The sequence below is a fragment of the Astatotilapia calliptera genome, chromosome 12, assembly GCF_964374335.1.
Source record: "Astatotilapia calliptera chromosome 12, fAstCal68.1, whole genome shotgun sequence".
NCBI lineage: Eukaryota > Metazoa > Chordata > Actinopteri > Cichliformes > Cichlidae > Astatotilapia > Astatotilapia calliptera.
Window position 1 is genome coordinate 29,829,343 of NC_137433.1, and position 144,179 is coordinate 29,973,521.

The 144,179-nt window shown below is 38.2% G+C and overlaps 3 protein-coding genes across 5 annotated transcripts; all 3 read left to right on the forward strand.

The window, feature by feature from the left end:
* Positions 1-5,507: 5,507 nt before the first annotated feature.
* On the forward strand, positions 5,508-49,661 carry LOC113033510 (transducin-like enhancer protein 4). 3 transcript variants are annotated; one of them, XM_026187367.2, is made up of 22 exons: positions 5,508-5,734; positions 5,932-6,125; positions 6,456-6,553; positions 8,687-8,750; positions 8,915-8,959; positions 22,753-22,815; positions 27,578-27,652; positions 28,157-28,358; positions 32,930-32,946; positions 37,648-37,770; positions 39,605-39,658; positions 39,748-39,900; positions 40,242-40,374; positions 40,615-40,802; positions 42,142-42,218; positions 42,364-42,613; positions 42,725-42,972; positions 43,179-43,326; positions 44,202-44,352; positions 44,570-44,646; positions 45,448-45,543; positions 45,641-49,661. In XM_026187367.2, the coding sequence occupies exons 2-22, from the start codon at positions 6,081-6,083 to the stop codon at positions 45,776-45,778; spliced, it is 2,445 nt and encodes an 814-aa protein (XP_026043152.1). In that variant the 5' UTR covers positions 5,508-5,734; positions 5,932-6,080; the 3' UTR covers positions 45,779-49,661. The 3 variants fall into 3 exon arrangements, with proteins under 3 accessions (XP_026043152.1, XP_026043154.1, XP_026043157.1); XM_026187369.2 differs by having other exon boundaries at positions 5,508-6,125; positions 28,160-28,358; XM_026187372.2 differs by having other exon boundaries at positions 5,508-6,125; positions 28,160-28,358; positions 45,448-45,785.
* Positions 49,662-56,920: 7,259 nt separating this feature from the next.
* On the forward strand, positions 56,921-74,946 carry mccc2 (methylcrotonyl-CoA carboxylase subunit 2). Its single transcript, XM_026187898.2, has 17 exons — positions 56,921-57,149; positions 59,050-59,116; positions 60,176-60,260; positions 60,546-60,647; positions 60,905-61,032; positions 61,834-61,946; positions 63,317-63,430; positions 63,610-63,674; positions 64,913-65,012; positions 65,106-65,201; positions 67,182-67,254; positions 67,371-67,447; positions 70,397-70,463; positions 70,760-70,916; positions 71,833-71,947; positions 73,293-73,378; positions 74,535-74,946. The coding sequence occupies exons 1-17, from the start codon at positions 57,018-57,020 to the stop codon at positions 74,650-74,652; spliced, it is 1,695 nt and encodes a 564-aa protein (XP_026043683.1). The 5' UTR covers positions 56,921-57,017; the 3' UTR covers positions 74,653-74,946.
* A 4,726-nt stretch (positions 74,947-79,672) lies between these two features.
* On the forward strand, positions 79,673-115,776 carry tmem8b (transmembrane protein 8B). Its single transcript, XM_026187552.2, has 13 exons — positions 79,673-79,861; positions 84,328-84,517; positions 85,253-85,460; positions 87,794-87,927; positions 88,524-88,792; positions 93,543-93,925; positions 99,828-99,924; positions 100,116-100,239; positions 102,664-102,806; positions 105,193-105,371; positions 108,358-108,504; positions 111,703-111,819; positions 114,665-115,776. Exons 1-13 carry the CDS (start codon positions 79,777-79,779, stop codon positions 114,998-115,000), a joined length of 2,412 nt encoding a protein of 803 aa, XP_026043337.1. The 5' UTR covers positions 79,673-79,776; the 3' UTR covers positions 115,001-115,776.
* Positions 115,777-144,179: the final 28,403 nt, after the last annotated feature.

Below are 144,179 nucleotides of genomic sequence, written 5' to 3' on the forward strand. Positions count from 1 at the left end.
GTATGATTAGTTAGACTCTGGAACCCCAACATACACATACACCAATGAGAAGCGAGATACCATATTAACCTTCTATGGACCTAGAGGATGCCATTGTGGTGGCGAGACAATGTGCTTGTCTAATAGTAAATATACCTAGATAGCCCCTATGACCTGTGGGATAAGAGCAGGTTATTGTTAGAGGCATGGCCACAATTAAAAGTCAGCCGTGAATGTATAAGATTAATTTTTTAGTTTTATGATTAGATAAAAATTATTACCATGCTATTTATTACCAGGTGAAGAGCTTTTGATTCCCTTGTCATGAGCTTTATAAACATCTTCCCTTGTTGTCTGTTTGTGAAATCAATTCCTTGGATATTTGAAGTGTTTCAAACTTTAACTGGCACGTCATGATGTAAGCGACATTACCGCCTGCCTGGACTCACTTCTTCACCTCTCTTCTGCACTGTCTGTTGCTTTGGATGGTTGTAATGTTGACCCCTGGTATTTATTTAAATTCATCCACCTCTATCTCTGCTCTTTGGATCTTCACGAGTAAACTTGCCGTCCTCTCATTCACATACATTCACACGCTGTCTTTCTTCTGCTGATTTTCATTCCTCTTCTCTCCATCAGATTCCTCCACCTGCCATTGCTCCCATCTTCCATCTGCTCCCTACTCTCACTACAGATCACAATGTCAGCTGCCAACATCATACTCCACAGACCCCTGCCTGACCTTTATCAGCCAATTTGTCCATCATCACAGCCAACAAGAAGTGGCTCAGAGCAGATCCCTGATGTAATCCCACCCCCATCTTGAATACATCTGTCACTTCTATCACACACATCACCACTGTCTGGCTGTCCTGATACATGTACTGCACCAGCCTCACATACTTTTCTGCTCTCTTGACATCCTCATGCAGTACCACAGTTCTTCTCTTGGCACTCTATCATGTGCGCGCTCTCGATCCACAGAGAGACAGAGCAACTCCTTCTGACCTTCTCTGTACTTCTCCATCAACACTCTCCAAGCAGACATCGTTTCTGTAGTGCTTTTTATCACCTCTCTTCTCAGCCTAACTTCAACAACTCTTTACCATATATTCATGTCATGGCTCATCAGCTTTATCCCTCTGTAGTTACTGATGAGTGATAAAGCTTGTTTTTGAAAATTGGTACCAGTACTCTTCCTCCTCAGACATCCTGTCACTCTCCAAGATTGCATTAAACAATCTGGTCAAAAACTCCTCTCTCCTAGACATCTCCATATCTCCACAGGTATGTCATCTTGACCAACTTCCTTTCTACTCTTTAGCCTCTTCACAACTGCCTTCACTTACTCCTTACAAATATTCTGCTCTTCCTGATTCATTTTCTATTTGCATATCCACAATGTTAACCAAACAAGTTAGGAATAAAAGTATAACTAAAAGCGAACAAATTCAGCTGACCATTGAACACACCCGGAGGCTTTGTGACAGCTATTTCAGTTTAAAAAACAAATAAAATTGCAAAAAAAAAAGTAACAAACAGGACATCAGAATCAGAATCAGAATCAGAATACTTTATTGATCCCTGGGGGAAATTATTTTTTGTTACAGTGCTCCATTTTAAACCAACATTAAGACAAGACAGACAATACGCTAACTAAGAATAGTACAATATATACATATATATACATACATACATACATAAGTCACTTATAAATAAATAAATAGTTGGAATGAGAATAAAAAACAAAATACAAATATAATAGAAAGACATGAAGATAAATCAAAACTGGAACAGCTCCATACATCTTTGTTCTTCTTGGGGGAACATTTAGAGACCAAAATTACAAGTTCTTGCAAATCTAGAACTAATGAACAAACCAGATAAATAGTTAGGAGATAGTCCATTAGGCTTTTGTATATGAGCACTAAAATAAGCCCACATTTCCTTAGCACCAATGACGAGTATACATCGTTTTCTTCTCTGCTGAGCTACAAAATATTTTGTGACTTTTACTTGTTAATTTCATTGATGCAACAAAACACTATTAGTCGTATATAACATTAAATCATTAGCTCGGGTATGAAAATCTGTGTTGTTTGTGTTTTAATTTGCAGTTGCACAAAACTTTGGTGTCCAGAGAAACACACTGAAGCAGCTATCATAATGAGCCCATGCTGGTGCTGCCATGTTATGTGGAGTTTACAGCAATCGATGTAGCCTGACTGATAATTAGTTTTTAATGCGCTTGCTGAGGAGTCTCGCCTAAACGACACCTTCTGCACCATTTAAAGTTGATGTGGCACACATTATTAAACGTAAATAGCAGTAAAGTGAAAACCAATTTCTGTCCCTATGGGAAGATTTTCCTGTTTCTTTAAGTTAAATTAAAAGCATTCAATAAATTCTTACATTTGCCATTCTGTATCTTTCTTGTATCTTGTATTGAGCTTTGTTCTATTTGTGCCTGTTTAGTTTTCTCTGGCTTCCTCACACAGGCAACCACCTTAATTAGCGATTATTTGTCTACAATAACTTCATGGACAACCGTGTCAGGGTTATTGATGGATCAGCCCGAGGACGTATAAAATTAAAGATGCACCCTTTTTAAACGTTCCGTTTTTGTACCCTGATATAAAAGATTGGTTTCCTTAAGGTACAAACTACAAGCTTACAATGGCAGTACTTTAAAGGGTAAAGCTATGGTGATCAGCTGGTATATTCCCAAATGTAGTGGAAGATACTTTATTTTCTGAGTGTACACAAAGATCTCATCTAGTCTTTATATGCTGCATGGAAAGCTAAACAAGGATATGCTATCCTCGACCAGTGTTCTGTGTTTGTAAGAGCACGATGTTGAAAAGTAATAGTGAGGGAGTATAATATTAAAGATAAGCAGAAGCAGTAGGCAGTGATGTGTGTGCATCTGCGTGTGTGCAACAGTGAGAAGGAGGGAGGGACATATGTACAGGTACTGATAGTTGGGATCAGTGCACTGAGCAAGATGTTAAGGTCGGGTTTCCTCGCCACCCACTCCCCACCACAGACCATGTCAAGCCTCCCCCTTAATCCCCCCTCCCTGTATAAGCCACTCTCCATACACACACAGACATCCAGCATCCAGCTTGCTACCCATCTACGCTCAAAATCCGTTCCTGTGCAATCTCCTGTGAATCAGCTGCCAAATGAAGTTCCTCTTTAGAAAAAAAAAAGAGAGAGCCTTGGCTGTCGAATCGTCTGAGGCATCGTGCCTGGCGGCATAGGCAGCCCTTGTGTTGAAGCCAATAATCCGGCGTCAGAGCTTCAGGTGCGCAGAGGGTCGTGATTGACAGGACTCGATATGAGGCCCTCGCCTCACTTGACATTTGGGTTTCATAAGGTCTGGAACAAAAGGCAGGGGCAAAATAATCAGAGAGGGGCACAGGCAAATAAATCTGTTTATTCCTCCTCACCCGCTCCCCTCCCTCACCTCTGCACCTCCTCTGCTCGTCCACATCATGGCTCAACCCTTGGAGGAGAAAAGAGGGAGGGCATGATATTACCTTTTCACAGCCTTGGTGGATTCACGCACCGCGACAGCAGGTCACTTTAGGCTCTGTGCTTACCTGAGATATTAGTTTGTATGTGTGGTAGATAGAGATGTGTATTTGAATGGCTGAGGCGATGTGTGTGTGTCTCGATTGCGCACAATCCCATGTATGTTTGAGGGAGGGGCAGAGACAACAGACAAGACAGAAGCAGACAGACTGACAAGGAAAGTGGATTGATGTGGTGTCACATTGTGGATAGTAATTCATACACCTGTTAGTATGTTTGAGCAAATATTATTATTATTAATCATAGAAGTAACATTACAACATATACTACTGAAGCACTGAAATGTATTTTATTGTGTCGTGTGAAGCAGACACACAGATTATAACAAACGTGATCCTAAATAGCTTTAATGGGTAATGATAAATTCAGAGAAAGGGACATGAAATATAAAGTGTAATGCAGCACAAAATGATTAAGATTTCTGGACACAGTCAGTTAGTTCTGCTAAATGACCGAAGGCAGCAGTGAAGAGAGCTGCTGACCCAGCAACAGTGTGTTTCATCTACCCACACTGAACATCTTCTCACAGCCACAAATGCAGGCTGACAGACTATATGCACTTGTTCGCTCAAAATGAATGGTGTCAACTCTGTGTGTGTGTGTGTGTGTGTGTGTGTGTGTGTGTGTGTGTGTGTGTGTGTGTGTGTGTGTGTGTGTGTGTGTGTGTGTGTGTGTGAGAAAGAGAGTCTTAGTCATAATATTTCAATTTACTTAGCAAGAGGTGTTCCATTTGGGTTGTACTACGTAAAGGGCAGAGAAATTAGGCAAATGATTCAAGCTCTTTTAGGCGGCATTTATCTGAGCAGTGCACACGTATGGAATACATAAAATGCATTCACCCTGCTTGTACTTATAAAAAAAGGATAATGTCACATGTGTGCTGTATGTTAGAGTGTATGCTGAAATATGAACAGCAGGATTAGCATTTAGGATTAGGAATTTGTCTGAGACATGAGATCACAAAAAAGAGACTGAGAAAACGAAAGAATGGTGGGAGCCTAAATGTGTATTAGCAGCATTTTCCAGCCATAATCAGAAGCCAAAGACAACTTAAGTACATAAAGTACTGACATCATAATTTCACTTCACCAGATTTCGTTTGCCTGCGGTATATTTTAGCTGGCAGTCACAGATGCTACTCACTTTTCAAGTTGAGATCTGAGGGATTTCTAAAATTTGTTAAATGTTTAAATGCAGAAGAAGTTAAAAACAGCCCGACCATAACCAACCAGATTGTTATTATGTCGTTAAAAACTTAATTTAAAAGAAAAAAACATAAAATTAGAAATTTGTGTAAATGTTTTTCCAACTAGACATGAATAAATAGAACTGGCTGAATCGCTAATTGACATCCAGCCTGATATTGATGCCACCTTTGTGGCTCTAACATAATCAGTTTTTTATTTGTCCACCCTCTGTATGATTTACATAATGTGAAGTGAGAGATGAGGGGGCTGCATGAGAATTTAATTGCAGGGTTATAGGTGCAATCTGCGGACATGATAGCAGACTGTTTAATAGGTGATTTCAATTAGGAAACAGGAGAAAAACATGAGACCAAGGGGCCATATGTTCACTTCTGCCCCAAAGTCTCTGGAAAAAAAGAAAGAAAAAAAAGAACACATAAGTCAACAGATAGTTTTCAGATTAATCCCTGTGACATCCTTTTGTACCAGAGCAGCCCCCACGTGGGGGTCTGCATAAATCGCGTCTTGCTGGATGTGATTGGATAGTTTATAGATGATTGGCAGGGGGGTGCAACGGAGCGTGTATACTTTTCTGTCGCTATTGGCTGGCTTTAATGGCCGCTCCTCCCTCGGACCACACACCATTGGCTTTGGGGGTTTCGCGAAGGAGCTGGGAAGTTGTAGTTCTTTACAGCAGACGCACATCTGTAGGGCTTATTATCGACTAATATGAATTAAACTACACGTCCCGACGTCGTGCTACGGGTCCTTGTAATTGTAGTGAATATGTAATTAAGCTCGTACGACTGGTTGCTTCTAAATTTGGCGTCGCGGAGGCAGGCTGCTGTAGTCGGAGAGGTGGTCGGTCGGCGGGTGCTGAATGAGGATGCAAACCTTTAACGGAGACTGTAGGAAATAAACCAATGAACGCGTGACAACGGGACGCTGTGGAGAAGCGTACTCGCAGACAAGTAGGGTCATGGTGTGCGAGATTTTAATGTTTTCTGTGAGAAATCTGAGAAGATAGAGGATTTGTTGTTAGTTCAGAAGGAGAGCGTTAAGCGCTTAGAATAAGGTGCTGAAGATTTTGGAAAAGACTGAGAAAATTTTTGCTTTTATTATTACGCTGAATGGACTTTTGAATTACTGTCTTGCTGTCTCTGGTCAGCCAAAGGTCCGAGGATGTCTCCACTCTTCGCGGAACCTGCATTTAGCCCGCAAACCAGCCACTGACTGACTTTTTACGCACGGAGAAAGCTCGGTTCTCACACACTTTGTTTTCGTGTTTTTCTGGATGAACATTGCAATACATTTTCAATGATTCGAGATCTGAGCAAGATGTACCCCCCGGCGCGGCATCCGGTAAGTACAGAACAGTAGCGGTAAGAGCAGTGTGTCAAAACAGCGCAGATTAACAGTCGCGCCTGATGCGTAATCAGTTTAGATCAAGTTTCCGTGCCACTGCGCGCTCTCACGGACAATTGCGCTCATTGTCAAACTGCCACAGCTGCATGTGTGTCTCTGAGTGTGCGTGAGTTAACGTGTAAGGAGACTGAGTGAAACCAAAAAGGCCATCCTTATCACAGAGGCCTATTGTCAGCTACAGTCCTGCCTGTGTGTGTGTCGTGACGCTGAACTTTGGTGGCTCAGTTCTTCCTTTCTTCCTTCGCACGCTGTTTGCTTTGGATTGAGGTCCCTCATCAGCCGGGACAGCCGTTCAAGTTCACTGTCACCGAGTCCTGCGACCGGATCAAGGAGGAGTTCCAGTTCCTGCAGGCGCAGTATCACAGGTAGGATTTCGGATACGAGCATGACATTTGGGCTGCACTGAAACATCAGCTCGTCAGCCAGAACGGCAGTAAACTTACGAACCGTTCTGCATTCCCCACAATAGAAGCGATTGCGAATTTGATCCCTGTTGTTCTGAGTGCGCATTAGAAGTAATTAGTGGGTTAATTAATCACTTTAATAGCTGGAATTAAAAAAATTAAATGTTAAAAAATGTTTACATGTAAAATGCACAATTAATAATTAATACATACGTTTGGTTTTAGATTATTAAATGTTACCTATAATATTTTTTTTCCTCGTAATTACCTTTTGGTTCTTGCACTTTTGGTCAGTTGAAACCAGTTTTCCTAAGTCACCTTGGATATCAGGAGCTTATACTAGTGACCCCCCCCCATCCACACACAGAAAATGCTAACTAAAGAAATAATAAATCTAAAAGAATTAATTGATTGATTGACTGTGGATTGACTCACTGTAAAACGAAAAACCCGAGATAGTGTTAAAGAAATGGTCGAGTTCTGTGCTGCTGTGTACTAGTCATGTATGAGTCACGAAGTATGACCAAATTATTAGGGAAATGTGTGATGCAAGAACATGAAATACAAGACAGAAATGTATTTTTTAAATTTAAGTTTCTATTAAGAAATACAGTATGTTGAGTTTGACATTTATATTCAGGGATGTTATATTGCTATTCCTCTCAAATGCACCATATGCAGCTAAAACAGTGGTAGCCTCTATTTGTCCAAGGTCCATCTATTACTAGTGACTAACCACGGGTAAACCCCCATCAACCTTTGCATGCATGCACATCTCTCTCTCTCTCTCTCTCTCTCTCTCTCTCTCTCTCTCTCTCTGCAAGTGCAAGTGGTGTGAAATACTTTTTTACCTGACATGATGAAGTGTGAAATACATTGCTCAGGGCTGAACCACAGGCACAATACCAATGCATAATAATAACCCACTTCTGGCCACCTCATAATTATTACCCAATCACCTGGTGAGATGAACCAGTGGTCCAGTTTGTTGGCCAGTCCTGAGGCTGAACTGGCTGAATGGTGCGCTGCATGCTTAATGCTACAGCCGCACAGATCAAACTCTTTCGTTCCACTGAAATCTAAAACGAGGGTGGCGCTGATCAGATTTTATTTATTCATTTTTTAAAATAGCAGTGAGTCAGACATACTCTGGGAATACGCTACAATAAGAATTACTGTGGTCCCACATGTTTCATGTTTTTTAAGGATGAATTTATTAGTATTTATTATTACGGTAGTTCTTATTTAGAAGAAATGTAAACATGTTATGGACCTTACTAAAACAATGAATCTCTTTGAGAATATTCCCCAACCTTAGAGTACAAATAAAGAAGAGGACACCGTCATCATCAAACTTAAATAAAGTTGAGGTATTAAACATTTAAAGTCTGGCAATGCCCCAGATTTTCAGCTGATTTCAGCATTTATATTTAAGCAAATGTTGAAATTTCTCATTTCTTTTCATGTTTTACATTGCTGTGATTGACGTGTACACGCAAAGGTTTTGATGATGATATAAACCCGATGAGTTCCTTCTTAAAAGATGCACAAAAACTTCATGAGGAGCGACACACTGGCAGACACAAAAGAGTTAAGCTTTTCCGCAAAATGGATCCTAATGTTATGGTTGCTTTTTCTGTTGATGTTGCAGTTTAGGCTTTTACTCGCACTATAAGAATATATGATGAGGTTTGTGTGGTTGTCCATCGATCCATTAATTACTGCACTACACCTGCTGAGTAAGTGCCTGTGTCTGCAGAGGAAATTGCTGAATTCCAAACAACTTATTTGTCTTTCTTTTGTAGCTCTCATATTTAGAAATGCAAATTTAAAGTGGCAGGATGCAGTGACTTGCCTGCGCAGTATAGTGCAAGTATCATCTCTGCTTTCAGTTTGCTAAAGTCTTGTTTCATTCTCGCTCATCCTCTTTTATCCACTCCCTACAAAATAAGTCAGTTAGAAGTCAGAAGTCAGAAAAGATTTTTGGTCTTTTGGTTTTACTTTTGATCATGTGTTTGCGTGTGGCATGGATGCAGCTTGCTGTGTGTTTGATGGTGACACGTGCTAACAAAACATTTTCTATCTGTCTCGCAGTCTGAAATTGGAATGTGAGAAACTGGCCAGTGAGAAAACTGAGATGCAGAGGCACTATGTCATGGTGAGACAGCTTACTTCATGTGTTGCCATTAGTATTTTATTAGTGTGTGTGTGTGTGTGTGTCTGTGTGTGTGTGTCTGTGTGTGTGTGTCTGTGTGTGTGTGTGAGAGAGAAAAAAGAGGAACAGAGAAGACATGTTTGATCGACCTTGCTTTTATCTTTCAGTACTACGAAATGTCATACGGGCTGAACATCGAGATGCACAAGCAGGTAAGAGATGTTTTTACTCAAATGATGAAAAGGAAAAAAAACCCCAACAAAACAAAACATCTGACGTAAACCACGCTGTACTGTGTGACAAAAGGAATGCAAATGGAAATGGGACTTTTATTCCAATTTGTAAGTGCTTTTAAATTCTAAATATCTCACTGGGCAAAGTCCAGCAAACTTGGAGGCACTTTAATTTATTCATGCCATTACATAGGACGGCTTTTAAGCAGAGGACTGACATATCTCAGTTTTTAAAATGTCCCAGCATGCTGGTAATATTCTGGAAGAATATTTTTGAGGTCTTTACCTTTTCTCTTTCACCATTTTCTTTGACAGCGAAGGGTCATGTGCTTCCATAATACAGATAACGCAGCTGATTTTCCGAAGTATAGTTATTGCTTTTTCTGGATGTCAAAGACTGCTATCAGTTTACAAAGTGCTCTGAAAAAGTGGCATTTCCAACATAAAACAAGTTACATTATCAATATGTTGATATTTACACACAAAATGATGTTATTCTTATTGCTTGGGATTTTCTAAAATAGGATTAGAATTCCCAACTTGAGAAATGAGTTACACATAAAAAAAAACTCCCTTCACGGCACACATTTAGCAACTTTCTGAATCATTGTAAAGAGTCATAGTGAAACGGGAGCAGCCCAGGATGAGGCCAGAACATCAGCCACCAACATTTAAGAATTTGATCCATTTGTCCCCTGTTCTATTTTCGAGCGGTCGGTTGCCTCGTGAGGTTGAATAGTCATTTCACATGCGAATAATAATTTCATCAGTTTAATTGAACAAGAAAATGGGCTGAAAAATGACTCAAGCGAACGAGGATTTGGCCTTTAACGAGCCTTTACATTATTGCTGCCTTTTTTAAACACAGAAGGTCATTAGCATAAATGTCTCTGTTAACCACACATCAGCTGCCAGGATAAATGAACCACAGCTAACCAGCTACACATTCATTTCCAGACAAATGGTGTGTGTAGTGTGTGTGGCTGTGTGTGCGTGCGTATGTGTGTGTGTGAGAGAGAATGGAAGTGATAAATTGTTGGCCTTTGTCTTTCTGTGTGTGTGTGTGTGTGTGTGTGTGTGTTTTCTGTATCTATACCATGTGTTTGCTTTGCTGTGTGTGTGCATGCGCGCGTGTGTGTGTATGTTTAACAGCCTGTACATACTGTACATGTTTACTCTGTGTGTGTGTGTGTGTGTGCACACGTGTGTGATTGTGTGTGTTGGTCTGTGTTTGTCTGTAGGCACACTTTCGTTGTTTATTTAGTTTTGTGTGCACTATTTGTGTATTTGTTCACATTGTGCGTGTGCTCCTACAATGTAGACATTTACTTGTGTGTGCTCTAGTGTTTGTTTCTGTCAGTACGCGTGTGTATTTCTGCGTGCAAATGTTGGACACACGTGCAGCTTTTTACTGCCACACTAATCAGACTCGTCTGATAAAATATGGGATCCCTACTATAAATTCCTGCTGGCTGCTGCTGTTTGTGTGTGCGTGTGCTGTGTTTATATGGGCAAGGCAGGCAAAATAAAAAGCGGTTAAATGTGGCCTGTAGCTCCGTGTGGTGCCCAATGATTTCTCTCAGAAGAGTGAATCCCTCATCTCTGCCAGCAGTGTGCGGTGCACGTTTTGTCCTTGTGTGAGGGAGAGACTTTTGGAAGCAAATGATTTTGAGTATTACACCAACATGCCCAGGCTTAAATATGTGTTTTCTATCCATGGCATTCAATATGATGATACAAAGTATGTGGCTTGTTGAGTGGATGCTGAGATTGAAGAGAGGGGGGCTGGTGGTGGTGATGCTGAGGGTCGGAAGGGGAGGGCGGAGGACATTAAGGCCTCCACCACCAAGCGAGTCGCTAATTTTGCTTGTTTAGCATTTTCGGAGGGTAATAGGCCCATTGATTTTTGACTCTGCTCTGTGTTTTATTTACACAGAAGGGCCCCGGTGCCCGGGGAGTGAAATGTACCAATGCTCGTTAAAGAGAAATTGACTCGCGGATGGAAGAGAGGATAGGCTGTGAGGCAAGGGGAAGGGGGGCGAGGGATAAGGAGGGAGGAGGGTACGAGGGATGTCGAGCATGGGACTGAGCTGACTGAGAGGACAGCTAATCAATTGCAAATTAACAAAGCTGAAAGAGAAATAAAGAAAGTGAAGGACGAGGAGAAAATGGGTAGGAGAAGGGATGAGAAAGTGGTAAAAGAAGGAAGTAATAAGACGTTTTGATACTGAAGACTGGCAGCGATTTCAATGAGGTCTGACAGCTCATTTTACTGGTGCAGACAGGGAGCCATTTATTTCGATTTGAGGATTTTGGTCACATAGTGTTCCAGTGGTACTTTGAATTTGGGATTTTAGAAATGCATTGAGAACAACATTAAGTTAGTAATATAAAACTACAGTAAAGCTACTCCCTTATTTACAAGGTGTTGCCACAGCAGGTTGTTCCACGTGTTTGATTTTGCAGATTTTCATGCCAGGTTGTGTCAGAAAGGACATCGAGCCCGGCTCAAACCAGGGATCTTTTGCCTTATTAGACAAATGTGTAAACCACTACAGGATGGCAGCACTGTAATACAAAGTGACAGTATTTGCAATTTAAATCAGTAAGTATTTATAAAGTGTAAAACTTTCATATACATAGTTAAAAAGATCATCTGTTCAATCCTAAATTTCACTATGTAACAGTATTTTTACAGTAAAATTCATATTTGATGGTGAAAAAGTGTAGTACCACAGTAACCACAGGAGCTGCACAAGATGCAAAGTTGGGTTTCAACCAGAAAAGCAGGAAGACCTGGTGTTGGTGAGGTTAACAGTTCACTTCAGGTTCATGTCATGACATTATCTGCTGCTAGTGTGAGGAGAGAGGAGAGGCAAATGATTTAGTCTGCCATGCTTAAGGAACATAAACACAAGTTAAATTAAACTCTTTTCTTTACCTTTTTAATCTTTACTAATGCTGTGGGGATGTTTTTTCAATTGTGAAAAATAATTAATGATAATAGTTGATTTATTACATGCATTAGCTAAAAACTTATTAAAAATACAACACTACCTAATGCATGGGTCCTAGGGTGGGAGGGTGTCGAATTTAAGGCCTAGAAACAATAACTGTGTGGTAATAACAGCAGAGAGTTCACAATCCAAGTCAGCTCCAGAAAAAGCCATTTTCACTTCCATTCCCTCTTTTATGTTGAGGAATGAACGATTGTTGTTCCACGTTTTTCAGTATATAGCTTGTTCAGGGCTTCCATTCTGTAAAAGTTGACCTGAATTTTTTTGTGTGAGTATTTTTATTATGTGTAGGTATGTCAATCTTATAACACCTACACAATTCATCTGAAACTAGGCTGCATGTAGACATTATTTTACGGCAACAGAGAAAGCCACGTAATTGGGGGGAACAAAAAGATTTATACATGTGGCAATGAGCCTTGTCAGTATTGGTCTGGTGAAAATTAATCAGGCTTTTGAATGTTTGGTTCTCTTCTCTATTGTAAGGCAGGGTCTTAGTTTGTGTGTATGAAAGAAACCTGTATCCCACCACCACTGCCATAATCTCTGAGAGAGAGAGAGGTTGCTCTACAAAATCATAAATGTCTCAAACGAATTGCACTTAAGAAATTAAGTTTTTTAGTTATGTTATCACACACGTGCTGCTGCTATTCGGGACATTCTGCAAAACAGGCATGCATTTAGTGAGCTGGACAAAATACAGTCAGGCAGAGACATGCACTGCTGTGAGTTTGTGCATATCCTGATTTCACGCAGTTCAGACTTGAAAGTAATATGTAAATGTTAATTGGCCAAACCCAGTAAGTAAAGCAAATATGACCGGGGTGCTCATTCAAACATGAAGCTGAGACATTTTTATGCTGTCAGTTAAAGGGAGGAGTGCACGAAAGGGGCGCACATGTCAGACTGAAAGATGGAAGGAAAACTTTACATTAAGTGCTCCTTTCCTTTGAACTGTTTGTAACCTGTCTGTATAGCACCCTTTGTTTTTCTTCTCTGTTTTTCTCCACTGATCTAGCTGTTTCTTACACACACCCACCCACATACACACACATACAGAGTCACAAGAGAGAGTAGCCTTTATATGGTGGGGTCCATTAGGTGTATTAGCTGGTGGTGAAAAGTGGTGCTGATGTGGTGCTTACAAAGCTCCACAGGGGAGATGGACATTTGATCTTCTTTCTGACCCAATCTGACTCCAGGGCTCTTGCCTGATCTAATTTCTTTTTTGTTAGGAGTTAAAGTGGGGCTTATGGGGCTGTTTTTCCTCTCATATTCTTCTTCTTCTTATTACTCTTTTGGATAACAATTCAACTAAAAAAACAAAACAGAACACGTTTTCTCTGTCACGAGCTTAGTTACCACCCCATTATCACAAAGAGATTTTTTTTAAAGAAAACCGATAACAAGTGGATTATTTCTGGCAAATAATGAAATAATAAGTAAGAATTTCTGCAGAAGTCAATTTTTGTGGTCATGAAATTCAATAGCTCAGGAAGATCACACCATTAGTTGCATTTTCTCTGTATTGTTGAAGTTTGATGTTGCAAAGCTACTGATGAAAGATATTTTCTCTTTTTTTTTTAACTGGTAGAACATTTCTGCAGCGACTCACATACAGGTTCAAAGAAAAATCCAGTACCCATGATCTCAGGGGTTGCTGCTGTTTTATGTGACTGCAGACTCTTAACTAGCAAAAGGCTCCATAGATTGACTTAGTTTGAGTCCCAACCTCAGTGCAATCTCTGGCCAGTTGTTTCTTATTTTTGTCAACAAGGTGAATACTGCGTGTTAGAGCTGGGCCCTGATCATTGCAGAAACAAATTCTCCAGGTTTGCACGAACTGCAGGACATTTTTTTGGGGAAAAAAGGGAGCCTTGCTTTTTTTGCTTTGGTCTCTTCAGGGTGAAAAGACGTGTTGGCCGAACGGCCTGACATCCCTGCACTCTGGCCGGCAGACACAATATTTTGCCATTGATGTAAAATGTCACCTGAAATTGGTTGTGTTGCCTCATGGAAAAACACCTCCATTTACTTTTCCGCTCTGGTGCTTTTGTTTCTGTTCGGATGCCAATATCTTTGGGTCAGTTCTTCCAGATGTTGCTTGGAGTTGTTAGGGAAGATCTGCATCTTTACAAGTGATGTTGTAACTTTGAAATCTTTCAAAATAAATGCTTATACACAGTTACATCTATAAGCTTTTGGACAGTGGCATTTTTTTGTGTCATTTTTGCATCTCTACATCACCACATTGGATTCTAAATCAGACAATGTATTTACAGTGCAGCGCTTCAGCTTTAAGTCGTGGAATTGACTAAATTCCACTTTTTGTAGCTTTGCACGAATTGAGGTCCAAACGGTTGTGATGGAGGTAAAGGTGACCATAATTAGGGTGAAAAAACTAAATAAACCTATTAGAGAGATAATAATGTTATGAGTGTCAAAAGAACAATCTGGTACTTTCTTAAAAAGCAGAAATCCACTGGCCAGCTTAGCAACATCAAAAAGCCCCAGAGTCCTCGTAAGCCAGTTAAAATGGATGATCACAGATTCTTTGCTTGGTTGAGAAAAACCCCTAATAACATCTCTCCAAGTCAAAAACACTTTTGAGGAGGTGTTGTTTTGGTGTTTTACTGTCACACTCCAAAAGCAAGGGACACCTTAAGTAGTATAACTGTCTACAGTGCAAATCACTTGTTGTGTTTAAGAAGAAGAAGGTCAGATTAGACTTTTCCAGAAAACATTGAAATGACCCTGCACAGCTGTGGACAGTAATCTCTGGACAGATGAAGTCAAGATTAATTCAAGCAAGGCTCCCCTAAACTAAAGACCGAAAGACCCACAAACAAGCAGCAGCTGAAGGCAGTTATATAAAAGGCCTTGCAGAGCATCTCAAAGGTGGAAAAACAGCATTTGATGATTACTTTGGCTTCTAGAATTCAAGGGGTTGTGAGTGACTGTTAAAAACAATTCTCAAGTTTGAAATTATGTTAGTTTGTCCAATTTCCTTTGAGCCTCTCAAAACTGGGGACTGTGGATTAAAATTACTCTAATTTTTAAACCAGTAATAAAGTACTTTTGTTAAACTCCTTGAATTAAAGCTGAAACAGTCACATCTTGATTATTTGATTTGAAATCCGTGTCGGTGATGGACAGAGAAAAAACAAACTTGAGAGAAAACATTTTGCTTTCTTACCTACAACAGTTTTTCTCTGCAGTTCTCAAACACTTTACATTTTACACTGCTGTAAAAAGAAGAGATGATGAAACAAAGTGGTAAACATGTCCCTGATCCAACTTTGAAGAAATGTGTCTGAAGCATCAACAAGTATATATTTAAACAAATGTGAGTTTTACACTATGTGATGTCTTTGTTCTTCAACAAAGAACAAAGACATCACATCAAATGTTGTCTTTGTTCTTTGATACACAAATCATTGTATACACAACTTTTTGGGGGTTTGTAGCATGTCGTAGCCTTAGGCATTTTCTCTGTTTACTAAGAAACAAAAATGCCCAACAGTTTCAATAATCAAATTCAATTGTAGCCTTATAGAGAATTGCCAAATAACTTCCTGGCTGTAAAAAAAAAAAAGAATGTCTTCCTTTCCTGCTTTCATTTTCAGCACTAAAATTTAAGGCGCCCTTTAGTAAGGCAGTTGAACATCAACTAGCTTGGGTCTGATACACACTGAGCAGCTCCCCAGTGCGTGAATGTGAAGAAGAGTCTAGCTGAGAAAGGGCATGTGTGCTCAGCAAGTTTTTCCTGTATAAACATTAAATATAAAATTAAAATGTCAGTGTTTTAGGTCCTCTATGCCGTCTTGTTATGCATTAGAAGGTAATTTGAGGTGTACATGACACTAAATGGTTTCCTTTGTGTACTTCCTTTGCCATCCTAAAGATTACTGCAGGCTCTTAATTTACATCGTCTAAAGCAGGGATGTCAAACCCATTTTACATTGTGGGCCTCGTATAACCCACTTTGATGTTAAGTGGGTTGGAGCAGTGAAACTCTGCTTTCTGTCAGTGTAAGGAAGTTTAACTATACATTTAATCCCTGAGATATTTTAATATAAGAAAACAAATGTCAGTTTCAAAACGACATCTTAGTGTTTCTATATGATAAAGAAATGCTCAAATTATAACAAACAAAGGTGTAAAATTACAGAAAAAGGTTTGTTAGCTTCTTGCACAGATTGCCTCTTAATTATAAGAATGGACTGCTTGTCTAGAGCTTGTTTGCTTTGATGTAGTTTGCCATTGATAGGTGGGGGGGGGGGCATACAGTAAATACGGTTACAGTATGTCCTCTTCACAAAGCCGTTGGATTAGTCTTTGGAAAGCAAGTTGTGGCCCCTGAGCCTTTTGTTTGACACTTCAGCTCTAAAGTTTAGCACTACTGATGAAAAAATGATAAAAAGTTGAGTGTCAAATATGTTTAAAGGTATTTTCTAACACAGTGTCATCCACTTAACACACTGTTTGCGTACAACGCATCCACTTAACACACTGTTTGCGTACAACGCATCCACTTAACACACTGTTTGCTGCTACAACTACACATGTTTCTTTTCCAAATATTTATTTATAAGTGACTTATGTATGTATGTATGTATATATATGTATATATTGTACTATTCTTAGTTAGCGTATTGTCTGTCTTGTCTTAATGTTGGTTTAAAATGGAGCACTGTAACAAAAAATAATTTCCCCCAGGGATCAATAAAGTATTCTGATTCTGATTCTGATTTGTAAGTGAATCATCAAGAGTAAACACTGAAGAAGTTATTCTGAATCCCCTTGAGTTAATAACCCCTCAGGTCTCCTAGTCTCAAGAGTGAATAGGCTCGCTTTGAAGCAGTCCTTCTGTTTTTTTCATATGGTTTTATATATCCACGCTGCCTGGTTGAGTACTTTAAAAATATATATATTTTCTAGATAAATGCCTTTTCTGTGGCTTCTACTCTAAACTTGTAAAATCTTCACTTGAGCTAGTGCTGCTTCTTTGCCATTATATTTCTTCATACTTCAGCCTTGGTTGAAATAATGTGAAAGTCAGCTTCCAGCCAGTGGCAGATTTAGATATGTGATGGGCAAGTCCACCTCCTTTAGACCTTGCACTGGCAATTTTGCGATTTTTACTGAGTCCTAGCTTATTTTTTTAGTCATCACCTGGCATGTAGGGCTTTTATAGACTTTTGTTTGACTAGACGATTGAGACGAGACACAGCTGCTGCCTGCTAAATGGTGACTTTGGGAGAAATGGGGGAAACTATTTCCTGCATTAAGTATTCTTTAAAAAATCCAAATAACATAGCCTCTGCACATGGATACGTTAAAAGGCTTTTACACACTGCCTCCAGATAGTCAAGATCTCTGCTTACTTAGTGCTTACATTTATTCACCTTGATCCACAGGTCTTGTGGCACTTTCGCCTTTGCTTGCACCTTTCCTCTTTACACTTTGCTAGAGCTTGTTGTAATAATTTGTTCAGATTGCAGAATTGCATATATGCACTGAAAAAAGAGCATATAGGATTTACTTAATTCAATAGTGGACATTGGTTGCACACAGATGTTTTGCTTTGGCAGCAACTTAAACAACTGAGTTAAATCAACACAACTTATTCATAAAATGCACAATAAACCTGTGCTGTGCTGTGTTGATAAAATGTGCTTGAAACATGTTTAGATGAAGTAAGTTGAGCTCTTGGAATATTTTAATCCTTCACAATTTTCTCACTTTATTCCAACACTATTTAATAACTTTTACCCCAATACTACTTGGTCACTTAAATACTACATGTTGTCTTCATATTACATAATGTTCAACAAAGTCTAGAGTCTGGCTAACATTATGTTAGGGCATAACCCAGAAGTTATGCCCCAGCCTGTATCGTAAAGTAAGAGGCAAAGTACACTTGGACAGGTCGCCAGTCTATCACAGGGCTACAACACAGAGACAAACAACCATTTGCACTCACATTCATACTTATGGGTAATTTAGAATCAACAATTTACCTATCCCCAATAACTGTATGACATTAAACTATGTGAGCAAACCAGAGTACCTAGAGAGAACCCACTGCATATATTCTTGCTGTGACATAACAGCACTAACCACTGCGCCACCGAGCTGTCAATCCAGGCTTAACAAAAGTAGGAAAGCTATTACAAGGCTTGATGCAGAATTTTCTTTACATTTGTCCTTGACACGTTAAACCACAATAAATAGCAATAGCATACACGTGGTGTGTGTATAGTTGTCTGCCTCTTATAACCCCAGTGAGTTTCCTGTGGTTTGAAATCTCATGTGATTTTGTGAGCCCAGGCAACTAACCACTCTTACTAGATTATATCATGTCTTCTCAACAAGAACAAATTAAGTTGTTGAATTTCATACAGATCCTACATGGTTTACCATAGAAACATGAAATTATTTTGTCCAAATTACAAATTAGACTTTTATAAATGTAACAACCACCCAATTTTCCTTTTTTGAGTGTGGTTTCATCCACTTTATGTATGGTTTAATGGGCCAAAACGCCCTCCCGTCTGTTTCTTTGCCAATTTCCTGTCATTCCATCCTGTTTGCTAGAGTGACCTAACAAACTAAATGCACAGTGTTTCTGAATGATATATACCCCATGCATCAGTTTTCTAAACTTCTGTCTTCTGAATAACTGTGATTCCCTACACTTCATAAACATCTCTACCGTCTGCTCAGGTCCATCTGACCTGTTCTGGTCAGATGGCACAGAGGTGGTTTTTCTAAAAATGACTATTTCTGCTTGTCCTTTAATGCTGAGATGAGATTGTCTCTCTCAGAACATTAAAGTGTTCTCACTAAAGTTCTGGGTCACATCATTAGTCAAATTTGAATTTGAATAGACTTGTTAGTCACTCCGTTTTGACAATCAGTTACTTGTTTTTATTCAAGTTTATGTGTCTCGTCACAAAAATAGGGCACACTTTGAGAAATAGTAATTAGGAGGAGGTTTTATTGTTCTCAGTGTTTTGTCATGGGTTAAAGATTAAAGATAAACTGATTAATCAAGTGTTCATATACTGTAAACGTTAGAGTTATTTGAATGTTTAACAATCAGTCGACTATTAATAATTGGTAGTGATTAATATTGCAACCCTAACAACCTAATGACCCAAACTGTCTCCTTATACAGGCTCTAAAACGTCTTTTATCAAAGTTAGTTGAAAGTTTATGATAAAAGTTGAAATAATGCTCAAACCAGCTATTAAATAATTAGCTAACATTATGAATTGCCATTTCTTTGTTCATTACCAGTTAAAAAATAATAAAATAACCCAAGTTTAATCGCATATAAATTCACACTGTTACTCGCCATTACCTTTGATTCAGTGCTTGATTGATTTATGTGCTTTCAAGTTTACTAAACAGAAACAGAGATATTGTTTAGAACTTAGAACTTAAATTGTCACCAGCAGGCACATGTGAATTTGGCTTTGATGTTCATGGCATCACGAGAGGAAATAGTCAGTTATGTAGTTTTATGCACTTAGTGTTGCAAACAAAGAAGGTGATGTTCATCTTTGTGTACCCATTAGTATGCGGTTCTGTGTGAGTCTGAGTCTTTTGTCTGTGTTGGCGTTTGTATTTGAGGTGCACTACTAGCACTCCCTTTGGGACAGTGGATCAGGCAATTTCCTGTTAAAAAAATTCTACCTGATCTAGAAAGAGAGAGTGCTGTGTAATCTTTAAAAGCTAGCCCTTGGGCTCAGTATAAAACATCTGATGAATACAGAGAAGCTGGAGTGTGTATGTGCATGTGCATGTATTTGCGCACACGGTTGTGTTTATGTGTCTCGTACTGCCGCAGCGTTGCTTGTGCTGCTGTCTGAAGCCTATATTTGCCTCTGGGGGCTCTGTTACCACTGATGCCAGAGCAAAGTTCACCTCTGCCAAGGTTATGTACATAAAACAAGTGCTTGGCAAGGTTACGGCTGTAACTTATATATTTGTGTTGGCCTTGGAGAAATTATCTCAAACTCTGATTGCTTTTTTTCAGTAGCCAGGGTCTTAATTTAATGTGTTAAGTCAACAAAAATGTTACACTTTCCTTTATCTGTCTGCAAAGGATTACACTTTCTATACTCCACTTTCTCTCTGGGTTTATGTTTACAAATCATCCATTTAGCTTAAACTGAATAAAGCTCAAAGAGTACAGCAGAGAATTACCTTTCAGGGATGTAGAAGGATAAGGAGTAAATCTGATAATGTAAAGTTGGACTTTTGAGGCCAATAATGAGACATTTAGCTTTAGCATAGCAGAATTTAAATGAATCAAATATAATTGCTGTAATTTATAGAAATAAATACACATCCAGTCTTTACAGATGAAAAATGGATATGTCATAGCTTTCTGATTGGCATATGATGAAATTATGATGCCTTTTAAAGTGGCCTACATCTTGTTGAAAACTGTCTCTCAGATATCTTTAAAAATCTGCAGAGGTTGTCATTACAAGTGACTCTAACACCCATTAAATGTTAAGGCACAGTTTATCAGTTTATTTCAAATTAAGTGCTGTGATCATTCCTCTGGTACTTAAAGGTTTACTCCAATTAGTTACAGACGAGAGTCACTTTAAAGGTCTTGGTGAGTATTATGGAATTGTGAGCGATAGTGCATTGTGTATGTGCTTTTCCCCATTATGTTGCAGAGCTAAGTTGGCTTGCCACTTGACCAGTGTTCTGCAGGGGTACTTTAAACTTCATCTAAGTTACTGTGTCCATCTCTGAAGCAGCACCCACGTTGGAAGCAGTGCAGCGACTAGAAATCATAGAATGTGAATAATATTTGGCTATTTCACGCGACTCCAGGTGAAACCATTGGCAAAGTAACCTGGGCAGAACCCAAGATAAACTTTTGACAACTTCCAGGCAACTGATTGAAGGGACTACCAATGAGAATGCAGTCTAATATATGACCTAGTAGTAAATTCATTAGAGGGTTATAGTTAACAGATGTCAGCTTCAAAGAGACACGCAATGAGCAACTTCCTTGAAGTGTGGCTGAAACTTTATTCATTACCCTTTGGTTTGTTTTTAACTTTCAACATGCACTTCATGAGTAGCTTTACATATTGTTTTACACCACTAATACAGATTATTCTGATTTATACTTAGTTAAACAAATCTATATTAAGTCTTTACTAGTCCATTGTTCTGGTCTGGTCATATCAAATTGGGGCTTGTTCAGGAATTAAACGCGATCTCTGTACAAAGACATGACCTAAGCACAAATCTGTATCGTGATTTGCTTTAGGCTAGCAGCAGAAGACTTCTTTCAGTGCTACTAGGACAATAATCTTAGATTAAAGCAGTGAACTGTCCATTGTTGGCGGTCGTGGCATATTTGACAAAGAAGAATTTGTAAAAAGAGAGACACTCTGCTGCACTGATTCTGATATTTTTTAAATAATGCACATTGTGAGTGTTACAGGAGTTCAGTGCTGAATTGGTGCACTTCCCCTTTTATAGATATATAGAAAAAGTACCAGATACCATTACACCACCAGCAGCCTGAACCACTGATACAAGGCAGGGTTGGATCCATCATATGTAACCCTGTCATCTAAATGTTACGCTGAAAATTGAGACTCATGAAAACCATGAGTGAGAAACACTCTTTCAGGCTTCTATTGTCCGCTTTTGGTGAGCCTGTTCAATCTGTAGCCTCAGTTTCCTGTTCTTAGCCGACGAGTAGTATGCAGTGTGGTCTTTTGCTGCTGTAGCTGATCTGCTTCAAGGTTTGACATGTTGCATATTCAGAGATGCTCTTCTGTATTACTGCAACAAGTGGTTATGGCAACCATGCCACATTCAAAGTAGCTTAAATCACCTTTCTTCCAAATTCTGATGCTCAGTTTGATCTTTAGCAGGACATGTTGACTGTGCTTACATGCTTATATACACTGAGCTGCTTCTGTGGTATTGGCTGATTAGAAATCTGTTTTAATGAGCAGTTGAACTGGTGTACCTAATAAGGTTACTCCTGGTAATTAGGTTTAGCAAAAAGTAGGCTTAGTAAAAAAGTTGTTGCTGTTTAGAAAATGCTGGTTATGGGTTAGATGCTTAGTGAATTGAATATGTGATAATAGTGATGCTCTATATTTTTGCATGGAAATGTCTTCCTGTAGTTTAATGTGAATGTGAATAATGTTGTAGCTATGAAACAGAAATAAGGCACAAGCAGTGTGTGAGTTTCTTAAAGCTAAGCGGTGTGCATACACACAATGTATGAAACTTTCAGATATTATTTCTTGAATTTTCTGCTTTGGTTAGCAACACTTTTTTTAAGACTTACGGTGCTTTTCCTCATTCACACAACACTTTACAGGGATATCTTTGTCTGTCCAGTATCCTGTCATAGCATAACTTAGAGTTTGTAAGCAATCTGCTCTACCTCCTGAGTTAGAGTTAACTAAATATTCTTGACATTTAAAATACACAAGTTCCCGTGCACCCAGAGATTTGTTTTGGAGGAAACACAATAGATATTAAACACAAGTTTATGAGAGATGTTCATCAAATTATTAGTTTCATGTGACAAAGTAAACAGGTCTTGAAATGAAAGTTATGTGAGCTATTACTTTGATATAAACTGAATCAGGAATTGAAGGCTGTGTGAACAGGATGACGCCTTCTTGTCTGCTAGAGAATTTAAACAAATTAAAAAAATAATTGTGTGCTTCCCACTTCTCTGTCTTGCAGGCGGAGATCGTTAAACGGCTGAACGCAATCTGCGCCCAAGTCATCCCCTTCCTCTCTCAAGAGGTAAGACTCAAAAATGCCTGTCACTGTGAGTTAAGAAGGAGGTGGGTGAGAGAGAGTCAGAGAGCGGGAGGAAGGGAGACAGGAAAGGGGAGAACTGTGTGGTGGATTTTAAAGCAAGAGAAAGAAAATATGGGGACACGCACACACACGCAGACACACACTCGTACAGATTATCCTGGGCTAATCCCCCCTGCTCAGGATAGACAGATATGCTCTGAACTTATCAAATGTCTCCCACTAACATATGCAGGAGCCAGCGGCTGAGTGTGTGTGAGAAAATACTTTTTGTGTTAAAATACATTATAATTGTGTGCACATACAGCAGTGGGTGTGAGAAGTGTTTTTATGCAGTGTTTATTGTGAAATTTTTAGGCGTGCGTGTGTTGAGCTGATAAATCCTTCCTCTGAGGAGCTGACAGTGTGTGTGTGTGTGTGTGTGTGTGTGTGTGTGTGTGTGTGTGTGTGTGTGTGTGTGTGTGCTGAGGGGTGGGAACAGCAGGAAGGAGTGAGTGTGGACTCCAAAAGCTCTCCTCCAGATTAGCCATGGATTAGGAGGGTTTAGGGTGGATTAGGAATAATGGCATTAGACTGTGGTGCTGCTACACAGCCCTGAGGCCTGCAGAGAGGGGAGGCAGGGAGAGGAAGCTGCTTTGTTTTGGTGCACAGCCTTGTTTACTGCATGTGCAAGTAAATGTAACACATTCATCTTATTGTTGTGCAGCAAATCACATCGACTGTGTCTGTGTATTTCTGGTGAAAGCGCTTTGTTTTCTATTTTTATTTTTGTCATTTTCTGATAATGTTTCATTGGCCTTTGGGGCCATGTAAGTATGATTGGTCCATTTACAGCAAAGGCAATAAGTTTGTGTTAAGTCAGTTGACAAAAATGTTATTTCTGACAAATTTATAAAGAAAAAATATACTTGAGTAAATAAAATCCCCCAATTAACATAACATATAAATAGAATCATTATCATGAGGCAGATTTTATGTCTCTGCCATAAAAAGGCCCCTTTTTTAAGATCACATATGCATTCCTTGATTGACATTTACATTTGCAAGTAAGGTAAGGCAACAAAAGTGCCATCTGTTTCTGAAAGTTTTGGAATAACTACGTCCTTAAAGTCTACCAGTTATACTTTTTCTTATTATAACTCTTTATCAAACAAGTATCATACATACCAGCTGGACTTATTTTGGAGTTTTGGCTGTAAAATTACAAAATAATTCTCATCTTTCACCAAGCATTTAAATTTTCTCTCTTACCTATAATGGTTGAGGAGTCACAGTAATGTGAAGCGCACATGATAGCATCTAGTTGGAGCTAATTTTTCTGTCGGTGTTCAGACAGAAGTACTTCAGGAAACCACGACACACAGAATATCTCCATAAATGTTGTCTTCTCTTCTTTATGAAACCATTTCAATTTTATCTCTAGCACATCGCTAACAGAGTTATGATCATTTAAAGCAGCGGTCCACAACCTTTTCTGCGCCACGGACCGGTTTATGTCCGACAATATTTTCATGGACCGGCCTTTAAGGTGTCGTGGATAAATACAACAAAATAAAACTAGTACCGGTACCAAAAAAAAGAAGATTTATTCATAAAACATGGGAAAAGACCCAAGAAAACGGAGTTAACGATAAAAACGATAAACAAATAACGATAAAAACCCTGAAAACCATAAATTTCACACACGAGCCTCAACTCTTGTGGCCCGGTACCAAACGACTCACGGACTGGTACCGGTGCGTGGCCTGGGGTGTTGGCTGATTTAAAGAGCACTTGTAAGCACTTGGGCACACCACCTGGCCGCTAGTTAAAACTATGGATCTTTGTGATGTCAAAGAGAGGAAATATTCTTAATATGCTCTTCTCAGAAGTGGTGGTTATGTACTTGGTCATGTCTGGTACACAGCTCTGGCAATGTGCATAGCAGGGACCCAGTCCACCTGCTTCTCCTACGATCTGTTTTCAAGGTGCAGTTGGGTGGGGTGAGGAATTACGCTAAGCTATTGTAGCAGTTTTCAAAAATGAAAATCTGAAACTGGAAATAAGCATAATTTGTCAAATCTGGCATTTAGTTACTCGTTATTTACATGTTCCTCGGTTGTTGCCATATCCCCAGTGAGGAATCATTCCTCTGATTTCAAGGTGTTCATGTGCTTTTGAGTTGGAAGGGACACCAAGATGTGTTTAAGTCAGTTGCTCAGAGTAAAAGAAAAAGACACGTTGTTCTCTGCGAATAACTGCTTTGCCTGACTTCTTACTTGACTTACCTCAAACAAATACCTCCATGCTTATCTAGTTCCCTCCTTGTGGTTAACAGCAACCAGATATTTACTTAAACTCACCATATTTTTATGTATGACATTAACAACTCAGCAGATCATGTATCAAAATTTTCTGAGCTGATTTCTGAGCTCTTCATTTGAACTTTCTCAGTTAGAAAGTCAGTTTTTGCTCTTGTCAAGCTACCAAATGAATGCACAATTAATTTGATATAATAATTTTAGTAAATTTTGTCTGCTTTACTGTGTTGGTTATTAACCCGAATAATTAATCACTGAATAGGTAAAATCTAAAAGTATTTTGTATGATTGTATTTGCTTTTGGCTACTCCTTTATTTCCCAAGGGGGCCACCACAGTGGATGGATCCCCATATTTTCATTTTGGCACAGATTTTATGCCAGATGCCCCTCCCAAAAGAACCATCTCATTTATCCAGTTTTACAACCAGCACTAGGAATACATTACCGTGTAACCTCCACCCCGAGGCTAGATTTTTGTCCCCTCCAAGTCCCAAAACAGGTGTAAAGTGAATATGTTAATCACTAAACAATCGAGCCACAGTTTTGCTGTGATTGCAGGTATTGTTTCATATTTGGAGTCAGATTTTCCCTTACAGTTTTACAAGAAATCATAAGTAACCAATCCTCTTTAGGCAAATACAAAAACAATGGTGAAACATTTATTCTGTAAGAAAATCTACTTCAGTGCACTGAATCCTTCGTGCCATCTGAAGGCAACAGAATATGTACATTGGTAAATATAGAGCCTCTAAATTCAGACGTCCTCTGTCAGAGTGCAGAGGCATTATGCAAACTATCACTGATTATCTACGTTCAGTCCTGTGCAAATTTTAACAGGCTGCTAGGATACGACCCTCTACAACTCCATCTCATTAGTATCGCGCATCATGTTGTCCTTCTCAACTTTTTTCAGTTTTCTCAGCTTTTCGTATTTACTCTTGAAATGCATCACAGTGTCTGAGGTAGACTTATTATTTTGATTTCTTTCTCTTAAATGCCCCCCTCCCTTCAATACCTCTTTGAAAATGGTTTACCTCACCAAGCCTTTAACTTATACTAGCAACATCTGCACATCTAAAACTGCTTCCCCAAGTGTGACATTCCAGTGGAGCCTATGGTGTAACAATATACAAAGAAATGAAAAGCATCTGCACAGATTGAACTCTATTGTTGATTATACGACTGATTTTGGATTGTTCTATTTTTTTTTAGAACTGTTGCATAAAAAGTGTTTGGCACAATTTATATAGTGGGTCATTCCATGTGTGTGTGTGTGCGTGCGTGTGTGTGTGTCACATTCAGGCAGGTTAGTCTGAGCCTGCAGAGGTGTAGCTGAACTCGATGGTCAGGTTCATTTCCACACCTGATAAGCTCTTTCATCTCGGGCGTACTTTGATGTTTTGCGCTCCTGGATGAATCTCGCTGCTCTCTCACTGTCTGGATCTGTCTTCCTCGCTCTGTACCCTTTGTATGACTTTGCCCTGTTAGCTGTCTGCCTCTCTTGGTACCCATCTTTTTTCCCTATGTGTTGAACTTTTTGGAGCTGTTCAGTGTCGAGACGTGTGAGCAGACTGAGCAAAAATCAGAAAACAGTGCTGCATAAAATTTTAATAACAATCTCAAATCAGAAACATTAAACCAATCACAGAATCCACAAAATATTGTACGAGTCTGTAACTGAATTTTTGGCCACTTGTAATACACGTCTTTAACTGCTTCCTTTGGACATCCACTTGTTTGTTTGTTTTTTAATTCTCCTCCACGTAGAGGAAATCAACCAGCCTGTGCAGGTTACACTTGACTAACTAGTATACCCTAATTAGCTGCTAGCTGCTTCTTCTGCCTGATGACTTTTAATGAATGCACTGATGGGTGTCAGATTCTGAAGCGAAGCACTGAAGTGCAGTCATGATTCAATGGCCTCGGGGAATCTTGGCTGTCTGGCGTTTGACCTGATTCTGGTCAGAACCTTGAGTTTTAATAAAAAGGAAAAAATATATATCAAGTTTCAGGTGATTTTATAGCACGCTCGTGTTACTGAACATTGATATCTGTTTTAATGAGATTGACATATTTCACAGTCAGTACATTGTTAATTCTGAAGAAATTGCAGGCTGTGTGAAGTTACAGTGTGCAACTAACTGACAGCTGTGAATAAGGTTTGATAGGCAAAGCATAATGACGGATTCAGATGGAAAGCAGTTTAAAAGATATCACAGAATGCATTAGAATGATTGCTGTACGCATATGCAAGTTCAATGTGATGAAACGAGATAAGTTCCTGCTCATTTTACGTGTCCATTCCAGTCCATTTTAAATGTTGTTTGAATTTTGTAAAGATGTTGTTTGTAATAACTACAAAATTCTTTTCATATCATTCTTTTCTCCGTCTCAGCTGCTGTTTCAGTTTCAGTTTGTTTGTTTTTTGTTTCTGTGTGTCTCTCAGCATCAGCAGCAGGTGGTGCAGGCAGTAGAGAGGGCCAAGCAGGTCACCATGGCTGAACTCAACGCCATCATAGGAGTGGGTGTATTACACACACACACACGCAGACACACACAATTAAATACAAAATGCATAGATTATTTTTTTTACAGCAATGTTGGAAAATAGCTTAAGAGATTAATTGAAAAAGAATAATGTGAGGAGAAGAGTAAGTACAAAGTCAGATGTATTCATAATAATATACAATAAAACCAAAGTATTTTGTATAGTAGTAATAGCTAACTTCTTTCTGCAAGAAATTTGAATGTTTTAGCATCTTTCACAGAAATTGTCAGTTATATAAATATCACCGTTTATGTTGGCTGATAAATCAAAGGTTTTGGTGTTTTTGATCAAATTTTAAAAAAGTGTATCTGATATTTAACTATTGTAGCTGTAGTCTACATGTTTCAGTTGCTATCTTTTCCCCGCTCTATTTGAATGTGTTTGTCTTTCCTTCTCTTTCCTTTTATCACCTACTCATTTGTATTTTATCATGCATGATCTTTCAAGTCTTAATTGGTGTTTCTGTGTCTGGTTCAGCAGCAGCAACTCCAGGCTCAGCACCTCTCTCATGGCCATGCCATCCCTGTCCCACTAACACCCCACCCAGCGGGCCTTCAGCCCCCTCTGCCTCCTGGGGCCAGTACTGCCAGCCTGCTGGCTCTGTCCTCTGCCCTGAGTCACCAGCTGCCACTCAAAGATGAGAGGAAGCATCACGATAACAACAGCGAACACACACGAGGTGAGGTCTGCTCTGTGTGTGCTGTTTTTATATAGCAGGTGTTGATTTTGGTTTGTGCGTGCTTGTTTCTGTGTGAGTCTTGGTCTCTTCATGACTGAAATTACCCTTGCATTTGTTACATCTGCTTGTATGTTCAAAGTCACAATTTGAGTTTTCAAACTACTGCTTTAAGGTTTACTCTAATTATGGTTTAGTCAAAAAGCGAGTTACCTGATTATCAGGGGCAAATTCTTACACAAGGTAGATACAAAGATACGCTCTCAGTTTGTTTACTGTAAAGGCAAAAAGAAAGCACACCCTCTGTCAGTTCTAAGGTTTCCCCAATTGGGATAAACCTATCTAGTCTTTTCAGCCAAGGTGTATCAGGTCTTAAAATCAGGTAAACACAATCTCAGTTAAATAACAACAGATGATATATTGCATCATGTCATTATTTAACAAAAACTAAGCCAAAACGCAGAAGCAGCCTGTGAAAATGCTTCAATAGCTTGTACAACCACCTTTGACAGCAATAACTTAAAGTAATGCCTTCCTTTTGACAGTCTCTCACATTATTGTGGAGGCATTTTTGCCCACTCATCTTTGCAACATTGTTTCAGTCACCTGAGATTTGAGAGCAGACCTATATCTCCTGCTCTCTAAAGGTCCTGCCATAGCATTTCAGTTGGTCTGAGATCTAACTGTGCCATTGCTGCATCTTTTTTGCTTTTGTTGCTGTTGTGGATTTGCTGTTGTATTTAGAATCATTGTCCTGTTGGATTACCCAGTTTTAACCAAGCTTAAGCGTTCAGACAGATTGCCTCACTATTATTATAAAGAGGAGTTTGTGGTTAACTCGTTGACTGCAAGGTGCCCAGATTCTGTGATTACAAATCATCAACCCTGCATTGCTGTGTTCTACAGCTGATATGAGGTGTTTGTTTGGATATGCTCTGTTTGGTTAAAGCCAGATATGGCGCTGTGCATCACGGCCAGACATCTCCACTTTGGTCTTGTATGTCCTCGGACATTGTTCCAGGAATGCTGTGGTTTGTTCAGAAGCAACTTTGCTAACTTTAGCTGTGCTGCCATGTTCTCTTTATAGAGAAAGGGCTTACTCCTGGCAAACCTTCCAAACGAGCCATATTTGTAATTGCACTGTCAGGAACTTTAACAGTTGACATGCTAACTGAGGGCTGCAGAGTCAGGAATGTAGCTCTTTCTCTGTATTGCATTGCATGGTCTGATCTTAGGTAACATTTGCTGGGATAACCACTCCTGGGAAGATTAGCAGCATTCTTTTTTTTTTCTTCTTTTTTTTTTGTGTCCCGTTTGGATCTTTAGCCATCAGAATTGTTGTCTTAAGGCCAAGAAAGATGCCAAGCGGATTTATTTTACCAAGTGGATCATCATGGCCTTGCCATATTGGTCCATTTGATTGACCTTTATTATAATTATGAATTTATTTTATTTTCAGTTGCTACAAACGGGACAGACATGACTGGGGGATAGGACAGGGAGAAAGAATGAAAGAAAGAGAGGGAGAGAAAGAAAACCAAAGGGGAGAAGAGACGGTGAGAAGGGGGGAAGAAAGAAAAAAAAAACAAACAAACAAAAAAAACAAAACACCTGGGTCACCTGTATGGAGAAAAAAAACAGAAGAGAAAGCAAACAACAAAGAGCAACATAATAAAAAAAAAACAGCACCATCACAATAAACTAGCTAGCAGTAGATATCAGTAGATACTAAATAATAAACGATATTGTGCAGCACGCAAGATAGACAGCGCACAATGTGCTTTGAGGCAGCAGCCAAGAAAGCTGTAGTCTGTGTCTGTGAATACACATGTGTACACCTGTGTGCATACCTGTGTGGATCAGCATGCTTGAGATTAGCAGCATTCTTGAATGTTTCCTGCTTGTGAATATTTTTTAATGATGATAATAGACTTCAGAATGTTTGGAAATGGCTTTATAAGACTTCCTTAATTAATGGGCAGCATCAATTGCTTCTCCAAGATAATTATTGATGTCTTTCCTCCTTGGCATTGTTTTAACACACCCCTGAATGTTAACGACGAGCAAACTGCCAAAGCCTCTGTTTTTATAGAGGTGCTCACACTTGCTGATGATCAGTTAATTAAATGGGTGTGCACAACCTGACTGCTACTTACTTACACACACTGCTTGTGTGTTTTGGCTTTATTTGTGTTCAACAAATAATTGCACAGTATAATATATCACATGTTGTCATTCAGCTGAGGTTTATTTCCCTCATTTAAAACCCGCTGAGGACAAGAGGTTTTGATTATGCCTTGATGTGTGCAGCCTTATAATTGGAAGAAAGTACACTTTGTTTTTATCGTGACTCTTGGTGCGATAGTTTGAAGCGGACTAAAATACTTCGCAACAACTTGGCTGTTTTATTTCACTCACAGACAGATGCTAAATATATTTGGTAAACATAAACATCAAAGCTTAAATCTTTTGTTCAGTTAATGATCCAAATCCACTTTTACATGTCAAAGTATTCACCCAGCATTACGAATTACCACTTGTAATGGCTGATGCTTAATTGTTAGTGCTCTGAATGAACAGCAGTTAAACAATTAAAAACTGATTTGTCTTTATGCCACTTTAATTGGCCTAATAGGAAGCAATACACAACCACCATGATGCCTCTTTTCTCCTGTTCACACAGAGCGCTTCTAATTCTTCTCTGAGCTGACTTTGAGCTCAAGCATTTAATTACTCTTCATTGAGACTATGTGTGTGCATGTGTGTGTACGTGTGCGTACGTGTGCGTGTAGGTTTGAAACTGTGCGCCAGCACTTAATTACTCTGTTGCAGCATGTCAGTGAGGGTCTTTACAGTGCAGCAGAGCAGTTAACCTTGCACTGTAGCTGCAGTAAAGCTAACGGCTGCTAACTGAGGTAATACTTATCCACCTAAGGACCACAGTCACTAAGAATACAGTTCCAGCTACAGCTTGCTTCCTGAAATGACTAAGTGAACAAAGGGAATAAAAACTTTCTTTTTTCCCCTTTTAGTATTTTAAAAAGCATTTTCTCTGCAGGTTGCACTGTTGAACATTGTGTGACTGTGGTGCTAACCTCAGTGTATTTTTAACCCGTTGGACTTCTTCACCACATTTAGAAACTTCACTGGTCAGTAATAATGGTTAATATTAATGTGTTAAAAGACTGACACTGAAAATGACGGATAATGTACAAACTCTAATAAATAAAAATCTATTCACTATGTCAGCTGAGAGCAGAGTACTGAGGCAAACACAAATTAAACCAACAAATCCTCCAACATTTGTCTGAGTTGTTTTTTCTACTTTCTTGCTTTAGTTGTGTTTATCTTACTGCCCACTTTTATTTTTGTATGGTATGATTTGGTTTAGGCACCAATGCCACTTGGTTAGCATTTAGGCTACGTCCACTTTTTTCAGTTGTTTTCACAGAGTTGTGCATCCACAAACGGCCGAAAATGCTTACGTTCCACTACCGTGCATGCATGAAACACAAGAAGATTCGACCTGCCTCATTTAGTCTGTCGCTTATTTACTTTCCAGCTCTGTGAAACATCGCGGCAAAATGTTGAGGAAAAGCACCGAGTTGTTGCTGCGAGTGACACAAAAGTACAAAGTTGCAAAATCGAGTGAGAGTTAAAGAATTTGAAGAAAAGCCACCTGGAGCATATACAAACTGATACTAATCTTTAATAGGGCTGTCAAAATTCAGAGCAAACAAAACAACTGCTGTATAATGCCCTCCGCTATCTTAGTTTAACTGGTCGCATGGCTGCGACCAGTTAAACTAAGATGACTAACATGCCTCATCGTTTTAGAAAGTCTGCGTTTTTGCGACGCGAGAGCACCGTTTCCAAATGTATGCGTTTTCAAGAGCGTTCTCAAAACGCTGCATTTTCCATCAGCGAAAACAGTCTCAGTGTGGACGGGTGGCAAAAACGGAGAGTGAGTGTGGACGGAGCCTTAGTGTTACCAGTGTGCTGAGTTCTGCCCCAATAAAGTTGCAAACATCAGCACACAAGTCTTAAAGCCGAAAAACGGAGGTTTCCACTTCTTACTTTATCTGAATCCTCAAAAGGTTCTCCAAAACTTTGCAATTAGGATTTAGAGCAAGTTAGGTTGATTGATTAATCTGCAGCTGCTCCTGTTCATTTGTCGAAGTGCCTTGGGCAAAATAATGAACTTAGAGTTTCCAATGTGTAGAGGTCTGCTTTCAAAGACACCCCTGTCACTATCAATGTGTGAAAGCGTGCGTGAATGGTTAATTGAGAGCAAAACTGTAAGAGATTTATCTGTTAATTTGGAAAAGAGGTGTAAGTGCTATTTATTTGCAGTAGTACTCTAATAGTACCCCTCAAGATCCATAAACAGTAATGAAATTCCCCACTATCTTCATCAAAAATATCATAAATTTGCCATTAGCTCTCTTTTTGTATCTGTATGTATCTGTTATATGCAGCAGTGTGTGTGTTTGTGTGTTTGCCAGTGTGTTCTTGTGCTTCAGACATTGAATCTGTCATTCTTTTTTTCTATCTCATGCCCTCCGCCCTCTCAGACAGAGACTCAGTCAAGGTAAGTCCTTCCTTTCTTTATTCCCTTTGTTAAAAAAAAGAAAAAAAGACATGTTTAGAGCATAGCTTCACTTCTGCTCGCTCAACTTCTCTGTGTCATTTTGTACTTTGAATTATTTATTTTTTTTGTTGATATAAAAGGATAGACAGGTTTTGATTTTTATTCATAACGCACACAAAAAGCCTGTCTGTGATGAAATCTTGATGTTGGCTTTAAGGATGTCTATGTGCACGTCTGTGTTTATGTAAAAGAGACTGTTAGAGACTGCCATCAAACTGAAAACAGTTCTGTGACATTTCCAAGATCCTAAATATTTACACATGTAGTATTTGATTTAAAACATTACTGTAAAATGATATTGTTAATATGTTCCCACAAAGCTCCGAACATGTTGGACTGGCGACATGTTCGGGGTGCATCCTGCCGCTTGCCAAATGACAGCTGGGATAGGTTCCAGCCCCCCTGCCACCCTTAATTGGATAAGTGGTTAAGAAAAAGAATGGATGGATGTTCACACAAATGTCCTATTATGAAATTTTATTTTATGCTTGTCAATGTAATTGGAAATGAAAATGACCACACTAAGGCTTAAAGAAAACATTATAAGCTTCTGATCTTATTGTCATTTTCATATTCTTCACTTGTGCTTTGTGTGTAATAAAAATATCAGATATGGGAAACTGGTAACAGCTCGGGAAGAAAAAAACAAAACAGTGTGAAAGAGAAACCCCAAGGTGAGCAGAGAAGAAAGTAGGGGGAAAAAAGCACAGTATGGTTAGTGAAGGAAGGAGGGAGCAGAAAGAGGCAGCGCAACAGATCACTGTTCTATCCAGCGCTTGTAGTAATTAGTCCCTTAAGCGCAGCGTTTTTCCCAAGGCAAACATTTGGTTTGTTGAATACTCAATGAGCAGATTAGCATTTCTTTATACCAGCAGCCTGAGTGCACACACTTTTACACAAACATGCATGAGTTTAGAAGCCTGTGCATGTGTGTGTGTGTGTTCTTTGGTGTTTTGGAGTAGGCGGAAACAGGAGGAATGCTCTAACTGGAGGTATGTTTGTTATCTCTTGCCCCCCATGTAGTTTTCTCCTCCTCCACACACACACACATGTTCAAACACACCTGGATGCACATGCACATACGCTCAGAGGTGTAGGCACCATGATGGGAGAGATTAGCAGTGTGTGTGTGTGAGTGTGAGGTCACAAGAACGCTTTGATAAAGATAGAGAGAGGCCAGAATGATGGATGCCTTTCATTAGTGCCCTGTGAGAACACACACACACACACACACACACACATATGCAGAGCTGCTCTTTGACATGGCGGCCAACAGTCACTTCATGAAACCAATAAGCCCCTTGTCAGTGGTCTGCAGTTGCCTTGGCAACAGTCCACAGAGTACAGTGTGTGTGAATTGCATGAACATCTGTGCCTTAATGTCCTTGGCGTTAGCACCTCACACACTGATAAAGCTACGTGAATGTAAACGCTACTTGTGTGTGTGCTTATGTGTGTATAGACGCCAGTACAGGCAGTCAGTTATGCAGTTACTTTATGGTGTGTTCAAGGACTACAACTTCACAGACCTGATTATGAGTACACATTAATTGCTGGATCAGTGGTCAATGACAATTTTATTTTAATTCTGTGTTTTTAGTGTTTGTGGCTTTTTTTAAAGTCATTTCTGAAATGCCAATTCTCACAAACAGGTTTTCTTTTTTTTAATCACCTTAAGTCAAATTAGACGCGTAGAATCACATAGTAACATTGTAACCATCTTTGTCTGTCTGCGGGATTGTTTTTGTCTTCTTTTTAAAAGAAACAGGAGGAATACATTTCTAATGAGGTCGCTTTCAAGTTTAGACTGACCTTTACAGTTAATCACCTGTTGAAGTATAAATGCAGTGCAGCTTGTAGTTTGTGCGATCGCTACAGTGGTCTTCTCTTTCTATGCTTTTTGTGTTGAATTTTGTCGCTGGTAAACAAGCTGTACAGATGCAGTCTGCTTGTCTTTGTTTATGCCGGGATGCTCTTTAAAAGCTCTGCATACAATGTGCAGTCTGGCTTGCCATGCTGTGTTGGCTGCAGAATAATAAGTGACAAATTGAGCTGAGCAGAGTGAGAGAACTATTAGACAAAATTACATCAAGCCAGAGTTCTAAAGATTTGGGGTTTTTACAGAAATCATTTGTGCAGAGCCCCCTGTGGTCCAGCATAGAAAAAGACATATTCGTTTATAAATTCGCAATTCTTCGATCTGTGCAAATTTGCTGATGACTTCAGAGAACAAGAACGTTCCTCGTAGTTTAAATAGTTTAAAACTGAAAGGCTGGTTTTGAATTTATAGCATAAATATGGACACTCTGTGAGGTAAATCTACCCTTAGATCTAGATAAATTGGACTTACTTGGGCAATGTGATTATCACTAAAATGTCTCTGAACAAAGAAGCTGTTTCTTTGGAGAACAATATGAGAGGATTTACACATTTACACACATTTTTCATGCTGCACATGGGGAAGTTCTGTGTTTTTGTGCATGTTAATGACACAGGATTTTCAGATAGCATGCTATTTAGTATTTTCTGTGATAAAGTTTGGCAATAATTTGATTGAACAAGTGGCTCTGTGTGTAATCTCTATAAAAACATATCTTCTTATAAATATGCAGTTTGTAAGTAAAATGTATGATTTTTGGCACCTGGAACCTTTCTGGCTTCCATCTGGTCGTCTGCTTGTAGCTCTAATCCTGAGCAGGATTTGGTTGCATCTAGTTAAACAGTCTCTGTGGAGAGCAAAAGAAAAAATACATTTGCTCAAATGCAATCTTGAAAAAGCTTAGTCTTTTTATTGCCTTTACTGTACCTAAAGTCTTGTGTGTCCACTGGCTACACCAGAAACCCCTCAAAATTGACCTGTTGCTCCCAGTGGAAGACTAGAAGCGGAAGACAGACAAAGTTAGATTTTTTGGAAAAGGTGTCAGACTCGGGTGCAGCAACTTCTCAGTGTCAGACTGCATTTGAACTGGATTTGAACTCTATTTTTATAACCCTGAGATGCACCCCAAACATCCACGCTGAACATAAATTTACAATGCCTAACAACGGCATAGTAACCTCATCCTGGACGTCCGTGCTCCTAATTACCCGAGAGACACTAGGGAGCGAGACTGTTTGTAAAGCTGAAAAATACAAAACACTCGAGGTTGCAGATATCATTATCAGGACCTGCAGAATCAATTTGAAATGGGAGGCAAATATAATTATGATGTGAATGAAAATGAATACTCTCACTCAACCACACCTCAGAGGTCCTCACGTTCATAATGCTCGTGCTGTCGGCAGCGCCTTCATTTGTCTCTGCGGCAGAATTAATTTGCTTTGATGTTTTTGAAAGAGCTAATTTGCAGGCTAATTAATCTAATCAGTCTGGAAATAGAGCGACACAGAGTCAGGGGCTCAGTTTGCCTCGTCTCACTCAAGACGAGACACACACCTGTACACACACTGACTCCTTAACACTGTTTGCACATATGGAGTACTAAAATGTAAACAGGTACAAGTGCTGCCTGAGCAGCACACTCACGCACACAGACACACACACACACACACAGTCAACCCCTCACTCCTCCCCCACAGAATCTTTGTCATCAACACTTGCAGCACGGCAAAGGGCAGCGGAAAGGTTACAAGCGTGAGTTAGTGGAAAGGTCGAGCTAAAGGTCCTGCTTTATTTTTCTTCTCTGTCCATCGTCTGCTGGGTAAGAAGGACCTCCCAATGAGTGAGTGAGAGAGAGAGAGAGAGAGAGAGAGAGAGAGAGAGATCAGCAGAGGCAGGCAGAGCTGGAGGGGAAATGTTTAACTGACCTTATTTTGATCCTTGCTTCTCAAAGAAGATTAATCCTTCAGTAATGGTATTTAAAGGATGCCATATTTGATTAAGAAAGAGAGACGTCAGCCAAGCCCTCCCCGTAAAGCTGCGATGTTGTAGTCAAACTGTCAAGGCTGCAGTGCTGCTTTTGTATTGTGTGATACAGTAAAAAGGAAATTGTTTTGACAGCCAGGGGATATTTTAAAAGCGATACAGAAATCTAGCCGCGGCGTACGTTGTGTCTGCACCGCTCAGCTTTGTCTTTTTGCTCAGATTGTTGACTGACCGCATGGCTCTCAACACATTCCAAGTTTCTTCTAGCGGTAAAAGCTGCAGCGTACATATTTCCTATCAGTCTGTCCTGGGTAAGATTAGTAATTTATCTCAACTTTTTTTGCCTTTGATAATCACATCTTCTTCAGTGGAGCTTGGATGATTCTTTCTGTGTCCATTTGGTTTGGGTTTCACATCCCAGAAAATGTAACCTAATCTTTAAATGTATGTTTTTGTTGAATACAAACAAATGTAATTTTATATTAATTTTCCTTCTGTCCGGAAGTGTGTTTTGTTGCTATTAGCACAAGTTTGAGTTATATGTGTTTCTGGAATTCAATGTCAATGGAAATGAATGATTTTCTATAGCAAAAACTGTTGCTCTAATAGCTATTTTCCACACATGTTTGAGCTAGAAAACGGGCCTGTTCTTATCTGATTCTGCCTGATTTCTGATTTTATTATGATTTTCCAGTGCAGGGTTTATGTACTTTACAAACAAAAAAGATCAGTTTTAATCAGCTTCAGTTAAGTAAATGGTTGTTTTTTTCTTCCAGAGCTCATCTGTCTCTCCATCAGCCAATTTTCGAACTGGAGAGAAGCATCGAAGTTCAAGCGATTATTCCTCTGACAGCAAAAAACAGAAGACAGATGATAAGGAGCTGACCTCCACACGCTATGTGAGTGAATATGCTAAAATGAATAGTTTTTGAGCTGCAGAGAAGATTTATTATCAAGCTCATTAGAAAGGATTAGGGACAGGGAGAGCTCAATTATTCAGTTCTCTTGTGATTACATGGCCCTGTACTGTCATATCTACAGTAACTACACTTTTTTGTCTAAATGAAGTAAACTGAGATTATTTGTTCTTTATTTCAGAGATGAAATTAGGAGAGATGCTAGAGACTTGTAGAAACATGGCGCACCAAAGGTCTTTGAACCAAGGATGATGCAGTTTATGGCCTGTAACTCAGTCAGATGACCCACTGGGATGCTTCTAGTGAATCCATTTTGACCAGTATATTTAACAAATGGCGTGTAGCCTGTGAGCTAGTTCAGGCAGGCAAGTCACATGCTGTACACATGGAACACCCCTCACTCACATCATGTTATATACCAACCATACCTGTTTCAAACCTTACCACCCCACAAATGCCACCTTTAGCCGCTTTGTTAGGTACAACTGCTCAGCTGCATGTTAATTCAAATATCTGATCTGACCAATTACAAGTCAGTAACATGCAGACATGGTCAAGATGACCCGCTGAAGTCTAAACCGGGCATGTTTGCTTGTCTTATGAGTCGCAACATTTGAATGGCAGGGTCAGAATATGGCACCAATGATGTGAAAGCATTGACCCATTCCACCTTGTATTAATGGTTCAGGCTGCTGTTAGTGTAATGGTATGTGGTTAATATTTTCTTGGCAAACTCTGCCCCTCAGTAGCAAATAGGCATTGTTTAACCCTCTAAAGCCTAACCTGTCACTGGTGTTAGACAGGTAACAGTTGCTTTCTAAAAGCAAGGACTATGCGCTTTTCAGTGATATTAGGGTCATTACGGTAATCCCACGCGTCGCAGCACCATTGAAGTTTGGTTGAAACAAGACAGAGTGAGTGGTTTGATGGTGCTCTACAGAAAACAGACATCTTATCAGGGATTTGGGTTCATTTTATTGCTTTGTTTTTCCTGTTTTCTGTGTTATTTGTGGCGCCCCGCATGGGATTACTGTAAAGCACAGAGTTGCTGCTTTCAGCAACCACTGGAATTTTCTGATTGGTTCAAGAGTTACGGTAGTTTGATCTAAAAGTTTGATGTCCCCATTGGTTTTAATGGGTTAAACAGCTTACCTTGGTATTGTTGTTGACCGTGTCTATCCATTTATGACTAGAGTGTACCCATCCTCTCGCTGCTTCCAGTAGGATAATATACCATGCCACAAAGCTCAGATCAAAGTGTTTTCTTCATGACAGTGAGTTCACTGTAATCAAATGGCCATTTGACGTGGTGGAGATTCACATCATGGACGTACAGCTAACAACTGTTTGTTGCTATCATGTCAACATTGACCCAAATCTCTGAGGAATATTTTTAGCACCTTTTTGAGTCTACTACATGAACCATTACATCAGTTCTGAAGGCAGAAGAGTCCAACCCAGTATTAGCAATGTGTACCTAATGATGCCCATCAGCAAATATAACACATGTGGGGTGTGGCCTCAGACTTCTTCTGCTAAAATATATTATTACACTATTTTATGGTCTTCTCTCACAATGAGGGAACTACTTGCTTGTACATGAATTTGTTATTAGGTGTTGAGTTCAATAAACTGATTCTGATTTGTGTTCATATAATAAAAACATTTAAATAAATGTAAAAAAAAAAGTGGACACAGACATGAGCACACACACTTTTCAACAAAGAATAATTTGCTTGTTGCCTATTCTCAAATCTACATTCTGGGAGGTCTATTTTATTTACCTTTGTATGGTCCTTGTTTGTGTTTGACCCAGGAAAGTGATGGAGAAAAGAGTGATGACAACTTGGTTGTCGACGTCTCCAACGAGGTACAAAATATTACCTGCACACTACCAGTCTACCATCCTGTGTGTTACCTGTTGAGAAAATGTGAATTGTTTCGGTTTAATGCTTACAGGATCCAGTGTCTCCCCGAGGAAGTCCTGCACACTCTCCTCGGGAGAATGGGTTGGACAAAAGTCGCCTGTTGAAGAAAGACCCACCACTGAGCCCTTCCTCAATTGCTTCTTCCAGCAGCACACCTTCCTCCAAGTCTAAAGATATTAATATGGTGAGTCATTTGTGTAGCCTCCTTTTCATTTAATTTCTTTCAAGAAACCCTCTAAATAAAGGGTTAAACAATGCTTATTTGCTTCTGTAAAAATGATCAAATAGTAAATCTGGCAAACTGTAAACCACATGAAAGATGTAAGATAAAATCCAAGAGATAAAGGACACTATTCGACATTTTTATAGAATATCAATTTAATGAGTCTTAGAATAAACTGACGCATGAATGCTCCTGCACTGTTATTATATTTGGAAAAAAAAGCATAAAGATTTATTTCCATGTCTTTCACCTCTGAAACCCTTCTGTATGTAGAAATCTTTCTTTTTTAATTTTTCTGGTAGAATGAGAAGTCAACAACTCCCGTGTCCAAGTCCAGCACTCCCACATCCCGCTCTGAAGCCCCCACACCCAGCAGTGCCTCCACCACAGGCCTGAGGTCTGCACCCAGTAAATCATCAGGAGTTGAGGCACTGAGTAAGTGTTGCAAGCATAACATAAAACATCTCTGCCTGCATCTGTCAGATATGACTCAGTGCAAATACATAAGTATATGTTTTTGAAAACTTAAAAAAAAGCCTATTACCATAGACTAGCTTAACAAAAATCTCTGTATTTAAGACTAAACCTTTGCTTTAAAGCAAAAAAATAACCTTTGTACACCACAGTTGAAAAAGATAGATGTTTGCGTCACAATCTGGCTGTCTTGTTTTGTAGCTCCTGGTCTTCGCACACCCCTGGCAGTGCCCTGCTCGTACCCTGGCCCATTCGGAATGGTTCCTCACCCTGGTATGAATGGAGAGCTGAGTGGAACAGGAGCAGCCTACACTGGCTTGCATAACATTTCCCCACAGATGAGTGCAGTGGCCGCGGCCGCTGTGGCAGCCTACGGACGCACACAAGTGGTACCTGAACACTCACAGATGCATGCAGACAGCAGACGTAAACATTAGCTACCTATTCTGTCAGTGTTAAAAATGTACTTTAAAGACAAAAATGATTTAGTGGAAAACAACTAATATTGTGATGTTTGGGGATTCTAATAATTAGTCAATTTTTTGCAAGTTATTCTATTTAGGTGCGTTTTTACGACTGTATTTTCAACCGTTTATGTCAGGTGTGAAATGAGAAACTGTCCTAAAATGGTAACCATGTATGAACAAATATTCTCTGTGTGATGACAATCTTTCACCAGGTAGCAGGTAAACAGAGTACCGTTAACTACCATCCCCACTGAAACTATGCAAGCGTTTTTGAGAGATTAAAAACTAAACTGAATTAGAATAAAAGCTTAAAAATGGTGGTCTCACCAGGATTTTATTATTATTTTTCAGTTGACTGTTGCTTAAATCTGCTTTGAAATGCTGGCATGTATCTTGTACCAAAAATTTTGATTGGAAATTTACTTCAAGGTAATTTAGGAGTACAACTTCATTCAAAAAAAATGCATTTAGTATTTCAACTTTTAATTAGTTTTAAGATTAATCCCAATGGTATGCTTATGTTCAATTAGTAGGAAAATGCTTAAAAATATTGTGCAAAAAAAGAAATGAAAACTGTTCATGGCGATGGTTGAGGAGGTTGAAGCAGGGCAACATGTGGTATTTACTCAACTAATGAGTTGATGAGCAAAGCAAAACCTGCAGCTAATGAGTGTGGACAAGGTAGAGCATAAAGACTGAACTGTTTCTGACGTTATTATAACCACATATCATGATTCACAAAAAAAAAGTAATCGCAGCCATTGAAAAATCTCCTGCCTCTAGAGCACACTTACCAGGATTTTCCAATAATGCAAGAACAGGCGAGGGCACTTGTTTCTAATTTGACATGCTATTTATAAAAAAAGTCCTTCTCTTAATTAATTTTAATCCTCCTGTTAATTCAAAACACCTTGATGTCTGGCAATTAATTCCTACTGGGTATCTGTAATGACCCAACATAAACAGTGGGAAAATCACTTAGGTTAAGTCTAGACTTTTCTGAGAGAGAAAATAATTTCCACATCAGAGTGTTTTTTAAAAACACCTACTTGCGCTTGGTTTCTGCTTGAGTCATAGCTGGGATTAAAACTGATCGTTTGTTAATTTTATAAATGAGGTCGCTGGATGTAAAAACACACTTCCTTTCCTGTCACGTCACTATAAATGCCTTCCTGCCCTGCACACCTGACTTCATTCGAGTCTTCTATTTGTTTAAGCATTTTTGTATATTTTAAAAACGTCTCACTCTTGTGTTCTTTAGGTAGGATTTGATCCTCACCACCACATACGTGTTCCTGGACTTCCTCCTAACCTGTCGGGCATTCCTGGTGGAAAACCGTAAGTCTTTTTTAGTCTTTCTTAAATGGCATAATCATACTGAGAAAGTTCACAGAAACACACATATATTCCCCTCTGCTTATGTTTTCTTACTTTTCTCTCATCACCCTTTATCACCTCACACGACCCTTTTATTTTGCTTCAGAGCTTATTCCTTTCATGTGAGCGCTGACGGACAAATGCAGCCTGTGCCTTTTCCTCCGGATGCACTGATCGGCCCTGGTATCCCGCGCCATGCTAGACAGATCAATACCCTCACCCACGGGGAGGTGGTGTGTGCCGTTACCATCAGTAACCCTACACGTCACGTTTATACCGGCGGCAAGGGCTGTGTCAAGGTGTGGGATATCAGTCACCCGGGCAACAAGACCCCTGTTTCCCAGCTGGACTGCCTTGTGAGTTCAACACATTGGTCCTCATGTAACATACTTTTAGAATACCACTTTTACAGCCACTAGTTGCTTGCATGTATACATTTCAATGACAGTTCTTTTTTGGCACATCAGAACAGGGATAACTATATTCGATCCTGTCGGCTACTTCCTGATGGACGAACTCTTATCGTTGGGGGAGAAGCGAGTACTTTATCAATCTGGGATTTGGCTACACCGACTCCTCGGATCAAAGCGGAATTAACTTCGTCTGCACCTGCATGTTATGCTCTGGCCATCAGCCCGGATTCCAAAGTCTGCTTTTCCTGCTGCTCTGATGGAAACATTGCCGTCTGGGATCTTAACAACCAGACTCTGGTTAGGTAAAGAACTGGGGAATGTAATTTAAGGTTATTGAATTATGCTGAAAGAAAAAAAAAAGAGAAAAAAAAAGAACCTGCTATTAAACCAAAACAGCATCACATGTTGGCTACCCATTAGTTTAGTCAAGATGCTGATCTGGTTGATGTCAAGCCAACTTGAAAGAAAAACAGTATTGTTAGTTATGGGTTTGTCTGTTTCTCTGCAGGCAGTTCCAGGGCCACACAGATGGAGCCAGCTGCATAGACATTTCTAATGATGGGACCAAGCTTTGGACCGGAGGTCTGGATAACACTGTCCGGTCCTGGGACCTGAGAGAGGGACGCCAGCTGCAACAGCACGACTTCACCTCTCAGGTACACATTTATACACGTACTGCATCACGTGACTATTGGGAGCGATCATAATGAAGCAGTGTGGAATTTGTTCCACTCCTCCGGCAGCTTTCAGGTGTGTGTTCAGGGTTCAGAAATTTGGGTTTTGCACGGACGTCTATTATTTGGTGGTAAAATGTCACAGATGAAAATTGTGCACCCCAGGACAAGTCACTGCCATTTGCAGTTTGTGTGATTACTGTCTCGGGTTTTGATTTATTGCAGTCATTTACAAGCTCAGTTCAGAACATTTAACCCACACTAAAAGCCCGGCTGAGCCCTGTCCTCAAATACTTTTAACACTAATAATATGTGCAGGTAGAATTTAGTTTTTTCCCCCTTGTGAGTAGAAAAGCAGCAATAATAGACCATTACTGCAATTTTCCTGAATAGAGCCATTTCAGTGTGCACATGAGGAGGTGAGTGTGCAGTAAAGAGAGCTCAGAGAGGACAGTCATGGCTGATAGAGTTCTTAGGCTTTCCAGTAATGTCAGGTCTAGCCCCACTCCCCCCTGCTACAGCTTGAGCAAATCTGGAACAATTTGACAGAGAAAAGAAGTAATGGTTTACCAGTTTTTACAGCTATCAGTTGTATCCTGTGCATGCATTTTGCTCTTCCATGGTGTAAAAAAGGGATTTTTAAAAAACAATGAGGACTTAACTATTCATCTACCTCTTTGTAATGTAAAAGGTTGAGGTATAGGACTATGACATATTTTTGGAACATCTATCTGTGCCCACCTCCAATAGACAGATGCATACCTTACCCTAATATAAGAGATATACTGAGTATTATTTACACAGAATATAGGGAGACATAGCTGTCATTAAAATGGGTATGTTGGTGTTGGCTGCAGATCTTCTCACTGGGATACTGTCCAACGGGAGAGTGGCTGGCAGTTGGGATGGAGAACAGTAATGTGGAGGTGTTGCATGTCACCAAACCTGACAAATACCAGCTCCACCTGCATGAAAGCTGTGTGCTGTCACTCAGATTTGCGCACTGTGGTAAGCATAAACAACTTTATTGAGATGATTCTGTTGTCACCAGTATTTTGCAACATGAAATGAATATATGTGCCAGGTCTTGAGATGTTAACGATGAGATAATGGTTTAGCACCTGAGCGAGCAAATTAACCTTCACTTAAATAATTTACTTTGGCTTTTAAAGATTTAAAGCGTTTTTCGTTGCCGTAGACTAATGCAGTTGTCGATCCTCTGCAGGGAAGTGGTTTGTAAGTACAGGAAAAGACAATCTGCTAAATGCATGGAGAACCCCATATGGAGCCAGCATATTCCAGGTAAGTGGGCAAGAACACAACCATGGATGAAAGGCAACTGAGAGGCCAAGTGCAGCACAGCGTAATAGCCAAGAGTTATGGATTTTAGAGAAATAACCCAGGTAGAGATATCAAACACCGCTTTTGCTCACTGATTGTAAAGTTTAGCTATCAGGGTTCTATATAGAGGACCCAAGAGTATGACACAAAAGACAGATGGTAAAAAGCAAAAGATGAGCTTTAGTCACACAAGGAGATTCAAGGTTATAAAAAAACAAGCACAAGGAGCAGCTGATGCAGAATCCTGGGCACTTACCGTTATTTCTAAAAAAAAGACATACATTGGGACTAATCTGGTGCAAAACGGAATTGAGCAGCAGAACACCAAAGAGCTAAAGCGCTAGGTAATGTGAGACTGGGAGTAGCCTGCTGATGGGGCTGATTAGATGAATGAAAACATATGAGAGGAACAGGTGATGCAGCAGGTGGGAAAGTGAAGCAGGTGAGAATCAATTATGGGAATGAATAAACTGGACTGAATGAATTACTAGATTAAAAACAAAAAACACGCAAGTGGGGGTGTTATTTCTTATTTTTAATAAAGAAAAATAAGAACTCTTAACAAGTAATTCTTGGGTATTCCTTGGATGAAATTACTTTCCTAATGAAAATACAACAGTCTGTATGACTGAACTTTTGCAGCTATTGTGAATTCAACAACCTTCTGTGTCTTTACAATAACAAGAAAGTCATGTGTCTGCGTAGCCTTCATCTTTCTCACCCTTTTTATACATTTTCTTGCATCTTTTATTCCCCCGACAGTCAAAAGAATCATCCTCTGTGCTGAGCTGTGACATCTCCATTGATGATAAGTACATTGTGACGGGATCAGGAGATAAGAAGGCAACTGTCTATGAGGTCATCTACTAATAGCTGTGCTTGTTAAACAAGAAGGCCATCCTTCCATCCAACCGTGAGGTCTCCTTCATCTGTGTACATTTTTTTATGTGTATAGGATAAACCTAAAAGGAACAAACCAAACATTTTCTTGGACCATGACTTCCTGACCTTCTGGCTAGTCGAGGATCAAAACCAACAAGCGGACCCAAGCACAGATCTTTTTTTTTTTCCTTTTGACTTTGTGTTATTGTGAGGATGAGTGAATGCTGTTGGGCTGTTAACATTCCTTTATGTTACTTTTCACTTAAGCCTCTTATATCATTTTTCTGTTTTCAGTGTGTAGACTGTAAAACAAGCATGACTGTTCACATACATACTAATCTGCCTGTGTACTTTATACATACATGGAGGCTAAAATGTATGCAAACTAGGTGGCAGATCAGAGCCGTAGTGCTTCTGGGCTACTCTGGAATATCAACAGCCAACCTGCACACAACTAATGCTGATGGTGTAAATAAAGGGGCAACAATTTGGTTACTTTTTTGCCATTTATATTGCCATGTGTTTTGAGTCTGCAGCTGAGCTTTCTTCCCATTTTGACATCCCCTCATTATTTCTGTGCTTAACTGCATCCTGCAGATGTGTCGCCTTAATTGTGACGATGGCACATTCATCCAAAGGGTGCAGGACACACAAAAATATAGCACTTGCGCACATGTGAATGGGTTTTTCAAGCAAATATATCAGAGGCTCCGTTTTTTAAATGGTATCGAAATGTGAGACAGTATATTCATCTTTAATTGGTTAGTTATGGCTTGAATTCATGTACAGTGTGTTATTTCAACACACTGATTTTTCCTTCTTTGGGCTATGAATATATACACCTTTTTCTTTTTCTTTTAAATAACAGTAAGAAAAAGCTTCCACCTGTGAAAAACATCAACAAATTTCATAACAATCTATCTAAAAAGGTTGTGTCAGACCCGCTTAAAATAGTATTGTCCATCAAGAATTAGTTTAGAATAGTTTCTTATTAAACATGTTCATATATTCAGTTTTTTTTTAGAGATAAGATCAATAAGACTTTCTGAATGCTAGATGCAGCCAGGAGGACTTAAGCCTGGCTCAGATTAGTATGGATACTCAACTATGCCTACTACAAGATATCTGGTCATTGCTGTGAGATTTTCAGGCAACAAGGATTTACACCTAAAAATATCTGATAAAGGAACACTGCATATGAATATGCAAAATTTGGAGACAAGGGATGATATTTCAGGTACCACAAGCTTTCCGGTTACCATGTGTAGTTAGAATTGATCTGTTACTCTGAGGAGACACTGGTTGCATATACATAAAAGTATCCTATTAAATACAATCTAGAAACTACTAACTGTAGTCTAATGAGATAATGATCATGGTTTTTGTTTTCATTGTATTTATTAGCTTCATTTGTAATTAATGGCTATACTGGATGGTCCAAACTGTTGGCTATTGTTCCATCAGGTGATAAATGAAAGGGTTCCTAGACTAACAGAGTGTAGTGCTGATCTTCTAATCCATTCATTCCCAAACTTAAAAATGTTGCCAAACGATTTGAAATCTTAAAATTTTGTGCGACCAGCCAAAAACAATAATCACAGCTCTCATCAACACATTTTCCCAACAACGATGAGTTAGAAAATACACAAAACATAGGTAGAATAAGCCAGTAACTTAATTCATCAGCTTGACTTTATGAGTATATATATGAGTTCTGGTTATGTTTTAAAATGTAAATATATAAACATAAAATATGATCATAAATACTGTTTGGGGGCGTTTGATTTAGGGCAGGCAAGCCCTTTCAAGACCCAATTGAAATACCTTTGAAGGCCACAAGGAGGCAGCCACAAACGCTTTGGGAAATCACAGCTCTGATCAAAATCTTTGCCAAAAAAAAAGAAAAAGAAGAACTGTTCCTTTAAATACCGTTGTTTGTTTACCTACAGCATCATTTTCTACCTGTGTTCCTGAATTTGTTCTTGTAGTTCAGCTTCTGAGTGAAGTAAGAGCTGTTTGTGTGTGCGCGGGTGTGTGTGTGTTGTATTTATTTCTGTATTTTCGACTCTGTGGGCACTGAACAAACTAACAGAATTGCCCTCAATGCCCTCTCTACTGACTGACTTTTGCACTGTCTCTGTCCCTTAGCTCGGACTTCTCTGGATGCTCGCTGGCTTCCTACTGATAGATTTCAGTAAAACAGATTTATTGGTGTTTGGAGGTCAGTCACTCCAGCCTGGATTTTCTGTTAAAACCTTTGGGAAAAACAAGTGGTCAGCGATGTGGTCTTGATTTGTCTTGGATTTACGTCTGTTGGCTTGTAAAAATAACACAGTGCCTTTACGCTATACTTCTGCCCTCCTTTTGTCCTGCTGCGTTCAGTTACATACGCAGAACTGAAATGTGTCTCCTCTGTTGGAAGTGTTTTTGAGTGTCTTGGAACATTTAAGGATCCTTTTTAATTACAAGGATCATTTATCAACAGTACTGCTGAAATGATCACAAATTTCCAGAACCAAACTTTATTTCAAACACTTGGAACACACTATTGACCAGTGGAGTTAACCAGAAAAAATAACTATTGGAGTTAAAAAGTGTTTATTCTTTGATATTTGTTGCTGTTTTTAAGCTTTAAAAACTTGTTTGTTGCTTGTAATTCATTTGTGTTATTACATAGTTATAACATCAGTCCCACATCACATTAATCTACAGGAATGTAAACACAACACAATAAGTTACTAGCACAGATTTATGTCACCAAGATTCTAACCTATAATCATCCAATCAGGATGGATGCCAGCTTATCCTAAACAGGCATTTTAAACTTTCTTACTAAACCGAACTATCAGGAGGCATATGTTAAACAGTAATAATTTTAAATTGAGTGCCTAAACCCAATCTCTTGGTTTAGCTACTGCCAGTAACTTTTGTTAGGTTAGTTTAGTTTGATATGAGATTTTTAGTACTTTGGAGTAATTTGGCAACAAGAAAGACTGATATAGACTTGCTTTGTGGATGTACTAGTAGTGCCTGTCAGAATGAATTTGAAGACTATGAATGAAACTGTTCTTATATTACTCAGATCCATCCTGTACTATTGCTGAATTCATCTATTTCCTTTTGAGGTAAATGACATGTTGCCAGCAACGTATTTCTGTAACTCATTGTTTACGCTTTTTGCTCTCATTTCATGAAATGGGAGGGGGGAAAAAAAGAAATGTGACCACATTTTTTTAACTACTGTAAATGACTGCTTTACTTTGAAAATTGATAAAGCACTCATGCTTAGTGTTAACCTGCCTGAGATCTACCTACCTATCTTATTTTAATAAGGTCTTGATTAGGGATGTACTGATATATCGGCAGATTGTTTTAGGAAAAGAAAAGTTTAAATTAAATACATTATATAGAAGCATGTTGGCTATGTGGCAGATTGAAAGAAAGCCTTGTAATAAATGCACTGATCTGAATACAAAAAGACATTTTACAGTATGGTATGTTGAGCTGACTGGATTTCATACAGGAGAGACTGTATTGAAAATAATTTACTGTTATGGCTGTTTTTTGTTTGTTTTTTTACACAGACACTGTACATTTCGAAGGTGGTTATAAATATGTTTTTTCACATTCCTGTTTGCTAAATTCAGCTATGCTTTCTGATCAAAATGACGATTCATTCACTTTGCTGTCTTGAGTGCTCTTTTGCGCTTTCTGCTCTTGAATGAATAAAATCTGGTGTCACCTCCTTGTACTATCTTCAGTCTTCATCTAGATAAAACATTAAAAAGGAAAAAAAAGGAAATGCTCTTTGGTTGTAGTCGCTGTCATGTCAAGAGTCAAATCTGAATGTTACTCATCTTATCTGACTGCTACATGTTAGAAGGCTAACAAGATCTGGCACAGAAATGTTGTTAAACAGTAATGATGTGTAGAGCATTTATCTTGACTGGCTATAACTTTACTGTAAACATGTAATTATTCGAGCTTACAGCAGAAACTTCCTGTTACTAGTTGAGCTTTTTTCATTCGATACAAAATGCCTTTGCTCTCTTTTTTCTAGTCTGTGCTTGAATTTATTAAATTACTGTGTGGACTGTTTTGTCTGAGCGTCTTTTACTGTTTAAGCTAGAAGTCTGTAGGACTTGTGTATCGTTTAGGTTCTATTTTATTACCAGATAACATAGTTAATTGCAATTAAATTCCCCCCCAAAAAACACATTGTAGTTGCACTGGAAAAGCATCAGAGAAAGTGTAAGATTTATTGCTACATATTGCAGCAAACGTATTAGTGACAAGGATCTGAGAGATTTGGGTTTCTTCTGCCAATCAAGCAAGGGATCTTTCACTTGTTAGGTGAATGTCTATGGAGCTGCTATATTTAACGTATTAGGGACTATGTGAAATATAACAATAAGTAGATTTTCCCTACAATACCTGTGTTGGTGGCACCTTGCACTTTTGTATTGCACTCAGTCTAAAAATATTTTTTTAGATAAAGCAACCTACAATAAGAAAATGTTGTAATTAGTTATACTTGTTAATACTAATGGGCATTAGTATTCCTCACCCCTAACTGTAACTATTCAGTGCAAATGTGAAACCCAGCCACCGCTTGTCTATACATATGCAATGCTGGGATAACTATTTGAGTTAAATTACTAACCCTAACCTGGAATGTCAATCAAGAAATACTGGTCTGCACTATTGTACTGTTTTTTTCTGGTGAACAATAAACAGTCAGGGAATTCCAGATGAGTGAACATCCTGTGTATTACTTTTGGTTCTCTAAATTGTTCTGATGGATGGACTGAGACTGGAGGACAGTCATTAAAATAGTTTTGGGGTTTCTTCATTTAAAATTGCAAATGTCCAATGTAGACATAATTTTTGTCCATAAATCTATTTCCTTCCATTTATCCAATTCAGGGTTGTGGTTTGAGCCTGTCCCAGCTGTTACTGGGCAACAGGCAAGGTACACCATAGATATATCTTTTAAAAGAATTAGTTGTGTAATGCACTGAGAAAGGTTAACTGACGCGATGTGGGATATACCCAAAGAAAGTGCACTCAAATTGTCAGTTTTGTTGAGTAGATTACATGGGATTGTTTTTATGACATGCAGGTCAATCACTTGTGTCTCATTTTAAACTGAAAATCTAAGCTGCAGTTTGCAGATTGTCTTTTGTTTAACTGATTTAACATTAAATCTACTAAAACAACCTTCCATATATTCCCATCTTTACATTTTGAAACCTGCTTCAGAATCCTCTTTGCACCGAACTGATAGAATTTAATTGAATAAACTGGTCAAATAAAGTATCCAGTGTGTCCACTGTTGCTTAGAAATCCCACATATTCACTGATTTCAAAGTATTCCTAGGACACAACCATCTATGTTCATTTTAAAGTATACTGTGTGCCCAAAAAATATATTTTACCAGAAAAGATCCCGATTTTGACTGGAGTGTGTAGCAGGCCTTCTCTACATCCATATTAAATGAGCTGCGAGAAACAAGGGTTTCGAGTGTTTTAGTGTGGCATTTTAGTGCAAACTGACAGGTCAGCGTCTCACTCTAACCTCCCATTGTGAACGTGCTGTGTTCACACAGTGCACAGCACAGGACTGCTAAAGTGGATTAAGTGATCTAAGTGAGGGCTGTGGAGGAGGACGCTCCACCATTACAGTGAATGATACTCCTGTTACAGCTCTCCAACCAGTACTTCACACAGCCAAAAGTGGGAGAGAAGGAGGAAAGGTGGGGATGCAATGTGGGAATGAGCCACCCTACTTCAACATTTTATATTAAGAGCACTTGCAGCATGCAAATTGCCCACTTTCCTGACAGACACAGAAGCTGGATTAAACAAACAGGCCACACAATAGCAACATGGTGTTAGTGTCCACGTGGTGAATCACACTGTTGCTAGATATGGCTCATAAAGCAAGATATACTTTGTAACAAAACTGCATATTTCGATATCTAAAATAGGTATGTTTGTGACCACAGATTTACATTTATTCTCCTTCCAAAAACCGTTAGGATTCCAATAATCCGGGGTAGGCTAAAGGACGGGGCTGACTTTGATCAAGCGAAGGGCCACACACGGGATAACAAAACTGTGGTTACAGGTTTTAGTCTAAATTTTACTAACATAAAAGTAAAATCTGTCTAAATTATATGTTAACATTTAATTTATCACACGTCTTTAAAGTGATATCAGTGATATCACTGCAACCGAGTTAACAAGCTGTGCAGACTCACTGTAGTCATTCACCTCGATTCTGTTTCCAGCCCTTGCACCATATTTGCCCATGTGTGTCATAGTCTGTAGGCATAATGTTCGCAGAGTACCACTTAACAGAATCATTGCAATACTCTGCTGACTTCGCACTGTCAGAATTGCTTTAATCAACTCACTGTTTTACAGCTCTGGCAGTACACTCTCGAAAATCTAGAGGATTATAGTAGCCGAGTGAATATTTACTGCAGTTCCAAACAAAGACTGTGAGGGTGTCCTTCAGGACACAGTTCACTAGAAACACTGTGCAAAAGCTCTGCGATCTACTTAGGAAAAGGGATTCTTTAAGCTAGCATCAGATAATGATGTTTAGCAGGATTAGCATTTTAGCTTTGCATGCTAAAGTTGGAGTTTTTAAACTGAAAGTATGTTGATGCTAATAAATTTTGCATATACTTTGTCAGAAACAAAGTTACTGAACATTTATTTTGTAAATTAATCCCACAGTGATAAATAAAATGAAACTTAAAATTTGAGAAAATTTAAAATTTCTTCTGAGTGTAACAGGCAAGTTCTTAGTTTAGTGACAGTACAGCCAACTGTAGCAACAGTTTCCTGAAAATGAAAAGTTATGGGAGAAATTATATCTCAGTCGGGATCAATCTATTACCAGACAAATTCAGAGTTCTTCTCTGTAAAAACAAAGGACATCAAATGACTTTGCCAAAACCCCACCGAAATGAAACTGTAGATAGATATCAAATAGATAACTGACATTAGCTCAAGATATAAACAAGGTATAAACATATATGCAGACAGATATGACAATAAATGACCCATAAAATAAACTTAAACCATACTAAATCAACTACAATGTCAGCTTTAAGAATTACTCTATGGTTTATTCATTCATATTCAACAATTTATTCAGGCACAAAAGCTCTTATGGTTAACTTTAGCTTTTATTTTCATTTCTTAACAAGCCTCATCATCTGGATCATGTTAAATCTGAAAACAGGGGCAAACTTTAGCAGAAGTCCTTCAAAGTCCAGTGTGTCAGAGGTAGGTTTGGTGGGTGTGTTACGCAGTCAGCAGCAATGTGCGTGCAAACTCTACTGTTTCCATAAGACATTGCATGTGTGTCTTTAGTCTTTTATTTCTCAGAGGACACCAAGTGCACAAAGGATATAGAAATGCCAAAGTTTAGGCTTACTGGGATTATATCAGTGTTATAGTACTGTCTTTTATGGCCATGCATTTGGCCAAATCTTTGACTGTCATATCTGACTTACTAATTTTCATCTTATTCCATTTTCTGCCTTGCCTGTACCGTCACATCTATGAAAAAGATTGGATGAGACTACATAGGAGTCAGCATGTCCATTAACTTATCTGGGGAAGTAAATTTGAGAGTGATTCTGTAATGAGATGACAGATTTGTAAGAAGCTTTATACTTTTGAGCAATTCAAAAGCAGCATTTCTCACAACAGCTGATGCTGCTAACAATTTCCTGCCCTGTTACAGGATGGACTGATGATTAATTCATATCTCTGCCATCTTAACAAGGTTGTGCCCGTTAGTGGGCGAGAGGGGTGGGCTTTGATATCCTACATTCAAGGCTGTGTCACACATTAATGACTTCTTTGAGCTATGAAACGAGCGTCATTATCTCTTTCCAAAAAGGGAAGGATGAGAGATTTCAGCTCAACTTGTTTAAAGACAGGGGAGGAATCAGTCATCATGTACTGACTATGTGTGTGTATGCATGTATGTGAGACACTTCGGCACAGGAATTGGACCTGAGTCAGAGGATGGAAAAGGTAGATTTTGGTGTGTATAGATCTACATAAACCAATCAAGTTTTGGAGGAAAAACATTTAGCTATATGAGCCGAGGGCAGCACAGTGTAGAGGTTAGCACTGTTGCCACTGTTCCCTGGGAAAGCACAGGTCCTTCTCTGTGTGTTTTCATGTTCTCCTGGTGCCTGTGTGTGTTCTTTCTAGGTAGTCTGGCTTCCTTCCGCAGTCCAAAGACATCCATGTTTGAGTCATTACTGACTTTACATCAACTGAATGTGTGAATGTACGCTATGAAATGAGTTGTCTGTTTTCAAGTGTTAGGCCTGTGACAGACTGACGGTCCATCAAGGGTGTAGCCCACCTCCTCCCTGATAACAGTTGGGATAGGACCCAACCCCCCTGTGACCCTGAATTGGATGAGCATAAGAAAATGGATGGATGGAAGATAACCTTGATATCTCTGAGGATCATATTGCATCTGCATCTTTTAGGGCTGTAATCAAAATCACACCAAAAAAAAAAAAAAAAATCAAAGTTCAACTTATTCAAATATCTGATTTATAACTACCTCAGAAATGATGCCGGAGCATGCTTGAGTGACCTTCCTGTTAGTTGATAAGGTGGGAGAATTTACATCTGTATCATGAGTTGGTTCATGACTTGAAGTATAATTCCAGAATAATTCATTTCAGCTGCTGCTTGAACTGCCATAGAAGTCTAATCACTCGGAAAAAATGAACTGGTCAGGACAAAGTTCAGGCAAAACAAGGATAATGGTGGCTTTTATTCAAATATACCAGTAAGCAATTTCAGTGAGTCAGCATGAGCAGAACCCTGACCCCAGCTCACCTAAATGGAACCAGCTCACCTAATGTTATTATCTGCGCTTTTCTGATTAGACTGTGAAAAAGTAAAAATACCTGTAGCTTTTATGTAAAACCAATTTGCTTGTGTATTGAAATCTTTCAGTGCCCAATCTTTGGATTTGTGCAATATGCTGCCGGCAGGAGGTTAATCATTGTGATTTTGAAATAAATAGCTCAAAAACTGGAGTATCCCTGGATCCATGAAGGGATAAGCTGCAGTACATCTGCATCTGTTTCCTTTAGATCAAAATTTCAATCTGATAGCAGATTTACCACCCAAAACTTTGTGGTTTTAGAGTATAAAACAAATATAATAAAAATATCAGTATTAAAAAATTAATCAGTTTCATGCCTTCTATTTTTTTTCCTTTTCATTTGCAATTCAGTCATTTTTCTAAACCTCTCAGCTATCAAAATGTTTTAGCTTTTTCTTTTTTGCTTTACTTTAAAAGAGGCTTTTCATGCCTCTACATCTATTCTGTCACTTCACGGCTGCTGCTGTGAAGAGTTCAAGGGTCACGGAAAAGTAGAGAGAGCTGGATGAGTGAGAGGGTTTAAGTTCACACGGAGAGTGGAGGATTGTATATTCCCTAAGAAAACAGGAGCAGTCATTTGAGTGGAGGTCATGGACATTTCTATGCATACTGATAGAATAGGTGGGAGCGTTGGAGGAGAAAGGCCTCTTAAAACCAAATGAACTAAAAGCTCTTGGTTTGAATGCTCTTCAGCCCGTACTTTACTCTACCTCGAATAAAGCACTCAGGTCAGAAGGGATGCTTTTTGAAGCTTTTAGGCTAACTCCCATTCCCACTTAAAACCAACTTTAGTTCCCATTTCTAAACAAGGCAAGGCCTTTTCCCTGCATTGGTTTCAGTGTTACTTTAGCATGTTGTAAAAGACCAATTTGTGGCCACAGTTTGTGAAATGTTCAGTGCACACCTTTTTAAGAAATTAAAGATGTGCATTCTGAATATGCCATTATTCATGCACATATGAGTCCAGTTCACATTTAAACAAATGCACATTTAATACCAACAGATCAGTTACTTTCCGGCTTTTCTTAAAGAACTGTATATTTTAACCTGCATAATTGTGTGAAAGGCACAGTTCTCTAATATACTAACACTTTTTGTAAAATTACACTGACCGAATACATTTCCTAGACAATTTACCCGATTGAAACGACCACATTATTACTCTAATGATTATCCTAACAATCAGCCAATCTGAAAACGTCCAGTTTTCAACTTAAGCACCTTGAGGGACCAGTTGTTGTGATTTGGTGATATATAAATAGAAATGAATTGAGTCTTCATTTTAAAATTGGATTATTTGTTTTCACAAGGAAGACAGATCCCCAGAGTGTAACTGTGTAAATAATGTACAAGAAGAGTAAGGCAAGCACACACACTCATGTAAGTTCAGCTCAGCTGTAGTGCTTTTAAAATCCACATGATGGCAGCTTTGACGTGCGATGCTCTGCTTGCTCTCATGCTTTCAGAGGAGAAATATCAACAGAAGTTTGCAGTTCTGGCCCTTGGAGCCGATGCATAATTATTATTATTTTTTTTTAATTTCCATCTGAAAATGGATCTGCAAAAATTTATTCAGAAGCCGATTTACAACCTTGAGGAATAATTTACCAATTTAGGCCTATGGACAATAGATAGTTGGGAAAATATTTAGATGGGTGTTTTTTGTTCCCATCACAAGGCTAGAGAAAGAATTTAAAAGCTACACCTAAGCTACACCACAAAAGGTTTTAGCAGCCACTCTAAATTTGATGCAACAAATATGAAACAGTGCTTACTTCAGTTACAGCAGTACTGTTTTCATAACAAGAAGAACCTGAACGGGGATCTTATGGTAAAAAAAAAAAGTGTTTAGGCTTTTAAAAAGATGCAAGATTCTTTACTTATATTTTGTTTAATTATAGCTATACCTTTACTGGTGCATACAATTCAAATAACAGATCAAGTCAAAGTCAAAGTCAAAGTCAACTTTATTTGTCAATTCTGCCACATGTACAGGACATACAGAGAATAGAAATTTCGTTACTCTCAGATATACTAATGTGTGTGTATGTATAAATATATGTAGATATGCATAAGACTATCTATATTATATATAAATATGTGATTTTGGAGGATGTAAACAGTACAGCTTGACAAAAGAATTGCACATCAGAGCTATATATAAGTAAGTTTAAAAACTAAAGTGATAGAAAATGCTGCATTTAAAACCACTCTTTACACTATTTGTGTGAAGCTGTAGAAAAGGCTGCTATAGGGAGCTTGATTTAAATATTTCAACCATATGACATAATTGTAGGATTTAGAAGTAACAAAAAACAAGCAATATTCATAAAAAAATGTGGTGCATTTTCACAAATCTGCACATGTAAACCGTTTCTTTAATCAGAAGGTGGCGATATGGAGCTCTACTTCCCCTGCCAAAAACCACAAAAGAAGATTACCGCTAGGTTACCTAGCAGGCTAGCAGTTGCTAAATTTGATCCCGTTTAATTAGTCGAGAACATTTAAAATGATCCTGCAGTCATTCAAACCGTGGCTGCTTCGTTGCAGGAGTCTGCCGTTGGCTTGCACAAGAGCGTACCACGCAGATAAAGTCGCTCGACTCGGCTCACAGCCTGATAAACAGACTTCTGAATATCAGGTAGGTTAGCCTGTTGCTAACGCCTGCTAGTCAAACAGTAAGGTAACAGTTCGGAGAGTTCAGACGCATCCAGGTGAGGTGTTTTACACCTGACGGGCAACAGGAACTAATAACGTTCCCAGACACGAAGGAAAGTGTTTGTTTAGTCTGTCCCCTATGTTGAAGTTCACTCTAGAGGTCAGACTCCTTAAAAGCTAAGAATTTATCGACAATATCAGCGCTGAAGAATTAAGTGAGTTGTGGAGCTAAACAGCGTGCAAAAAAGTCTACCAGTCTAACTGTGAAGGTGCAACCTCTGAAAGTGAAAGACACAAATAACAGCTTTGCATGTCATTGCAACAACAATACATTTCTTAGAATAACTGATTAGTGAGGCTTGATGTTTTATTGCTTAAAGTTGCTAGTTTGAAGCTATAATTTTGTGATTATATCAATGGCACAAAACAGTCAATTCATCCTCAGTGGCACAATCATCAGCTGTTTAAATACAACATAAAAAAATCATATGCACACAAGGACTGTAGTGCTTTCCCACTTACGCCATTAAGGGTTAGTTAGTGGAAGCCAGTTACAGGTACAGATGTCTTGTATGAATCAGACTGGTGTTAATAGCAGGTTACTGTTGGGGTTGAGTGGTGTTTTAATTCAACAGTTAATCTGTTTTTTATGACAGCGTGTTTTTGTCATTCACAATTTATATGTGAATTACAAGTTTCAAAATACAAGATGATCAACTGCCCTTGAAGGTAAACTGTGTAAAAATCTCACCATGTCACGAGGTATCAGTCGATTGCCGATTGCAGTCAACTGAATTTTTTTTCTTACATTAACCAATTCAAGTGCATAGTACTAGCTATGTTGACCACTGTAGGACAAACAACTCTGCCTGCCATTAATCTGTAGTGCGTGTAGGTGTAGTAGGTGCATGTAGTATATGTCCATGTTTATTTACTGGAGGAGGCTGCAAAACCTTGTGAAAGGAGTCTAATACAAATCGATGAAGCACTGCTGTCTTTGCTGCTGTTTTCTGCTGTTTTATCAAGTGCCTCTAACATCTCTGGACTCAGACTCTTAGCAAATAAACTCTCACTAGGTGAGAATCCAATCAAACTGTTTGTTAGAGGCAAAGTGTGATTTTTAGTACAATCAAGCATAATATTAACAGACACAATATTCGCTTATAACCAGCTGTTGCTGTTGTTTAGCTGGTTTGTAGACAGCTGTCCAGAGATCGGAGGTTCGCTTGTCCAATCTGATGACAATAAGTCACTGTGACAATATCTAAGCATGTTTCCATGTGTTAGAGCCCTGACTTCAGTTCAGGAAATAAGGCTTGAGGTGAGCAGGATGAGGATGAGTTTCTAACCACATGCCGCTTGCTCCTTCACATTTTTGCTTCTTTGGTGAACAAGATCTACTCTCAGTTTAAAAACCATAGGTATGATCCTTAAATCATATCACATCTTGAATCTGAAGGTGCAGGCATGAATTAAAATTTGCCTCCATTGTACTGCCTGTGTGTTCTCGTCTCCTCTGCCTTTGGCGTACCACGTATGCGGTCCGTCTCTGGCCACACATATAAAAGGTTATTTGGCAGAACGGTGATGCCCGTCTTGTCCATTGTATTCAGTTTGCAGAGCAACATGGGAGCTTCCACAAACTGCTGACCTCTTCTGTGTTTTTTAATAAAATTATCAATTTGTTGGAACACATAACTAAACACTAATCAGTGTATATTTATGAGTACAATTTTTTTTATATTAAATAAACTCAACAAATGACTGGAGAGCATTTACATCATCATCATCATTTACATTTTCTTATTTTAGTGCAAATCTCTTACAGAAATTGGATTAAGAGGAAACTCTAACAAATGAATTTCTCTCTTTTTGTTTTTTAGGAGAATTATGACCGAATGAAAGTTCTTCTTGATGAGCTGAAAAGCCGGACAGAAAATATTAAATTGGGTACGTGTTCGCACACAGCAGGTTACGCACTATCCCAGAGATAAATTCATCACTTTGTGTTTTCATTTCAGCAGTTCAAATTAGTGCCTGAGTTCAGGCAATCTGGGTGATGAAATTGTTGCCCAAACATCATTGCTTACACCTATGTGTTCTAGTAAAGTAATCAGGTTCCACTTGTAGCTGATTAAGCCTTAAGGGACCTGCTCTAACACGTAAATGCATAAAAAGCACTTTTTATATGGGAGTATGTGTTAAACTGCATGCCGTTTAACACATAGTTAGCTGTTTACTTGATCTTAACATAATGTAAAAAACATAAAATAATCTACTTCCAAACTCTGTAATGAGAGGTTGCTATTATTAGAGAGGCGTAGCTGGAACTCAGGAGAAAAGTTATGTTTAAAAGCAGTAGACAAGACATATTAAAAAATGTATAAGTTATTATGATTGTGTAGTCTACTGTATAAATATATAATAAAAGTAAGAAATATAAGACTTGTGTAAGATTGTTATTGTTTATAAAACATTTGTTTTTCTCTTCTGTTTATTTGTTTTTAATTCTTTTTCTCTTTTTGGTGAAAATTAGTTAAAAAAGTACAGTATTGCTATTTAGAGCAAGTTCTGTAAAAAGTATAGGTGTAATAAGGTTTCAAATTTTTATTCTTTTGATAAATGATGACATGACTAAAATAAAATGACAAAACATTGCAACTAATTGACCCAACAAAAGGAATAAATGTGCTGAAAGTGACAATAGAAATGATTTTCAGTAAAACACAGAAAGTTGTGACCCCGACCGAGGTACACGTTCGCTTATTTTTCAACCCTACTGGCACACAGAAAAACATCAGTAACTACAAAAGTCACAAAGAAATGAATAAAAGCCTGTCCCACCAGGGATTAACAATTCTTGGTAATTTTATGTTTTTATTTGTCGTACACCATCAGCACTGTCATCAATGCTACTTGCAAGAGTAGTAGTAGTACTTGCAAAATATTCTCAAATTGTTAAGTTTGTAATTTTGTTATTATTCATTTATTACTTTTTAATTAATTCAGGAGGAGGAGAAAAAGCAAGAAGACTTCATACTTCCCGTGGGAAACTGTTGCCTAGAGAGCGCATAGACAGACTGCTGGATCCAGGGTATTACTGCTTACTTCTATCTTTGTCACAGATTTAAAAGTCATGGCTGTTTCATCCCCCCTAGCTTTTGTCCTAGAATTTGTCCTTACACAAACTGTGGTATCACTAGTTTTAAATGTCTGATGGTGTCTACAGTACAGTTCTCTGTACAATGAGAAGAAGCAAAAGAGGATAATATTTCTCTAAACTAAAATGTACTATTTTAAAAGAACTTGTGCAGAAAAACATGGATGCATGGATATGAATTTGTCTTCTTTTCCCCGCTTTTATTTCATGTTATTGCAGGTCTCCATTTTTGGAATTTTCCCAATTTGCAGGATATGAGTTGTATGGAAAAGAGGAAGTCCCAGCAGGCGGTATAATTACTGGAATTGGGCGGGTTTCAGGGCAAGTGCTATAAATGTTTATGATATTCACCAGATTTGAATGTAATGCCTTTAAAAAATAGTGAAAGTGTTTCGTTCTGATGATCATATGTAAAAATGGTTCAGTTTAATAATTTGTCACAGATGAAAATTTATATTTTTAACCACAGGATCAGATCCAAAGTAATTACAGTGTAGGTTTTCCACTAGAATCTCAATTGAGTACCCCAGGTGCATAATCTAATATTTATTTATTCATTCTTTTCTAAATGTTCATAGAGTGGAGTGTATTATTGTTGCAAATGATGCTACTGTCAAAGGGGGAACATACTACCCAATTACAGTGAAGAAACACCTTCGTGCACAAGAAATAGCCCAGCAGAACCATCTGCCATGCATTTACTTGGGTGAGTATCTCCATATTTGTAAGGGTTTGTAAAACACTAATAAACGATTATCTACAGAATCAAAGAATAATAATATTATTAATAATAATTATTAGTAATAAAAAATAATAATAGTAATAATAATTTTCTACTATCCCTGTTAGAATTTAACTTTAAAATACAGTAGGACTGTTGGGTTAGGGTTTGTCAGTTCACCTGTGCAAGTAGAGCCTGACTGATATATGCAATATGTTATAATGGCTAAAAAAATAAACATTTCAAAAGTAAGAGCGAGATGGATGAAACACTTTAACTGTGTTATAAGTGATGGTGTTGCATAGTTTGTCCACCAGAGGACACTCTGCAATTTCCCTGTTGACAACACTTATTTGGTTCACCACAAACACAACAAACCAGCTTACCCGTGTTGTTGGCAGAATGTAAATGAGTAATCAATGACTTGTAACAGTAAACCAAACTACATTTTCATTATATCTTAGTAAACACTCATAAATAACTGCTGGGGAAATCTGTTTGTTTCACACATCTGAAAAAAAAAACATTGGCCAGTATATCAGATTTTGAAATCACCAAATATTAGTATCAGTATTGGGCTTAAAACCCTATAACAGCTTCTTAAGGACCTTATGGGAAAAATCCTAATATTTGGGTTGTTTTGTTTTTTTTTTTTTTGGTCAATATTTACACCAGAGACATCCCAGAATGCCCTGCCTGAGGATAGCAGGGAAGTCTGTCTCTGTAATCTAATTATAGTCGAGATGTTTATAATAAGTGAGTTTGTAATGTTTTTATCTCCTTCAGTGGATTCTGGCGGTGCTAACCTGCCCAGGCAGGCTGAAGTCTTTCCAGACAGAGATCATTTCGGGCGCATTTTCTACAACCAGGCCAGGTTGTCTTCAGAGGGAATAGCACAGGTGATGCATTGTATTAACTCATTTAATGGGCACAAAAGCAGAATGATAAAACCCTAACGGAGTGGCTTTATAATTTGCTTGCCTCCCCCGATTACATCTTTACTAAAGCCCATTATTGGGCTTCCACGATATATTTGTTTACCTTTTAAATAATGACTTTTGTTATTCTTTCATTCTATACGTGTAGAAGGCAATATAAATGAATATACATGAAAGTCACAGTCCTCTATTATGTATTTTTTAAATTATTTAATTTTTTTCACCATGCTGTCTTGGGGCAAAGGCCATTTTGCTGCAAGGCAAAGGCAATAAAAATACTGAGCGACAGATACACAAAAGAAATTAATTATGGCAGCAGGGGCATTCATGGCCTGTTGGAACATTGTGGGAAAAGCTTCCATGAACAGAAATTGACAGCAATCACATGATAAACTGTATTAAATTGAATTTAATATTTATTTAAGAACACAGAAGAGCCTTTATCACCAGGGTTATATCACATTATACTGCTCAGTGTCTGTATTTTTTGCAGTTCTGGTAGCTCTCTCTTTTTTCAACCATACGTGTGTTTACATCCTTGTTGAAACAAGAAAAATATCAAAGAGCAGAGGTGGTATATTCAAATGAATTCCACGCTTGAAGGCTCTTCATGTTTTGCACCTGCAGGCTACTCAAATCCATCTTATATATGATGATGAAGAGAACTGCAGCGGTTTTGCACTGTGCACGGTTTTGCACCTGTCTTGCAGTCACATCTCTATTGATTCAAGGATGATAAAAAGCAGGATATATTGCTCACCAAACCGACCTTCACTGTGTGTTAGTTAGAAAGCTGTTTTCAAATTCATCTGCAGGAAGACGAAAGTTTTTCAGAGCTATAAAATGTTTTGGCCAGTGTAATGTTCTTTTGGAATTTATCCTTCTCTTGGCAGAATAATATATGTTCAGAATTTATTTCTGGAAGAGTGGTTTTCTTGAAAATGGAATGTTTCTATGAGCCCACCTGAAATAAGAGTTGTAGTTCCCACATCTAAATTGAATACCATTCCCTGTCCAATAGGCATCATAAAGTCTGCAGTACTCATAGCTTAAAAGTTGTTGTTCAGTGATGTAATGGCTATTTTGTTTCTAGTATTTAAACTTTTCAAGTGAAACTATAACCAGATTTTTTTTTTGGTAATGGAGTAGTCATAGGTGGCATTATAACTGCACATAAGGTTAATTGAAGTTTTAAAGAGAAAAAAACCCCTAATCATATGCAAATTATTCAAAGCAGAGTAATGAAGATATCTTTGAAAATGCCTGAAGGATATGTTTTAATATTGTACATGTCTGATATGAGACCTAACTATTTTTCTTCTCTCTTCAAGATTGCTGTCGTGATGGGCTCCTGCACTGCTGGAGGAGCGTATGTGCCAGCAATGGCAGACGAGAGCATCATCGTACGGAAGCAAGGAACCATTTTTCTTGGAGGACCTCCACTGGTTTGTTAATTTTTTATTATTTCTGTTATTATTTAACATTAAGTAACTGACAAACAGACAAATATTGTGTTTCATTTTATAGAGCTAAATGTTTGTTCATATAGCAAGCTATATATTTGAACTTGTACTGAATACAAGAGATGAAATGCATATTTCCTGGTAATATAATTCTTTAATAGGTCAAAGCTGCCACTGGGGAAGAAGTTTCTGCAGAAGATCTTGGTGGTGCTGATCTACACTGCAAGTATGAACAGATCATTTTTATGGGATATGTGGGATTCAATATTAGCTCTCATCTTGACTTTTAAATACCAAAGAGATAGCTAAATAGTTTTCGCAAAATATATACATCAGGACTTGATGTTCGAATCCCTGAAAATGACGATTTAATGTCCTCTGTGACCTTGTGTTATATGTCCAGTTTGGGTATTCAAGTGATGCTAATTACAAGCTGGGTTGATAGAAAAGTAGATTGTTCTCTTACTGAAATCATAATGTTATACAGATCCTTAAAGCAAATTCACTTTCCTTGTTTCTGTGTCAATGAGGAGGCAGTACTTCACAATGACAAAGTGTTGTTACACAAAAGAAAAAGACTAAAATATCCAAATATCCCATTTACTTAAATATCCAACTACTTATTGTTATTTTCCCTTATTGTCATGTTGGGAAAGTTCCTACAAGCTTGGAACACCATCATTTTAGACACGTGTCCCATTACTCTTGATAGTTGTTTGGTAGAAGCTTCACCAGGTTTTTTTTTTTTTAGACATCTCTAGATGCTTTGTTAGGTTCAGGTCTGGACCCTGACAGAGTTTTTCCCCAAGCAACACCATTGTTTTCTTGGCAGTATGCTTCAGGTTAGTCTTGTGTGATTCTAGTTGCTTGTTTAACCGAGGTCCTTCTTCCCAGATGACTCAATTCAGTTGAGCAGCCAAATTTAGGATGACTGTTCCAGGATTAAGAATGATGGAGGTTATTGTTCTCTTGGATATTATTGTGTCTTTCCCCAGATCTGTGCTTTGAGACAATCCAATCTAGCACACCTACCAATAGTTCTCTCGACATCATGACTTGTTTTTTTCATCTACAGTCTGCTGTGTGTGCCTTTCCTGATTATTTCTATTTAATTAAGTTAGGCACAATTGGAATCCAGTCAAGTTATATAGACATTTCAAAGATCATTGCTCTGAGTGTCATAGCAAAGGATTTGATTTGACTTGGGTAATTAAAGTGTTTCTCAGTTTCTTTCTTTCTTATTTTGAACCAATTAACAAAATACATTTTGGGCTTTGTCTTTGTTTCATATAAAAATGAACTCAATCCGATTATTAACCCTTTCATCGAAAGCATGAAATGTTCAGGAAACTTTCTACCTACACTATGTACTACATAGAAAGTACTGTAGGTTTTTTTCCCCCACAGTAATGATTTATAAGGTAATATTTCCAATGACTGCCTTTGTTTTTTCTTACTTTGCAGAAAATCTGGAGTGACAGACCACTATGCTTTAGACGATAACCACGCTCTTCATTTAGCGAGAAAGACAGTGAGAAGCCTTAACTACAGAAAAAATATCGAGGTCAGTCTGTTGTTTACAGTCGACAATTTAAATCAAACTGTTCTCTCTGTAGCTTCATTGACACTGAGTCTTTTTGTTTGCTTTTTTTTTTAGGTTACTATAGAACCTCCTGAGAGTCCTCTCTATCCTGCAGATGAACTCTACGGCATAGTCGGAGATAACTTGAAACGTAACTTTGATGTCAGAGAGGTAATTGCCCAGTTTCCAGAACGATGGTTTCAAGTCGCACTTAAAAAAATTCCCTTCTATATTAAGTGATACGCTTTCACAGGAGTGTGTGTAGATCTGTGATGGACTACACCCTATTATTCACTAGCTTGTAGAACTAGAAATAACTTGGAGTAATAATGTTCAGTGTGACTTTATCAGTGTTTCACATCATTGTGGTGGATTGTTGTCCCACTATTCTAACATTTCTTCAGTTCATTGATTTCTGCAGAGCTCTCCTAACATACCTGCACAGCATTTCAATCAGTTTGAGGTCTGGGCTCTTATTGGGCTGTTGCAGCACCTTGATTCTTTTCTTTTTCAGCCAGTCTGTTGTAAATTTTCTGCTGTCCTTGAGATCGTCATCCCGTTACGCAACTCAGTTGTGCCCGTGCTTTAGCTGTCAGACAGATGGCCTCATTTGGCTTTAGAATATGCTGGTGTACAGAGGAGTTCATGCTTGACTCAGAGACTGTAAAGTGCTGCAAAACAAGCACAAATCATCTCTCTTCCACCGTGCTTGATAGTTGGCGTGAGGTGTTTTCACCTTACATGGTGTTGTGCATTATGACCAAACATCTCCACTTTGATTTTGTCCAAAGGACATTGTTCCAGAAGTCTTGTAGTTTGTTCAGAAGCAACTTTTTGAACCTAAGCTGTGCTGCCATGTTCTTTTCAGAGAGCAGAGGCTTTCTCCAGGCTGCACTAACAAACAAGTCCCTTGTATTTCTAATTGTATTGTCATGAATGTTAACATTTAACATGCTAACTGGACCCTGTAAAATCTGAGATGAAGTTCTTGTTTTTTTTTACGCCACAGAAATAAAAGGCTGATGGAGTATTGTTGTCACCCTCCTGGGTGAGTGGGCAGGTGGGCAGTGTGGGCACCCACAATTGTAAATACAATAACTCAAGAAAGATGCGATGCAGATTTGGAAATCTTTACCATGGGTGCAGCTGCTAGAAGCTAGAGCATTGCTGGGCCTGAACTTTGGTTCGATTTCCTGGGAAGATTGTGGCATTGTATTAACACACACCTGAATATTCCAGACTAGAAAATTTCTGTTCAGTTTTATTTATACAGCTCCAATTCACAACAAACTCTCAAAGCTTCTGCTTTTATAGGTCACACTTGCTGATGATCAGTAAATCAAATACTTCTGGTTAGCAACACCTGGCTGCTACTTATCCTGTTCCTATGGAATTCCTTTGAAGCAATAAGAGTGTACTAAGCTTTTCACAGGACTGCTTGGAAGATTTCTTTACCATTTCTGAACATTTCAGAATCTTATTTGGATATTTTGTAGGATACTGTGTTGAACCTCTTAGTAATTAGTTTAAAATGGTGAGATAAATAATACGACTTTTCTTTGCTATGATATTATTTCTTTAATGTGAGTCAAATATAATAAAATCATTCATTCATCTCATTGTTTAATACAGCCAAAAGACTGATTTACACAATGTGGAAGTGCTATGACTGCTTTAAGATTTGTAAATAAACCAATTTTGATTGGTTTATTTATAAATCTGGCTGTCAGAGGTTCAGAATGCACTTTAACAATGTTGAGTTGTCATGTTCTCCTATCAGCAGCTGAATCAATAATAAGGTGGCTGGCATCAGTCACTTTGCTTTTCTGCTGTGTGGCAGTGCTTGCCAGATATTCTCTATTGGTTTAAAGCTTGTGCCCTTTGATTCTTGATGTAGACCCGCGAGCTAGAATTACTGCTTACTCTACAGATGCCAAAGTGTTTGTAGTGTAGAATAGTATTGGCAGTCCATTTAAGGTTGTAAGATCAACTGAGTGCAGCCTCTTTACAGGAGTTTTTCAAGTGTAGCATTGCTTTTAGCAGAGTGAAAATCACTTAAATAAGTAGAAATTGTTGAAAAGTTGTCACTATCTGTGTTATTTGACATTGCATCACATTTTTTATAACTTTTGTTTACTGATTGGATTGCAGGTCATTGCCAGAATTGTAGATGGCAGTAAATTTGATGAATTCAAGGCATTCTATGGAGACACGCTTGTTACAGGTATGTGAACTAGTATTGATTTCAATTTCCAAGACATGGTTGATTTTTTTTTTCTTCTCTAAATTTAAAACCTGACCATTGTTTGAGTTCATTCTTGTGAATTTGTACCTTTTAAGGATTTTCAAGGATATTTGGTTATCCCGTTGGAATCATTGGGAACAATGGAGTCTTGTTCTCAGAGTCTGCAAAAAAGGTAAAGGCACTTTATAGCTACAGATAAATCAAACTGTAAAAACGGTCTTTTATCTGCAAAAACAATACAATAAATAAATAAATAAAACCTATACAAAGTTAAAAGCTGAATTTCCAGGAGACTGAGCTTTGTACTGTTTTTGTGCCTCTCAAAATGTCAAGGACTTTAAACACTGTGTGGAAATAGTACAGATAGCGTGCTCCACAGATATTTGCTGCTTATGAACACCAACATTTTTCTGTTTGTAGGTTATTTGCACTTCTCATTCACATTAGAGTTGTAGTGTTTCTCCTATGCAAGAAGCCTTAAAATGCACCTTTACATCCTTTCACGAGTAGTCTGATAACTATGATAGCATTTAGAAACCATGCACGGAGAACAGTAATAATTTTCATTCAGTGTTATTCACTTAATTCTCAAGCCAATTTGCTGTGCACAGAGCTGAACTTTATACAGGCTTAGGGAAGATGAGGGGCCGAATTTGTGATTATAGACTAATAAGTTTTTCTAAGCACGTTTTGAATTGGATTACAAGCTTGACCTGAACGAAGATTTCTTTCATTCATTTTTATTTTTTATTTTTTGCGAGGTCTCAACATGACATTATAAGCATTGGCTATCTCGTCACTATAATTACTTTCAAAAGGGTCTGATACAGTGCCTCAGACAAAGATGTGGAACAGACATGCTCGGGGAGCATATTCAAGAAAAATCAATACAGTACCTGCATTTCTGAGACACGCTGTCATCGCTAAAGACATGCCCAGGCTTCCATTATGCTAACTTTTAAACTGTTAAAAGCTTTTTCCAGTTTTTTCTGTTTTGATAAAAGGGAGAGGTATCAGAGATACGATTAGATTTCTGTTGTTCACACATTCAAATTCAAATTCAAATTTTATTTGTCACGTACACAGTCATACACAGTACGATATGTAGTGAAATGCTTGGACAACTGCTCGTGACCTAAAGAAAACAAAAAAGGAAAAGGCTATGAATAAGATAGGAAATAAATATGAAAAATTAAAAAGGGTAAATTTAACTAGGAAGGAATAAAATATAAATTAAGGTTAAAAATGAAATAACTGTACAACACAAATTAGAATGAAGGGTAAATTTAACTGGGAGAATAAGATAAAATATATAAATTAAAGTTGAAAATAAAATAACTGTACAACAAAATACACAATATAGAACTATATAAGAATGTATGAAGAAATATAAATAAATATATACACAATAACAGCAGCATATACACAATAACAGCAGCGTGATTTAAGTAATGAAGTGAAACAATGTCCAGAATGTCCAGTGTGTGTGTAAGAACTGTATGTGTGGGTCAGTACTGTGTGGTGGTGTGATTGAGAGACCGTATCGCCTGCGGGAAGAAGCTCCTCCTCAGTCTCTCTGACCGCACAACCCTCTGTAGAGCTCGTCTGTCCTGCATGGTGCTGTTCCCGAACCAGGTTAAGATGTTTCCCGCCAGGATGCTCTCTATGGTGCACGAGTAAAAGTTCCTGAGCACCTTGGAGGGCAGGGTTAGGGTCAGGAGCAATGTTATAGATAACCTTATCTCATACTACCTCATGCTACCATATTATCTCAATAGAACACTTTGCTCTCAGACTGCAGGCTTACTTGTGTTTCCGAGAGTATTTAAATGTAGAACAGGAGGTTTCAGGCCCCTCTTCTACGGAACCAGGTCCCAGTTTGGGATTTGGGAGACAGAGACCCCCTCTTTTTTTAAGATTAGGCTTTTGTTCTTATAGTTAGGGCTGGATCAGGTGAACACACTCTTAGTTATACTGCCATTGGCCTAGGCTGCTGGGGGCTTCCCATAATGCACTGAGTGTTTCTTCTTCTTCACTCATCTGTTTTCACTCTTTGTGTTTATACTAATAAAGAGTGTGTTGCATTTAATCATCAGCTACTCGTCTTTTGTCCTGTCTCCCTTCCCTTACCCCCAGCTGGTGGCAGTAAATGACTGCCCCTCCCTGAGCCTGGTTCTGCTGGAGGTTTCTTCCTGTAAAAGGGAGTTTTTCCTTCTCACTGTTGCTTGCTCAAAGAAGGGTTTCTGACTGTTGGTTTGTTCTCTTTATTATCGTAGGGTCTTTACATTAAAATATAAAGCACCTGGAGGCAAATGTTGTTTTGATTTAGCGCTATATAAATAAAGTTGAATTGAAATTGAATAATTTCACAGAGAAGCAGTCATATTTCACATTGTTCCCAACTGTTGTTTGCACTTTGCAACACACAAAAAAATGCTTCACTGAAAGAGAGCCAGTGGAGGAAACTGCCAAAATAAAGAAAACACCTGAGTAATTCAGCAATACAAATATATGGAAATGAGTTGTCTCCACATAGTTCAGTCTTTTGTATGTGTTTGTCTGTTCAATATTTCCTGGCAGCTCTGTGTTATGCAGTGATTTTTTCTGACATAACTGAAGGCCATTCACCGCCTTCGTATTTAAACTAGAATACAGAAAATACAAAGTCAGTGTAGCGGCAGGTGAGCTCGCTCCCAAAGTAACTGGTTTCTGTTATTTCTGGATGGATTGAGGGGAGGCCATGAACTCTGTTGCTTGTTTTATTTATTTATTTATTGTATTAACAAAAGCATCACCTCAGGCAACATTGTGACAGTTTACATCTTCTTGTGAAAATACAAACTCCAGATGTAATCCAAACTTTTCAGTGGGTTATTACCCAGATTTCACTTCACTGGATAAACTTGTGTGCTTTGAATATATTTTCTTAAAAATTTACACATCTCTTTCCTTTGGCAGTTCATTTAAAGTTTATGGTCTCTTGGTTATTTCTTGAGAGGCCCAAAAAGTAAATCATTACCATCTTGTACTATTTTAAGGTAATACATGTTTGAACTCTGGGCAGTTGTTCTTTAGGTCTGAGAATGTACTACATGTAATGAATATCTGAAATTCTTTTCAGGGGACGCATTTCATTGAATTATGCTGCCAACGAAACATTCCACTTGTTTTCCTCCAAAACATAACAGGTCGGTGGGAATTCTTTATTTACATCGGTAATTTTGTTCTGTTGTGGGGTTTAGATGTTGTTTGTTACTCGGCAAACAATTCTGAATATTATTTACTTTAATTGCAATGTGATCTGTGATCATACAGATAATTTTATAATTTACATCATAACCAAATCTTATTATATGATGTACAAATCTGTTTCATTAATCTCCCAGTTTGACTTATTTCGTGTTTAAGATTAACACAGCCAGACTTTCCTCCTTGAAATAACAACACAGGCTTAGGCTATCTCTTGTCTTCATCTTCATCTCAGGCTTCATGGTGGGTAGGGAGTATGAAGCAGGAGGAATTGCCAAGGATGGAGCCAAGATGGTTACTGCGGTTGCCTGTGCCAGTGTACCCAAGATTACTGTTATCATTGGCGGCTCCTATGGTGCGGGAAACTATGGCATGTGTGGCAGAGCCTACAGGTATGAAGAAATTCTCTGTAGGGATTAGAGGTTTGTTGGAATAAAAACGCAGCCCCGGTAACAGCTAAAGTAAATTAATTCATTGTGAACTATTGCGAAACACATTAGCTGCTTCTCTGCGAAATTCAAGTGTACAAAATGTACAAAATGCAATTGCCTTTCATTTTGTGCATCAGATAGCCTTGGACTTCTTGCGTGTAGGTGGTAGTGACCTTTTGTAACAGTAAAAGAGACTTTCTAAGTGGAACCCTTTCAAAGCTAAGAAGTATTTTAAAATAAAAAAAAATCAATTTTAATCAAAATAAAGTGACATTTATTACTTGAGGATGTATCATTATTTTGTCTTTTTAATTTTTGTCAGCTATTTTTCAAAGACTAGGAGTGATAAGAAGCTGAATTATTGATGTGTAGCATCCTTAGTGAAGAGCACTCTACAACAGAGTGCAGTGTATTTGTATAGGTAGATAGACTGATGGATAGAAGTCTTAAAATCACTTGAGGAAGTTTATCAGATTTTGCACAGCTCCCTCTGGATAGAAAAAAATGGTTTTAACAGTATTAAAATTACCATTCAAATAGCTTTAAGCATGTATGAAGTCAGTGGAATGATAATATTATTGTGGGCACACTCATGTTTAATTCCTATCAGGTTATTTGAGCTGTAATAAGCGTCCTCATGTAAATTGAAATAAGCATAAATGATTTAGTGTTTTGGAAAGTTGGAGCTGATACTCACCCTCCCTTAGTCTTTCTATGAAATATCAAAGAAGTACTTTTCCCCAGGTTAAGCCCTCCTAGTCTCTCAAATCATATTTTTGATGTTCAGGGTTTCTTTTGTTATCCTATTGGTTGTGATCTAGGTGACTATTCTGGCTCTCGAAACATACTCAAATTGACACTGTTTCTTGTCTCACAGCCCACGTTTCCTATACATGTGGCCAAATTCCCGAATCTCTGTAATGGGTGGTGAGCAAGCTGCCACTGTCTTGGCTACCATCACTAAGGATCAGAGGGCACGTGAGGGAAAGGAGGTAATGATTCATGTTAATCGCTTGACACGGCAGACTAAAATCTGTGCTCCGCTGGAAAGGCTTGAATTGACTTTAGTGGGTTTCCTGCCAACAGCATAAACATTATGAAAGACACTTTTCTTTCAATAATGGTTTGACATGGCACAGTGAAATAATTTCAGTGTTAAGTGTGACTGTGATGACTTATCCTGAATAGTGTAGCCATCAAATGGCTGTCATTAAACTGTGTCAGGTATGCTGTTATGGGGCTATTAACCAGTGCATTAATAGCTTCAGAATGACACCTCACATCAGTGCCCTGCTGACAGCCGTTTTGATGATGTTTAAAATGTTTCAACTCAAAAAGGTTGTAAAAACTAATCATTGGGTCAATTTTTGAACAGGTATCAAATATTCTTATTTTTTTCTGCTTTTATTCTACATGTCTTCACAGTGGAACACAGGTTGAACTACCGAGAGCTTATTAAATTATACAGTATAATACAGCTTACATGTTAAACATGTATTAGGTGTACAGTCAGTACTACAGTTGTTTGCCCCACGAAAACACAATTGATAGTATTCTGAGCCTGCACCACTCATCACTTCCACCAAAATAAGAACTTCCTTTGTGATTAACTAACATAAGTCGAACTTTACGTGAGAACTCAAATATCTGGTTCAGTCGTTTAGAGCACAGGATGGTCTTTTCCTTGTCATCTTCCTAGTGCAATTGCAGTGTCCGATGTCCGATTGCAGCCATGTGAGTGCAGCAGGGGTAATTGTGCAGTGAATTCCCAGCAAGTATGGTGTCATGTGTCGTGCCTCCTGCAGGCTCTACACTAGGTACCCCTCAAATGAAGTGTTTCCAGTAGAGAGAATGCATCTGAAGCATTTTATCTTCGATTATGTGCTTCATGTGAGAAAGGATAACTTAGGGCGATGAGCTTATGTGTGAAAACATGTCTTCCTGGTTAAAATTAAAGCAGTCCAATATAGAGACCTTGAATTACAGTTTAATGAATTCAGTTTTTCTTCATACCATTTCTTATATTTTTGTTGCTGTTTAATTTAATTTTTCCCCCTTTTTAAAAAAAATTGTTTCTGATATTTACAACAGTTTGGCCCATTTAAATCAGTAAAGATTAGCTTTGCGTTATTTATCGAGTGTTTGATCTGTTTTTATTGTGTTCACAAAGATTGGCTTGGTGTTTTCAAGCTGGGGAAATTGACCTTCATGGCAAATGAAATGGCTGTGTGCTTTCAGCTTTACATTTCACTACACCTTCAATAATTCAGACAACCTTTAAAACGCCTCTGGCGCAGGTCCTTACCGCCTAATTCTATTTTCTCAATATATTCACAGTTCACAGCAGAGCAAGAGGCTGCCATGAAGGAGCCAATCGTGCGGCGGTTTGAAGAGGAAGGCAGTCCGTATTACTCCAGTGCTAGGTGAGATCTGCTCATCCAATATGTTGTATTTTAGGGATGTGTGTGATAAAATGAAGGACTACACATAACTGAGTCTTTGAATTTCCAAAATTGGTTTAACTACTGTTGCTAAGATAAAATGTTGTTTCTCGAATGGCAGCACTGGCCACAAATGAACTATCAGCAGGCCACCAGCATGTGTTTATAATTTATTTTTTAGACTCTTTTCAGTAATCTCACATTAGCCTTATTTTCCAAGAACTAAGAAACCACAAGACTATTCATGCAGGACCAGTGATGCTGTGATGTTTTTCTTTAGCATCAGATGTCCTGTTGTTTAAATAATAAAAGCCGTGTTCTTTTCATTTAGTCCCTGAGCTGTTTTCATTGTGTGTTTGTAAGCGTAGAGTACAAATCCTCATGTGGTGATTACATGTGCGTCTTAAAATGAGATGGATAGTATACTGTACATATTTATCTAACTGGAAACTGCCTCACTGACATTAAAAACCAATATAGTTATGAAGGTTAAACACACATTTCAGAGCATGTCGGTGCTTATTTTTGCAGTTAATTGTATAAAATATAAAGAAAGAGAAAGGCCAAGGGGCAATCAAGGCCCCATTACACACTAATTAATCACAAGCTACCCTGAAAGCACTTGTCAAATTTATGTGTGTCATTAATGCTTGAAACCTGTTGTATCAGAATTGCTTGCTGTGGAAGCATCAGTTAATGAATAAAAAAAATTAGCTAACTGCAAAAGAGTAAGAATTTTGAAAACTGATTTATCTCTTCATTTATTTACGACTTAAGCAGGAGCTGGTATTAGTTTCTTAAATATCAGGTCTTGCTTGTCTATTATAATCATTTATCTGATGATACGCTTATGATATACATATACTATATTATATTAACAACAGCCATATTGTTTGCTCTTTAATGAAATATAGGTCCGACTCTGAAAAAAATACAAATCTGATACCTTGCAGAAAGGAAAAAAATGCAAATCTTTAAACCTAGACTATAAGGGGAGTCATCCAAAGAGAGGAAGACAAAACCTTGACACTCTATTAAAGTAATTGATTATAGTCCTGCACAAGCACCGCAAGAAGTATCGCATGAGTGAGGAGTAATGTGCCATCTAATAATGTGGAGCACTTTATTATTTTTACAGGCTGTGGGATGACGGGATTATTGATCCTGCTGAAACTCGTATGGTTTTGGGTCTGAGCCTCAGTGCAGCACTCAATGCACCAACAACGAAGACACGTTTTGGAGTTTTCCGGATGTAATGCTCATTTAGTTTGTACATATAGAGACACGAGACTTAGTATAGATTTACTGTTTATATAGTATTTCTCGTAGTTTACCAGATTGAGTAAAAACTCTCACAGAGTTGGGATCGCTCGACTTTGGATACCTTGAGCTGTGACTGGATGATGGAACTGTTGTGAGACACTTCCCCTGTTAAGTTGTGCCTTAACTGTTTTCATTCCAGTGTAAATGCACGTTTTCTTAAATGTGTTTCATTTGTTGGCTCAAGTACTGTAAATGCAAACAATTAAAAAAAATGTGAAAAGTTCAAATTGCTGCCTTTTCATCAATCGTGCATGGCCAGAACGAAAGAAATCTTCATAAGGGGGCACTGTTTAGCTATAAATATCTGAGGTAGTGTAGAGGAAGCATACAAGCACGCACAGAAGGACCTGCGTATATAAAAGGAGAAAAAGTATTTTGAAGATTTCCAAGTTTAGTGTAATTATTTATTATTTAGAGACACTGGAGAGTTTATTCTTGTCTGGCTTTCTGGGGCTTCTGCTTGTTTATTCTTTTATTGTAAAGCACTTTGTGATGTCTGCTGTGGAAAGGTGCTGTGCTACTATTGTGTCAAAGGCACAAATAGGATGTGGTCTTATATCTCATGCTGCAGACAGAGTGTGCTGTGTGCTGAAGCTAAGCCTCAGAACGAGTTCTTCACTTTACCAGCTGGCCAGCCTCTCTTTCCCGCCCTCCCGGTTTTTCATTTTGTCAATTTATCTTTTTAATTGAACATGTTGCACACAGTTGATATGTTCACATATTGGTATAGACCATCTGAATTCCCCCTTGCAACAAGTTAGGTTTTCCTCCGAAGGATTTTCAGAACCCAGGGATTTGGTGCAGGAGTAGATTTGAATGTTTGTATGAAGCCAGGTGGTTAAAATGCTTAACTGGAAGCCCTTCATGCTCCTCTGTGTATGACTGTGTGCCTGGTATACTGAGGCTGTGAGAGCCTCACTTTGGGGAGAGCAAAAATACTCAGGCCATGATATGTGTGGAAGGTGTGTGTGTATGCATGTGTATGCCACCCACACACACACTTTTTAAAACTGGTTTGCTGGTTATTTCTTCCTTCGTGTTCCACCAAATGTCACTGTAGGAGGACTTACCGAGCACAATGGACCCTTCTTCAAAGTTTTTACTGAAGTAAAAAAGCCATAATGATTCAGAAAAGTCCTATTTTAAGAATGTTTTAACATAGAGTATACATCAGAGAGTGAAATATCACTTAAATGTCAAATTTACTTTTGTTCCTTTTTTTTTTTTTAACCAGGAGATATGCACGTGAGATCTAGAATCCTTTTTGGAAGAGCGTCCTCCACAAGATAGAAATCAACAGTCACAGAACAACACACGCATAATACATTAAAGAAATGAAGTATTGAGATTAAAAATATCACTATAGAAATACCTGAAAAATGTGTTTCACTGTAGGTCAATGTCTAGTTAGACAGGTGTGACAGCCTTCAAGTCATTTCAGATTAGTCATATTTAGTGAGCTCAGCTTCCTAAGATTTAGTTGGTTTTGCAGCAGATTTCAAGCAGATGGAGCAGCATATTTGAAAACACTTTTTTCTCTCTCTCAAATTCAGTAGAGGCTTTGGGGATGGATAAAAGAACTAAGTCTTGGGAGGGAAGACAGTAACTTCCTACGCATTTTTGACTGATGTAGGTCAGTAAGTAAGATGGGAGCAGACCAAGAATAGTTAAATAACAGGATGCCAGCAGATGAGTCTACAGGACAACAAAGCACTAATCCAGCTGAAGCACAGATACAAACAATTCAAAGAAATTGATTCAAACAATCAAAAGCATACGCTGTAGAAGAACTCTACTGAAAGTAGATCCGGCAAAGGAGAAATGCAATGCAACAAAAGTGACTATCCTTGCAATCGCCGACACAAACGTTAAAAAGAAAATACTGAAATGAAGGTGAGTACTCATGTGTAAGTCGACTCTTGGACATATCCTTTGTCTATCTCCATGTCTGCACCATGGTTCCTCATGGGAAGAACCACCTGATGGAATTTTAAAAATCTGATTCAGTGACCAACTAAAAATCAGTTGAAACACAGTTGTGACAGTAATCAGGAAGATAAGAGTGGGGCATAATAACTCTAATCAGAGGTGCAGTAGCTGTCATCCTAGAATGATTCCACAGATAATGCACCACTTACAATCTAGCACTGAAGCACAGATGGTCAAGTGCTTCAGCCTTGGCACAGGGGTTTTCAATGGAAATCTGTCTCCATTGAAAAGCTTAGTACAAAGGACACAAGACTGCAATATAAAACTTTGCTATAGAGCATAAAGAGTAGCTTGAATATTGGCAGCAAATTCTTTAGTCACATGAGACCTAGAGAGCTTTGTTTGGCTCAGATCGATTCCGGCATGTTTGGCCTGATGTTGGCCTGGAACAATGACTGAAATCATTGTCCTGACAGTGAAGCAAAGTTTGATGTTATTGGTGAGTGCAAAAGGTGTTGGAGAGGTGACATTTGTAGATTGCACCATGAATTCTCGTGAACTAGATAATTCCCTGTCTCCAGAAGCCTGCCAGAAGAAGAATAGTGTAACATGACAACAATTCAAAGCGCACAGCAAAAGAGTTTCACACAAGTGTTCTTAAAAAATAAAAACTATGAAATGCTCAAGCATGTGCCTGGCCTGGATCAGAATACCTCTGTAGTAGAAAGTAGAGAAATGTAGAATAACAATTCTCTCTGGAAAAGACAGACTCAACTATTTCTCTCCAGGAGCTTCTATAATGTTTGTGTCTTTCACAATAAAAAGGATTGAGAGTGTTATTAAAAAATAAATAAGTATTAGCTTTAAATTTCCACAATGAAAGGTGTAGTGACTTTTGTTGGATTGAATTCATCCTGTGAGGTCTGTTAATGCAGTTACTGCAAGGTGATCCAGTTTTGACTCACTTCACATGTAAGTGATACATAAGTGGTACAGGTGTGCACTCGCTTTTGTTGAAGCTGTTTATTTACAGCCTTAGTGATCTTTCCTACTGACTTGAACTACTTTTAATTACAGTAGCAATTAAACTTATGAAACGTTTTGCCTCTGAGGATGTGAGCTTCTCCTAGGATTCAAAGGAATAAGAGGTAGTTGGGATAATTTCCAAGACAGAGGCAGATTTTTCATGACCTGGCCACTGGCAGCACTGATTTAGATAACCATAAGCATATACTTTCCTGTGTCTCTTTTGTGTGAGTGCTGTGCATCTTGTCTGTGCCCGTGTGCTAAATCGAGTCTGTGTATAGAGCGCCTTCACAAACAAAATGCATTGAAAGAGCTAAAGAATTAAAGGCCGGCTTTAAAAGAGGCAGTTTCAGTCAGTCGCAGTGAAACAGAACAGTACCTTAGTTGAATATTGTGGTACCTCATAGAGAGGCCGGCCATACACAGTGGGTTGCCATGCGTGGGTCGTGGTATCTAGGGAGTCTGGCAATCTTTCGAACTTTGACGAAGGCTTCAGAGTAAACTATGGCTGCAGCAGACACTGCACTGAATCATAGCAACAAACCAAAGATTTAAATTTTTTTATTTATTTATTATTTGCTGCATTGTTCCATCGCCACATGAAAGTAATTATAAGAAACCACATTTGCATAGCATATCTTACACCTCTGCACTCAGTTTTTACTTAGATTGTAGTTTGAATACAATCTTCAACTAAAGAATATGTAACTATTTAGCTCTCTGCTCCTCCACAATCACTATTACTTCAGGTTCCAGTGTTGAATTTGTTTGTTTCTCGCCCACCTTGTTCTGTAACATAGTCAAGCCTTTGACTTTTATTTGGTCAAGGATAAGAAGAAAGTGGATTTCTCTGTTTTAGATCAGTGAAATGTCAAACTATGCCAGCTACCTGATGTAAAAAAGCAAATATTTGTTTTGTGTACTAGTCATAAATGAATTTAGACAAAATTCAGCTACTCTGTACTCTATAGTTTGCTGCTTAAATTAAACCCTAGGCAATTTAACTGGCACCCATCCTGTGTGTTGGATTTATTAAAGTCTTTGTGAGTTAGTGTTAGATGAGTAGAGTTACATCTTGTTGGGCACATCAGTAACATTCTTTTGACATTCTTACCCTCCACACATTTTCTTTTAGCTCAGCTCTAGTGCTTTAGTTTAATGTTTCATTGATGACAGATCAATTATACTCAATCCCAATAAATCAGCTGGGACACTTATGATTCATGTCACCCCATGGCCTAGAAATAAAAATCTGAGTCATTCTTAATGGCAGTGTCCTGGTGGTAGCATGATGATTGTCTGACAAACACGTCACCCGATGACCACGTGATCCTTAAAATGAAAAATTCAAACTCCTCAAGTATATTTTGTGTATTCATTCACTTTTAAATGTTTTTCACTGGATAAATGTAATGACTCATTGTCCACTTGTGCTTTGTTAACTGTGGTTTGACTGCTTTTATATTTGAGGCCCAAATTGAGCCCACTATGAATCATTAAAATAAATCCTTTTAGCCTTTCATTTTATTTATGCTCACGTAATATGTTATATTTTAAGGAGTATGTATATTGCTAGTTTTTTAAAACTAGACTGACACGTGGAGTTGCTGCACTTTTACTTTTTTTTTAGTCTAACAGAAACCCAAATTAGTTGCTTTGAATTTATTAATCGCTGGAAATCGTATTTTATTAGTTTTGAGGCTTGTGCACGACCACATAAGATGAAGTCTTCCATTCCTCCAAAGTACCAACTTTGTGTCCTGGGTCCTGGCAGAAGAGGCTGCAGGCTCGAGGGGCAGCTGCAGCCTCACACCTCACTCGTGCCCGTGTCGGGTGGCCAGGACGGCGAAGTGTGAATCCTTGTGGTGCAATCTACGTCTGCACTATCGCCGGACTGACAGGGCCGGAGGTCCAATGAAATAAGTCGACATATTGAGGTTGTCAAATCAAAGCCAAAGAGGAGGCGCTGTCCCGTCGTCGTCTGAATGACGTCATGCACAAACAGCTGGTCGTTGGCAAATATCTGAAAAAATGTAGACCAGCAGAGCGTCTGAGAACTGCACTCGGGCTGGAGCCCCTCACAAAATATTCTGCTTTTAACGATGTGGCAACTGGAGCGCCTGGGCTCAGGATGTAGCCCTCCGAGGCTCCTCTTGCTTGTTTACACCTATCTCTGCGCTGTTGGAGGTGAGTTTCCATTCAGTGAGTGTTTGATTCGCGGAGCTGTTCCTTTTGTCGGGGTGCTGAAATCCTCCCAGCAGCGGCGGCAGCATCTCATCCTGTCTCTGGCTTCAATTCAGTCTCCGAAACATCCACAGCTGCTGCTTTCAGTCTCGGCCACTGACAAAACGGTTTTCCTGAACACGGACCTGCTTCGGTTACGTTACGTATGGGGAAGGATGCTGCTAATTATGGCTCACAATGCACTGAGTGAAGCTCCTATAGGTTGTAGGCTACGATACGGAGGTCTAAATGTGGTCACAAGAAAACCGATCAGTCCGGACGTGTTGACTCTTGTTACCTTTCATTTGTTCTCGTTTTGCGGAGACGTGAAGGCTCAAAGCCAAGTTAGTGCACGCTGGCACGGCTGACTACAAAATGTGACCATAGTAATGGGATAAAGGGAAAGGTTAAGTCAAACCTTCTTGTTTCCCGTCTTAAATTTAACCTGCTTTGATAGGAGATGAGGACTAAACTGGTTTAACTGGATAATGGGACAATTTTGAAGTTGACTTTTGTAAAATCAAGTTGTTTTTAGGTTTTTAAATGTATGAAAAGTGCAGCATGCTCTCATTATTTCTCTCTATCTGTTTCCTTAAAAAAGAAGAACCTAAGCGTATCCTCCTTGATTTGTTTTCTTTTTTTAAATGTCTATCCATGAAAATTTCTTTGCTGCTTCAAGACTGAGGTGTGCAACAAAAATCTGATAACAATGAATCCATACCTACAGCACAGACTGTACTGGCTGTGGCCACTAAGGACCATACAGGTCTGTCTGACTTGTTGCTGTTTTGCTTTATCAATTCTAGTAACTCATTCGACATATTTGGCTTTAGACAGAAAGCCCAGTTTACCCACTTTACCCTTCCCCCCTGCTTTCTTGGATATATCTCAGTAAAACAGAGACAACAGAGAATTAGAGCTTATTCTTTACCATAAAATAATTTATGTTAACCCACTTGATTGCCAGGCAGATTGTGCATGTTTAGATGTGTATGAATTGTTAATGTTTAATATCTCTGGTGTCTGCATCTCCCATTGTGGAAGTGGAAGGTCCAGTAATCTTTACGGCTGCGTGTTATCTTCGAGGCGTTTGTTTCTGTAGGTGGATGTGAGGAGGATGGAGGAGAGAATAGTGTTGACTCAAAATTTGACTTTATCGCTGGCCAGTATTAAATTTGGTGTCATTTAGTGGCTCTTGTTCCAGATGGTTGATCTTTAGCAGCTGTTTTTTTTTTTTTTGAGAGATTTTAAAATCTGCTAGAGGAGGAGGAATTTCGAAAAGCAGCAATTACTTTTTGCTGTTCCAAAAAATAAAGTTTAAAGACAGCCCAGCTAAGTATTAATGGATAAATCCCATGTTGAGATGACAAAAAGCAGGATTATGTCTATATTAAGCCTCTAACAGAGTAAAACAGTGGTAGGGAGGTGCTCATTGAAGAGATTATTGAATCCAGAACCACACTATGAGAAAGCCTGTAAGCACTCGGCTGCCTTTATCTTCAAATGAAACGTCTTTATTTGGCTGGCAAACAAACAAGCATATTTAGATATTTTGGCATGTTTACACCTTCAGACTTAAGTGAAGTCTCTGTGCGTGGCTGCTGGAGTGTCACCGAGCCCGGAGCTTTTCACGCGTAGCTTGAAAATAGATATGTCAGTTCATTATTCTAATTTTCTGTATTCATTTTGTCACAACAACCTCAGATCTTGAGATCTCGACGTGTTTGACACGTAGCCTGTCTTGTCAATTAAGTGTGACGGTAACCACCTCTGTATAGCTTGCACATTAGAGAGCATTGGAAATCACAACTATAAAAATGTAAACGCGAGGCTGTGACAGTTGCCAAAGAAATGCACCCTGTTTCAGGATATTCAGTACTTGCAAGACACTGATGCAATTAACACGTGTAAGCAAAATCAAGCCTTAAATATTAACTTGTGATAAAAATGATGATTAAAAGCTATGCTTAGGAAAAACGATTTTTTAAAATCCTTTGGCTATAAACCCCTCTAAGATTTTAGTTTGTGCCAGTAAAGAGGCAAAATGACAATAAGCAAAGGTTTTTAAAAAGGAAGAGTTTGATTTTCTTAGTTCCCTCTACCATCTCTTGACCCACTGTGACAGCCCTGACCCTCTGTTAGTGATCTAGAGACTGTGTGAAGGTGTATTTTTGATGATGAATGGTGGCTTTCATGTACCTTAGATTATGACACCTGGAAAAAGTGACGATTAGCAATTAATTCTGATTTAAGGATTCCTCTTGAATAGCGTAATCACCATTCACAGTCCTACTTCTAGATGTGCTTCTTTTTTTAAACCTCTTTCTGACCGATCCACTGTAACTACACTTTTTGTGGGCTTAGCTGCAATCTGTAAATGGAAAGAAAAAATCATGTCTGTTTCTTTCTAATCAGCCAAGCAGTGACTGTAGGCTTACTGCAGACTCCAGCACTGTTAGCGCCAAACTCACCCTTTTGAGTTATAGCACTTCAGGCTGTGACCCCAGTCACAGTCTGTTAATGAAAGGGCAAAGAAGAATCTTAATGTAAAGAAGGCTCACATATACCAGAGATAACAGTCCAGCAAAAGGCTGGAATGAGGCTCAAATAAAGACCTGGAGCTTTGTATGGGATTAGGATTTCACTCTTGACAGCAAACCACTTCATTCTTCTCAGTTTCGGCTTCCGTAGTACATCTTTAGTATTCAAGGTTGCCTCCATAGGTGAGTGGATAATGTCGTGGGGGGAGAAAAGAACAGAAAAGAGCTGTTTTGCTCCTTTTACGCAAACATAAGAAAGTATTGCGCATTCAAGACAACCTATTTCTTTACACGTCTGCACCTCATTGCCTTTTCACTCGTTTTATTTATCATTTTTTGTTTTGTTTTGTTTTGTTATTTTACTGTCATCATTTTTAGATTCACTGTATTCTGAAAACAGTGGTGTGAAATTATTTATATTTTTGTACAAATTGTAGGTGAGACAAAAAGAAAACCCAAACAATGTCACCACAGGTATTGCAATTTTAATGGCTGACACGCAGAAAGCGAATGCGCCACAAGTGGAAGCATTTTCCTCCAGTGAAACATCAAAGTGCCACCGCATTATTCCCGTAATAATCTGCTGCCTTCTTTTCTACCTACTTGAGTTTATATTTATGATAACGCCTCGCCTAAAAGACGCTTTATGTTCTAGTGTAGCAATTAAGTGACTTGCACACAATTTCCCCCATTTTTTGCCCACCCGCTGGCTGTGCTTGATGCCAGCCCAGCTCATGTAGGTAATGTGGCAGATTACACCTGCTGCTTGTCTGCTGCATTTATATGGAGAGGCTTTGGTGGGTGTAATCCAAGGATTTGACATTATGCAGGACGCGAGTGAGCCTGCATATATCCGTCTCCCGCAGCTTCTTTTGAAGGAGTTAAAAGTCTTTGATCACATATTTTGATTATTTACCTCTTAAAGAAATAATTTGCTGCCTCTGAGGTGAAACTCTGTAAGTCATTACAGCGAGTCACCTTAAAACTGCTCTCTAGTCACAGCAGTGATAGTACAGGCATATTGGGAAATGTTCATAATTAAATATTTATTCTTTGTAAGCAACAGCTTTAATCATGATTCAATGCTTTCAACGATGTTGATATTGGTCTGTTAGTGAGATGGTTGTTCCAAGCACACAGCTTTCCTAATTGAGATGTGCTGACAGTTATTTCATGGGCTACCATAAATGTCCGTGGAGCTATAGATACACTGAATACATGAACATACAAATAAATCCAGGGTTGTTTCCAGCTTAGCGGTCATACTACACTGTGCAACACATTTAATAAATTATAATAGTACACTCTGCAGTCCTTCTGTAGTATGTAGCATGCAGTATGGATGTCATTTTTAGTTTTAAGTTTCCCAGCTACAACCATGAGTCAAAGCATATGGGATGTTCAGTCAGTTGAGTCAAAGTTTCTCTTCCTCAAACCAACCACTGCACTTCAGAGTAAAGCAAAGCACCCGCCTGTCTTGTCTATCTTTTCATTGCAACTTTGCTTCAAGATTTATAGGACGTTGTTACTTTAAAGTAATAGTGGCAGTAAAACTGTTTTCCACCCTGTGATATAGTGCCCTGCATTGGACACTACATCACTTTGATCACCTGACTTTTCATATAATACCATTATTAGGTCACGTTTTTATTTTCTTGCAACTTCCATTAACCTCAGCTATAGTTTGTATGCATTGAAAAGAAATGTTACCAGATCAAATTGGTAACATTCTAAACTAATCTGGTAACATGCCAAACATGATGCGTACATCAGTATGTTGAAAGTGACTTTTAGTTGTGACAAAGCAGAGTAATGGCTCGATAAGGCTTAAAGGCTATCCACCATCACAAATATTTTTGGGACACATTCCTCTTATTCTCTTCCCTGCAGATTGCCTTTTTGTGACTGAATACTTCACCCGTACGCCTCGTAAGCTGAGTGCTTTCAACTCCTTCGCCAGTGTGGAACTGTTCCACTTCAATGTGCCTGACGACACCATGATGGCCGTATGGAATCTCATCACCTTCAAGGAGCAAGGGGGCACGTTTGGAGACAGCTGCCCGAACCGCAATGTGACTGTGTAAGACACCGAGTTTGGCTTAACACTGTTCTGTTGTTGTTCTCCAACTGAAGTGTTCTTCTTCTCCAGCTGATTATAAGCATCTTAAATACATTTAGAAAAATAAGGGGTTATAGCCTACACGCAAGGAGAAACTGTGAAGCCGTTAGCTGTATGAAGCTTTATGTATTTTTGTCAGTCTCCTGTGTCTCAGTGATATAGCGTCTGAAATAATGGATGCGCTTGTTCCATTCAGATATGAAGAGCTTATTATTAATGTTCTGTATCTGAAACGGTACCAGCTGTGAGTGTGTGTGTGTGTTTGTCATACAGAAACATGGCCTTGGAATCACTTGCTCTAGCAGAAACCAGAACAAAGACCATTTTGAGTGCTTTGGCAGGTGTTTATATGCCTGTCTGTCTGGATTGTCAGTGTGGTGGTGTCATAACTGTGCGCGATACAGTCAATGCTCTACAGGTGCATAGCTGAGATCAAAAGAAAGGTCAAAGATGGATATGTGCTGAATAAATTAACTCCTTGCTTGAAACATCTTTGTCTGGTGTATAAATATATAATATTTTTGAAGACGTGTGGTCTGAGAACTTGTTGCTGTGATTCTTATTTGTGTATAGGATGCCAGCTGTACTTCTGCTGTTAGCTGTTCCCATGGATAACTTTAATATTTAGCAGATGTTCTTGTTGTTTATGACAGTATTAGGCCTAAGGAGGCTGAACTGTGGCTTTGTGATTAATAGGTACTTCAGGTCCGGGGCTCCTCCAGTAATCAACCCCCTGTTCACCCGCTTCCCTCGGGATACAGTCATCCCAGGGTCCTTTGCTGTGACTCTGACCTGGACTCTTCCAAACCGTACAACAGGAGCATTCAACGTGACCAGCCCTCTCCCTGGAGACTGGTTCCTGGCGGCACATTTACCTAAGGATGAAGGCAAGATCTCAGTCAAGGTGAGCCTGCACATTTATCACAAATAAACACCAGAATTCCTACAGCTTTACTGAAAACAAATACTCGGAATGAATCTCTCTTACTACTGAACCACTAGACCAATATTGCCAGCGTTACATCCACGCTGTGAAAAATAGAAACCCCTCTGCACCCAGCATCAGTTGTTTAGAGCTGTAAATGAAAAGACTGCATCATGTTTGTGTTACACATCATTCACCACTTATGACTGGTAAAATGTAAGCTTATTTGTGTCAGAGTGTTATGTATCATAACTCTAATGATATCTAAATCATTTTCTTCATGCTTGCTTAACTCCCCTTTGTGACGGGAAAAAAAATAAATTAAATAAAAATGATTTAAGTGATCCTTGGCATTAGTATTCCAGTATGTACTGCAGAACCTAAAGAGGCTGAACAGTGTCAGAGAGTTTTTCTTCATCTCATCGTGTTCTCCTATTTGGCTGCATAAACACCTGCTGATTTCCATTTCAGGGAATTTATGTGTCACTGGCATGGTGTTCACTTGTGCTTTGTGGTTTCCACTGACTGGCAAAAGTGCACCTGAAATACACAACAATCAAAAATATAATCAGAACTTGCCAGCAGCATCACATATACAGAAGAATTGGTTTGTTTTGGGGGATTTGGGGATATAAGCCACCATGGCTCAAATGTGACCAGCTTCCAATGACACACTCTGTAGATGGAAATAACAAACCTTTTAAAATTTTGCTTTCTGAAGCAATTTTCTAGCAACTAAGATGTTTTTCCTTAGAAAATAGACACAATTGGAAGCAATGCAAGCAGAAAAGGGAGATGTGCGACGCATTTATAACTATCTCAGTTTAATACCAATCTTAAGAGTAAGTAAGGATTTAGCAACTGAAAACAGAGTCAAAGGGAATAACTGCATTTGCTGAAATGTCCTTTATTGCAAATAGAATATGCTACTCTTTACAGAGCAAAATTGGAGTTCTGTAATACCCTTTTTATATGTCTCTGTAGAGCGCACTGGATGCCCTTGAGCATTTTTATAAACGCAGGGCTAATATTGTGAAGAGGTACATTTGTAAAACGTTCTTTTAAACTTAAACAGGTAGTTGTGGTACCTATACAAGATAAAAACGTGAGTGCAAATGAAAAAAAAATGAAAAGAAAACAAGTCAGCAAAAGTTCCCTAATAAGGTACAAGCCACGGTCTACTTGCTAACAAACCTCTAGGCCAATGCTACACCTTTTCCAAGGAAAGGGGACAGCTTTCTGCTTATCTCTGTGATGCCAGTGGCAAACCGTTGTATTTGACACCTTGGGATGAGAATGTGTTGACAGGTACTATGTCCTGTCAATTCAGTGCAGCAGCAATACAACAATACTTACTGCTGACTCAAATACAATAGCATACAATTGAACAGAGTTGAGAACACAAGCTCTAAAAGGTTTTTGTTTTTTTGCAGCTCTCCATGTATACCTGATAAACTTTGACATACTGTATATTCCAAAGTGAACCTTAAAATTACATCGTCTCGGTGGGCAGCTGTGACTGAAGGAGCTAAAATAATGCATTTAGACAGGGTTTCATTAGGGAGGTTTAGTGCTTTATGGCTCTAATGGAGTTTTAGAGGCTTTAACATCTTGCCAAGAGTGAAATTCTGTGGAAAATGAATGGATGCCCACATCGCTTTTGGTATGAAGAAGGTCAAATGTAAAGCTATTGAACATCAAAACCGTTTGGGCTCACAGTGTAAAACCATTTGCTCTCAAAAGCCCACGTTGGTTGAGCTTTTATTCAAGCACAAGGTGCATGTGCATGTCCAAGCGACAGGCTGTAATAAATCAAAGGGTCACCCCAGCAGCTTCCAGACTAATGACATGCCACAGTAATTGTGACTCGAGAGCAGGAGGGGTCAATGATCAGTTGACAGAAACGAAGGGCCTAATTTGGCATTCACACCTGTCCTGTTGAATCAGGTGCAAAAGGCTTCTCTTCATTTTACAAACAAATTTTACAGCACATCATGTGTAGAAACTAATGCACGGTCTCTTGGCTCTAAATCAGTCTGTCTACTCGGCTCATCTCACAAAGTAATGCACATCAAGCATTAATGGTTCAGAACAACACAAGTGAAATAGTGGGTGCATGTTACGCTGTGTGGCAGGGAGGGGGAGGACGGAATGATATTAATCCAGGAGGCTGACAGGCTTAATGCACACAGTCCATTAGGAATTTTCAGTCGGTCTGAATGATATCTAATCTCCTCTTTACCAGCTTTTAAAAAAATTGGTGAGTTAACCACAAAAATACAATCTGAACAACTGCTGCTTTATCTTTGTAGGGTCTGTCTGAGGAATGCCAGTATCTGTTCCAGCCTCAGCTCATTGTTCAGAGGCTGATTGGGATTTCAGTACTTTACCCTGGATACTTCATTGACCAGATGATCCCAGTCCATAATAGATCTGCACTTTATAAGTAAGTCACCTACGTGGGCTCCTAGAAACCTGACAGGGGCTTGACTTTGAGAAAAGACACCAGGAGAAAATTGCGTTTTATTTTTATTTTTTGCAGCATAACACTTCCCCAGCCTAATCCTTCATCTGCCTCTTAAGTTATGTTTTTTTAATGTATCTTGCAATTTCATTTTAAAAGGTGCAATTCCTGTGTGTGATTAGTTTGCACACCTTTATCAACTTCACCTACTTTGAGTCTTTTGAGTGGAATAATAAGATTTTGCTTCCAAGGTTAATCTTCAGTTTTTTTCATGGTCTTCGCGATGGAGCCTAAAGGAAGGAGAGCTGCTATTATGAGTGCTGCATAAATGATGTGAAGGGACTATAATACTATATATATTTTTATTGAAGCCTTATCTTAATTTTCTCATGATAAAATATATAGTATATAGATTTAACATAGAAGCCTTTGCAGAATAGATGTGATACACAACATTCAACAAATCTAAAAGACAATTATTTCAATGAAGCTGACTTACATTATGTTTACTCAGTAGAGGTCTACATTTTATTGTGTGGTATAATGCCTAAAACATGTGTTTATGTGTGCCTGTGCAGAGTGTTCATCCCCAATTATATATCAAAGGTGAAGGTTCAGCTGGTAAACTGCAGCACCAAGAACAAGAGTAGTGACAGTTGTCCCGTGGTGCTGAAGATAAGAGCGCGGGCACCGCCAGTGCATAACTCAAGTGCCCTCGACTGCAGGGAGTGGAACCTTTGTGAATTAGTCACCCTTGTACCTGCCTGGGAGCAATGGTATTATATCCTGGTGGAGAGATATCTAAGTAACTCTGACGTCTACTTCCGCATCGGGGTGCAGGTCACAGGTGAGTGTGATGCTTTTTTGCCATATTTTCTGGCTAATGTTAATTTCAGTTGTTTGTAGCAAATTTGTGTTCTTTATTTATATCAGAATAAACACATTATAAACACATAAATAATCATTTCAATTACAATTACAATCATTTCAATAAGCTTCAGACCTGAAGTTAAAAAGTCATAAAGTCAGAATATGGACTTTGTTGGTTAATATTACATAACTTTCACTGCTATTTGCTTCTGGTCATTCAGATAGATCAGTAAAGCCTGATTTAGACTTCTGCAGGAAATCTGTTGTAACTTACAACATAGCTGGAAACCCCTTTTAATCTTATGAAAAATGTAACTACATGTGTATATTATGGTACAGGTCAATACATCTCACAACAACTAAATGGCTTGGTAGGTTACATCGCAAGGTTAAGAAGCGTTTCCTGTTACGTCATAAGTTACAAGGCAGATTTCCCACAGACGTCTGGGGGAAATCTGCCTTTAGACAGTGACCGTTTATAATGTTGCAACTGAGGTTTGACTGAGATTAGACTTTTCGTTTTAAATCAGGGGTTTTAATAATAACACTGCATTAACCATAAACGAATTACCATATAGACATTTTTTAAATTAATATTCCTTTGCGTAGTCACTCCTTTTTATGGATTTAAAAATAATTGGACAGCTGACTGATAAGGAGTGTCATGGCCAGGTAAAACCCAAATCCGCATTAATTCCCTGTAAATTAAGAAGATACAAGGTCTGTACTTGAATTGGTATTTGCACTTGGTAGATGCTCACAGAGCTCCTTATGTGATCCAAAGACATGTTGAAGTAGTCAGCAACTTCAGTGAGGCGATCGTGGCTCAAGAGTTGGGCGTTCGCCTTGTAATCGGAAGGTTGCCGGTTCGAGCCCCGGCTTGGACAGTCTCGGTCGTTGTGTCCTTGGGCAAGACACTTCACCCGTTGCCTACTGGTGGTGGTCAGAGGGCCCGGTGGCGCCAGTGTCCGGCAGCCTCGCCTCTGTCAGTGCGCCCCAGGGTGGCTGTGGCTACAATGTAGCTTGCCATCACCAGTGTGTGAATGTGTGTGTGAATGGGTGGATGACTGGATATGTAAAGCGCTTTGGGGTCCTTAGGGACTAGTAAAGCGCTATATAAATACAGACCATTTACCATTCAAAAGATAGGTTATCTCAGTATGGGAACGCTCAAGAATAGAAAAGCCACAATAGACTTAACTCAAAGATATCTTAAAAAGCCAGTCCAGTTCGGGACCAGTATTCTTTATACAAATCAAACTACTAGCGGAGTGATGGCAGGAGAAGAGTATGGAGAAGGAAAGGGAGCGCTTATGATCAAAGCATGCCGCATCATCTGTCAAGTATGGTAGAGCCAATTTGATGGCATAGGCATGCATGGGTACCAGTGGAACTGGGTCAGTGCAGTATTTTGATGATGAGAAGTAGTCGAGCAAATTCTGAAGTGTATAGTGATATAGCTTTTGTTTTGTTTTTTCATGGGATTCAGTCAAATGCTGCAAAACTGAAGTGATCCACAGAGGGATATTGACTCAGAACATACTACAAACTAACCCAAGAGCTTCTAAAAACAAAGAAATGTAATGTTCTTAAATAGCCGTAACATTCCCCTGATTTCAGCCCAGTTGAACATGCTTTTAAGTAAAGACAACAGATGGCAGAAAGGACTACAAAAGCAGCTCTAATGAAGCATCTGAAGATGGGGATGGTGCTCTGCTGTGAATGGAGACACAGACAGCTGCAGACAGAGTAGTTGTTCCTGTTATACCTTTTTCAGGTCCACTTAAGAGGGAACATGCACAGGTGTAACATAGTTCCTCCTCGGTTTCAGATTCAGTACATTCATCAATGATAAATTATTTCCATCCAAATTTGAATAAAGTCTTTAATGTCTGTCATTATATTAATTTAGATATTAAAAGATCAAAAAATTTATAAAATGGTTATAACAAAACACATATATTCTTTCTTCTTTTAGAGAATTTCATCATTAAGCTGTATTTTTTATCTGGATTTTAAACTTATGAAAGTAAAATATTGCAAACCAATATTAGTTTTATATTTAATAACCTGGTTTATCTATTGTGTTTAATTGGACAAGTGCTGGAAAAGCAATTGCAAAGAATAAAAAAAGTGCGCTGTAAATGACATAAAAAAATATTGAGTTAGATTAAACTAAAAATTGAGATGCTGATTTAAAAACAAAAACAAAAAAACAAACCTCTTACCTTCTGTTTTGCCTAAATTTCATGATTTGACCTTTATAGATATGGAGATTTAAAATTAATAAATAAAAAATGTATTCTGTTTAAATTTACATTTACATTTTAAAGTGAAGACATCTTTGTGCATTAGTGTTATAGATTGATTTAAATTACCCTTTAATGTTTAATGACACGGCATATTCAGCGCCTGTTGTGATTGTGATTTGGAGATCTATAAATGAACTGAAGGTTTTTCACACTGTGAGGTTTTTGAATTAAACTATTTTACCAATTTTGCCAATTAAAGTATTTTACTGCTTTACTAGATGTTTATCTGTTGGATTTCTCTTTTTTCTTATTATCTGCAGATAAATTGCGGTGTTTATCCATGAGCAGTTTGTCTGCAATTTTATTTATTTTTCTTCCTGCTGCTTTAAAAGACCAAGCTTGGGTGGTTTACCTCATAAATTAGGCCAAACAAAAGCTCAGAGTGGATCTCTGCAGCATGCCATATCAAGTATTCAAAGGTATGCAGTCAAAGTATAGAGGATTATGGCTTTCAGATGCACATAAAAGACTAAATCTTGGCTGTTCTACTCTTATCTAAGCACAAATCAGAAAATGTTTTTCAAAGACTGTCCAAAATGCTCATGCATCTGACAGTTTATGTTTGATGGGATAAGGGATGCCAGACACAGTCAGATCATCAAGAGGCTTCTTCAAGAAAAGACTGGAACCCAAACTGAGGTGATTCGTGCAGGATTGCTAAGAGGCAAATGATACCATCCTTAAGTGCTACATGCTGTTTTTGGGTTGTGGAGAACCGAGATACTCTTTATGCTCCCTCAATGGGGATAGCTCACAAATCTGTGGGACGTCCACTTCCATGTAGCGATCCCCTCCCTTTGCTCGGCACTGTACAGTGCACTTTGTTACTATGGCAACACAGACACTAATTATTCACACTCTGTCTCTCCTCCTGTCTGCCAGGCAGATCTTACTTGACCTTTTGTGGATTTAAATTGGAGAACAGCTCAGGTTGAGGGAGGAGACCATCTGGAGTCCTCACCTTTCTTTCTGTTATTGGTTATTGTTGTTATGAGCTGTCTCAGAAATATGTGCCCATAGTTGAATTTGGTCCAATTTACAGGTGTCACGGTCGCTAGTAATACAAAGTGTGATAAAACTAGGTTGCACTTTATTATTTATTGTTGCTGTTTATAAAGCATTTCATCACTGCAGCTTTTCTGTCCTCAGCAGACAACTGAACAGGGTTCATGTGTTATGCTCTAAATCAAAGGGGGGAAAGCCGCCCACACAAATACAGTACAGTACTTATTGTGTATATACATTTAGTCTTGCCTCTCAGCAACCATTTTTGTTGGATAAGAGCAACTGCCCATCTAAATGAATGAAAAGAGACTTTAATAAGAGACTTTTACTTTAATTGTAGTGGTCACCAAGACCTAAATATACATCAATATGGAAGGTTTACAGCTTAATTTAAAAACCTACTCGATTTCAGGACTGAATAAATACAATGCGAATACACATCTTAGATACAGAAAGCCAAGAAAAACAAAAGGTGGACTTATCTATATCATCACAGAAATAAGTTAATATGTCTGCCACCACACAGCCGAACGTATCATGATCTGTATTGTGTATGATGTGATTGGTTAACATGTCTTCTGGTTTAATTACTGGTTGGCTCTTTTTGAGACAGATGGGTGACATTTGCCTCTTCTTCTATAGATTTTTCTATAGATTTTTTTCAGGATTCTTCAAGTGCTCCATCTTTGTCCTCCGTCTACGAGGCTTTACAGATTTTACACAAATGTTACCTGCAGCTGCAGTATTCAGTATTTTTAGGCGTTCTCCACCTGCCTGTACGGACATCAAAATACTTCAAACCCTTTCGAGACAATAATATGCAAACGAGGTTGAGCTAAAAAGCCTTTGAAATCCTTTCCCCTTGGGGACTGTTGGTATTGGATGATACTTTGCCATTCGACATCAGTGACCATTTTGCATTGATTTTCTATGTGTTGGTGGAAAACATACAGTCTACAATCAAGTTAGAGGCAATCCACAGCACTGAATCTTGTTGTATATGTTCTGGAAGCCAGCTGAACTAAATAATTAGGTTTCAGTTCCATTAATATAGTGCCAAACAACAACATGGTTTACTCTGGGTGCTTTACATATATGTCAAGACCTTAAAGAAAACCCATTAATCCCCATTAATGAAATGCTTTCTGTGAGAAAAAAACCCACCTTCTAACAGACAGAGTTTTTAACAGCAGGGTGGGCGGCTGCCTTGGTGATCAGTCGGGGGTCACAAGAGAGCAGAGAGAGAATAAATGATATTGAGGAACAATAGCAAACAATAAACACTGCCTGTAAGCACGGATCTAAAACACAGAGCTCCAGCTCAAACATTTATAGAGACTCTGTTGCTTATAGTGCATATAAGTGCAAATTAAATAACAGCATTGTTTTGACTTTTTTTTTCCTGAACAGATTGCTCCAAACCCAGTTTGTTGAAAGACCAAGCACAACCCAGCTCCTCGATGAACATGCCTCAGTCTTTTGGAACAGCGATGGGTTTCTCCTTATCTGATACACTGTTAATGGCAGCCCTGCCAAGCCTGTCCCAGAACAGCAGTCACCTGCACACCTCAGAAGACAGCATCATTTACCTTGCACCGACTGCAGACACTAACAAGTGCTGGCCGATCCGTCCTACTCTGCGCAATGAGCTGGACACTTTTTCTGTGCACTTCTACGTCTTCTTCGGTCCAAATATATCGATTCCACCGGACAGGGCAGCCGTGTTCGCCGTCAACCTAATGCCCGTTTTAGACAGTGGAGGAGTCCTAAACATGGAGCTCAAACTCAACATGGTGAGGTTTACAGATGATACAACTATTGTTTCTTTCATAATTTCTCGCAGTATTTGTAAAATTGCGAGGCACTGTTAGCTCATCAAATCAGTATTATCATCCTGGTCCAAGGAAGGGATTTGGCCCAAGATGCTGGACAGTGCTCTGGCACCACTCTCACCCTTCGCTTGCTGTATCCTGTGCAGGGATCAGATTGTTATCAGAAAAGTAAATTTGCAACAGTCATAGAGGAGAAAATCAGCAGCTAGCAAGGGTGAATAACTGGGCTCACAAAGTGCCTGGCTGAGCGCGCCTGCTAAATATGGATGCACGTATGGTCATAGACTTTGCTGTGGGAACTGAAAAAGTTCACAATGAAACAGGCGCCAGTGTTTGGGCTTGTGGCATATGTCTCTAATTGAGAGCAAACAAAATGCAAAAATCAGCCAAGCAGGATTTAATATGTTTGTGTTGATCTGTCCTTCAGATAGTAATGGCATTAGGAATGCACCTGCATTGGCTCTGGAGGTCTACAGGGAGCCAGAAACTGGAGAGCTACAGGCTGGCAGATGGACTTTTAAACATTTTACTTCTAATGGAGAGAAAGCCAGCCAGTGTTGAGACAGCAACAAGATGAAGCACAAAACACTAACAGATAGCTTTGATTGTTTACTTCTAAGGAACATCCTGACAGTTTGGGAAGTATTGCTTAAAATATCGGGTCTATCTCCCCACATTTAAAGATAGAGTAAAAATACTGGTAAACAAAATGTGTTGCCCACAGTACCAGTGATTTAGCACAAAAGATATAAACAGTAGGAAATGTCAGACATTAAAAAAGATGAAAAAGAGCATTTGCAGCAGCAGACTTGAATTTAACACTAAATCTATTACGCTCTAGGTTTAATAGACAAGATAAGTCAATTAATGAGGAAATTAATGTCAGATTAATCATAAATGAAAGTAAACCCTATGTGTAGTGCCCCCTCCCCCCCGTACAATCCTGTCCTCACAGGTTTGAAATTGTCCAAATGCAGCTTATATACTGTTTCTCACCGCTTCAAGACTTTATAATAAGCCAGACTACACATCCATCATCTCTACTGAACACACGCACACACAGATGAAATTAATGATCGATCTTCTCATCTAACCCCCGGTAAGAAAGCAAACAGCCTTCTTTCCAAGATTGTCAGAGAAAATTTTTAAAGGAAATGAAAATAATTGACGGTAATTCATTTAACAGTGTATCAATGGAGTTTGGGATTGCTGTGGCTGCTGTCACCACCCACAAAGGCTACGTGAGCCCCTTGGCTTTCTCCATGGTGTGCCCATTTTCACCTGTTTACTGTATCTGTCCTTTATCTTGCAGCAGAACCTCTTTTTGTATTTATCGGTGCTATCTTTGCAGTAGCAAAGTGTTTTCCCTGACCCCTTTCACCCTCCATTCAACACCCCGGTATACTCCCAAGTGTGTGCTGTTGGTTAATTTTAACTGGGTGCGCACTGCAGATGTCACAAAGACAGTATGCTGGGATGAAACCTGGTTGGTGTGATAGTTGTATGAGCCGTTAGATGTATTCTTCAGAGAGACTGTCATGCTATATTATTCTATGAACAGATTTAACCCCCCTCGGCGATGATCTGTCACTTGCTTGTCACAGGCGCAGAATCCAGTCAGCCGCTGCCTGTGGGGGACTCTGGCAGATTTGCAGGGCTTTAGGAGACAATAGCTGGACCTGCTTGTCTGCCTTGCATCACTCTCTGTGCAAAAGTGTGAAAGGAATGCATATGGCTTTTATTCCCACTGATGCCTCACCTGGCAGTTGATCAGTTTAAGTTTACCTTTGGTAAGGCTCACGCAGAAAAGAAATTAGAAACAGTGTAATGAGCGCATATTCATGAATGCTTTGGCTAACCCTTATGCACTAGTACTTTTGTCACAGTAATAAACTGTTTTGGCAGCATAAAAGTGTTTGGGGGAGTAGATTAAAAAATAAATAAGTGTGATACATGAAAAATAATGCTTACATATTATACTAGGTCCTAATAGCTAAACAGCCAGGGACAAACAATAAATATGTTTTTTTAAAACTATATTAATTTCTTATGTTCATTTTTCTATTTGTAAGTTTATGTTCACATCCAGTATTTCCACGGCCATTTATTTTCATATTTTTAATCAGCCAGTGAAAACTAGGCGCTTTTATCGCAGAGTTGTGCAACACCATCTGTCATTATCACACAGGAGAGGTGTGATATTGAATGCTAAAATAAATATTGATTAAAACAATAATTTTAAAAATCTTCATAAATATATAATTAAACATATGCACAATAAATAATGAATCTAAAGAAATGTAATATTTTTCACATCTTAATTGTGCACTACGTGTATCTTTTATTCAAAATAATAAACTTGGATTGATACCAATAAATAAATTACAAAAAAACCCCCCAAACTAATAAAACTTCTGTTGCTTTTGCTAAGCAGCATTCATGTGGTCAGAGGCTGAAACATGTGCTTTAAAAGATATCCAGATAGCAGATATATTATTGATTAAAATTAAAACCCATCACAGAGATTGGAGTTTGGTTTAATTAGTTTGGGCACTGGAATATGGAGGCAGTATATACAGCACATGACAGCTTGTCCATGTTCTTGCATCAGTTGGCATTATCTACTGCCTGGCACATGTCATCAGCATAACTTCTATTAAACTCAGCAAAGCAAAAACATGTCAGTATACAACATAGACAAACTGGCATTCATCAAACCTTTTTTTTCTCCTCTATTTTAGCAATCAGAGTTGATGCATCAGGGCTGTCGAAGTGATCCTTTTAAAGATTTTCCACAGTAGTTTTCTTCAGTCTTTAACCTTGAGCCTTACTTTGCTGGTAGATAGCACCCCTGATTGAATTATGGGTCTGCCACTCACATTCACCAATCATAACTAACATCTGCATAATGGATCGGGCATATAAATCCTAACATTAAACATGATTAATATAGCAATGCTCACAATCATATTACAAAAGGCTTTACGAGTAAAGCCAGTAAATAAAAAAAACATACAAAATCAACATTAGAATTCCAGACATGAATGTGTTCTTAAAGCAGAACAAGAATAGAATATTATTAACAACACATCACATAATGCCCTGACAGCTAAAGCTATTTTAAGAAGTGATTGAAATCCTTTTAGAAATTCTGGGTTCTGGACAGAAATGATGCAGTGTGCTGAGAAAGCCAGCATCCACGCTGAAGGGAAATTATTTCAGACAGATTTGAGAGACAGAATGAGCCTCAAAAGTTATCAGTAAAATATCAAAGAAGCAAGGGAATATCGTTGTTTCGAGTGCATGAACGGTTTGGATGATAGATTTGAGAGTGATCACATCTCTGTATCTTGAGATAATCTTTCTTCCTTAATTGCATGTGTTTCCTGGGGAACCAGGATGTTTATGGGCAGATAATGAAATGAATAAATGAATCACTGAGATTCATTACTGGTGGAATAATAAATCATATTTAAAAAGTGCATTGATTCTGAAATAGTCTTATAGTTTTTTATATTTTAAAAGGGGATATAATTTCTAAAAAATGAAAACAAGCTACACATGCTCCATTGATTTTTGAACATCTTTAGCTTTCTTGGCTAACCAGGTTGGGTGCACTTATATTATAGATGTGCTTTTTTAACTTGCAAATAATTTACACACATGTGTCTGTCATGTTATTTTGAGTAAATACACCAAAAACAGGATGGACATCGTCACATTTTGGCTTCATGTAAGCTTTAACCCTGTAACAATTTTCATAGCAGCTTGAATTGCAGGCTGGGGTAGGTCGAGCACTCCATAGTGGGATTTGTTATTTCATATGCGACAGCATACAGTTGAATCCTCGCTAAACCTTGACAAAGTATATTTTGTGTGACAGTGCAAAACCTCACGATTCTGTCAGTTTAAACGGCTTTAATACTGCAGTATTACTGAGTCAACAGATGCTCAGGAATGCATATGAGGCCAGCAAAAAAGGAAGTTAAGATTGGTAACTTGTTTTTTAAGAGTGAATTCCAAAAAAGTTAACTTTGAGAAAAGACTGGGACTGTAATCACAACAGTTCAAGATGCTAAGAATTTACAGTTACCTCTAGTATGTCTTTTTTTTTTTGGTTTGTGATGCCGTAATTTCCCATACATGCTTAAAATAATAATAAAGTAATATGGATGTTTATTTATTTATTTTAATTCCTCTATCTTAATTGCCCTAATTAAAAAACAAATGTCTAATAATTAAAGTATGTTTTCTGTTATTTCCTTTGCATCATTAACGCTTCACACACTCTCATTTTGCTCAATTAAAAAATATGTCTCTTTTGACTTTTACACTGAGCTTTGTGGAGCTTTCTAGTGTACAAGAACAGCCGACAGCTTTGTTGTTCTGAATGAAAAGTTAGGAAATCAGTGTCACTGAAATGTGTCCTCATTAAGGTATCAGACTATACCGAACTTTTTGCTTATCCATCTATCCTTCCATCAGTCCATCCTCAAGTCAGGGTGAGGGGGAGATCCTATTCCAGCTGTCACAGGGTGAGAGGTGGGGGTACAGCCTGGACAAGTTGCCAGTTTATCACAGGGTATACATCACAGTAAAAGTATAAATTTAACCATTTAGTGGTGTTTAAGAGCAAGGGAGAAGATTATCGAATAAGATTCACCAGGAATCATCCTTTGCTGACATGAATGGCTGGATAAACCTTTGTTACAAAAGAAAAAGTCAGAGGAAAGAAATCACAAAAAAATTAATGTGTACATACTTGTACTTTTATAATAATCCCTCTAATAGTGCTTGACTGGTCAATTGGCACACCAACCTTGCCATCTAGCTACATTGACTACAAACATCTCTACTTTGATGGAGCTCTTTGACCTGCCAATTAGAATCATATTATCTGGCTTTGGGGTGGCTCTTGCCTGCTTTGCTCTCCCCATGTTTGCATCTGGTGAGCCACTTTGATATTTGTTGCTTAATCCTTTATCCTCAAACTGTAGAGGAGAGCCAGGATGAAGGAGGGGGAGGGTGTGGGGCTCTCTCAAAATGCCACTGGGTGTGATTTAGTCTTCCCACCAAGAGAATAGAGGCCAGATGGTGAGTTTAGGAAGCCTGAAATCTCAGCACCTGGCAAAGTGTTTGTTAGTCATTGCATTAATCAACAACTTTGCCAACTCCCTATATATACATTATGCCCATTTTTTGCTAAGAGGGTGATAGAAATCTTATGTATTTAAGAAATAATTGTCTAAAGTTATCCCACAAATGTATATAATGTGGTGAATTTCTGAATGTAAAGTTTTCGTCAGAAAGTCTTCTGATTTTTAGCATACTTTGTGGTTTAGTAACTGACCCATCGCTGTACCCACCTACACACACAGAAACAAAAGATGGAGACTGGGTAAATAATGGAGGGGCATTTTAAAACTAATAAAGTGTCAAGTTTGGTGCTTGAGTGCAAATTGACACATCTAGTTTGCTGCTATTTATTGTTTACCAATAGACCAATTTGGACAGCTGTGGCCTCCCTTCACCTCTCTGCAGAATGAACCAATTTGTATAAGCATATGCAGTTCCCGACGCTTGAATAATTCTCCTGGATTTCTTTCAATGCATGAGCATGTTAATGTATAATTGATGCTTCAAGGCGATAAACTGCCAACATCTTCACTTACTGTAGGTGCCTCTGGCAGACAGAGAGAGAGCACTTTACTTGATTTGTTAGTTTTAAAGTTTACTATCTCGTGGCTGTGCAGAAAATAGACCTAAAGGTAATCATGAACAGTGTTAGCTCACCAGAATGATAGCAGCAGATGGTTGATGGTTGGACGGATGAATGACGTTTGATTATGTGTTTTTCCTGCAGTCTACGCTGAAAGGAGCTAATCTCACAGTGTTTGGCTGCCTCAACCACGGGATGCCACTTTTCTTACGCGAAAACACATCACTGAAATGTGAATCAGGTATGCCAAATTTTGCTTAAACAAAACAGCCACATAGTGTGTGATTTTGAATCTAAGCAAGTTTATTAGTAGAATTGTGAGAACAGCACAAGTAATCGATATTTTTGCCTTGTATGCGCAAAGCTTATCTAGTTATGAACCTTCTCTGTCACAGCTTGGACTGTGTTTTATTGTGTTACCTTTTTCTTCAGAATCAGTGGCAGGGTTTTTCCTCTCTGTGAACACCTCCACTAATATCACCAAACTGAGGATTCCCTACCCACAAACAGGCACCTGGTACCTCAGTCTGCGCTCTCTGTGTGCTACTGAACATGGGTAAGACAGAAAGCACTGCTTCCCTTGAGAACTTTACCTGTTTGTTGGTTATGTATTCTATTTTATAGAGCTTCATACCAGTCTCCATATTTGCTATATATTATCTGTGCTTTACATATAGTGTTGTAACTGCTGTAACTTTCTCATCTCATCTTATCCTAAATATATATCAATTAAACCAGCGGTCCCCAACCCCCAGGGTGTGAAATTTCTGGTTTTCAGGGGTTTTATCGTTTTTATCGTTTTTATTGTTTTGTTTTTTTTTAAATCGTTTTTATCGTTAAGTCCGTGGCGCAAAAAAGGTTGGGGACCGCTGAATTAAACCAAGTTTTAGTATGTGTTTTTATGCCTATAAAGAGACATTATTTCAGTTTTGGAAATTAATATTTGCTCTGTTAAAATTGTGATACTTGCTTTTATGGTTATACACTAAATATGAACCTCCTGTCAAACAGGAGGTTGAAAAACTTGGCAAAAAGTCTTGATAAATTGGGTCCAATGGTAAGAATCCTTATAGCTATGCCTTCTTTAAACTATTCTTTAAAATTGTGTAAACTATAATCTCCTGAGTGCTCAACCTAGAAAGTCTCAAAAACATCTTTTACAAGCAGGAATTCAACAAAACAAGCTGAACGTCATACATTTTGACATAAATTTATGACATTCTCATAATCAGTTCTTCGGCCAGGTCCCAATGCTCCACAGCAACCTCTACGAGACAATATTTGCTGTCAATTACACAAAGACAATTGCAAAATAGGACATTCATATCTTCTGAATTTGTCAGCATAACACAATCACTAGTTTGTTTACCAAAATAAATAATTCATTGCCATAATGAAGACACCATGCTTTCTGTTTGAATGACGAAGCCTCCCTCATTGAACCACATCCTCTGCCATCTGTCACCCAGCAGACTGATTTGGCACTGGCTTCATAAATGTGTGTATGGTGCACACCAAGCATATGACATAAAGGAGGGGTAGATTTTGAGGTTTATCCATATTTTCACACTTACCACTTTTTTGCACACATCATAGTGAATTTTAAATCAAACAATCAAGTTGTAATCGAAATGCACACATCCAGTTTTAATTCAAAGGGTCCAAGAAAAGTTTGCAAAAAGCTTTTTAAAAAAAATGCTATTGCAACGCTGTTTTATTGGTAGTGGTATTTGGATATTAATAGTATACTTTGTAGGTACCAATAAGGCTTTGGCCTACTGCAAAGGCCACACCAGTGTCCCTCTCTTTCTGTTTTTCTCTCCATGTTTATGTAAGTGTTACTTAACTTGTGAATTCAAGAAGTAAAGTATTTTTCTCTGAGGGTTATTTAAAGTCGGTGCGAATCATGTCAGAGAGAGAAGTTAGAGCGAATGTTTTCATTAAGTTTTGTTGTTGTAATGTTATATACGAGTTCGTAAGTATTAGCAATTCAGCAGATTGAGCTGTTCTGGCGAAGCCTTTATGGCACAAAAATGTGAACAGAATGAAATTAAGCAGATTTTTCCCGTCCCACTTGGGAGTTCCAATTGAATTTGAATAACAGATAATAACAGATGGTGTGGGACGTGGACTCATCCTCACACGAACACTTAGCTGATGTATGAAAATGCAGACAAAGATCAGAGTGTTATGTGCTAGATTTCCACGCATTTGCATATACTAAACCAATCAGGTGTCATTAGATGGTAAATGACAGGTGCCCTTCAAATATACAGTTAAGCTGATGTATACAACTAAATAAAAACAAAATAAATAAAATGTTGCAGAAACACATAAAGAAACATATTTGAAGTTTTATTCTCTTTAACTGATTGATTAGCAGTTTTTGTTTTTGTAGTGTTAAAGATGAGCAAATTAAGTAAGTAACCTCTGTCTGTGAATATGCAGTCACCTGTAGACTTAGAGTTTTGTGAGAAATTACAGCTGAGTTACCTATTCAAAATAATTAATGACGGTTAAACTAGAACCCTTGGTGGAATAGACATAATTTACAGAAAATTAGTTTTGTAATTGCGTTATAAAGCTGGAGATTTCCGAGGCCTAATAGAATGAAGTTGTCTGACATCTAGCAATGCCGAAACAACCTTTTGATCTCCAGTGTTTTGTGGTGATGAGGGCTTCTGGAGGACACAAGAAAACTAGACAAAACCCTGCAGGCGCCTGAGTGGCTTTGTGAGACAAAGCTCTAAAAGAGCTTGGAGTGATATGTGAATGTCAGCTGATAACATGTTCACAATAACAATGCTGTTATATTTGTATTTAGTAAGTATATTGTTTACCAGCTTAATTTGGAATGCTAAAAAGTGTGCACAGCTATGCAGTCTATAGATCTGACACATTTGGCCATAAACAAAAATCATTATGCAGATGAAAAACAGTGAAGGCATCACCTGCAATCATATATTTTTGCCTTTTCCAGATTTGAGCAATGCAGCAATGTAACTGCAGAGGTTTATATGCGTGCATACCTGACTCCGTGCATCAATGACTGTGGGACGTATGGACAGTGCAAGCTTCTGCGCACCAACAATTACCTTTATGCTGCATGTGAATGCAAAGCAGGTAACATTTTTTTTCCAGCTTAAATGGACAGCTTTGTTAAATCCTTGTTTATTTATTTGAACTTGTAGTGCACACTGTCAATTAAATTGAAACGAGGTGGTCCGGTAAAGTCTTTTTTGATTCTGTTTTAATATCTAAGTCATGCAGTTATTAATAAAAGAGCGGAAGTTGTTTTATGTAAGGGAAAAATAATTAGTACTGTATATATTTAACAACCTCCTTAAATATTTATCAGTAATTAATTAGTAATTAATAAACAGCAAGCAAGTGCAACCCTGAATGTATAATTACACTTGTCTGTCAAAAGATTCTTTCACATATGAAAGATAAGACAGAACTTTTCTTTGAGAAAATAGGTCATCACTGCTGCAAAGAATTCCTAATTTGTTGGAAAAGACATCATGCGGAGTGACAAGAAAATGAGAGCGAGCCAGGTGGGATGGCACAGGTCATTTTCCAAAATTGAGCTGACAATTCTGCAATTAAATTGTATGTGCCACTTTTCAGTGACTCATTCAGTGGCCTGGTATTAATCTTCTAATATAAGGCATTTTGATAAGACAATAGAACACAGTTAAGTAAAACGGACTTTTTTAGGTTCTTACAAATTAGGCATCATCTATATAATTTTATACCTAAGAGAACAGATCTTTTTTCTTTACCTGTTCTGAGTATATTTGTCAAGGCTTATCAGGCTGACACAGGCCTTAAGGTGATTTCAAGATTGTACAAGGGTATACAAGAGGTTAAGAAGTGGAATACTACCTACATCAAAAAAAAATGGGAAAATGAAACAAATATAGCAATATCAGATAACATTTGGTATGAGCAGTGCGCTTTTCAGTGGAGAATTTCTAGTTCTAATACATGGAGATGTTACGGTTGGAAGAGTATCTGTAGGTTTTTTATTACCCCTGCACAAAGTAAACATTATTTTAATCACTCTAATTGCTGGAGAAATTGTGGGGCCCAAGGAGTAAAACATTTTCATCTGTTCTGGTCTTGCCCAAGGATCAACATTTTTTGGGTATTGATCCACTCTGAGTTGCAGATTATTTTTGGTATGCAGCTTCCCTTTAATTGGGACGAACTTTTGTTTGGATATTTATACTCAGTAAATGTAGATAAAATGTCTAAGCAGTTGTATGGTATCCTGAGTTTGGCTGCCCGTAAAATTATTACCAAGAAATGGCTTAGTGTGAAAATTCCATCACTGGGTGATTAGCATGAGACTGTACATGGGATGTTTAAAATGGAAAGAATTACCTTCATTAAAAGACTCCAGTTTGATATATTTAGTGAAATTTGGGGTAAATGGAAACACTACATCCGGTTAAGGAGACCCGATCTTGTTTGAATCTCTGTAACTATATATGCCACATTTCTGAATCGTTATGTGTTTATATGTATATGTTAGTATGTATGAGACTACAAGTGAACACATATGTAAGTAGGTATGTGTATGTATGCTTAAGAATATGGGTGTGTGAGTGAATATGTGTGTGCGAGTACATACACACTAGAGGGTACACCCGTCTGTTTTTCTTATTTTTATTTATTTATTTATTTATTATTTACGTCTGTTCTTGATTATATGTTTATTTTGGATTATTTGTGTTTATATAGGTTGTTTAATAAAAAGAGAATAACAAAAAAAAAGACAATAAAACACAGTCTTAATTACCAACAGCTTTTCAATAAAAGATGAGCTTATGAAACTAAACAAAGCATGTCCTCTGAGGCTTTTTTAAATCCTGCCTTTGATCTTCTTTTATCAGAGTTGGTTTCTCCTCAGTTAAATTCATTGTCATACTTCACATGTGTGACTACTTCCTGGCAGACGCTTTGCATTCAGCACTTGCCCTTGGCCCATCTCAGACTGCAAAACCTCTGTTCAACAGTGCTCACGAATATTTAATTCACACTGTCTTATTCAATCAACCACTTGATAAAGATCCAATGTACCAAAGCGGGGGTGTTTTAAAATAGAAGTGAGTTCACACCAGGAGGCTCTATTATGCAGGATAAACAACTTCACACATATCTGTTTTTGATTATTTTTGCAGAGAAATGTCTGTTCATAGCAAAAGGCTGCTAAGGCATTATTCTTGTCAAGAGATAATAAATATTTCATACATTTTAAGAGATTAAGGGTTTGAAACAAACAGTTTCACCTGCTGGGGAAACTCTTCTCATTCATAAACCAAAACCACGTTTTTCCTGGAATTGATTGAGGGTTTAAGGAAGTCAGGCACCATTTATGCTTTTCCCAACATGTAAAGCCTGTTAAAAAACAAAAACAAAACAAAAACCTGTCTTAGAGCTTTAGTTTTTTAGGTGAAAGTACCAGATTTACTAAGGTGGTCTGTGTGTATTGGTATTTTAGGCTGGGATGGATGGGGGTGCACAGACAACTCAGAAGCCTATTCGTACAGTTTCCAGCTCCTCTCCACCCTGCTACTCTGTCTCAGTAACCTGATGTTTGTCCCGCCCGTGGCCATCGCCATCCGAAGCCACTACCTCCTGGAGGCTTCGGTCTACATCTTCACCATGTTTTTCTCCACTGTGAGTGAAAAGTGATAACCTAAAGTATATTTTCCTTTTATTTAAGCATGGTACTTTGCTAATAAACAGTTGGTATCAGTAATGCACAAAAGTAAGCATAAAGAAAGAAAGAATCACAAAAGCAGATGTTTTCCGAAAGTCATCAGATTGTGGCAAGGCGAGCTTTAATAGGAAACACATTCTGCATCAAATTCCCGTGTATGCAGATGACATACTCCTATTTCTGAGTAAGTCATTCCAAACTACACCACAGTCAGAAATACTTATGCTTACAATTCTATTCTGCATTGGAAGCATTAAAATGAATGTCCTTCATTAAAACAAAAATGCTCCAGTATCTCTACTATGATCCCCTGCTCAGAGCCATAACTTTATTACTTTTCCACTACGGGAACTTCCCCCAGGCAACAGCGAATTTTAGAAAACATTTTCACTGCAAAAATGACGACAAAATTAAGTTTGGGTAAATTATTTCACCCCCACCAAAAGTACCGTTTGGCAACTAGAACTGTTAGAATCAAATGAAGTTTTTTGTTTTTGTTTTGTTTCTTTCAGCTACAGTACCTTTTAAAAAGCTACATCTAGTATATTAGCACAGAATTACAATTAAGAAATACTGACAATAAACGTTACTATTGATGCTAAGGATGAAATCTTGCTGGAGCCAGAAACAATGCTCGGTATGGCATCATTATTTTTTAATAATCTGCTGCATTTTATCCGCCTCCTAACCAAGAAGAGTGCGTTTTATAGAGTGAAAGAAAACTACATTTAAAAGCAGACCATGCTTTTTCATATCTCAGGGGACTAATTTAATATTTCTCCTTGAAGAAAAGGTTTCACATGCTTTTGTTGAGAAAGTGCCTATTGTGTAATTTTTTGAAATATTATTTAACAAAAGAAATCCTCCTTTATAAAATGATAAAAACCCCAGTTCTCCTTAAAATGAATGATGTCTCACTACGATAATGTGATATACAGTGGGGCAAAAAAGTATTTAGTCAGCCACCGATTGTGCAAGTTCCCCCACCTAAAATGATGACAGAGGTCAGTAATTTGCACCAGAGGTACACTTCAACTGTGAGAGACAGAATGTGAAAAAAAAATCCATGAATTCACATGGTAGGATTTGTAAAGAATTTATTCGTAAATCAGGGTGGAAAATAAGTATTTGGTCAATAACAAAAATACAACTCAATACTTTGTAACATAACCTTTGTTGGCAATAACAGAGGTCAAACGTTTACTATAGGTCTTTACCAGGTTTGCACACACAGTAGCTGGTATTTTGGCCCATTCCTCCATGCAGATCTTCTCGAGAGCAGTGATGCTTTGGGGCTGTCGCCGAGCAACACGGACTTTCAACTCCCGCCACAGATTTTCTATGGGGTTGAGGTCTGGAGACTGGCTAGGCCACTCCAGGACTTTCAAATGCTTCTTACGGAGCCACTCCTTTGTTGCCCGGGCGGTGTGTTTCGGATCATTGTCATGTTGCAAGACCCAGCCTCGTTTCATCTTCAAAGTTCTCACTGATGGAAGGAGGTTTTGGCTCAAAATCTCACGATACATGGCCCCATTCATTCTGTCCTTAACACGGATCAGTCGTCCTGTCCCCTTGGCAGAAAAACAGCCCCATAGCATGATGTTTCCACCCCCATGCTTCACAGTAGGTATGGTGTTCTTGGGATGCAACTCAGTATTCTTCTTCCTCCAAACACGACGAGTTGAGTTTATACCAAAAAGTTCTACTTTGGTTTCATCTGACCACATGACATTCTCCCAATCCTCTGCTGTATCATCCATGTGCTCTCTGGCAAACTTCAGACGGGCCTGGACATGCACTGGCTTCAGCAGCGGAACACGTCTGGCACTGCGGGATTTGATTCCCTGCCGTTGTAGTGTGTTACTGATGGTGACCTTTGTTACTTTGGTCCCAGCTCTCTGCAGGTCATTCACCAGGTCCCCCCGTGTGGTTCTGGGATCTTTGCTCACCGTTCTCATGATCATTTTGACCCCACGGGATGAGATCTTGCGTGGAGCCCCAGATCGAGGGAGATTATCAGTGGTCTTGTATGTCTTCCATTTTCTGATGATTGCTCCCACAGTTGATTTTTTCACACCAAGCTGCTTGCCTATTGTAGATTCACTCTTCCAAGTCTGGTGCAGGTCTACAATACTTTTCCTGGTGTCCTTCGAAAGCTCTTTGGTCTTGGCCATGGCGGAGTTTGGAGTCTGACTGTTTGAGGCTGTGGACAGGTGTCTTTTATACAGATGATGAGTTCAAACAGGTGCCATTCATACAGGTAACGAGTGGGGGACAGAAAAGCTTCTTACAGAAGACGTTACAGGTCTGTGAGAGCCAGAGATTTTCCTTGTTTGAGGTGACCAAATACTTATTTTCCACCCTAATTTACGAATAAATTCTTTACAAATCCTACCATGTGGATTCATGGATTTTTTTTTCACATTCTGTCTCTCACAGTTGAAGTGTACCTCTGATGCAAATTACTGACCTCTGTCATCATTTTAAGTGGGGGAACTTGCACAATCGGTGGCTGACTAAATACTTTTTTGCCCCACTGTATATAATCATTTATTGATAGTGTATACAGTAGTGAGTAGACATTTTATAGATAATGTATTCATACCGGAATTTTTTTTTCTTCTTTCAACAAAGCTGTAAAAATAAAATTGCAAGAAATATAGCTGCAAACATATGCTAGTGGGATTTCATACATAAATAGAGTCGGCCAGTATGTGCATGCCACTGTGTTGCAATGAATCTGAGATGAGTTTGTAAAAGAATGGTCTGTATAGCTTCTTTGTCAGTAACCAGCAATAACCTGGGTATTGCTTATTTTATTCAGCTTATCATTCAGCTCAAGCTTTTTACAGAATCAATACTTTTGTGCTGTTGTGCCGTCTATTGTTCTGACACATCTGCGTGTTTTTGTAACCTTTGTGCCTTTCTCTTCTTTTCTCACAGTTCTACCATGCATGCGACCAGCCAGGTATTGTGGTGTTTTGCATCATGGAGTATGATGTTCTGCAGTTTTGTGACTTCCTCGGGTCACTCATGTCAGTGTGGGTCACCGTCATTGCAATGGCTAGGCTAAAATCCATCATCAAACAGGTATGTGTAATTCTGAGCGAAGCCTGTTTCTACTGATACTCAGACTGGATATTTGTTTTCTTTCTATAAAACTGAAAAGTCCTGTTGTAATAGAAACTTTTCCCTTTATAAAGATAAAGATAGTGATATCAACAGTTCTTCGATACATTGATCTCAACACAAATGAACTGAGAAAATGCATGTCATCATTAACAGTGCATATTTATAAACACACTAATTTTCTCCACTCTAGCTGCAAAGTAATAAGCGGCACTTCAGCCTGGACACATGAAGTGCAGCTTAGGTCATACCCTTTTATGTGGAGATTATGTTTCTAAATGGATAAACAGCCATTTAGAAAAACAACTCAGCCTGTCACATTTGCTACTTAATAAAATGTTAGTCGTAGGTAGATGTCAGTAGATTCAGACATCCGGAAACAGACGTTTTCAGACCCTGATGCCTTTGCACTCTCCCAGACCATGAACAAAGAGAGATTAGATTAGATTAGATTAAAGTACTGAGAGGCTGTAGCGCTATAAACGAGCACCTCATATGCCTCAATTTTCAGTCATAAATGAAAAGATCAATGTGTTAAAATCAGCATTGCATGGCACTAAATTCTCTGGTTGCTGACATATTGCGTGGGTAATGGTAAACACTAACAGGTGCACCTTCTCCATGGGTCACTCCCTGGCTGCATACCAAGATGGAGCAGTCTGAGGGAAAGTGTGTGCGTATGTGTAAATGTGTGTCCATGTCCATAAATGAGACAGAGAGAGGGGGGAGAGTGGAGAGAGGGTGTGCGGTAGGAGGAGGGTGGGGAGTGCATGAACATCTGCTGTCCTCTAGAGTTTTCATTTTTGCTTAGCGCTGCAGTACGCAGTCACTAATCAAATCGCACATGTCAGGACTGGCAAGTGGGACTTTGTGCGTTTGTGTACTTGAAAGAGACACTGAGTGTGTGTATGTGTGTGTTTGTTTGTATGTTACACTAGTACTAGAGGATAAAGGACCTAAGAGCATGGAATATTGTTTGTCTCGCTGTGTAGTATGCGACTTTTGGACCCGCAAAGCTCTTAATGTCTCACAAAAATGTTGGCTGAAAATCATTTTATGCTAGTTCACATAAAGATTGAGCACCAGGAGGCATGTTAGTCTCAACTTGGTGAAAGTTCTGGATCACAATTATGAAGATAATTACACTTCATCACATCTTTGTAATTTTGCCCCTTCCTTACTGAACAGTTCTGAAAACATTGTTCTCACCAATGTAATTGCACTGTAGGACATCAAACATGTTTGTTCAGTCAATCAGAAAAAAATAGCCACATGATTTTAATTACTAGTAGCTAAATAGGTATGCCTGAAATATCTGCTGCAAATAGAAGCGCTGTTTTCTGTTTCAGTGTTTGATGCTCCAAATTTTCTGTTTCCGTTTGCTTTTCATGATATGAAATTAAACCGATATTATTCCTAATATTTGTAAAGTGACTTCACAAATAATTTGAAAATTTGAAAATATACTATAGAATGAATGAGTATGTAACCTTGCTAATAATTTAGCAGTTATTAGCAGTAATCCACAGGAATCTTAGTACATCAAATGTCTGTACAACCTTGTAAAAATGTTTTATATAGGCATATGTTAATATATTAATGGTTCCAGCATTATTTAATTATGAAATTTTTATTTAAAAGATGATAAGTTGACCTTTACTTAGCTCCACTTCATCACATACTGTTTCCTTGGCCGTTATATGACACCTCAGTGTGGTACGGTCATTAGACATGCACCAATACTATATACATTAAATCTGACACACTATATATCTTATTAAGCATGAATATATAAGTTGCAGATAAAAATAGATTGTTATTGTTTTTTTAGAATTCCTGCAGGCTCATTTGTCACTATGCATTCATGCCTGCATGCAATGCATGCTTGTTTCTGTGCCACTGTGTGATCCACCAGAGCAGCATGACTGATGACTGTTGCTGCAAAGAGTCCTCAGGCTGCACCATGCTGCTCCTTTCCTCCTTGGTGTGTGCCAATTAGTTCTATTCTCCTGCAGACAGGTCATCTCTTACCAGCTCAAAAATCCCCGATTCCTCCTCACATTGCCTACTAGACCCTAGGCATTCTGGATGGGCTCAAGTTCTCCCCGAGCATGTGTAGCACAGCTTATTGATTTTTTTCATTCTCACTTTATCTCTTTTATATCCTGTGGCTTTATGTCCAGTTGTGAGCTTGGCAATGAAATAAAATAAAATAACTGATTTTATATATCATGCGGCTCTATTGTTAGCATTTTGTTTTCACTGTTTTATTGGGGCTTTCAGCTGTTTCAAAAGAGGTCTAGTGTATTTTTCTATAAGCACTTTAAAATACCCATTTTGAGTTCACCTGAACTCTGCAGTTATTTTCCCTACGGGTACATTAAAGTGCTTGTATATTTACATAATGAGAGGCTTTTACCTTTTGGAGCACAGACTTGCATGCTGTGTGCTAAAGGTAGCTTGTTGTGGCAGTTAACAATGCAGTAAATAGCTGCCATTATTTTATATTTTCTTGTTTTGAATAGATAACATGAACAAATACTTCTATAGTGCCTCAAAACCATCTGTCAATACTGTCAAACTGTCTATGATTCTCAACCGCGAACCTGTTTGTTCTTTCATAACATGGACATCTTTAATAATAGCTCAATGTTACACGTAAACATGCAACAGCAGACTATTAACTGAAAACTAAAATTTGTAATATATTATTGTGGTGACTAGTAGAAAATAACAACATCCAAAGCCTTGTTGAACTTGTTGACAAAGCACAACAACATTTCTTTTAGTAAGGCACTTATTTCTGTGGAGCATCACAGCTATGATCTCCAATAGAACTTGATGGCAAAAAAACACGTGTGTTAAGAAAAGTATAACTCTGAAAGCCAAATAACAGGATGTCAGCTCAAAACAGAGAAAACGTGAAAGTATAGTCCACACATGAATCACCTGATGGTTTAGAGATTTGATGCAAAGCCATTTTTCCTATATGTATGGAAAAAAGATTACAGCTTTGCCACACTGACAATAGTCTTTACCTCTCCAAAGGTAGAGTTGTGCTATCGCCTGACCGCACAAATATGTTCTTGCTTGTACATGTAACAATGCTGACTGTGTTTATGGAGGGCAGTTATTGATCCATGGGTTTTTTTTTGTCAGGTTCTGTATCTGCTGGGGGCGATGTCTCTGTCCATGGCACTGCAGCTGGATCGTCATGGTCTGTGGAACCTGCTGGGACCCAGCCTGTTTGCTCTGGGCATCATGGCCGTGGCATGGGTAAGAGAAAAATGATCTCCTTATTTATAGGAACTGTAGAGAAACAGTCTAAAGCGATAAATAAGTAAAAATAAAAATATGATATGATATAAGGTAAGAACATATAAAGTAAAATAAAAATGTGGATATTACAAGTATCACACTAAAAATCTTTATCCAATATATAAATAACCTTTGAAAATTTATAGTGGGCTGGGTAAAAAAAATTTTCTTGTGCCAAAATGTATTTTATCACATTATATGTATGCTTATTAAAATTAAATTAAACCTGTATTAATCAGGTGTAAAAGCATTTCTGCTTGTATTTATAGGGTGTAAAATTATTGTGCAATAGGAGATATTTTATTTTATATTTATGCACAACATGAAACTGTTACTTTAATACATAATTTGTGTTTAACATTCACGCTGGTTCAGACATGCAAATAAAATGCGTCTCCACAGTCCCTCGAGTCCCTGATGATAGTAAGTATAAAAGGATTAAATCTGTCATGTAAGCTAACATAGGCTTGGAACATGTGCATGCATAAAAAACTGGTGGTTTTCTGACCAATGAAGCTATTTTACATTAGTATTGAAGGGGCTTTAAAAGTTTTGCAGCCTGTGGGTATTAGTCATGGGTTGTAGTTCCATTATAACTCAGCTTGTACTTTCACTGACTCTTCTTCGAGTCATAATGTGCTCCCTGAACTGAGAAGATAAAAAATAATAGTCTTTCAGGCAAGGTTCTTGTGGAAAAAAAAGCCTTTAACACCAAACCTCTGACATGAGTTTGAAAACAAGGTTTGTGGTTTCCTTGGAGAAAGCTTTGTGCTGAATAAAGTGTGGGAGTTGTAGCTCTGAGAGTTATCTATCTGCGAGCTGGAGGATCCTACAGAAATATTGGAAGACGAAGTACTGTTTAATTCCACCATGTAAACCCTGCAGCTTTAGCACAATAAGTAGGAAAGTGTATTTTTTACTATTGTCAAAAATATCTTCTTTCTAAATGCTTTAAAATAAATCACTGCAAATGTATGTAAAGCTACCGGCTTTCAATATTTGGCTGATTTTCTTTAGTCTTTGGCTGATTTGTAATTCAATTATAGATGGTTTGTTGACATATGTTATTTGACGAGTGGCAAATGATATACTGTGACAGTGTCTACGGACTGGAAGTATAAACAGAGACAGATAATCTCATCCTCCCTTGGCAAATGAAACAACAGACTGCATAGGAATAAATTCCTCGCAGCAACCTTTCCATAAAAGGCAGTTGAATCTCATGCTAATGTTGCAGTTTTTAAAGATAAACCCGGGATTCTGCTTTGATTACCTGACACTTAATAATTTATCAGCGGTTCAACAGCGTATGTCTGCATTTCAACATTCTCCGCTCCGTACTCCAACTCTGAGTCTGAGCACTGCACATTTTCTACAAGAGCCCTTTCATTTCAGCTTGTCATGTTTCTGCAAAGCTTGGCATTCTGAATGTTCTCAGACACAACCGAATTAGATCAGTCAAGCGGAGGGCACAGAGCGTCTGCTGCTGTGCAGGGGTGTCATTAGCAGCAAGAGGAAGGGGGGGGAAGTTCAACTCTGTCAATGCCAAATATCCCTAATTCTTCAAACTAAATGAGGTCCCTGCCTCATACATAAAAACACAATCCTGGTCTAGAATTATTTGGCTTAACCACAAAAGTATGCAAGGATTTTGCATTCTTCATTGTTAAATGCATACAGAGCCGTTTCGTGCATGTAATTACTTTTGTCATTCACGACCAGCTTACGTTTCCCCTTATATTGTGTCAAATTCTTCATAATAACCTTTTGAGAAAGAAAAAAAATCATTCAAGCAATCAGTGTTTATGAAGCGATGAAAATAGAGACTGAATGAAATTAAATGTTCATTTCTCTTTGCGCTGTAATAGAGGCAATCATGGGACACTTACAGAAAGCATTAGCACATATTCTCAAAAATAGATTTCATATCCAGCTCCAGCAAAGAAACATAAAAAAGCAGATAAAGCATTGACAGGCACGTCACTAATCCATCAGCTGATCCAGATGATAGACTTTTTCTGCGGCGCTAGGCATGAATACAAAATTTCATACAATAAAACCACAAGAGATTCACAGAGAATACCATCGCTCTCCACCTGCAATAAAATAGAGATGTCTAGTGGTCCCTCGCTGAAATCCCACTGGTCTCAGTTCTTTAATGACTCTCCCTGTGTGATCTCCCACTTCAATATGCTCTTTCTACATAAAAAAGTTCATTAAATTAAATTAGTAAGACCGTTAAACACAAGGCCTTGGAGATCAATTCATGTGGAAAACAAACTATGATCTATGAAAATAAACTTCACTATATAAAACACTTTGTGGTTTGCTACGCGAGACTCTGCTGCCTTTGACACACATCATGCTGTTAACATGTGAGCATAAAAGAAACACACATGACAATGTGTTCAAACACGTGTTTACACACAGCCCTGGGAAGCGCACATTATAACTCTGCTTTCTAGTCTGTGGCGATGAGGTCAGATACACATGAATACAAAAATAGATTTTTTCAGGTTCTTAGTGGTTGTTGCTAGGGTTATATTGGTTGCAGGCACCACAGCACATATGGGAATAAATTAAGTCTTTTTCTTGGTCTGTAAATAGATCTCAGTAAAGGATTGGCGCTGTGTTTTTCTTTTCATGGAATTTCTTTTGGAAGCTGTCATTTCCTGTATGAAATTATGAGTGGGTATTAAACTGTTCCCATTGGAAAATGTTACTTTGTGAGCTTTCAGAAAAAAACAGGTGTAAATAGTGATATTGATAATCTTTTTTTTTATGTGTCTGTGGACCTTGTCAGACTGTGCGCACCATCCGGCGTCGACGTTGCTACCCGCCCACCTGGAAGCGCTGGGTGTTCTTCCTTTTCCCGGGCACCATGATTGCCACATCTGCCGTGGCACTCTACGCCTTTGTGGAGACAGAGGAGAACTACTTCTACATACACAGCATCTGGCACATGCTGATTGCAGGGAGTGTGGGCTTTCTCCTGCCACCTCGAGCCAAGCCTGATGCCAAGGTGACCCCACTGAAGCGTAGGCGGGGCTGTGGCTATCAGCTGTGTGTGAATGAGCATGAGGAGCTTGGCCTGGTGGACCCAGGCATCATTTCCATCAATAGCATCTGCACCAGCTGATAAACTCCCCACTGTCAACCTTTTACCTTAGAGACACTTCATTGCCTTCTTTTACTTGGGAAATTCACACACGGGAAATTAAGCCACAGAACTTGAAAAAGCAATGTAAATACTTTAATGCCGATGTGACACTATGTATTTCTTTTTTTCTGTTGTTATTGTCATGGTAATTACTATCAATACAAATGTAATTATTATTATTATTATCTATAGTTAAAGTTCTGATGAATTGTGGGTGTACAGTGACACACTGTTGTTTGTGAATATGTATTTAAAGTCTAAGCTGAAACACTGCTGCTACCTGACAGTGACTGTAAAACTGCTTCTGTTAGTTATTTATTGGTGGTCTTGTACAGTAAACAGGCCAATTATACTATTGTAGGGGTACAGATAAGGGGAGGGATATGGACGGACATTTAACAAGGGCACGGCTTTTCTGAAATTCTTTTGGAATATATATCTTTTGCACTGAGACACAAAAAATGTTATTCTGTAAATTTTTATAAGGATATAAATTACAGTGGGCATCACAAATGTAAAACCTAGCTGTCATGTGGAATGTTAGACTGTCTTTTGCAATGTACTGCTTTTACACGAATGTGCTGATTGTTCTTGAAAAAGAACAGTTCCAAAGTCCAGTTTCCTGTGCTTAGAGAAGAGGGGAGGCAGGATTACTTCAGAGACCTCAAACCAAGACCTCACCTCCCTGCTCTTTTCTGACAGGACCTGTGTGACACCACATTCATGAACAATAAATGTTTTCTTTCTTTGCCTCAGTATTGCTTTGCTTCCTTCGAAGCTTTTAAACGTAGTGCAACTGGCAAAGCCTCCCACAAAGACATCGTAGTGCAATTCCTGGCCCTAATGGATGGCAGTGGTTTTCAGACAGTGAGATGAGATGTTGTCAAAAGCATCCTCCCAGGAATAGAGCTAAAGATAAATAATTCTCCTACAGAGCGGGAGCATGAATGCCGCTTCAGTCCATACTGTTTATATGTAGACTCTCTTCTTATATAAAGAAAAGAAAAGCTGTGAAAGTTTTATTACTGTTTGCTGTATTCCTTTTAGGCATGATCCATCAGTCGTTCTTCAATATTTATCGTTCTGGGTGGTTTCAGGTTTTTGTTCTTTTTATTTCAGAATAGATTAAATAATTTATTGTTTTGGCAGGTGTACAAGTGAAAATTGTACCTGGGCTTGATAGCCCTCCAATAAGATATGATCACAGTGCTCAGAGTGAGAGACATTTTGAAAGTACGCTCATTTAATCCTTTGACTGATACAGCATCCCTGTAGCTGTTAGCTACAGCAAAAAAGACAGAAAACCTGGAATAACAGTTTTACATCATATTAAATAACCAAATATAAGAGTTCTTTGAGTCTTAGCTTGATAACCTACAGTATCAGATGTTTTTTACATGTAAATGCAGTCAGCTGAGAGTTTAAAAGCAAAGCAGTTATATAGTATATTAGGTTATTCTCACTGCTGTTGCCCTCATACATAATATCTATTTACCGTTATACACTTTCATGTCTTTGGACCTTAGACTTTATATAAAGATAAATATAGCCTCTGGGGAGGCAGAGAGCTAGCTGTATAAAAACACAAGTCCAATTGTAAAGAAGTCTATAAGAAAATGATCCTAGTTTTCACTTGATTTGTGGCCTCAGTAAACACTTTTCCTGATGAGTTTATAATCACCATTGCCAGTTTCAAGGCTTCATCAGTGCCTGATCCTCATTTTGTACATTATGATCCTCATTTAGAATAAAATATATGATAAAGAAGGGAATGCTTTAGAGTGAAGGCTATCTCATGATTATGAGCCTGTTACTCAGTCAGAAGACATTGTGAGACCATGCAGTTATCAGTTCAGTTTCTCCACTGATTGCATTTTCCTTATGTGATGTTTCCCTTATGTGATGTTCACATTTTGATACCTGGCCAACTTTAGCATTTTGGGTCTTTTTTATTCAATTTAGTCATAACAGTCTGTAAAAATACTTAACATATGTTTACTTTGTCCCAATTCCAAACAATTCATCTCAGTCTGTAGTTCAGCTCCCATTAAATAAATAGCCTGTTGGTGCCAGCATATAAACCACACAAGGGACAGAGTTTTGCTCTGTGTGTTGCATACTTAGTTCATGCACTTTATCTATCTTTCTGTCTATCTTGGACCCACACACCTCTTACATGCTTCTGTTGCTCCTTGATAAGGAGGAGAATTTATATCAAGGAACATCTCACAGTCAGGATGATTTTCTAGATGCCATCTAGGATATAAAGTTAAAGATTTCACGTCACACCATTTGCGCTGGCCCTGGTTGCATCGTGGTGGCAGTCATGCGGGATGGCTTATTTCTTGGGCATGAGGACCATTCGCTCTCACCATTTTTGACATCCATTTCCCCCCCTTGATGGCTGCTGATGGGACTGTTTGGGAGCAAAATGATGGTCAGTCTCATCGGTGTTTTCAAACTCACTGTTATACTCCGAATTAATGATCCTGCTGTAGCTCACTTGATTGAGTAGGTGAGCCATATATTGAACATTAGAGTCCTTACCACAGGACGAGTTTGAGTTTGCCCCAGACTGTTTCCTGTATTTTAAACCCCTCCTCTCCCAACCCTGCTGTCCAATAAAGAAGGGTTGGGATCCAACAAAGGCAAAAGGACTCTGTACTGAAAAATCTTCTTCCAGACTTTCTCTTTTGTCTGAAATCACAAAGTTCTCTTAGAGAATATTTTCACCATTTTGATTGAAAAGCAGGCACAGGCACAGCTACTTGTTGTTTCCTGTCCCTGATTTACAGTTGTGACAGAATGTGAAACAATACAGAGTAGTTCTCACAAAACAGAGTGTAAAATGTGCAGGAATGCAGGAGCAGAGAGTTGGAGGGTTGGAACACAGACACACAAGAAAAACACACGTTGTATATGTGCTTATATTATAATTTATATGTCCTTTTCCATAAATGCGACAAGGTGTCTGAGGTTGAAATGATATCAAATCACATAATGTTTCTTTTGGTAAGCATTGGAAACAGGTCCAACACCTGAACACCAAACAAGATTAAGACTGTTACTGGGCATCTAAAACATTTATCATCAGTCAACAGAGTCACACGTTAGATTTTTGGAAACTAAGCTAGTACTAGCATTAGCTCCTCGGTACTATCTCGTGATCCAAATATGGTTATGTTGAATTTTTAGAAAACAAACAAACAAATGCCAACAGCCAAAATGTCAAAGAAAAGGTTTCAAAAGAATCTCTGAAGTCTATTAGATGATGTCACTGTGGAAATGTCCATCTTTTATGTACAGTACATGTGCCCGGCATGCAAAATGTATGAGATGAATTCTATAAGCATGCCTGTCTCTGTTGTTTAACTCCACCTACAGTATGTGTGAACGGAGGATTACCAGAGCTTACCAAAGGAGACTTTCATAGCAACTGGAAACTAATATTTCTAAAGAAAACCTGCCACCTGATGTTTTCTTTTTGGTTATTTTTTAAGGCTACTTCCTACACATGACCTCTTCTATTGTTTTAAAATGTTAACTCGCCTTATTAACAACACTTATAATTGAATAACAACTCTTTTTTTAAATTCTACCTTTAAAAGCAAAGTCTTTATTTACAGCTGAAGATAGAAGATTCTACTAAAGCCTCAAACTACTGCAGCTAATTATTTCTCAAGTGTTTGTGTGTGTGTGTGTGTGTGTGTGTGTGTGTGTGTGTGTGTGTGTGTGTGTGTGTGTTTGTGTATGTTTTTATGTTCCAGCTAAATAACAAGACTAGCATATAGTGCAAGGAAATCAGCAAACATGGCAATTTGTCCCCCGGGAAGGTCCATGCAGAATTTCATGGCATACAGTTACATTATTCTCTCACAAACTGAGGCACAATTGTGCCCATTAACAGAGTTGTGTCAGGATATGTCCAAATAAGACCTCCAAAAAATCATAAAAACACATGTTTGTGTGTGTGTGTCTGAGAGAGACTATTGAGCTTTAAAATATAACAGAATGAGGTCTCTGAAGGCTATATAAAGTCCTTACATTGAATTTTCTTCTCTTTGTTTGAAGGGAAAGGCGCAGGAGCCCGATGTCTACACTGTGTTGCTACGGTGCTATTAAATAAGAAACAGTATCAAAATGACTCATACAGTTATTTATGCTTAAAATGTTTGTTGAATCATATTTATATTCATATTCTTTATATAGAATTTCATTAGGGATTTTTAAATGCACAAAGGTACAGCCCACATATTCCACACAACCTAGACAACCTATAGCCTTTGCTGCACTCGACATCTCATCAAAACATCAAAGCATCCTTTTTTTTTCTTTTTCTGTATTATTATTATTTTAAGAATTTAAGAGGCACTATTCTTAAAAAATCTTGTTGGTACTGAACAGGAAAATAAAGTGCCTTTAAAATTCAAAATGAAAGAATGGTTAAGTTAACACAAAACTTTGTGAAGCTGTGTATATTTCAGGGCATTTTCTCAGTCACTCCCTTGCCACATCAATGAAAAGCCAAGAAATGGAAATTCATGTAATAAGAGACTCAATATTCCAAGTGCAGAGTGCACCCCTTGGCGGGAATAAAAAGCCTCAGACTGTACTTAATGAGACAAATTAGACCAAAATGACAAGATCTTAGATATTGAAATTTCAAACACTGGATATTCTTTTACTTCCATCACACATGAAATCAAAGCTGCAAGAGGCATCTTTGTATTCATAGATTCTTGGCTAACATAACAGGGTTTTTATTACTTTAAAACATCTCCATAACCTACAGTGGGAGAGCTATTTAGTCTTCACTTATTTACATGGCTGTTCCAAGGTTAGTTTCTGCAGTTTGAGGATGCAAAGACAAAGTACTAGGAAATTTGACGAAAAAAATAAGATCTAGCGATCATGCCAAATATCTCTGCTTGCTATTTGGCTAACAGAGTCATGTTTTCAAAATGATCCATTCATTTTCTTAGCTGCTTTCTGATTCAAGGTCATGAGAGGATGGAGCCTGTCCCAGCTGTCACGGTGGAGAGGCAGGGTACACCTTGGACAGGTCTCCAGTGTACTGCGGGGCGAACGCAGAGAAGAAGACAATCTTTCATGCTCATGTTCAGTCCTACGGCCAATTTAGATTCCCCAATTAACTTGATAAGTATGTTTTTGGACTACACAGTTTTTGGAGTATATCCAGAGAGAATCTCATACAAATGATTCCAAGCAAAAATTAAATGAATAAAGTGCACATGCAGCAATCTTATGATTTGGACTGACTGAAAAATGATTGCCTGCTGTGTTATTTCATATTTTCCAAAGCAATGCAACCTAAACCCAAAGGTGCCAGTTATCTCACTTTTCCCCCAAATATACATAAACGTTTTAAAAATATGGAGTTCACAGGGTGTTTTAATTGGTAGATGATGGTGGCACAAACTGATTTTTTAACATATACCCTACGAAGCATCAGCATGTCTATAGGCTCTCCATCAGGTTCAGTTTGAACTGATTAATGTAATGACTTTTGTTATGATTCTATTGGATTTTCATTTGTAAGAAATCGACAATAGTTTCACTATAATGAGCACTTTTCCAGCTATAAATTATAACAGATACACAAATCGTATGGAGAGCATAAATTTAAATAATGTGTTAAAACATTAAAAATAAAAATGAATCATGCAAACGGCACAGCAGTGCAGAAGATGTGAACATAAAAACATTACACAGAGCTAATAACATGAGTCAATAACACGAAGAATATGCATATTTGAAGGAACGAAGAAAAACTCCTCGGTGCCGTACAGGGAACACTGCTGAAACGATTCAACTTATTCAAAGCACATTTTTATGTGTTTTGAATGCACCAGCAATAACAACAGTTTAGCCTTCAACTTTACTCATGTTAGAAATTTTGACCTCGGTGTCAACAGAGCTGCACATCGTGAGCATCCCAAAGTAGGAACAGAAAGGCAGTCTGAGCACAGTTTATATACAAGGTCAACACAAAGATGCATAATGCGGTCGAAGCAGTTGAAATGCCCGAGGGCTCGTGACTAAGTAGCTTTTCGTTCGGAAGGGTTTAAATTTGAAAAAAGTCAAAAGAGCGAGTTAACCCACAACGTCATGTTGGTCAGTCTCCAGTGGTTAAGATGTCCATTGGGTAGGGGTCATTAGGTCCAGTGTCTGTTCTGCATGACTGCATAGCAACCAGGAAATGAGCCCATTTTACAGAACCAGATGCACTCTGGGGTGCAAATGCTAGCTCGTAATGATGTTAGTTTATTAATAAAGAATGTATTACATTTTGAACAGACAAATTCAATCACAGTGAAAATACACAAAGAAAATGTTATTCTTTCTCATTTTTATTCTTATTTCTATGTTTCACTGACCTTTTCATTGAGGTCAAAGCTAGTGTTCCTGTGTAACCATTGGGGGGGAAACATTGACTTTTCCAGCATCCTCATCACTGTATCACTCACTTAAATTGAGCTTGAAACAGTAATGAGCTTCATTTTCCTCATGAGCCACACATTCTGCATAAAGTTGTGATTTAAATATAAATGAGAGATTAGTGTATGTCCATGAGGGAGATTAAAAGTTAGGAAAGAGAGCAGAACTAGTGATTAATTTGTTACAGCTACTGTGACTCTATCAGTTGGAGGAGGAAGAGAGCCTCTTCTTTCACTGCAGGAGCAAACAGTACGGAGACTGCAGGGAAAGTTGAGAGTCTTGAGTTTTATCTCAGCTACTGACCTCGGGGCAGCAGGTTAAATACTGAACTGGGGAACAAGTCCACAGTATTAGGTGGAGGGAAAAGAAGTCAACAGAGTTTCAGACCTCTTAAAGGAACACTGTTTGACACTATTTTGTCCAGTCCCTATTGGCAGCCCATTTTACCGCTACTGCCTACTGGCCACCTGTGTGCAGGCAATCAACACCCATGCCAAGTCCCAAAGTGTTTGTTTCTGCTGTATTAAATATTACATGTTGTTATTCACATACACTCACCACAATAGGAAAGAAAGCTGATTTAAGTTATATTAAACGTGGTATGGTTCTTGGTGCGAAATGCACTGGTTTGAGTATTTCAGAAACCATAGTTAATGTCAATGCTCTGAGAAAAAAAATGCCTTGTTGGTGCCAGATGTCAGAGGAGAACGGCCAGATTACTTCAGTCTGTCAGAACTCAAATAATGCCTGCATCCATGCAGAAGAGAATCTCTGAAGATGCAATGCATCAAACCATAAAGCAGATGAGCTACAGCAGCAGAACCACACCAGATGCCACTCCTTTCAGCTAAGAATAGCAAAGTAAGGCTACCGTTTGCACAGGCTTACCAAAACTTGACAAAAGAAGACTGAAAAAATGTTGCTTGGTCTGATGACAACTTCCAGGTGGTAGGGTGAGAACTGTAAACAACATGAGTCTTCTGTTGGCTGCTTCCACCAGGAAAACACAGCACATCACAAAGCTCAGATCATCTCAAACTGGTTTCCTGAACATGACAGTGAGTTCATTGTCCTCAAATGGTCTCCACGGTCACCAGATCTCAATCCAATTGAGCACCTTTGGGATGTGGGACAACAGGAGATTTGCATTGTGGATGTGCAGCAATTGTGTGATGCTATTGTGTCGATACAGACAAAAATCACTGAATGTTTGTAGGAGTTTGTTGAAACTATTCAGCACTGTAGACTAAAGGGAGCTAGCAAGGTTTACCAAGGTGTACCTCGGTAACACTGGGTAGTGTCCAGTGAGTGTAGCTATATATTATTCAGTCTACAGCTTTTCCAAATTTTATGGTAGGTTGTATTACTTCCAAGCAAATGTCCATTAATTCAGTGGGGAATAACAGGAGACTCAACACATCAGATTTTTATTCTCTTGTTAGAAATCTGAATTTATTTTTGTTTTTATACAATGTAGTTATCGTGATATTACAATACCGCATGCACATACAAGTACTGCCATCTGTAATCTACAACAACTGTTTTATTACTGATATCATGCATTATAAAATATATGATTTTTGATGAGTATGATATTGTCAGTGGTTTGGTTGCCAGCCATTATTGTCATTTGCTACTGTAAATAGTTTATTACTTTATTGTAGCTTAATGTCCTCGACCATGCAGCTTGAATTCATTTCTTGTCTTGATTGAGTGTTATCAGCTTTGTAGCAGTTCCCCTGTCATGGTTATTCCCCTGCTGCTCATGGTTATAAGAGACTGCTGTATTCAACATTTTAATAAACAGCCTAAACAATGCTGGCTGGGTGTGATTGATCACTATAGGAGTCACAGTCACGGTGGCCAACTGCTAGCTAAACCATAGAACTGAAAACCACATCACACATTCAAAATAATAGTGAAGCCTGAGGAAATTATCACAATGTTACTAAATTAATAGACTAAACTTAATCCTTTAGATTCCCATGTTTCCTTGTGCTTACTCTGAAAATACTGAATTACAGTGTAACAGTTTTTCACAACATTCTCACACAGCTTTGTTCGGTCAATGCTACATCTTGAGCTACTAGTGCATTTTTTGAAACTAGTGAAAATAACATGTAATTAGTTATATGCATGTAAATAAATGTGCAAAACAAATATATGGTTTGCTATTATCACCTAATATTGATAACTCTTCTGGCTTATTATAAATTATAACTATAACTTTTTTTGTATTTTAACTCTGATGGCAGAGAGTGCGTTTTTAAATATCATCATATTTCTTATCTCCAGGTAAGTCCAGTGAAGCACGCAGTGTTCTCTGAAACTTTAGGTTGAGATTTATGAAATAATTTGCTACAATAGGCGCACATGATTGTGCACACATGCAACAGTGTAAGGTAAATTTCGACTTGCATCGATTTGAATCATAGTGTGTATTCTTAATATAAACTCTACTTAATTATGTCACTGCTATGATCATACTTGGTAATATGAATTAAATCTATATGAGAAAAAATGTGGCGTCATTATGATTTGGCATAAATGCTTTTTAAAGACCTGTTGCATATTTCCTATCATTTTTTTTAATTCCATAATCCATGATTAGCCTGGTACACAAGATTTGGAAATTGCCTGCAAGCCATCAGCCTCAAGTACTAAACTGAAATGAGACAAATTGAACATGCATGAGAGTGTGCATTCATCCATTGCTGACACTTAAAAAGGAAGTAGGGGTCTAATTATGGAGTATTTAATGACATCTATGCGCATTGAATACAGATAATCTCAAATCTGTGTCCCATGAACACTTAGGTCATGTTACCCTGAGATAAAAGTGAAAGCTGATGGATCATCATAAAGACATCTTGGGTTCCTTATAGAGTCTATGTTTCTGAATGGTCTGAATCTTTTACATACTGATCAGTCAATGTCACTTTAAATTTAAAGCAAGGAGGATTTAAAGGGTGTCCTTAATACAGGGGTATAGAAGGGGGAGAAAACTGTCAAAACAGGGTTGCTCTGAATAAGTAGCTTCACATCTCTGATTTGGCTCCACTCTGCTCCTCCTCCAGATTCCTGTCAGCACATACTGGACCCAAACACATCAAGCAGACAGCCTGGCAGTCTGATGGGACCAGAAAGGTCATGCTACATTTCAGATGCTGTGTAGAAAGGGATCGGCTGAATGTTGGAGCTGTGAGATTTAATAAAGTCTGTTGTGGTATAGGCAATGTGCAGCCCCACACAGACGTCTGTGATAAAAAACTAAATGATGACTGTCTTTTGAAACAGTAAAAAGCCCGGGGTTGTTAGAGTCCTTATGATGCTTGTAGTTTAACAAGCAATAATATTAGGAGTTGTGAATTAGGAGTCTCAACCTTGACTGCTGCTTGTCAGAAAGAAATATAACTCTTCATTGTCAGCACTCTGTGGTTTCTGTTAAGATGCCAACTCTTTCAGTGAGTTTCAAAGTTTATCACATTTTTATCCAAATTAACAGTTAAAAATGGAGTCTTCACATAATCAGTATTCATACTTGATGTCCTATAAAACATCAAGTATGGGTTTGCAGTGGTGGAAATTATTGAGACTTTTTTAAGTAGTGGTCATCAATATTTTCATAATAACAGTGTATGAAATGACAAAGTAAAAACAATGTGCAAATGATCAATAGAGCATAATCGCTTCACTCCCTCAGCTTTATTGAGTTTTTTTTCTAGTTGTAGATTAGCTTCTAGCCTGCAAAATTACTGTTTGTCCTCTGACAAATAATTTAAATGCCAGCAGTTTATGTGACTGTGGGTTATAGCAGCCATAATAGTTAATGACAGGAAACATTACGGAATTAACATTAAAGTCTACACAGAAAAAAGAGCACGATAAATAGTTGGTTTTTAAACCATTGTAGTTGTGGTTTGTACTGTTTGGCTCCAATTTGAGCATAAATGCTGACCTTTTACCTTTAAAATACAGTTCTGGTATGCCTAAAACTAACCAAAGCCAAGTACAGATGTGCATTATATTTCAGGAAATGCTTCTCTGGATTCTATTGACAAACAATTGGCCGACAGTCATGTGAAAAATTTTGTAAATATCTTAAATTGTTTGCCCTTTCCACATTTTACAACAATGTAATACTTCCTTCGATTATTAAATTGTGCAATGCTAAACCAAACATAAGGTTGATTTCTGGTATTTTATCAAAACAAACAGTTTCAATTCAATTCAATTTTATTTATATAGCACCAAATCACAGCAACAGTCCCCCAAGGCACTTAATATTCTAAGGTCCCTACAATATGACAGAGAAATCCCAATAATCAGACTGTGCCTGTGAGCAAGCACTTAGGTCATAGTGGGAAGGAAAAGCTCCCTTTTCACAGGAGGAAACCTCCAGCTGAACCAGGCTCAGGGAGAGACAGTCATCTGCCGCAACTGTTTATGCAGAATAATATTAACAAACATATAAGAAATAATCAGACCCATTCATATATGAATTGATCATATATTCAAAGATGAAAAAATGGATAAAATGGATAAATTCATGAATTCATAGTCTGGGTTGAATAGGTGTCAAATGAATGTTTTTTTCAGGGAAAGTTTTTATTCAAAAATATTTGCAATTCTGTAAATCTGATGATTTTTTTGTTAATGGGGGCTGCCCATGTTCAAACCTTTCCATCTTATAAGTGAAATATGGAAAGATTTAATGTCGTGGTTTGCACATGGCTACATTTGGAAGAGGCTCATTTATCATTATTGATTGCGTCTTATAACAAAAACAATGGTTCAAAATCTGCATCCCGTGCAAAACATATTTTACTGTTGATGTAAACTGGAAAGTGGTAGACAGACCAAGGCAGACATCATAATTAAAGCCAACTGAGCATCTTACCAGTGGATGCAAAAATAGGGATGCAGCAAACATCAACTAAAAACAGCAGCATTTAGTAAACTTTTAGTGAAGACAGTGCACCACAGACTTGTGTTGTCATTGCATCAAGGGACAAAATATTAGACTCCATTCCTTTTTGTTTGTGTTCCTTTCATGTGTTCCCTTACTTGTGCACATCAAAAAAGAGGACATTAAAATTTCTCCTTGTGCAATGACAAACTTTGCACAAATCAATGCTGTAAAAGCGTCATCTCCCTGTCATGTTTTGATCTAAAATTTTAATATTGAAAGTAGCTGAAATTCTTTTGTGCTGTCAATGTACTTTTAGACAGCACCATTTATAGAACAGATGAAGACCTGAATGAAATCGCACCTAAATGCACAGTTTAAAATGTTCTTATGAGATACACATTACAATATAAATATCCAAAATTGCTTAGTGGACCCCTGAGCTGAGATTATTGTGTTGCACACGCCACCAAAAATGAACTTTCATTCCAAAATATATCAACCAGCTCTCACATTGCTGCAACTTTTGTACACTCTGATATCATTTAGCCCACCGCTTTCATTTCCATTTTTAAAAGCATGTTGCTGTTAGACTCTAGCTTTCCCTAAAAGTTCTCCAGCGTTATAATTGCAGTGGAGCCACAAATATCCCTCTGGTTTTTGGGAGTTATTTCATATCATGAGAGACATCTGTCCTCCCTGTAGCTTCCAGAGGTGTTATGCATTATGCTAAATAGTATCAGCACACCACATGCTGGCTGTGCCAGCTGTTGAGTGTTGTGAAATTATGAAAATCACTCTAAATTACATGATTAAAAGAACTAAACTTTGCTAACAAACTTTGTACCTGTGAGGCTGTCATTCATTAGTGCTTGTTGTACATGTTTTTTTTTCTTTTCTTTTCAAAGTCGACAGGTGTAATTAACCCCTTCATGCTAAACTATGTCCTGTTTTTGGAAACTGTGATCACATACATCGGCATTATTTGACTCATCTTTTATTTCTCGAGTCATAGAAGACAATTTATTATTTAGTGTTTAAAATCTGGCCTGGTGGATGGGTTGACTTGTACAGGAATCATAAAAATGAGAAGATTAAAATTAGTATGACAGATATGGGGGGGGGGGGGGGGGGGGGGGGGTTGTCTCTCGCACCCTCAGTATTTCTGGGGGGTTTGGATTGTTTCACAGCTTTTGAAATGTGAGGTCACATTCCTTCAAATGACTTGATATTTTAGGTTTTCTTATAATTTTGTTTTTAGACTGATTTCAACAAAAGGTGGATCTTTTACACACTTTAAATCTGTCAGTTGACTGACCACTTTCGTCCAAATATCTGTATGAATTCAGTGAAATACAATTTCTGAAAACTGCAGCTTGATTGCAGTTTTCGGACTTTGTATATCCTAATGATTAAATGATTAGATTAAAGGCCAAATTAATCCAATGATGATCTCTGTCAGACTTTTAGTACAATTTCAGAATTAAGATCTTTCAACACTGACATGCATGCAAAAAAAGGATTTGGGGTTTATAGAAACTATGGATGAGGAAATACAATGACAAACAGTAAGACCAGAGATTTCTTAGCTTAAACCTATAAGGTCTGTTTACAAGTAATACATGAGTATAAAACAGGCTCTCTGGCAGAAAAAAATAGATTGGTAGTCACCGGGAAGCAAAGGGAGAGAGAGATATGAGAGAGAGAAGAAAGCCACTAGATTGGAAAAAGAGTTCCCAGACAAGATAGATGAAACCACAAAAGATATGTGAGCCTAGATGTAATGTTTTGGCTTAATTTTTGTGACTGATAAGATCCAGTCAAAAAGTGAATGTAAGTGGCTGCATCATTTCCCCCCCAAAAGTCTAAAACACAGAGTTTTCAAACTAAAACTAGGTCAGTGATGGTTCCAAAAGTCTCACTTTTACAGGCCTTTAAACACCAGAGAAGTGCAGCTGCTTAGTGTAAACACTGCATTAGCTCCATGTTTTAAAATGAAATCCCTAATTGTGCTGTTAAATGCTGCCTTCCTTTATTGTAAATCTGTCAAATCCTTGTTTGATTTGACCCCATCCTGTTCATTTGTAAGGTTGGAGAGGTAGCCTGCTATGATTAACTACAGACTCTTTCACTGTGATGTTATGTACTTTTCTCAAATGTGCCACATAAAATTTACACTCAGTGATTTTTAATGGTGTATAGACAGTGATTTGAGTAACTGTGCTGTACGTCTGGTGTGTGTTTGTGTGCTCCTGCTCCAATGATGCTCCCAGTAACTATGGCTTAACAAGCTCCACAGCCAGCATGCAGTTCCACTCCTGTGGAGAAGAAGACATTCTGATTGGCTCATTCTTTGCTATAAGCCCACAGTCTTCCCAATTAGGCGCTCAGAGTATTGCAGTAGGAGGTGAGGGACAGGGAGCACAGGAGGTTGGGTCAATCACTGGGTTGAGGCTGGTCAGCTCTGTATAGCTTGTTGCTTGTTTCTGTGGGCCGCTCAGTGGAGAAGATGATGTGTTATTGTTCTACAGTAGTGTGGAAATGAAATGTGCAAGTGTTCTGTGAGGCAAATTTCATCATCTTTGACAGTGTGCAGCTGTTTTGGAAATCAAAGAGACTCACACAGTAGAGAATCGCATTTATTTTATTTTATTTTTTAGATGTGGGAAAGTGCAAATGATGGGGTAGTACCAACATCTGCTTAAGCGGCAACATGGATCTCTTTTGAAATTAAGACAGCAGTATATTAAACTCTGGCTCCATTTCCCAGTGTTATCTCACACAGGCCTCGATCATCTTGTTCACCTGGAATTAGCTCTCAGGGATATTGATGGTGTTTTTCAGCAAAGTCATTTGCTGAGAGGGTGACATCTGCTTAGGATAAGCGAGGGGAAATTAAGTCGGAAACAATCCAGAACAAGGTAAGTGGTTGGCAGGGTTAAAAATGAAGCCAGAATGTGTTCATTAATAACTGAGTGAGGTGAAGCAAACAGTAAAGTTAAACTACTGTGGGTGACAAAAGCCAAGGAAAATGTGTTAGCCACCCTGCACACAACGATTCCCTTTGGCTTCAAACACTTCGGTTTACATATGTGATCATAACACAAAACTCCCTTTTATTTAACCCGTATTTGTATCTGTAAAATCAAATCCAACAGAGTTCCTCTCTACTCAAATCCTTTGAGTTATCTACGTTTCCCAGACTGAGTCTTTTGACTACATTTTAGACTTTGTAAGATGTAAAATTATCTGGAAATCCCAACAAAGTCCTTTACAGTAATCAGCAAAATATCACTTGCAACTCCCCTTCAGCATGTTCGAATGTTGTTATCAGAATGGCACAATTTGCCATTTTTAATTTGGCATTGTTTTCAGAAGTGGTAAAAATTAACAATGAAGAATAAATCTGCACTGCGATCTGGCAGTGTGAAGATTGTATTAAATTTAAGGTTTAAGTTAGAAAAAGCACAACTAAAGATAGGGGACCTTTGCAATTATCCTTACAATAAATGTTTAAGCCTGATATGATTTATTTTAACTTGAAAGATTTTCTTTCATGCCTTTATTATACTTGTAACCCTTCAGATTAGTCTTAAGACCCCCTGGGGGCATGATGAGGCAGAAGTACTCCTCTCTGTACCAGTGGTGTGAGACAAAAAGACTCAGCATTTGAGTTGCAGGGTGGAAATTATTTAAAGGCAAGGGTCATTATTAAATATACAGACTCGTTTTTATCTTTGTCTTATTGTCAAGCTGATAAGAAAAATGCTTGATTCTATTTTTCAGTTGTGTTGGACAAAAATGTTTTACTCTGGGGTTGAAATATGTGCTTCAACAAGAAATACTGCTTTAAAAATGTGCATGTGTTTTTCCAGCGTGGACTCCTTTGGCTATAGAGACAACAATTTGATGAAAAGAAGTAGCGTCAGGTCGAGAACATTTTGGTGCTTTACTCTGATTTCCTTTGTGCAGATGCGCACATCAGCATGTTATTAAAACAGAATGAGACTCTATAAAAGGTCACGCATCCAGTACAAAACACATATTCTTCTTATTAACTGTAGCTACCAATAACAACAAAAAAACAGCCAGTACATCACAGCACGCATAAATTTTGTGACCCTGTTTTATTATAAGAGAACATGAAGTCAGAGTCGATCGTTGTACTTCATCTGCAGTGGTAATGAACGCAGGTGTGACCTAGAGATGCATTCTTATTTCCCCTCTCTATTCACATTTCACCCATGACTGCACTGAAAAATATTATAGGGACCACATCATTAAATTTGCAAGTAGCAAAACTGATTCAGGGACTTCAAGATAATGATGAGTCGCTTTTACATTGAGGAGTTTGTGTGACTCACAGGGTAGTGAAGTGAAAATAAAGCTGATTTAAATGCAAACACGATGAAGCAAATCATTACTGACTTAAAGGTAACCAGTAGAAAAGACACTTGTAAAGAGTCTTGCATGTCTTTAATGTGCAGCCACTCCAAAAAAGTTTAGAAACTGAAGAAGATGGTGCTGACAATCATTAATTCCATATCACAGCCTAGTGAGAAGATATACTGCTGAAAACAGAAGGCCTATAGAGCAGGTTGCTAAAAACAGGCGCATTAAACAGCTCTGAAACACACTTTCCATCTGTTGGTGTCATTTATGTACTGATCGAGTGATTGTGACAGATGCAAAACCACCATGATGACAGACGGATCACTCACTCTCATCAGGTAGATATTAAATCTGCAAAAGCTACTTGGAAATGGAGGTATTTTGCTCACAGCTAAAAACACTTTACTCCCACGCTGTCCGGGTTTCAAATTTATTTCACCTCTTTCCTTTAGTACAACAAGCTATTACCATTTATGGACAGTTTAAGCTTTTGATTCATTTTATATTTGTCTTCCTGCTTGTGTGCTTCCTAATTTCTTCTTATTTTTAAGTCAACATAAGTGTTTAGAAAGGAGCAAAAAATGTAAAGATTGAACCTTGTAAATCACACATATGTGCACATATTGCGGCTTTTTATTTCATATCATTTTATATCACTCGATATGATATATGGTATATACAGCTACAATCAGATGGTTACTCAGAAAAGTCATGTCATACACATTGTTTGTAGCTTTTTTTAAGTAATGCATTATGCTACTCAATTACTCGTAAGAAAAAGTAAATTGTTACACTACTGTTTACATTACTTTTGCAGTACTCTGTAATTTGTTACCAGTGAACCACAGAAACTTTAGCCTGAAGTCGGGCACACTGAATCCCTGATTACGCACAGTTGTGGTCAAACCTTTAAATACTCTGATCATGGACATGAATGTCGCGGAAAGTTTGGCCTTTTTTTGACATTTTAGATTTCTTTGAACTGTACTTTTTCAAGGTTTCAATGCTTCCTGCAAATGAACTAAAATCATTGACTGGAGCTCAAGTCCACAGCAAGAAAAAAGAATGCTTGATGGTTCTTTCTCTCTATCCACAATTTATGAAAGAATCAATGTTCCAATGCAAGTAGTGACGTAAGTGTATCTGTAATGAGACTACTGAATTTAGTACACTATTGTTTCATCACTGTGATACCAAAAAGTATATATAGTGTACATAGTGCAGTACAATGATGTAATATAGCACTGTTTGTTGCATGTATGTACATTTTTAATTATTTTTTGTCGTTTAAAGTGAGAAGAGTTTCTTTCAGCTCATTATGTTTCACTGTGGCTGAGTCAATGGATTCAGTCCACTGTGAGCAGTTTTTAATGTGTTCCTTGCCTAAGGTGCTAAGTTGATTGTAAAACCTGAACCAGCTTCTTTCATGTAATGCTCGGTGTTGTCAGTTCAATACTGAGCTCAGATAGACTCCACTGCCCCTGAAGCCCCTGTAGAATAAGCAAAGACAGATTATGGACAGATCCCAAAATGTGAACCAGTTCACACAACCCGTTCTCACTCCCAAAGCGTAACATTTTACGCTAGGTGACAAATCGTCACCATATACCTACAATTAGGAAACATGATCAATAGTGGCAGAGCCTGTCCTTGTGCTGAAAAACATTGCATTGAAGAAATCGCTCTCAAAAAAGCAGGTTCAGTGTGTAATTTATGCAGTACATTTATTTCTTATTAGTTAGATGACTAATAAGAAGTAAACGTTGAACACTGAACCCTGATTTTTCTATGAGTCACACAGGTTTTTCACTTGAGAGGCAAACATATATCACTCACTTGAAACAAAAAACATTGCATGTTTCACAAGAAGCTGCATTACATAAGAGTAATGGAGCCAAATCAAGCTATTGTGGCTCCACAGCTCGTCATAAATAAATCAGTAAAAGTCAATCATTTTCTTCACAGGAACTAACCTTTTAAAGTGCTGCTCCAGATTTTTAGACCAAAGTACTGCTTTTCACATATATAACAACTTCAAGCTTGACAAGGTAAATGGCAGATTGGAAAGAGAACACAAGAGTGCTGGATTCATTTCAGGAATAGGGGGTTCAAAAGGCAACAAAATATTAAAGTGGCCATCAGGAGTCACTAAGGCCAGGCCTGCTTATCTTGCAAAGAAGAGGCAAATGCTCTGCTGCTTTTGCTACAGCATACAAGATACACTTGATTGTCAGGAAATTCAAGGTTATCTCTTCTCGGTGCAAAAGATTAAAACACACTGACACAACAAAATGTCCCTAAAAGTGTTGTGCGGTCAATTTAAAGTTGTATCTTATTAGTTAATGATACGGAAACATAATTGCTGGAATAATTTCATACCCTTTAATCCAAAATGCCATTTTCCCCATTCTGCAAGAATACACTGTAAATTAGAAGTGTCTAACACATCTCCTTTTGTTATTTGCAGGGTAACTATCTGCAGTGAAATAATGGCTGCAGCAAGTACTTACATTTATGTTAGACTGTAAATTAATAGGAGACATTATTTAACAAGAATAAGCCTAATGCTGTGCTAGCAGCTCTGTGAATTCATGATCCTTTCACCAAGACAGGCACAGACCATTAACACTGGGTATTTATTCAGAAACCAAAATGTTAACAAATTTAAATTTTGACCCGCTATTGGTGCTGATTGGCTTACCAATGTTAATTACTTGTCCTGAAGTATTGGGAAGTGAGCCAGTTTTCGTCACAATGCTGCAGTTTGTAATAATTATGTTGCAGTCCAGTTTGTGTTCTACTTATTTAAAATTGTATCCCACTAAATAACTTGCATTTTCACCTTTTTGGATTCATATTCTAACTTCGACTTTGTATTATTTTTTTAGTCTTTTTTTTTTTCCACAGAATTGCAGACTTTCTTAAATCTCACACCAGCCAGTGGTTGTTGAGGTATTTCAGCCCTGACTAATTTAGGAAGGAATTAACAGACAAAACAACAGAGATGCTGTTAGCAGTTTGGCTGCATTATTCAAGGACAATATTATCAAACATTTTCTGTTTTTAATAATTTAAGGAATAACTCTCTGAGAAATCTGACTAATAATCCTTTCTGGCAATCACAGAGAACACCCACTGAGATATTTGGTCTAGATTATTGTTTGGCAATGCCTTTATGACAGCCATTTAGAAATTCACTCAAAGAAAATTCAATCAGTCTCAATACTATAGATTGTTTCTGATGTTTATTACCCTTGTAGAAGTCTTAGTGTGAGAGCTACATGTAGTTGGAAAAAAAAGATCAAGAGTTGGGTTACTTTGGGCAATAAAGTACCTGGTGCCTTGGAGCGTAACTGACTTCTTAAACCATCTTGGGAAAATAAGTGTGTGGATGAGTGGGAGTGACGGGACTTTCTAGGTCAAGGAAAGTGAATCCTGGGAAAGCTTTTACTTAGAGCAACGCAGCTTGCTTATCTTGAGTTGCCAAAGCCATAATCACATTGTTACTCTGCAAGGCTCCATTATTAATAGGGTTTGCTATTTATATAAACAGCAAATTACCACAAAAAGTAATCACCCTCCAAAGTCATGAAGGCCAGGCCATTAACCTTGATACTGTCCTTCTTCTTCTTCTTTCTTAAAACAGACGCTTCTCAAAGGTTTGACTTGCAGTATATGGAAAATGGAGACACAGTGACTCAATTGCTGTGCTGCATTTTAATATTTTCACTTGTGTGGATACTTTTTGGAGTTTGTCCAAACACATGCAAGCCGTTTGTACTGAAAATACAATTTGGTCCAAAAGTGAGAGTTTGAATGACTGTCTATTGTTGCCAGTCCTGTTATTAACTGGCGGCCTGCCCAGTGGTGATATACTTCAGGCCCCTGCTTAAAAACAACACGATGAATAATTTACAGTATGGAGGTTTACCACAGACATACCACTGGTATTAACGAAATAATATTACTGACGTCTTACCCCCGCCACCGTCTGATTCACTTACCATTTTGTATTGATAGAAAATATTTTTTGCATTTATTTACACACATAACCAGACTTGAAATTCTGAAAAATATACAGCGCCTCCTACACACTCTTTCATAGACAGCTTGCACATATTCCACTTCACCGTGTTTTGTTTTGAGGCCAGGATACTCCTGTTCAAGTAGTCTGTGAAAAACAATTGCAGTTGCCTTGCAGGATGTATTTGCTTTCAGAGAACAAAGAATATGTTTGCCAAAGAATAACATACACTGTATATATATGTCTGTGCTCCTCATCAGTAAACAGACGGTATCAAGGTTATGCAAGCCATATAGGAAGCTGCAGTTGACGATCAGAAGAGATGTTATTTTCTCTTAAAGAAATTCAGAAAACACTTTAGTCTGAATCATGTATTTGAATATTATATGGGAAATAAGACAAGGTTAAAAATATTGTAATTGCAACTGAAGCTAGCATCGGTGGTGTGGGGCAGAGTTTCTCAAGAGGTTACAGTGAATTTAACATAATGATATGGTTTAGTAGGGTTGATGGCATAAGGGTTTCATTAGGAATCCTTTGTGCCTTTGCTCTGCAGTTTTACTACCCACCTAATAAGTTCTTTTTATGAAAAGGGATAACAAATAGGCTTTTCTCTGAGCTTATTAGGGCTTCAAAGCTCTCTTACATTAAATCAAACGGCTGTTCTTCGATTTTGAGCTGTCAAATCAGTTAGAATTGCAGGACACCTAGCATGATAACACACAGCACATAGCAAGTGTTCTTCAGATTCTCTGTTGTAGAGCTGAATGGACAGTCCGTAACCTTCTGCTTTATTGGATTTTCTAAGTGTCTGTGCCAGGCATTAGGCTAAACAACTTCTATTTCCCCCCAAACCCTGTAATAGTGTTTAAGGACCTCTGTCTGCCAAAGGTCAATGGCTGTCAAAGACAATGGCAGTTAAATTAGAAACACGCCATTCTTTCACTCACTTGACCGCCCATGGTAGTAGTCCCATCAGGTATATTAGCCAAAAAGCAGTCACAGACTATGTCCCTCAAAAGTGGTTCAGCGTGTAATAGCATTTTGCTTTATACATCAGGGGTCTATTGTGGACAAAGATTGTGACCTTGTCTCAAGTCCACAGAAACAAGACAGTATATAGCAAAAAAAAAAGTTTTTCTGTTTTCTGCATTATGTGGTGCAAGCAAGAAATATAATTTTTCATACTTTATGTTTTATACTCGAGGGTCTTTACAGAAGGGCACTCCACAATTTCTCCGAAGAAAGAAATATCTCAAAATGAGAAATGGAGGATGGAGAAATTTTCTATCAAGGCAAATAATGATGATGTGTTACCAGCTACAAGAGAAGGTTGGAGTAGAGGACAGAAGAGAAGGTGAGACTCCAGGGAGCATTGGAGGTCTGGGCCTTTAGGGTGCAGAAAATTCCAATTTTCCAACTGACAATTTTAACATTGAGGCAAAATTGTCATTATTGTCATTACCAAACTATAAATGGTAGAGTAAAATAAATAAAACGTGACATACAGTCAGTATTGAAGTATTAAATCCATAGGTATGCATGGCACAAATAAAACAACAGTAGTATTATGTGCTGTACTGCAATGCAAACATTTGTAAAGGAGCATTTTACAATGCCAGGGTGGCTAAGATAGAAAACTGGATCATGGGGTTGGTGGTTGAAACCCTGCTTCTTCTGCACTTAGGTAAAAATGTTAATGATAAGTGATTCGTCTAATAGTTTACTGTTTAATTTCTGTCACAGTTTTTGAACTTGTCACAGATTATCAGTATCCATTGTTTTTGCCTTTTTAATTTTAGAAGCTATGCTTAAAAAAAATAAGATTTCTTCAAGGGAAGCTTCGAGAATTCAAGAATACCACGGTTTAGCATGTCAAAATACACCTCCTCTGGCCGCACCTTGACCAAGTGTTTTCTGCCATGCATTTTATTAGATTACTCACATTAAAATAATGACAAATTAAATTTTGACTAAATTAATGTTACAGTGACAGGCTGTATAAACAACATATTGACTCTGCATTTGTGATATACATAATCCAGCATCTCTAATGTTACTTTGTTTTTCCAGAAACACAAACTGAAAAAAGGAGGGCAGTGTTTTATATTTTTTTTGCACTTCCTGCTTGTGCTGGAAAAATAATTCTGTTTCAGTAGTGATGCAAATGGATCTTTTTACTGGCCCACTGAAAGCTATTTGCTATATTCAAAAGATGTTCAAACATAGCTCCTTACGTGTGCCAGTTTCCTCTTACAAATACATGAATGAATTGCTCTTCTTGTCGTGCTCGGCTTGGCTGAGCTGATATGTCAAAGTTGTTTGTTGCCGAGAACACAAGCACAGAAAAGAAAGCGCTCATACATTGCCAATTTCTATCTTCCAGATTGAACTGTCACAGAAATCAGCATCTGTCCATGGGATTTACTGAAAAGAGGCAATTGCAGCAATGGGCCCTGCTACCTTTTTCCCCCCCATAATTTAAGAGCCAGTGATTGTTATTGTAAATGTATTCATCTGCCATGAACCATTTTATCCAGTTAGTATGTGACTGGGGTCCCACTGAATGGTTGCTGCGTCACAGCATTGAACACTTCAAATGTCTTCTCATAGCCTCCCTCAATGGAGAGAAGTTAATATTTGGTTACACAAATAATGCAGAATGCCAACATTTATCTTCTCCGTCAGTTTGTTTATCATAAACTGATGTTTAAGAATACCACCTGACATTAAATTACAGTTGTTGAAGCTTTCACCGTGACCTCATTAGTGTTTTCCAATATGATTTGTGTGATTCAGGTGGCATCATATTTACATATTTGTAAAGGACTAATAAGTAAATAAAATTTGACAAATCTGAGAGCCATAACTGGCTACACATATACAGCAAAGGCTGCTTTTAGCACAAACTTTTTACTTCCCTAAACCGCATACAGTATGCTATAATACTACTTTCAAACTAACTAAAAGTAACTTGCAAATGTACTTTCATAAAGGTGTTCTTTGATCTGCTGCAGCTGTCTAACTGGTTATCAGACAATGGTGTCACAAGAACGGAAAGCTCTAAGGTAATCTTTGTTATTCTGCTAGAAGTAGTGTTGCCCACAGGGAGAGGATTCCCAGACTGTTTAATCAGCCATATTAATCATACATTATTTATTACAATTACAAGAGCTGTTCTGTGTGCAGCAGTAGCCCTTGAAGGCAACAGCATGAAAAAAGAGTGTGTGAATAGATTAAACCAAGCCTTTGGCACTTCTCAAAGAACAAAATGTATCATTCAAGACTGAGTGAAAAGACATCTTTCTATCAGCCCTACACGTTGTCAGTCCAGAGGCAAAAAGGAACGACGCTACATTTGTAGTATATCAGACAAAATGTCAGAAATGCCCCAAACACCTGCACTTCGTGGCTTTGACTGTTCTTCAAGACACCAGGTTGGAGCTTTAAAGTTGATTATCTCCCCCAGATACAACATACTGTGGTAGAATGCAAAAATTAAGAGGTGGGGGAAAGGCTTGAATATGTAAAAGAACATGACTCCATGGTCTGTAGTTCTCCTTCGGTTCTCTACCATATTTTTTGAGTGAACACCTGCTATGCCAAACAGAAAACATTGCACAGAGCTTGCCATTACAGGTATTTCTCCAGGCAATCCATCATTTTGGCATAGCGGTGCTGAGGTATGCTTAGGTGAGCCTGATTAAAGCCAAGGATGCCTCCTGACCTGCTCCAAAGGAAATAAGGAGGGAGGGAGGCCTTTAAGCCCCGCTCCATCTATCTCCCTACTGCTTTATTCATGCGCTTTCTGGTTCACTGGCTTTTGGTTCGTGTTCCCCTTCCATTACTAGGATTCTGCAGCAGGTGCTGGTGAATTGTCCATGTCTCATTTTATGTTCCACAATACCTTCCTCGCTGCTCTTTGTGAATAGATTATTGTGCCCTGGAAGATCTGTTTCATAAAGTAAGAACAGAAAAAAAAGCATCAAGTTTTTGTTTAGTTATCTGGGAGACAAATACCACAGCTGCTATCATGCTGTTCCTATTTAGAAAATAAAAGTGTCATGTTTTTTTTTAAAAAACAAACAAAACTGAAATAGTTATTTTTTTAGGAAATACAAAACTTACTACCACTTTAATAATATTAATAATGTTGATAATATTAAATATTGTACTGATCCATATGGATCTGAGTTTTGCTTATTCTAACTCTTATTCTGGATATTATTATAGATAAAATATCTTTCTTCAGCTTATTGTTGATTATAAATTGCTACCATGAGCAGTACTTCACTCTACTATTGTATAGTCATGCATTCATTTTTTTATTAATCCAAACATAGTTGAAGAACCCTAAGAAAAAAAAGCACCCATGCAGCATGAAAAAATACTGTACACCATTCTGTTAAATTAAACAGAAATTATTGTGCACTTCACTTTAATGCTGCAGCTGTTAAAGGTCAAGCTAATTATGCTATGTACTGGTGGGTAGCCTATGAAATTACCCCAAGGATCAGTGAAGTCTAATTTTAACACACAAATGATTATAGTTAATAAAAAATACAATAGGAAATTCTTAGAATAAAGCAATGCATGTAATAAATGTCCTTAAGTACAGTACTTTAATGAATGGGCTATCACAATTAATTTTAACTGCTAATTTTAACCTGATGGGGAGAGGGCTTGGGAGGGTTGAATCTATAGGGTGGGTACATAGGTCACTAGTCTATCACGGGGCTAATTTGTATTTAATAACAAAAGAAATATGCAGTTTTTTTAAATGGAGAATGGAAAAGGCATCTTGAGTTTTGACATCTGAGGCAGTTGCTAGGGACTAACAGAGGGTTCAAGAGGCTTGCTTGATTAAAATGTCTACTGTGTGCCTCAGGACAAGATTAAAGTGTGCATTAAAAGTAATCAATTCTAAGTGGTCTCCATGAGGAAATGGCTAAATTTGAATGGTGGGATTTGATCTTCTTTCACAAATTAGAAACTGAAGTGGGGCACGCGGGGAAAAGATGGAAACAGAACAGAAAACCTGAGAAATGTAAAAAAAAAAAAAAAAAAAAGGAATTATATTAGCATGGCCTGCATTGTGAACTAAATTAGCAAAAGGTTTTTGCCAAAGTACTGCATTTTACTTTCTTTAAAAAAAGAGAAGGAGACAGCTTTGCACTGGTGTTAACATCATCCTTGATTGCTATATTTTGTGGTAAATTCAAAGCATTTAGCAGCTGTTTACATGCATATCATATTTGTTGATATCCAGGGGTTTGTAACTAGAGGAATTCCCTGAGATTGTATTTAACATGGAAGGCTGTAAACAAAGCGATGAATGATATGAATTACAACACCCACTGCTACCTTATTTTATTTTAATGTGCCTGCTCTGTTATGAGCAGGTGTAAAAAGAAAAATGGTAAACTTTTCATTTTCAGTTTGTGAGTGAATTGTTTCAGATTGTAGTGCATTACTTCAAAACATTGTTTTTTGTTTTCATGATGAAATGAAAAACAAACAACTGTCCAGCCGCAGTCTGGAGGTGCAATGATGGAAGGAGCTTTTCACTGCTGACGTGAAGTGTTGGCAGTCATGACAGACAGCTTTTCACATTGATACATCATCTGTGAGCCAGTCAGCTGGAAGATATTTAGTCACATTTGTGATTGACTGCCTGCAGTGGATCAGGGATGGATTGTGCTGCAGGAAACTCGCCAGGAGAGACTCAAGATAGTCTCAAAAACAATTTTATCACATATCTTTAGCACAGAAACTAAAAACATAAGGAGATCATTTTTTTTACTGTTATATTTTAAGGCCACGCGGGAGCAAGTAAATAATCTAAAGCACAGAGAATAAGACTGAACCTTGATGGGCTCCACATTGTAATGTAAGATCAAACAATTTCTATAGTGGGTGAGACTGTGGTAGCATTAACAAATTGTCAACCTCAAACCTTAGGAAAATTCTGCATTCTCAAATGGAATCTGAGATAGATAGATAGATAGATAGATAGATAGATAGATAGATAGATAGATAGATAGATAGATAGATAGATAGATAGATAGATAGATAGATAGATAGATAGATAGATAGATAGATAGATAGATAGATAGATAGATAGATAGATAGATAGATAGATAGATTAGTTCAGGCTACAGGTTACAAGTAATGTGTTGCTGTAATCCAATTACTTTTTTCAAGTAACGAGTAAAGTAAGGGATTACTATTGCAAAAACGGTAATTAGATCACCGTTACTTTCCCGTAGGAACGCTGCGTTACTGCGTTACTAAAACCGTGATTTTTTTTGCAAGAATGTCTCATGACAGTGACGTAAGCGAGTGCAATGTTCGTGACAACAGCTGTGTGCAGATCAACAGTGGATAATATATCGAGTGCGGGAGAGAGTATGAGCGTGCAGCATTTAAAGCGTGGAAGTACTGACCTTACTTTAAGTTTGATTCCATAAAAAGTGACAAAAACATTAGTGTCCGCTGTGGGAAGAAAAATTCTTTTTACAGCGAAAAAAAACCCCTAAACTTCCAAGCAAGTACCGAGTGCGCTATGACATGATGGGAAATTCACGGATTCCTCCACTGACCGCTGCGGCACACCTGCACCAGGGTATACCTCTGCCTACCCCACTCCTGCTTTACAGGTGAAAATAGAGCAACAGGACCGCTGAGTCTTTGATTTTATTGATTTTCTGCTGTGTTTTACTTGCATCTATTTGAAAGAGTGAGTGTAAACACACACACAAAAAAAATGTGCTGGAATGTGCAGAAAATAGGTTTAAAAATATTAAACAAATTTCTTCCAGTCAGAGAATGTTGCATATAATTAAATTTTTGCTTGATGCATAAAGTTAAAAGATTAAAACTAATAAAACAAGTTTTAAAAAGAGACTTTTCCATTTGATTACATTTTGTATGATGGATTATGTAGAAAAAGTAGAATTGGGCTGAAAGATCTATCGCTTTATCACCTATACAGGTTGTAAATCATGTTTTTAATAAGTAACTAAGTAATTAATTACTTTTAAAAATAAATAATCAGTAAAGTAACGGGATTACTTTTTTGGGGAAGTAATCAGTAATTAGTTACTGATTACTTTTTTCAAGTAACTTGACCAACACTGGCTATAATAATAATCATTTGAAAAAGTATCACTCTCCTGACCTCCACTATATATATATATATATATATATATATATATATATATATATATATATATATATATATATATATATATATATATATATATATAATGACAATTATTTGAAGCAAAAATTTAAAAATTATATTTTTTAAATGTCATGTTCTTGTGTAGTTTGACATACGTTAGCCTTTTCTCCCTCCCTCTCTTCCTTAAGAATGGCTTCTTGACTTTCATCTGATGTGGCTTCAGTAAAACCATGAATCAGCTGAAACACCAGGGGTATTGCTTAATTCCTGTTTTAGGGTTTTGCTGATTTTTTTTCCTATGGCTTTGAGATATTTCCTATCTGCTTTTTTTTAATTTTTTTTTTTTTAGACCTGCCACTTTTCCAGTTTACTCAAATTTTTCAAGGACACACTGTACACCAAGATATGCCACGTTTTCAGCTAATAGCTGTTTGGAAATCATCTTGTTGTTTGATTGTTGGTCAGACTGTAGTTTTGGTATTTTCCATATATAGGTGATGTGCTTTTATAAGTGCCTAAAGATACAGTTTAACATTGGTTCTTTGCTCATTTATCTGTTATTTGTAGAAACAAATCACTTGTTCATTCCTTGAATTGTGTGTCTTTTTTTTTTTGAATGAAGCTTGAATAGGTCAGTCACCAGTTTCAGAGGAACCGCTCATCTGAAAATGGTCAAGTTCAAGGACTTGAATTTAGGCAATTCAGTGAATTTGTCCAGTGAATTAGAACTAGTGAAAGGAATTTGTAAGAGGAGAAGTCACATTGTCACATTGTTTTTAAAACTGACATTTTATATATTGTTAATATAAAAAGTATCTGTTATAGCCATCTTAAATCGATGGCTTTGAGTTTCAGGTTATATTTTACAGTAATTCCCATTTAGACAGGGTCATTTTAAATCAAAGTTTCCATCGGCAAGGAGAACGATTGCATATTTTTGCTGCACCCATGGGGAAGAAAATAAAATATTCCATTTCATACTCTTTATAAGAATGTATGAGCTTTCTGGATTTTGTTGGGTGCTTTTCAATTTGTTAAATGAAATGAGAACTTGTGTGATTATCACTTCTTACCTGTGTGGATCACTGGGGCTTTCTTATGCACTGCTATCCAAAGACGTGGGAACGAGTCAGAGAAGTCGTGCTGGAGCTTAGGTCGACTAAGTTTTTTTTTCTTGTTTTTATGCTTCTAATGAGCTGTTTCATCTCAAGAGGCTTATCCAGCTATTGGAGTGAATAAACCTAGGGTAATATCTGTTTGGAATTCAAATGAGTTTAAGTTTCTCTCAGTGTTGTGTAATGTACCTCTGGTTAGGGGATCTAGGTCACAAAATCCAGTAGAATAGGAGAGAAGTAATTGTCCCTGCTTCTGTCACTCTACTTTATAGTAAGTGTCGCAACATTAAAACAGCCAGAGACATTGTGTGATAAGCCGTGCATGCCCCGCTTTGCAATGACATTCAGTGAATGTCACAGATTCATTTTAAAGATAACATGCCAAATCAAACACACGAGTTACCCATTGTGGTGACCCCTTGTGAATAAGGGAGCAGCCGAAAGAAGCTTATTATCATTATGATTGTTATTATTAGTACAAAGGAATAATTTCCTGGGTAATGGGTGAATTTTCAGATTCTAAGCTGAATGTTGATAATATTTAACCTGTTTAAACGCCTGCAAAATATCACAATGAGAGCTCTTTGCCTCTGTTGGGGTGTGTGTGTGTGTGTGGGGGGGGGGGGGGGGCATCCACATACTAACAAACGGAGAACGTAATTTTTGTTTAAAGGAGCATTGGTCCTTTGAGTACATCAGGATTCGTTTGGCAGTGGCAGAGGACATTAAGTCCTCTAATGCCAGTCAGGCCTGGCTTGGCTCGCATATTACTGTGAGGAGGTAGTAGCTACAGCAGATCCTGTTAGTTTCAATTTGCTTACTGCTGCTGAGCCAGCAGACTGAACTGAATGATAAGGGACCAGATTCAAACCTAATCCTTCTATCGTGCTCCTTCCCTGTCTCTCCCCCTCAAACAAACCGCTACCGGTTGATCTGCCATCACCACTGGCTGTGGGAGGAAGCCAATAAATGTTCCCTTTGGGTGTGATGTAATGTACATTTTATAGTCTCTCATATTGACTGATTCTTATTTCCAACTAAAAGCAAGGGGGGGAAAATGAACTTAACACCTT

What these genes read in the sequence shown, in the direction of transcription:
- mccc2 (XM_026187898.2), top strand. Translation starts at nt 57,018, where the DNA reads ATGATCCTGCAGTCATTCAAACCGTGGCTGCTTCGTTGCAGGAGTCTG. An exon ending in ACTACAGAAAAAATATCGAG is followed by an intron (nt 65,013 to 65,105) that starts GTCAGTCTGTTG and finishes TTTTTTTTTTAG; the next exon opens with GTTACTATAGAACCTCCTGA. An exon ending in TCTCAGAGTCTGCAAAAAAG is followed by an intron (nt 67,448 to 70,396) that starts GTAAAGGCACTT and finishes AATTCTTTTCAG; the next exon opens with GGGACGCATTTCATTGAATT.
- LOC113033510 (XM_026187367.2), top strand. Translation starts at nt 6,081, where the DNA reads ATGATTCGAGATCTGAGCAAGATGTACCCCCCGGCGCGGCATCCG. An exon ending in AGCTGACCTCCACACGCTAT is followed by an intron (nt 37,771 to 39,604) that starts GTGAGTGAATAT and finishes TGTTTGACCCAG; the next exon opens with GAAAGTGATGGAGAAAAGAG. An exon ending in ATGGAGCCAGCATATTCCAG is followed by an intron (nt 44,647 to 45,447) that starts GTAAGTGGGCAA and finishes TTCCCCCGACAG; the next exon opens with TCAAAAGAATCATCCTCTGT.
- tmem8b (XM_026187552.2), top strand. Translation starts at nt 79,777, where the DNA reads ATGTGGCAACTGGAGCGCCTGGGCTCAGGATGTAGCCCTCCGAGGCTC. An exon ending in AAGGCAAGATCTCAGTCAAG is followed by an intron (nt 85,461 to 87,793) that starts GTGAGCCTGCAC and finishes TTATCTTTGTAG; the next exon opens with GGTCTGTCTGAGGAATGCCA. An exon ending in TAAAATCCATCATCAAACAG is followed by an intron (nt 108,505 to 111,702) that starts GTATGTGTAATT and finishes TTTTTTTGTCAG; the next exon opens with GTTCTGTATCTGCTGGGGGC.